General features: G+C 45.5%; 1 protein-coding gene across 1 annotated transcript; it reads right to left on the bottom strand.

Moving 5' to 3' along the window:
- Positions 1-27,320: 27,320 nt before the first annotated feature.
- Positions 27,321-119,171, bottom strand: SLC16A3 (solute carrier family 16 member 3). The gene is made up of 5 exons (XM_082272477.1): positions 119,144-119,171; positions 64,538-64,779; positions 35,648-35,791; positions 30,787-31,563; positions 27,321-28,020 (listed from the first exon to the last, which is right to left on the bottom strand). Exons 2-5 carry the CDS (start codon positions 64,758-64,760, stop codon positions 27,728-27,730), a joined length of 1,437 nt encoding a protein of 478 aa, XP_082128603.1. The 5' UTR covers positions 64,761-64,779; positions 119,144-119,171; the 3' UTR covers positions 27,321-27,727.
- Between the last annotated feature and the right edge of the window lie 25,008 nt (positions 119,172-144,179).

Below are 144,179 nucleotides of genomic sequence, written 5' to 3'. Positions count from 1 at the left end.
ACAGCAAACCTTCTGGCAATAACATGTATTGATGTGCCATCCTGGAGGAATTGGACTACCTGTGTAAATTTAATCTATACTTTGCCTTTCCTGGTTCCTCCTTCTATTCATTTAAAGCAATATTCAGCCCGAAACCAAAAATGTAATATATTATAGTTTTGCGAATTCTAAATGTGGTGGGTGCATTCGTTTTCTTTTTTGCCCCCCCCCCCCGCCTTCTTTTTGTTACCTGATTATCTGGCCAGTAACACACCTTCTGTATTAGGCTGCATTCACACCTGAGCGTAGTGTCTTTGATGTGTGATTTTGGGACGTTTTTATGTCTGACTTGCACGTTATGTGTGACTTGCAGCAGTGCGGTGCGAATTGCATGCGATGTGTGACTGCATATCTGTGAACCGGCACTTAAGGTGGAAAAAGTTCTGAAATTACCTGACGTTTTAACAGGGGTGTGTAGACTTTTTATATCAAATATACGTGTGTGTGTGTGTGTGTGTGTGTATATATATATATATATATATATATATATATATAATATTTTATGTGTGTGTGTGTGTGTATATATATATATTAGTGTGATTCAGCACCAAACAGCCGCTCTGTAGCAGTATATCTGCTATAGGGTGGTCTTGAACTGGTTATACTAATGACCTGGTTAAAAGGGTTAGGCCGCACTAACTGTCCAGAGGGAAGGGGCAAGAAGACAGGAAAAGGCAGTTTTGCAGAGCTTAACCCTGAAGTCGGGCTACTATAATAAAAATGTGGAATCGGTAAACAATAGAGGTTTCTCTCTTGTTCATTGAAGGACACAGCAGATCTTCATGCCAGATGGGCATGTTGCCACCTACAGGATTCTAGGTGCAACAAAAAAATACACCAAAGGGGCACCCCCTGCTGGTAGCCAAATCCCCCCCTATCTGCAACACAGAATCCGGTTTGCAAGGTGGCTAGCTTGCTCATCTGTTCACACTTTCACCACAAGATTGGCATTGCTGCCTCAGCAGATACCAGCTCTGGCATTAAAAGTTTTGCTGACTGCAGATTGAGTTCTGCCTGGGTGTGGTAAATGTTTGGTTTTGGGCCCACCCTTCTTCCTTCATGGCCTTTAGTTGGAATATCTCATTAATCATGAAGATATGCACAGCACCTGGCCTTTTTTTCTTTTTTTTTTTTTCTTTTCTTTTTTTTTTTTTTTTCTTTGCTCCTGCAGGTGGCGACATCAAGCCCACCTGTCATGGAGATCTGCTGTGTCATTCAATAAACTCTGAGAAAAAGATTTCACAGCAAGTAAAATTCTATTTTCTGGCTAAGGGCTTCTTCATACCAACCTGCATGCTAAAGCAATCAGTTTTGGTGTATGAGGGATGCATCACATTGACTCTTTTATTTGTTTCCTTTTTTTAACTTTACTGAAATGTCAAAATGACCTTTCATTCATTTCTATGCTCTGTGGTGATCACCAATGAATTTACTTGAGCTTCAGTGCATTGTGGGAAAAATACTGCAACCAACCTCAAAAACAGTATTGTGGCATTACCAGGACAGATAGAAAACAATAGTTTTCTGTGTGAACTGTTGTATAGATTGTGTTAATCTTTGCAGCTCAACTATAGGCTTTAGTTGGCATCTGCTATTTAAGGCCCTTTTCACACAGGCGGACCGTTCAGATCTGCCTGTCAGTTTTTTTGGCGGATCTGAACGGTCCCCCCATGCATCCCTATGGGGCATCGGATGTCAGCGGAGACATGTCACTGACATCCGATCTGATCCGTTAAATCTGGACGGATGGAAACACTATTTTCTATCTGTCCAGCGGATTGGGTCAGATGAGAATGGACTGACGGTCCTTTCCCATCCGATTCCCCCATAGAGATGTATGGGGCTCTGACAGCTGTGTCTCCTCACACAGTCCGGAGAACAGCTGTCATTCTCCTGCTCAGCAGGGGATCGGCGGATCGATCCCCGGCTGAGATAAACGGAGTCCGCCGACGGATCGGATAGTGTGAAAGAGCCCTTAAAAATATAAAAGTCTAAAAAGTTCAATATACACTCACCGGCCACTTTAGTAGGTATTCCTGTTCAATTGTTTGGTAACAAATTGCTAATCAGTCAATCACATGCGCTCAGTGCATTTAGGCATCTAGATGTGGTGAAGACAACTTGCTGAAGTTCGAACCAAGCAAGAGAATGGAGAAGAAAGGGGATTTAAGTAAATTTGAACATGGTGTGGTTGTTGGTGCCAGCTGGGCTGGTCTGAGTATTTAAAAAAATGCTCATCTTGAGGGATTTTCACACACAACCCTCTCTTGGGTTAAGCCTCTTAAACACGCAACGATGATCGGCCGTCTTTTGTCCAGTGTTGTTGTGTTGGTTGAAATGTGCTCTAGACTGCACACTAATTTTCTCGGCCAACAACAACCAACTTCAGAAGTGATGTCATGTGATAGTTAACTTTCTGTGTGTTTTTTCTTCTCTGAGCATGCCCAATCTTGCTCATCTGATTTTTGTCTGCCAAAATCTGTACTGACTGACGGAAAATCGGCCGTTCTGTTGACGGCCAACAAAAATTTTATAGCATGCACACCAGATTTTGTTTGGCCGAAAAGTCGCAGTCAGTTGTCGGAAGCATCATACTAACAAGCTGACAATCGGCCGATCGGACATTGGCCGAAAATTCACGGCCAACAATCGTTGCGTGTGTACGAGGCATTAGTCCGAAAAAGTGAAAATATCCAGTGAGCGGCTGTTGTGTGGATGAAAATGCCTTGTTCATGTCAGAGGAGGATGGGCAGACTGGTTTGAGATCAGAGCAAGGTAACAGTAACTCAAATAACCACTCAGTACAACCAAGATATGCAGAATACCATCTGAGCACACACCACAACAACCCTTGAAGAAGATGGGCTCCAACAGCAGAAGACCACACCGGTTGGCACTCCTGTCAGCACTCCTGTCAGCACTCCTGTCAGCTAATAACAGGAAACTGAGGCTACAATTCACACAGGCTCACCAAAATTGGATAATGGGAGACTGGAAAAACGTTGCCTGATATAAGGAGTCTCAATTTCAGCTGCAACATTCAGATGGAAGGGTCAGAATTTGGCGTAAACAACATAAAAGCATGGATCCATCCTGCATTGTATCAATGGTTCAGGCTGGTGGTGGTGGTGTAATGGGGTGGGGGAAATTTTCTTGGCACGCTTTGGGCCCCTTAGTACCAATTGAGCATTGTTTAAATGCCACGGCCTACCTGAGTATTGTTGCTGACAATGTCCATCCCTTTATGACTACAGTGTCCCCATCTTCTGACTCGCCACTGGTTTCTTGAACATGACAATGAAGTCACGGTACTCCAATGGCCTCCACAGTCACCAGATCTTAATCCAATAAGGCACCTTTGGGATGTGGTTGAACGGGAGATTCGCAGCATGGATGTGCAGCCAACGAATCTGCAGCAACTGCGTGATGCTGTCATGTCACTATGGACCAAAATCTCTGAGGAATGTTTGCAACACCTTGTTTAATCTATTCCACGAAGAATGAAGGCAATTCTGAGGGCAAAAGGGGGTTCAACATGGTACCTAGTGGCTGGTAAGTGTTAGTAAACAGTAACTAAATTTTCATACAGTCTTTAGCATGTTATAATTCCAAGGATCACTTTCAATATCAATCTGGTGATCCTACCAAGAAGGTCCCTGTTAAACAACCTACTGTTCTTAGGTGACCACACTCTGTCCTTGTTTCCCATTCTGTCACATAGGATTCCAATGGAGACTACAAATGGCTCATTCAAAACACAGATTATGCAGGATTTGACCACCGTTATCATCTGGTTCATTGGTGGTCCTGAGGCCAAATGCCAGGGCACTGAACAGGTGATCTGAAAAAGGGCCTATAAGTAGGAGCTTTCAGGCCGAGTCGGTCGTGGGCCTTTGCCTGGACTCAGATCCTAGCTAGAAGCTGAACCTAAAATATACTACTCAAATAAATTAAAGGAACACTTTTTAATCGGAGTATACCATCAAGTCAATTAAACTCCTGGGATGTTGATTTGGTCAGTTAAGAAGCAGAGGGGGTTGTTAATTTTCAGCTACTTTGTTAATGAAATTAACAACAGGTGCACTAGATGGGCAACAATGATATAACCCCCCAGAAAGGAATGGTTTTACAGGTGGAAGCCACTGACATTTTTTTCCTACTCTTTTCTGACATTTTTTTTTTTACTAGTTTTACTTTTGGCTAGGGTCAGTGTCACTACTGGTAGCATGAGGCGATACCTGGACCCTATAGAGGTTGCACAGGCAGATCAACTCCTCCAGGATGGCGCATCAATATGTGCCATTGCCAGAAGGTTTGCTGTGTCTCAAGAGCATGGAGGAGATTCCTGGACAGGGCTGTAGTGTAGAAGGTCCTTAACCCATTAGCAGGACAGGTATCTGTTCCTTTGTGCAAGAAGGAACAGGATGAGCACTGCCAGAGCCCCACAAACTTACCTCCAGCAGATCACTGGTGTGAATGTCTCTAATCAGGGCTTTTTTTCAGCGGGAAGGCGGGGGAACGCAGTTTCGGCACCTCCAGAACTGATTGTATGTAATTGCTGGGGTGTGCTGGAGGGTCTATTGATGCTGGCTAATAGGGAATCTATTGCTGCAGAGGATGGGGGTCTATTGTTGCTGGGGAGGTCTTCTGTTGCTCATAGGTATTTATTGTTGCTGGGGTGGGTCTTTTGCTGCTGGTGGGTCAGTTGTTGCTGGGAGGGATTTATTGTTGAGGGAGGGGTCTTTGTTGCTGGGTGCTGGAGGGTCTATTGATGCTGGCTACTGGGGAATCTAGTGTTGCTGGAGGGGATCTATTTGCACAGAGGGTCTATTGTTGCTAGGGAAGTCTGTTGTTGCTGGTGGGGTATCATGTTGCAGGGAATCAATCATTGCTGGGAGGGATCTACTGTTGAGGGAGGGGCCTAATGCTGCTGGAGAGTCTATTGATGCTGGATGTTGGAAGTCCATTGTTGCAGGGGTGGATTTATTGTCGCTGGGGTGGCCATTGTTTCTAGATCTATTATATTGCCTTTCTTGTTATCGTTAATTCTCTAAAAGGGGTGGTACTGGAAGGTGGGTAGGAGGTGAAAGCAAGGAATGGTGGTAGGGGACGGAGTTAAGGGGTGACTCAGAAGGGAGGATTTCCTGCACCTATTCTCTGAGAAAAAAAGCCCTGTGTCTAATCAATCAGAAACCGAGTTTATGAAGGTGGCCTGAGGGCCCGACGTCCTCTAGTGGACCCTCTGCTCACTGCCCGGCACAGTGGAGCTCGATTGGAATGTGCCATTGAACACCAGAATTTGCAGGTCCACCACTGGCTCCCTGTGCTTTTCACAGATGAGTGCAGGTTCACCTTGGAGAAACTGTGGAGAACGTTATGCTGCCTGTAGCATCATTCAGCATGACCGGTTTCGTGGTGGGTAAGTGATGGTCTGGGGAGGCATATCCAGTGGCGTCACTAGGGTTGGTGTCACCTGGTGCGGTAAAACATGGTGTCACCCCCCCCCCCCCCTATATTTGGGCCGGGCAGCAGCTCAGCGTTGGAGTTTTTTGAAGCAGGTTGCGACGGTCAATAAGGCCTACAGGATAGCAGGTTAGGCACTTCCTAATGGCTCAGTCCCTAGGAGCAGTAACGGATAATGGCTGACAGGCCATCCTGCCAGACCCAGCAAAATTGCAGCAGTGATCCCTCCGGTTATACGTTCGCTCCCTCTGGGTTAACCAGGCTGACTTTGGTCAGTAGTGTAGCCCGTCTGTACCCTGGCAGTGACACAGTCGCTCTCTCTCTGGTGGTGCTGGGAAGTGTGGCCCTCTCTCTATGGTGTAGCACTCACCCCCTCAGCTTTTTCCCAGGTTCCCAGTCCTCAATCTCTCCCCCTAGCAGAGTGCATTCTGGGGGCTGTGGTCTGCTCCCTGTGGACAAAAAATGGGGCCACCAATCTTCCGGGACTACATGTCCCATGATGCCCCCTAGTCTCTTCTGATTGGCCCTCCGTGGTGGCCAGCGGGAAGGGAAACAGACCGGGCAGTAAGCTGGGCGGCAATCAGATGAGAGCAAGTGTCATCCGTGTCCGTAAAAAAAAAAAAAAAAGCTGAAGCGGATCAAAATACGGTCCGCCCCGTGTGAAAGGACCCTTATGCACAAGGTGCAGGGTTCAAGAGAGCGGTAGGTACAAAGTCTATTCATATCTCACTATTGCACCTCTTGTTAGCTATAACCTCTACACACACACACACACACACAAACACACAAACACGTACAAACACACACACACACCACATGTACAAAACACACACACACACGTACAAACACACACAAACCACATGAACAGACACACACATGTACAAACACACACACAGCAATACATACACACACACACACACACACACACACACATACGTACAACACACATGTACAAACACACACATGTACAAACACACACACACACATACGTACAAACACACACCACATGTACAAAACACACACACACACAAACCACATGCACAGACACACACATGTACAAACACACACACACAGCAATACATACACACACATACATGCAAACACACACACACACGTACAAACACACATGCACAACACACATGTACAAACACACACACATACCACATGCACAGACACACACACACACACACACACACACACACACACACACGTACAAACACACACACGTACAAACACACACAAACCACATGCACAGACACACACATGTACAAACACACACACACACACATGCACACACACACACACACACATGCACACACACACACACCACGTGCACAAACCACATGCACAGACACACACACACACACACACACACACACACACACGTACAAACACACACAAACCACATGCACAGACACACACATGTACAAACACACACACACACACAGCAATACATACACACACATACATGCAAACACACATGTACAAACACACACACATGTACAAACACACACACATGTACAAACACACTCCTCTGCTCCCCCACCCCCCCAAAACTCTATCATCTTCCACATTGTTACCTTTGTAAAAGCACATTTCTGTAGCTGGCTGTCACAGCTTCGTTTTCCTTCTCAATGCACTCTCACCTCATTTTCAGTTCCCAAACTCCCGGAGCAGGAAGGAGATAAGGATTGCAGTGCAGCTCACCCCTCTCTTGCTCTTGGACAGGCTTCACTTGGTCAGACCAGCAGCACTTATCCTGGTTCTAAGTGCAGAGCAGAACGTGGCAGAAATCTTACTTTCACTTTTAACTGCCGAAGCCAGGCTGTGAGTGCAGGGCTAGTACTACAAGGCTGGGAAACCCCTGGGTACAGTATTTGAGTGAATGGATTCTGAACCTTGGCATCTTTTCCCGCCAGCAATGTTTAATTGCCGGCTGTTTCCCCATATGCTGGTTGCCTCACAAAGGGGCGGGCCTGGGTAGAAGTCCCGCCCATCCCGACATCACAGCTTGAATTTGACAGCTGTACGCTCTGCAGCCTCACAGAGCACACCCAGGGGGTTTACCAGTCTCTGGTTCTGCTCCATTTTCACACTTGCACTGGAAGTTACCATTTAAATGAACAAATGTAGTGATGCGGGACAATGCCCTTGTACAGCGGGACAGACACTGCGGGCATTTCAGGAAGGTTGGGAGGAGGTTTAGGCTTAGGTGGTGTCACCCCTCTGGCGGGTGTCACCCGGTGCGGACCGCACTCACCGCACCTGCCTAGTGACGCTACTGGGCATATCCATGGAGGAATGCACAGACCTTTACAGGCTAGATAATGGCACCCTGAATTCCATTTGGTATCGGAGTGAAATCTTTGGACCCATTGTCGGACTCTACGCTGGTGCAGTGGGTCCTGGGTTCCATCCAGCCAGTTCCTAGAGGATGAAGGAATTGATACCATTGAATGGCCCCCACGCTTGCCTGACCTAAATCCAATAGAACACCTCTGGGACATTATGTTTCAGTCCATCCTATGCCGCCAGGTTGCACCTCAGTCTGTTCAGGAGCTCAGTGATGCCCTGGTCCAGATATGGGGGAAAATACCCGAGGACACCATCCGTCGTCTCATTAGGAGCATGTATACAACGTTGAAAGGCATGCATACAAGCATGTGGGGCCATACACACTACTGTGTACCATTTTGAGTTACTGCAATGAAATTTCAGCAAAATGGATTAGACTGCTGCAATATTTTTTAACTTTGATTTTCAAGGGGGGCAATTGAATTCAGTCCTCTGTAGGGTGATCATTTTCATTTCCATCAAACGATGTGGCATCCTTTCATTCCTAGCACATTACCCAGTCCATATCAGTAGAGATATCCAGCATGAGATTTTTCCCCATTGAGATCTGATGTGTTTTCAAATTGTTCCTTTAATATTTGTGAGCAGTGTATAGATCTAAGGCCATGTTTAGTGGTTTGCCAGATGTTTTCCTCTTGATTTGCCATCCACAAGGCACACATTCATTTTTGGCTGTGATTGCTCCCCATGGGTGCAGGTGCTGTATTGTATAATGCAAGCATGTCAAAACAAGTGTTTATTTGGACTGCATGCAACCCGCTAGCTCCTTTTTTTGCCCCTTATCGGGTAAGGAATTTAAACTGAATGAGGCCCCAGTTGATAGACAACACTTAAAGCGGAGTTCCACCCTTGGAAAGTTTTTTTTTTAATAAAAATACCCCCGGGACAGTCAGGGCTAGTGCATTCCACAATGGATAGCCTCTGAACTGTCCCGGGTCGCACTTACCTTTTAGAAGAAATACTTACCTTGAAAATTTCTTCTCCAGCGCTGCCATCTCAGGTGTGGGCAGCTGAAGCCAGTGTGTCCTCTTCTGTGTCCTCTTCGTCGCAGAATGCCCTGCACCGGCCCCGCTTGTCATGTCCGGTTCAGGCATGCCCAAAAGCTGTTTAGCAGTGAATGACGTGCATGCACCGGAACTGACGAGCGGGGCCGGTGCAGGCGCATTGATTCCTGGGAGCGATGACGCTCAGCTCCCAGGAATCAATGCGAGCAGGAAGTGACGGCGCGGGCCATGGCCGAAGAGAGAGGAAGTAAGGTGAGTATATTTTCTTCTAAAACAAGGTAAGTAAAGAAAAAAAAAATCGTGATTATCCATTTATTTTTCAGGTGAAAGAGAGCAAGCAGATGGGGAAAAATGACTTTTAAGGGTGGAACTCCACTTTAAAGTGACCCTATACTTTAAAAAAAACATTCAAAATGGGTATACCTGTAAAAGTTGAGAAGTCAGTTAGGAACCATACACGTTTTGGCATGTGGATCTCCTTGTCCACCGTGATGCTCAGGTGTTTCTCCCACCAGCGGTAAAGAAGTTGGTGGGAGGAACCACTGATACTTTTTGGAGTGTTGATCTCCTGGTCCCCCACGACGCTCAGATGTTTCTCTTACCAGACTTACACATCGATTTAGAACAAAGTAGTGTTCTAGAAGTTGGTGGGAGGAACCACTGATACTTCTGCAGCGTCAATCTCCTGGTCCCCTACATCGCTCAGTGGTTCTTGCCGCAGGCCTCAGAACAAAGTAAAGTCATAGACGTTGGCAGGAGGAACAAGTGAAAGCTGCAGGAGTCCAGAAGATTGACATTACCTGAAGTGATGGTTTCCCAACCAACTTTGGTGGAGGATTTCTTATGAACAAGATGTTTTATGTTCCCTTTCTCTTGGACAAAATTGCAATTATTACTATTTTATTTACCTGTTATAATTTTTTTTCTGGAATTAGGTTGGCGTGGCCTTTTGAAGTTTATATCTACTTTGACTTTATTGTTTAATTGTGACGTGCCTGATCTAGTGGAAGAGCAGTGGAACAGTTCTGTACTCGTAAATGTTTCTTGTCACTTGACTTATGGAGTGTCGTCACAAAGGGATGCCTGCCAGCCTGTTGTTCTTTGTAATCCTGGCATGGTAGGCACTCAAGTCTCGGGCAATGTTTATATGAAAATACAGGAAGTGAGACATGCAATGTTTACATTCTACAATTTAAAAGTATCATAAACATAATGACTACCTGCTGTTACTCAGGATTTCATTATTCGAATACCCAGCATGTACCACCGCATGTAAAATATTTTCTTTCTCGTGTGTTGAGAGACACAGAAAAAAAAAAAAATATTTTAACTCAATTATCGGCTATACAGATACCCGATAACTGAGTATACCTGAAGGATATACACTGCTGGATATACACTGCTGACAGGAGAATTAGTCACTAGCAAACAAAAATCTGAAGGCCATTGCAGGAAAACCCCACCTTTTCCTGCCTCGTCGTTTTTTTTTTTTTTTCTTTTCCTAATTTCAGTTTTTTTTTTTTTTTTTCAAGATTCCTCGCTACATTGCTACTTAAACAAATCTCTGCAAAAATCTGCATTGGCCTAGCTTTGGAGTCTCCACTTGACTGGACATTTTACAAAGAAGACTTCTCTACAAGACTCTACATCAATATTAAAGCTGCTTTATTTGAGAACAGCTATCCAGCAATTTCATCCTCCACCTAGCATTTGGAGTGCTTTTCTGGACTCAACGTTACAGTGCTAGCCTAGAAGTGGTAACTGGGTTCCTATTTAGCTTTCTGAACATTGTTCTGGTAATAAGTTAGCCTTGGAGCACTTTCCAGGTCCTGAGTCACAGGCATTGCCTCTGCACTTTTCTGTCTTTGAAGACTCACTCCATGGGTAGGCCAATCAGACTGAGCTTTGGGAAATACCTCACTGTTTGCACCGCTAGCTGCATTTTTGAATTTCCTGCTTTTTGCTGATTTTACTGTGAAAGGAGTTCACACTCAGGGAGAGCTGACCCCTGCCCTTCAAAAGAGCCACTTCGAACTCTGAGTCCCTTCTTGCTGCTCATCTACAGTGAGGGAAAAAGTTTTTGACCCCCTGCTGATTTTGTACATTTGCCCACTGACATAGAAGTGATTAGTCTATCATTTTAATGGTAGCTTTGTTTTAATAATGAGAGACAGAACTTTTTAAAAAAGTTATATATTGATTTACATGTTAATGAGTGAAATAAGTATTTGACCCCTTCGTAAAACATGACTTGGTGGCAAAACCCTTGTTGGCAATCACAATGGTCAGACGTTTCTTGTAGTTGGCCACCAGGTTTGCACACATCTCAGGAGGGATTTTGTCCCTCTCCTCTTTGCAGATCCTCTCCAAGTCATTAAAGTTTCAAGGCTGATGTTTCGTAACTCGAACCTTCGGCTCCCTCCACATATTTTCTAAGGGATAAAAGGAGTTGTAAAGACAGAAGGTTTTTTATCTTAAAGCGGCATTCCGGCCTCAAATACCTTTTTTAACTAAAAATACCCCTATAATACTAATCCATCGCCCTTTACAGAACCGCTATTCTCATACTTACAAGGTGTACAGTATTGGATTTTAGTCAAAATCTTACTTTTAAAAACGCTGTCTGGGCGTGGCCATCTTGGATGTGGGCATCTGAAGCCGCAGTGTAATCTGCTGTGTCCTTCTTCCTGATTCCAGGGAGAGTTCTGGGAGTTCTTCCTGATTCCAGCCTCCTGGGAGTGATGACAAACAGCTCCCAGGATGCAATGTAAAGGAGGAATTGATGTCGGTGGCCGTGGCCACAGAGGGGGGAGAAGGAGGAAGTACAATCAAAAATGCCCTGAAAATAAGGTAAGGGACCCCCGAAAAAATGTAAAATGCCCAATTGTTGATCAGCATGGCGAGAACTCCAGGAATCACTAAAGTTGCAAAATAGGCCGGAACTCCACTTTAATGCATATCCACTGCATTACTGTTTGTTATATTTATAGGGGAGAAAAAAATTAGACTTTACAATCACTTTATGGTCTGGAGACTGGCTAGGCCACTCTAGGACCTTAATGTGCTTTTTCTTGAGCCACTCCTTTGTTGCTTTAGCTGTGTGTATTGGGTCATTGTCATGCTTGAATACCCATCCACGGCCCATTTTCAATGCCCTGGTTGCGGGAAGGAGGTTCTCACCCAAGATTTGATGATACGTGGCCCCGTCCATCATCCCTTTGATGTGGTGAAGTTGTCCTGTCCCCTTAGCAGACAAATACCCACAAAGCATAAACTTTCCATCTCCATGTTTGATGGTGGGGACGGTGTTCTTGGGGTCATAGGCAGCATTCCTCCTTCAAACACAGCGAGTTGAGTTGATGCCAAATAGATCGATTTTGGTCTCATCTGCCCACAACATTAGCAAACTTCAGATGGGCCTGTACTTGTGGGTGCTGCAGGATTTTAGTCCTCTTCACAGCATAGTGTGTTACCAATTGTATTCTTGGTAACTATGGTCCCAGCTACCTTGAGATCATTGACAAGATTCTCAGGTGTAGCTCTGGGCTGATTCCTCATCGTTCTTATGATCATTGAAATTTCATGAGGTGAGATCTTGCATGGAGCCCCAGACCAAGGGAGATGGACAGTTATTTTGTGTTTCTTCCATTTGCGAATAATCGCACCAACTGTTGTCACCCTCTCACCAATCTGCTTGGCCATGTTCTTGTAGCCCATTCCAGCCTTGTTTAGGTCAACAATCTTGTCCCTGACATCCTTGGACAGCTCTTTGGTCTTGGCCATGGTGTAGTGATAGGAATCTGATTGATTGATTGCTTCTGTGGACAAGTGTCTTTTATACAGGTAACAAGCTGAGATTAGGGGCACTCCCTTTGAGAGAGTGCTCCCAATCTCAGCTTGTTACCTGTATAGAAGACACCCGGAAGCCAGAAATCTTGCTGATTGATAGGGGATCAAATACTTATTTAACTCATTAAAATGCAAATCAATTTATAACTTTTTTGAAATGTGTTTTTCTGGAGTTTATGTTGTTATTCTCTTTCGCTGTTAAAATAATCCTGCCATTAAAATTATAGACTAATCATTTCTTTGTCAGTGGGCAAATGTACAAAATCAACAGGGGATCAAATATTTTTTTCCCCTCACTGTACAGTGACCTTAGTCACCTTCTGCCTTCAGACCCCCATCAACTACCAGATGCCTAGGTTTATAAGTATTTGAGGACTTACTTGTACCCTGAGACTTGCTTGTACCCTGAACATAGTTGTATCACCACCACACGGTTTCAACACATCTGTATCTAGACACAGAGGTGAATGCCCCACTACAACGGGTGGCCCCAGCTCAGGGGCGGACTGGCCTGGGGGGAAAGGTGGCAATTTCCCCCTGGGCCGCCTGGATTCACTGTAAATGGGCCGCTGTGCTGGCAGCGCAGAGCTGCACATGTCCGGTACTGGTGGTGTGCTACTGCTCGGGCGGCTCCAGCGCGGGGTTAACAGAGTGGAGGAGCAGTGACAGAACGCCTCTCTCACTCACTGCAGCTACGAGCCGATCGTCCTGTGACAGGGCTGAGAGTGTTGTATCCCTGCAGAGCACAGCCCTTCCCCCCTCCTCTACACAAATGGGAGAACAGATCTGCTCTGTCTTCTCCCGCCCCTCTCTCCCTGTGCCCGCTGGAAACTTCAGATCCTAAACATGAGGCATCCGACAGTCACATCCTAAACATGAATCTGCTGACTGAGCCAGTGAGGCTGCTGCTGGGACTGTACAAGTGAGTGAGCTGTGACCACACTCTCCCCTCTTTACTCTTTCTTCCCACTCCATCTCTACAGAATACCTCTCCCCCAGCCTTGTTTAACCACTTGCCTACTGGACACTGTCACCCCCTTCTTGCTCAGGCCAATTTTCAGCTTTCAGCGCTGTCCCTCTTGGAATGAAAATTGCGCGGTCATGCTACACTGTGCCTATATGACAGTTTTATCATTTTTTTTCCCCCACACAATTCAAGCTTTCTGTTGGTGATGTTTGCTTAAAAAAAAAAAAATGTTTTAACCACTTGCCAACCAGCCGCCACATTTATACGGTGGCAGGTCAGCAGGTTACCATGTACGGCGGTCCAAAGGAGCGATCCTGGGGACGTGTGCCCACTCGCCAGCAGGGTAGCCAATCCATGGGGGCCAGCAGCCACAATTGCCACCAGGCGCCCGCAATCACTCCCCTTGGAGAGAGAACGGCGGTCTGCTGTTGTAACATGGCAGACCGTTGTTCTCTCAGAAATCAATACAGAGCTCCTATTATCCCCCTATTTAGGAACACAGGTCTCTGTGTTCATTTCACAATACCATCCCCTCTAACAGTTAGAAAACACCCCTTAGGCTCACACTAAACCCTTTGATCGCCCCAGGGTTAACTCCTTCCCTGCCAGTGTCATTATTACAGTAACAGTGCATATTTTTAGCACTGATTACTGTAGTAATGTCACTGGTCCCCCCCAAAAGTGTCAAAAATGTCAGTTAGGAGTCCGATCTGTCCGCCGCAATGTCACAGTCCTGCTAAAAATTGCTGATTGCCGCCATGAATAGTAAAAAAATTAAAACAAATAAAAATGACATAAATATTTCCCCTAGTTTGTAGACATGATAACTTTTGCATAAATCAATCAAAATACGCTAATTGGGATTTTTTTTTTACCAAAAATATGTAGCAGAATAGAAATTGGCCTAAAATTATGAAAAATTTTGATTTTAATTTTTTTTTTAATTGGGAATGTTATATAGCAGAAAGTGAAAAATATACATTTTTATTTTTTTTTGCAGAATTGTTGCTCTTTTTTTGTTTATAGCACAAAAAAATGTATTTGGGTACAGCATTGCACGACCGCGCAATCGTCAGTTAAAGTAACACAGTACCGAATTGCAAAAAATGGCCTGGTCCTTAAGGGGGCAAAACCTTCCTGTCCAGAAGTGGATAACATGTTTTTCTAGGTAGCACTGATGTGGAGGCACTAATATGCCTCACTTATCGGGACTGATGTGGAGGCACTAATATGCCGCACTGATGGGCACTGATAGGCACTGATAGGTAGCACTGATGTGGAGGCATTAATATGCCGCACTGATGGGCGGCACTGATAAGCAGTACTAGCAAGACATTGTGTTGCTCCAGGACAAAAAGCCTCTGTTCAAAGTTCAGGCTCAGAAAGGAAATTCAGGTGCACGCCCTGGTTTCAACAGAAGCATATGGAAGAAATGGACTGGATAGTGGCACTCCAAAAAAATGAACCATTTATTGAAGAAAAAAAAAGATACAAAAATACATGAAGGATGATCATACCATAGCGGAGATGATGACACTGGCAGCTAACGCATTTCACACCCAAGCTGGTGCTTAGTCATAGCATGATTGGAGTGCCGCCATCCAGTCCATTTCTTCCACATGATAAGCAGTACTGTTTTGCACTGATGCAATGATGGGCAGCACTGATGAGCAGGCACTGATGGGCACTGAAAGGCAGCACTGATTGGTGTCACTGATAGACACAGACTGGCGTCACCTGCTGGGCAATGCTGAGGCTGCACTGTAATGCTGTGCTCTGATTACCTGTACAGGTCTCCCCTGCGAGGATGCTGCTAATCTGGCTCTCCACATTTACACGTGATCGGCTGTGATTGGACACATAATGAGTTGCTGCATTGGCTCTTCAACAGATCGGGGTCATGCCATGTCATATATGTCTTGCTTCATAACATCAATACCCAATATAAAACCAGGTGGGCATGGATGGAGAGCTGATTCAGTGGTTCAACGGGCCACTTGAGTAGACTTGCCCTCCAGGCCTAAGGCTGCCAGCCCTCCCCTGCCCCAGCTCACTGTCTATTGCTGTGTGTGGGGACGTTTACTCTGTACCTTCTAAAGGGTGCTGATGACTAATTTGGAATCATGCTGCCCTAGGGTTTTAGAGTCTACCTCATTGAATTTCCCTTGTAGCTCTGTCCAGGGGGACCAAGTCCCCTGCCTTGTCATCAGGAAACTACTGCAGTCATAAAGAACTTTGTGGTCAAATCCACCCATTTCCCTGCAGGTGCTGTCCGCAGAGACTGTTAGTGTACTCCCATGAGAGTCCATCTCTGATCTCCCTGCAGCCTTGAAAGAGGCTGGTCCACCAGTCACAGTGACCATCTCTGAGTCACTACAGTTTCTCCAGTGAGATGGGTTTTGAGAAATCCATCTCCTGCCATTACCCCAGGTGTACAGGCGACTGTTCCAGCCCTTATTGATGTAGTACATACTACTCCTGCAGCTTCAGTATCAACTTGCAGTCTCCAACCTTGGGTCCTTTGGAGCTCCTACAGCTGCAAAGAGATCACTACATTCACTATTTGAGATGAACTGTATGTGAACTGGAAGCACTCCCAATGGTCCTAGACCTCACCTAAATTGTTCCCCTTTTAGAAGAGAATTTGCTAAATGGAGGTCCTTAATATTTGGAGATTTGTCAGTGATTCAACTTTACAGGTAAACCAATGACCGATAGAGGGCATTCCTGGGATCCCTAAATAATCAGTTTTTGCTACTCTTGGCTCCACCCGGCTGTAACCCTAATCTATCAACTGGCAAAATCCCTCAAAAGAGATCTCTGCTGCCATGGTGGACCACTTTTTGGTAGAACATGTGAAGCAGATGTCTGGATACATATGCTTTAGTTGTTCGGGATTTTTAGAAGTATTTAAGCTTGTGCCTTGTATGGGTCTCTTATCCATACAGATACACAAAGCATTCTGTTTAAGGTGCTGGGAGGTGGATGCCATTTCCAAGAATCCAGTAAGGGCTCTTTCACACGGGCGGTCCGTGTGAGAGCTCCGCTGCGGTCCTTTTTTCCACGGAGCGGATGACATTTCTGTCATCCGCTCCGTGTGTCCGCATATCATCCCATCCGTTCCAAAAAACGGAACAGAACTCACAGGAAGAAAATCGGATGTCAGCGGATGGTATTCCGCTGACATCCGCAATGCCATAGACTTCCATTATGTCCGCAAATCATCCGCAAACGGATGGGATGATTTGCGGACAAGCGGACCGCCCGTGTGAAAGAGCCCTTAGATGATCCAAACAACCAGTTGCTGCTCTTGAAAATCTTCATGTTTATTGGAAAACCACAGTGTACAAACGCAGATAAAACCAGTTGACGCGTTTCAGCCTTCAAGGCCTTAGTCATAACTGTTATGACTAAGGCCTTGTAGACTGAAACATGTCAACTTGTTTTCTCTGCGTTTGTACACTGTGGTTTTCCAATAAACTTGAAGATTTTTAAGAGCAGCCACTGGTTTTGCAGATCATCTTAATGGATTACTTCTTACAGCCAAACGATTGTGGATCAAGGATAGGGTGAGCTTTGCTGACATTTTTGTGTATGGGTAGTAGTGCAGATTCTCTTATTTGTTACATTCCAAGGATCATCCCTTTCACTTGGTGTAGGTCTCTTTTAGACCTACCCTTGATGTTATTAAGGATATCACTGTAAGGTCAGAGCATTTACCTGCCTCAACCTAAGATTTCTAAAAATGTTGGCTGAGCCCTAACTTTCTCCTTCACCGACTCCTGGAGTAGATACACCCAGACCTTCTAAGCCTGGTTCGCTGGCAGCCTGGATATAAGTAACACCGAATGCCATCTGAGAAGACTTCAGAAAGGAGTGCCCCTACTTATCCTGGTGGAGAGGGTAGTTGCTCATTTTTGCAAGTCCTTGAGTAGCTTACCTTTCAGATATCTGGATGATAGAGACTGCCTCTAAGTTTACAGGCTAGTTTCTTGCCTCTAGCACTGTTCAGTTGTTTACCTTCTACCCACTTGTGCAACTACACAGATTAACAGACTTTCCCCTTTCCTGTGTCAACTTAGCTTTAGGAGCTGTATCCCACGCTGATATCAACCCTCTCCCACTAAGCAAATCTTGTCCATTGGGGCATATAGGACCTCTAGTATTACCTATTACCCATCAATATCACCATTCCTCTCCTTCCGTAGAGGCACCCTCTGACCTGTTCAAATAACTTTAGTCTGACCTAACGGAGCTCTGAATCCTCCAATGGCTCCAGTGCCTGCCCCGATTGTTGGGATAGTGAGATTAACTTGTCCCCGTAGACATCATTAACCAGGTAGGGGAGGCCACATCTTCTTTGACCTCATGCTTTGTTCGTTCCTTCTACATCATGACAACCCGCTGATTAGTTCTCCTGGTGTACCTTTGTAAGGGGAGACAGTCTGGCTCCTATTGTGGATGGTACTGTGGGTCTTAACCTTATCTGTGCTGATTCTCCTGAAGGCAATCCTCTGGAAGCCAGTGGTGGCTTCTGGAGATGAGAAGAGGTTCAAGCACCAAGGTGCATCTCAGACCCTATATTGCATGTAAAGGATGTCAGAGGAGAGCCCAGTGTCGTCCTGAGCTGTATGCATGCAGAACAAGCTAGTCTTCCATGGCAGATATTCTCTGATGAGAACTGAAGTTGTTTAAGGACGTTTGTTTGGACTTCTGGATCATGCCCCTTTCTCACCTATCTGTGAATCAGAAAAGGAAAAGGCCATTCTGACACTTTTTCCTATTTTAACTCCTTCAGGTGTTTACTCTTCACTATCATGATAGGAATCCTATCCCTTGTTCCACCGATGTTGCTGCTTTGCTAGATCTGGGAACTCAAGCCTTCTTAGCCCTGTGACTCTTGTGGTCAAAGAAGCAAGATTCTTTTCTCAATAGGATCCCTCTAGGGCTTGCCCCACAGTGACTTCCATCACCTTCCAAAATTTGTTGGGGTGCTTCCCATGCACCTTACTCCATTCTGTCATGTTGACTTGGTGGGATCGAATTCTGGGTTCTTGTAGATTCGGCAGTCTTTTTTTTTTTTTAAAACCTTAACAAGTGTTTCTGGTCAAAATCGGCTTCTTCCCTGGTTAGTCTTGTCTTGGCGAGGTTGTTGTCTGTTCTGATAGTCTTTTGAGTTAGAAGCACTTAGAGGGTATGCTAAGTCGAGGCCTAGTGCCTTCCTACTTTGACTGGCTGGTGTTCTTTTTACCCTGATTCATTGTCTGGTATCTGTTCCTACTGGGAAATTGATCCCTTTCCTTGTTGACCATTTAATGGTGCAGTTTTTCCCTCTGCTATTGGGAATTTGTTGTTGTTTCACCTCTTAGTTAAAGTTTCCCTTACTTTGATGGATGGGGGGCACTGAACCATAAACCGAGTAATTTCTCTATGGTTGGTGACCATTTTTCTTCTTGGTCTTTGGCATAAGGTTGATTTTCTGTTTCCTCCCTCTGGTTGTGCTGGCAGGTTCCCCTTTAGGCAGGGGTTTCAGCCTAATCTGGTGACAGGTTTGGGCATTGATCCTTAAGCCCCGTACACACGTACCGATTGTCGGCCGAACGATCGGCCGTCTTTTGTCCGAGGGCTGTCTTGTCTGTTGAAAAGTGCAAAAGACTGCACACGAATTTTGTCGGCCAACAACAGCCGACTGCAGAAGTGATGTCATGTGATGGTTAATTTTCCTTGTCTTTTTTCTTTTCTGAGCATGCCCAGTCTTGCAAATCTGCTGTCTGTCGGCCGAAATCTGTACTGACTGGCGAACAATCAGCCGTTCTGGTGTTGGCCAACAAAAATTTTAATGCTTGCACGACAGATTCTGTTCGGCCGAAAATGCGCTGTCGGCTGTCGGAAGCATCATACTAACAAGCCTACCATCGGCCGATCGGTCGTCGGCCGAATCTTTACGGCCGACAATCGGTACGTGTGTACGGGCCTTTGGTTGACTTTTTGGCTGCAGACTGTCCCCAGTTCTGTTGTGTTGGGCCTGTTGGTGGTTGTTGCTGTTTGCCCAATCCTCATTTGGACTTCTTTTGGATGTACCAACAATATATGACTTCCTGTGTCGCTCAGTGGAGAAGAAATTGGTAGTTTTGAACTCACTTTGTTATTATTCCACCCCTTTGTGTTTATGATATTGCTTTTGATTCTGCTTACTAAAAATTGAGTCATGTAGGGTAGAGGAGAGGTTATCCTGGGAGACCTCCAGTAGACTGCAGTATAACCTGACAGTATATGACTTCTTGTGTCCTTTAATGACTCCAAGCAAGGATTTTATGGTGACTATAAAAATCCTATTTTCTGCAACGCACATATTAGTTATATGCTTGATCTGCTCAAATGTGTATTTAAAGGGTCAGTCTTTCCAAATGTGATATTATAGTTGTGAGTGAAGCTTGGTGGCTTCTTAATATGTTTTTTTACTCCAACAAGAAGCTCCCCCTTTGATAATTCCTGAATTTGTGTGCACCAGCTTCCCCGGTTACATTATCCATAATAAAATTAAAATCCTTGCAGGGATAGTGGGAGCTTCTCATAATGGTAATAGCACGTATGCAGAATTCAGAAAACATTATCTCACCAACAGAGTCCCCAAGATATAGAAGAGACTGTCAGGTGCTTTAGGTCTCCAACATCTACTCCAAATCTTACATTTCCAATTTACATGGGCCAACATAATTGTCTGCTTTTTGATGACTTGTTTGCTTACTACCTTTGTAACCAATGTATTGTTCCCACCTTACATTGTTTCTCCATGTAATATAACACCACTTTGTTTCCCTTTTCCTAATACCCTCCAAGGCTTTCTTTACTGTCATGTTGTCTTGGCACCTCGTGCTTTTGTTTGAGTTCAGATTCTAAGCTGATTACACATCTTAGAAATATTATAGCATCAGTTGTTTCTCATCATAATTGCTGCAATCACTTCCGTGTAACTGGATATGTTCAACTACTACTTCCTGGTGTGTATAAATTTACACTATATGGCCAAATGTATATGTTGCACTACTCCCGCAGGAGTTGCTGAAGTGAGGGTTCCCCACTGCTTCACAGCCGGTCATAAAGCCAGGGCTGGTGCTTCCACTAAGCAAACTAGGCAGCCGCCTAGGGCGCATTGCCACCTAGGGGCGCAGCCACGAGTCGGCACTCTCCTTTATTAATGATCCCTGTGAGCTGAGGGGAGGGGCAGCAGTGGGGGAGGAAGAAGGGACAGAGGAAGATCCTAGGTGTCTGGGGCAGTGGCAGAACTACCAAGCCTTGGCTTTCCACCAATGTTGGGGGGGCCCCAAGAGGCAGGAAGGGAGCCCACCAGAGTGCTGCCTGCATGATGATCCTCTTCTGCTGGAGCTGTGGTGAGCACTGTGGTCCAGGAGAGGAGTGTCCTGGGAAAAGGAATCACAGTGAAGGAGGACAGAGCGCGGGCCACTCTCTTAATACCGCTCAGTGAGCGTCCCCAGAACAGGGGATCGGGGTCCCTGGGTGTGACATGGAGGATCTCTGGTGTGAAAGGGAATCGGGGTCGCCAGGTGTGTCATGGGGAATCGGAGTCACCAGGTGTGACATGGGGGATAGGGGTCACCGGGTGTAACAGGGATTCAGGGTCACCAGGTGTGCCATGAGGAATTGGGGTTCCTGGGTGTGCCATGGGGGATTGAGGTCCCCAGGTGTGACATGGAGGAACATCAGGGTCCCCAGGTGTGACATGGAAAAACATCAGGGTCTCTCCGGGTATGACATGGAGGAACATCAGGGACCCCTGGTGTGACATATAGGAACATTGGGGTCACTGGGTATGACAGCATGACATGGAGGAACACGGGGTTCCCTGGGTGTGACATGGAGGAACATCGGGGTCAGTGGGTACGACAGCAAGACATGAAGGAATATTAGGGTCCCAGAATGTGACATGGAAAAACATCAGGGTCCCTGGGTGTGACATAGAATGACATCAGGGTTCCCAGTTGTGACATGGAGGAATATGGGGGTCACTGGGTACTACAGCATAACATGGAGGAACCATCAGATCAGGGTCACTGGGTATGACATAGAGAAGTTAACCCCTACCCTTTTTATTTATTTTTTTGGGGGGGGGGGGGGGGCGCAAGTAGCTGGTCTTGCCTAGGGCGTAAAATAGTCTAGCACCGGCCCTGATAGCATTTCCCTCATTCATTCCAACACCGAAAACAGTCCTTAGCTTGTTTTTGTTGTTTTATTAGGGGATAACTTGGATGGGGTAGGGATTGGGATGCCCAACTTGACAATGTCCAGAACAAGGGACAACTTCCTCCCTATTTACAAAGATCCTCTTCTTCCTTCCACCAGCTCCTGCTGATTCATTCTTGAGGGAACTAACAGTTTTTTTGCTAGTTCAGCAAAGGCCCATTACAGGCAGGAACTTTGATGAAATAGCACAACTGGAGTAAACAGCATGACACATCTCCTTCTGCTTTCCTGTAGCTGCTGACCCCAGCTCCACTTGCTTGCAGAATGCAAACCCACCTGGCTGCCACCAGCCATACCTGGCTGCTTTCCTTCCCAGTCCTCCTGACTATCTCTCTGGCCCAGTCTTGCCCGACTGACACACATGGAGAGTCCCCAGGGCAAGGTTGGATGAAAACTTGGAACACCGCTGTCTTCAAGAGAGACCTGCTACAGATGGCAGTCTCTCCCCTTGTCTGTCCCTGCACCGTGTTGATCTACTCACCATCTCTCCTTGCTCTCTCCACTTCCTCTCCAGCTTGAATCCCTCCAACTGCCTCCTGTGGTGGGATCCTTCCAGGCCAGCCTCCCAAGTTCCAACCCAAAGTAAACCCCTCCCCTAGTAAGGGCTCCCTCAAGGGCCACCGACAGCCTCCCTCAGCACTGCATCTCCATCTTCTACCTGACTCCCTTGCTGGCATGGCCCATGCCTATTTATGAGTTTCTCAGTCCCCTGCCAAGCCCACTCCAGGGGATTGGCTAAGGGTACATAAACTTTCAAGGCAGCTCTTCCTAGCCTCCACTCACTAGTTCTAGCACATTCTCCAATGTCCCAGAAACAGGGGGTGGCACCAGAGAGCTGCCAGAATGAGTCATCCAGCACTGGCATCTAGTAACCCTGTCCCAGATTTAATGACTTAGCTCTAACTCAGAGCCAGCTATGTTTTTCCTACTCTCACCACTAGTAGCACACACTACATATATACACATCGCTCCAAATTATGGAATCCAGGGGTTTCCAGGGAAGGGTACTGTAAATGCTGCAACATACAAAGTAATTTTAGAATATTGTGCACATCGAACCTTGTGCTAACGATTTGGGGAACACCCTTGTCTGTTCCAGTATGACTGTCAGGGCTGCTAATAAGGGAGTACCACCGGCCCACCTGTAGGAGGCCCAGACACACAGGGGGGCTCAGACAGGAGGGAAAATCTGATATGGGCAAGACCGAGAGGGTGATGGGTGCGTTGGGGGGAAAAGCAATTACAGGAACAATTGCCTGTGTGGCTATCTGCAGCTGCTGAAAGTTGGTTTCTCCCCCTTTCTATCCTGCTGGCTTTCAGCTGCTGCAGGAGAGACACAAACATCATTCCTGTAATTGCTCCCCCCACTTAGAGCTCGAGTCCTGCAGGAACACATGGGAACGGCGTCCCTGTACTTTTTCCACAGCAGGAACGCTGTTCCTGTTAGCAGCCCCGTCCTGGTGCCCCCCCAACAGAATCCCGGTGCCACCTTCTGCTCTGGGATGATGGGTCGGTAAGCCCAGATTGCAGGTTCCCGACCCGCCATTCCCGAGCATCAGTTTAAAGGAACTGAGTTGGCACTAGAGGAAGCGGAGCTGATGCTTCCTGTATAGTGCCGTCTCCTGTAACAGTCGGAGTGATACCAAATGTACTCCTCCTGTGACAGGGCACAGGAGCAATACAGGAAGCTGCTCTCTACTGCAGACACATGATTCCTCCAGCATAGCTCCTTTCACACTGATGGTCAGGAACCAGCCAGCAGTACCCACCAGCAATACAAGCCAGCAGTACCCACCAGCAATACAAGCCAACAGTACAAGTCAACAGTACCGCCAGCAATTCCCACAAGCAGTACCCACCACCAGTACAAGCCAGCAGGACCCACCAGCAGTACCTGCCAGTAGTACCCACCAACAGTACCCACCAGCAGTACAAGCCAACAGTACCTGCCACCAATTCCCACCAGCAGTACCAGCCAGCAGTTCCCCCACCAGCAGTACCCTGTCTTCCTGTCTGTTTTTTTCAGGTGGACCCATTCGGACCCTCCATTGAGTGGCAGATGTAAATGGACTTGTGTCCATTTACACCAGCCTATCTCCTATCCGATCCACTTATAAAAAACAGAGGGGGATCCGTCCCCCTCTGTTTGGGGAGATCAGATTGGAGGGCCCATAGAGTAGAGCGTGCTACGTGCTAAGTAGTGTTAATAAAATAACTTTTCCTCATTGGATTCCGTGGTGGTGTGCGACCATTTTCTTCCTTCATGGATCTCCAGCAGTTAGACCCATCCCCTGCACAATCACAGCTACTCTTGCTTTATTCAGCACAATTACTTCGCCTAATAATTATAAAAGAAGGCACAATTGGGCTTTACCTGCTCACTCCGTACTCACTGCTTAACTCCACTTTTGTTGCAAAAAAAACATTCCCCTCTGGGTGATCTCTGTACATTACAAGGATTTTAACAAAGTTTGTTGCAGATTCCTACCTTTTGTTATTCTGGAGAAATCGTTTTGTTCCTCTGTGCTGAGTGGGTCAAATGGGAGTGGTTTCATAATTATCTATCAGCTGTGGCAGCTGCAGAGCTCTAATGAGGAAATCTGCTGGGCCTGCATCCCTTTAGACGTGTTCCTATTGGGAGTATCTCACCAAAAATGACATTTTTGTTGCAGGGGAAGCCAGAAATCTGACTTGTATCTTAGTGCAGACTTCTGGGAAAATTGGTGAGCCAATCACACAAGCAGGAAATGATGTTACTGGGGGTGTGGTCAGTATACATTCTGTGTACAGAACAGCTCCAGGTAGGCATATTGCATTTCCAGAAAATTACAACAGCTGCAGATTGAAAGGAAAGGTAATTTTTAATAAAATTTAATTACAATATGATTTGTGTCGCAATTGTATTCGCTATATTGTGTTTTCTTTATTTGCTATTTTTTTCCCTCCACAAAAGTGGAGTTAACCTTTAAGCCAGCCAAAGATGGATCGAATCCTGGCCAGTTCAGTAGGGATCGACTGAAATTTGATCCATCTTTGGGCAGGCTGGTTGTACTGAAGTCAATTCATTGATCGACTTCAGTACAACCGACCTGTCCGGTATTTTGCATGCGATCACTGCCGGGGGGTATAGCCTTCCCCGGCGGCAGAGCACAATACCGCTGCACTAAATGTTGATGGAGGAATCGAACGATTTTCTTTCCTGCATACCATGGTTGCAGGAACGAAAACTTCCTAATGTATGGGAGATTCTTGTGTACGTTTTCTGACTCAAGAATACCCCGACACGGTTATTCTTGTGAGATTATTCTCTTAACAACTTGTCCTCCGGAAGATTTACCCCCTTTCATGACCAGGCCATTTTTGCGCGATACAGCACTGCGTTATTTTAACTGACAATGGCGCGGTCATGCATCACTGTACCCAAATAAAATTTGTCATTTTTAGTCCCACAAATAGAGCTTTTTTTTTGGTGGTATTTGATCATCTCTGCAATTTTTTATTTTTTTGTGCTCTAAACAAAAAAAAACCGACAATATTTAAAAAAAAAAAAAAAAAAAAAATATATATATATATATATATATATATATATATATATATATATATATATATATATAATTTTTTTTACTTTCTGCTATAAAACATATCCAATAAAAAAAATAGAATTTTTTAAATTTAGGCCAAAATCTATTCTGCTACGCGTGTTTGTCTAAAACCCAATAAGTGTATATATTGATTGATTTGCGCAAGAGTTATTGGGTCTACAAATCATAGAGTAGATTTATGGAATTTTTATTTATTTGTTTTACTAGTAATGACGGGGATCAGTGACTTATAGCGGGCCTGCGATATTTTTGAAGACAATCTGACAATTTTGACACTTTGTGGGAACCAGGGACACTAACACAGTGATCAGTGCTAAAAATATGCACTGTCCCTGTACTAAATGACACTGGCTGGGAAGGGGTTCAACATCTGGGGCGATCAAAGGGTTAAATGTGTGCTTAACCAGTGTTTATGTGTACTGTGTGGTGCTTTTACTAAGGGATGTGTTGGATTTTGTTTCCTTGCAATTACATCCCTGCTGTCAGGACGGAGCTCTGTCTTGTTTACATCCAGCCTCTCTCCTCAATGATCAGCGGGTGCCGGTGGACAACCATTGCAACACAGCAGAAGCGGCACGCCTCTTACCAGCAAGTGCAGAATCACGTATATATACACCCAGGGCTTTTTTTCAGCAGGAACGCGGGGGAATGCAGTCCCGGCACCTCCAGCACTGAATGTATATAATGGCAAGGGGTGCTGGGGTGTGCTGGAGGGTCTATTGAAGTTGGCTGCTGGGAATCCATTTTTTCATGGGGGTCTACTGTTGCTGTGGGGGGTCCTATGTTGCTGGAGGAATCTACTGTTGAGGGAGAGGTCTTTTTATGCTGACTGCTGGAGGGTCTATTTATACTGGCTGCTGCGAGTCTACTGATCCTAGGGTGGGATTTTGTTGTAGGGGGTACATTGTTGCTTGGGGGGGGGGTATTTTTGCTGGGGGAGTTATCAACAAATCCAATAAAAATTACTTAGCACCACAAAATGGTACTTGGTTGTGTATTCTCTAAAAAGGGTGGTCGTGGGAGGTGGATAGGGGGTGGAACTAAGAGACGGTGATCTGAAGTGGGTAGGGGGCAGAGACAAAGGGTTACTCAGCAGGGGGAGTTCCTACACCTATTCTCTGAGAAAAAAAGCCCTGTATACATCACATGTCTCAAACACAAGGCATGCTGGCTGAATCCAGCCCCCTGGGTCATTTCATGTGGCCCTTGCACCTATCCTGCAGCTGCAGCACTCCTCTCATCTCCACCACCCCCTGCCTCAGCAGTCAACAGCAGAGAGCAGGACAGAACTTCTCCCTCAGATTCTGCGCCTCTCTGTGCAGCTGCAGCACCCCCTCGCCTTCACTTCCCCTGGTCTCAGCATTCAGAAGGCTCTAGCCCTTCTCTGGTTCTCCTCCAGACCCTGCACTTTCTGCTTCCCAGCTCTGTCCCCACTGTGATGTAAAGAAGGGTGGGGGGCCCTTGACTTCTGATGGTAGGTGGGCTTTTGGCATCTGATGTAAGGGGGGGGTGGAGTCCTCTGGACATCTAGTCTTACAGATACAACTGGCCCTTTGAGGGCAACCATAATGGTGAGGTGGCCCACAATGAAATCGAGTTTGACACCCCTGATATACATAATTCTGCACAGAATGGCTACCCTGTAGCAGTAAATCTGCAATAGGATGGTCGTTAAAGGGAAAAAAATCCAGGATGTTTGTTCTTCAAACTATCATCTAAGCTCACAGAAAACAGTCTGGTATGGACATAATGGCCCATGCAACTTCTTCTTTAAAAAAATTATATGTTTATATATATATAATTTAATAGTTTTCCAGTGCATTTAGCAAATACAACCAAAATCAATAAAACAAAAACAGTTTATAAAGTTCATAAATAAAACAATATATATAACAATCAGGACTGCAAGAATTTACAACAGATAAAAAAAAAAAAAGTTAAAAAAATTACAATCTAAAATGTGTCAACCCAAACACGTGCCAAAGCCTTGACAGGTAACGTACATCCATGTTGAAGAATACGGAGGACCATTTCATCATTGTAGAGTGAGAGATTTATTTTTTGCCCTTTGGTGTTATGGATATATATATATACCTGGCTCCTGAATAACTCGAAGGTGATAGATAATTGGCACAGCCCTAACACTAATCCTAGAAATATCATTTACTAAAACGTCTCTTTGTTCTTCACACACACGTCTCTGGATTTGTCACCACTTCGCCGTTCTGTTTATCTTCCTCTTTCAAAAACTGTTCTTCTTCGGGCGACTGTGGCTTCTCCCCTTCGCCCTCGGGTGCCTTCTCTTGAAGCTTATTGAGTTCTCCGATTTCTGCAACCTCTTCTTTGCCATGTGACTCTTCAGGTTTTTTCTTGATGCAGAAGAAATTGCCGATAGTCAGGACTAAGGCTGATGTGACCACTTCGACACCGGCGATAATAAACACAAACATGTATTTGTGGGTGGCATCTAAAATCTTTCCTACAATGGAAAAGTAAAAAAAATAAATAAATAAATGTTACGTTTCTTGCTTAGATGTTCATCTCTATACAAACTTCACTCCCATCCCACCTAGTATTATACTCAGGACTTTTTTGAACTCCCCCCCTTCCTAAGTCACTTCTCGTCTCCGCTCCCTACCCACCTCCAAGCACCATCTCTTGGTTCCACCCCCTACCCACCTCCGAGCACCATCTCTTGGTTCCACCCCCTACCCACCTCCAAGCACCATCTCTTGGTTCCACCCCCTACCCCCCTCTGAGCACCATCTCTCGGTTCCACCCCCTACCTACCTCTGAGCACCATCTCTTGGTTCAACCCCCTACCCCCCTCCGAGCAACATCTCTTGGTTCCACCCCCTACCCACCTCCGAGCACCATCTCTTGGTTCCTCCCCTTACCCACCTTCGAGCACCATCTCTTGGTTCCACCCCCTACCCACCTCTGAGCACCATCTCTTGGTTCCACCCCCTACCCACCTCCGAGCACCATCTCTTGGTTCCACCCCCTACCCCCCTCTGAGCACCATCTCTGGGTTCCACCCCCTACCCACCTCCGAGAACCATCTCTTGGTTCCACCCCCTACCCCCCTCCGAGCACCATCTCTTGGTTCCACCCCCTACCCCCCTCTGAGCACCATCTCTTGGTTCCACCCCCTACCTACCTCCGAGCACCATCTCTTGGTTCCACCCCTACCCACCTCCGAGCACCATCTCTTGGTTCCACCCCCTACCCCCCTCTGAGCACCATCTCTTGGTTCCACCCCCTACCTACCTCCGAGCACCATCTCTTGGTTCCACCCCCTACCTACCTCCGAGCACCATCTCTTGGTTACACCCCCTAACCACCTCCGAGCACCATCTCTTGGTTCCACCCCCTACCTACCTCCGAGTAACATCTCTTGGTTCCATCCCCTACCCCCCTCCAAGCACCATCTCTTGGTTCCACCCCCTACCTACCTCCGAGCAACATCTCTTGGTTCCATCCCCTACCCCCCTCCAAGCACCATCTCTTGGTTCGCGTGCAGCGCGACTTCGGCGCAACTTGCATGGACTTCATAAAATGACTGTCTATGCAAGTCGCTCCAGGTCGCCCCGAAGTAGTACAGGACCCTTTTTCTAAGTCGGAGCGACTTGCATCGCTCCTATTAGAACTGGTCTTGTACTACTCAATGGACCGTGACGGTGCGCGACTTGCCAGGCTGACCAAGTCGCCTGACAAGTCGTATAAGGCCTCTTTCACACGGTCCGCCTCTGTAGGCGGATCCGTGTTGCTCAGCGGGGATGGAGGAGAGGGAGGTGTCTCAGCCCCCTCCCTCTATGGGGGATCGGATGAGAGCGGACCGCCTGTCCGCTCTCATCTGATCCGATCCGATTACTGAACGGATGGAAAAATAGGGTTTCCATCCGTCCAGATTTCACGGACAGGATCGGATACAGATGGCAGCGGGTGTCAGTGGAGGTGTCTCCGCTGACATCCGCTGCCCATAGAGCTGCATGGAGGATCCCATCAGATCCGCCTAAAAAACTGACAGGCGGATCTGATCAGATCGCCCGTGTGAAAGAGCCCTTAGTGTGAACTGGCACTTAAACTTGTAACAAAAAGTGCCAGAAAAAAACGAGTCTAGCTGCTAATAATGATAGAGAAGAGTGACCAGCGCTACGGACTGTGATATATGGTGGGAGGGTGAAAAGGTGTAAGCTGCCCCAATCAAACCTTAGGTGAAGGTAAAGAGTGATAAATAAAATATGACGATTGGTGTTGGCGCTACCTTTAGAAATTATAAATTCTTATAAATTGCCCTAAATGGCGTGAATGGGAATATGGGGTGTGATGACCCAACAAATGGTGAAAATGTGCCAAAGTAATATAAGTGAAAATCAAAAATTACAAGGTGTTTATTCACATAAAATCAAATTAATATCAAACAGGGAAAATAAACAAATGCCGTGAGTATAGTCAACCCACTACCACAAGGTGTGTGAACCAAGTTGCTGATAAATAAAATAAATAAATAAATAAACGTGCTACACAGAGTGTGATTCGATATAAAAAGGACGTTAGTGTGTAAAGTCCACAAGTGGCCACTGGGTGGCGTTTATGCTGATACAACCTGTATGATGATGTGTAGGGGGTTCCTCTTCGTTGCGGGGAGCAATCGTGGGCCGGTGGCGGGTGGCCTAGATGCTCGCATAGGAAGAAGAAAGCCCCGTGATGAATAAATGAATCATACAGATAAAAAACAAGGCGTAGATAACTCACTCGTTTAGATGATCGAGATCAGAAAACACAGTGCGCGCGGGGATGCTTCCGCGTTCCACGGCCGACAACCGGAAGTGACGTTTGACGTCCTTTTTATATCGAATCACACTCTGTGTGGCACGTTTATTTATTTATTTATTTTATTTATCAGCAACTTGGTTCACACACCTTGTGGTAGTGGGTTGACTATACTCACTGCATTTGTTTATTTTCACTGTTTAATATTAATTTGATTTTATGTGAATAAACACCTTGTAATTTTTGATTTTCACTTATATTACTTTGGCACATTTTCACCATTTGTTGGGTCATCACACCCCATATTCCCATTCACGCCATTTAGGGCAATTTATAAGAATTTATAATTTCTAAAGGTAGCGCCAACACCAATCGTCATATTTTATTTATCTAGCTGCTAATATTTTCTATTTTAATGAAAAACAAAAATACTCCGCTATCATAGCTGTGTACATTATTGAATGGTTACCTGCTGAGGGAGGTCCAATGAGAACTGCTATAGCCTCTGCCAGGAGCACCAATCCAATAGCGCTGGAGAACCTTTGCGTGCCGACAATAGTCATGAGGACTTCAAACTGCAGAGCACCGACCATCCCATATGAGATTCCAAAGAAGATGCAGAAGACCGTCAAGCCCCCGTAGGTATCAGCCATAGAGCCCACCAAATCGGTAATACCATTAAAGATCATGGAGAAGCCAAAGAGATAGACGCAGCGTGGTCGCACCCATTTTAGACCCGCAATGACACCACAGGTAGGTCTAGCAAATATGTCGACAAATCCAAGGATGCTGAGGAGGAACGCTGCCTTTGTGTCTTCTATGCCGAGGTCTTTTGCATAGCTGACCACAAAAACAGGTGGCACAAAAAGCCCCAAAACCATAATGGAGGCAGCAATTGTGTAGATGACGAAGCCCCGATCTTTGAACACTGTGAAGTCCAGAAGCTTTCGTGGAGGTTTTTTTACTTCTTTGTTCTCCTCTTTCTCTTTTTCTTTCTCTTCCTTTGGTGGTTCCAGAGGCCTCATTAATGCACCACATACACAGCAGTTTAGAAGAAGACCTCCGAGGATAAGAAAGCCACCTCGCCAGCCAAACTTATACTGGAGGACTTGCCCCAATGGGGACAGGCAACAGAGGAAGACGGGACTTCCAGCTGCAGCAAGGCCATTGGCCAGTGGACGGCGTTTGTCAAAGTATCTGTTTAACATGATGAGTGAAGGCTGGAAATTCAAAGCCAGGCCCAAACCTGAGGGAAAAAAAAGAATAAGAAGACATATATGTTAAATAATATGTAAACCCAACGTTTCCTATTCCTAATATGTGCCTTCTGTAGCATGTACTTGTATGAAAAAGTATCCTGTTCTCTTTGTATTGCTTTCTTTGTGTGAATTCCTGTGTTCCTGCCACTCCCTCTACCTTCCCTTTAAAAATTGACCACACTAGGCATGGGAGCATAGTGTGGCGGGTTTTCTAGCTGTGCTGTGAACTCTCCTGCTCTCCTCCATGATCAGATTTGTTCTTACACGCCCCCTACCCCCTGCACCGCCTTTAAATTTGAAGACCAGTGTGCTGCTGTTTCTCCACCCTCACCTCTCTATGCAGCAGAGAAGAGAGGGAATGTGATCACTTATTAAAAAAAATTAATATATCAATTAAGTTCACTCCTCCACTGTATCTATGGAGGGAGCCATGTCCCTCCATTACATGGGGGTTGTGGGGGATCGGTAATTTTGCAGAAGAACGATTACATTGTTTTTGCTTTCAGTTCTACTCAGAGGAAGTGACAAAGACATGGCTTTTTTGGCAACAATCACAGCTATCTTCTGTACATGTTGAAAATGTTCTTAGCCTGAAAAAAGAAAACGAATGCAACCACCATGTCTATAGACTTGACAGAATATCAACCAAAAATAAAAAAAAAAACACATTTCCGCGATTTGGAAATTTTAAATCGTGAAGTGTGATTGGGGCAGTAAACATTTAATGGAAAAAGATACAAATATTTGTTTCTAAAAATGATTCTAAAAAGAGAGTCTGATAAATCTCTCTAATGAGACAGAGATTGAAAAACAACCGATAGTGGTTATAATCCTCCCCACTACTTTATCCAAAATAAATAAATAAATAATTGGCCTTAGATATATTTATATAGTGGTTTTCAAAAAGGTTATTTATTGAATTCATGAATAAATACATCTAAAAAAATTGTATTTTTATTTAAATCTGGTTATATACGAAATATTCCATATGAATCATTTGTGTTCCCATTTTCAGCCAGTAGGTGGAGTTACTAGCTCATTTTTACATGGTATCTGAACCCTTCTTTAGGGGTGGTCTCCAAACTGCGGCCCTCTGAATGCCTTTATCCACCCCTTGTGCACGATGACTCTCACTGACGCAAGACACTTTTCCTCCCACTGACACCAACAATGGGGCACTATTCCTCCCGCTGACACCAACAATGGGGCACTATTTCTCACACTGATACCAACGAAGGGGTACAATTAATTACACTGATACCAACAACTAGGTACTATTCCTCCCACTGATACCAATGACACCAATGAGGTAGCACTATTTTCCCACTGACACCAACAACTGGGCACTATTCCCCCCACGGTTACCAACAGGGCACTATTCCTCCCGCTGACACCAACAATGGGGCACTGTTCCCCCCACAGATACCAAAAACGGGGTACTACCTCCCCCCCACAGATACTAACTAATCCTCCCACTAACGCCAACAATGGGGCATTATTCCCCCAACTGATACCAACAGCAGGGCACTATTCCCCCAACTGATACCAACAGCAGGGCACTATTCCCCACACTGATACCAACAACAGGGCACTATTCCCCCCACCGATACCAACAGCAGGGCACTATTCCCCCCACTGATACCAACAACAGGGCACTATTCCCCCCACCGATACCAACAGCAAGGCACTATTCCCCCCACTGATACCAACAACAGGGCACTATTCTTCCCACTGATACCAACAGGGCACTATTCCCCCCACTGATACCAACAACAGGGCACTATTCCCCCCACCGATACCAACAGCAGGGCACTATTCTCCCCACTGATACCAACAACAGGGCACTATTCCCCCCCCCCCCACACTGATACCAATAACAGGGCACTATTCCTCCCACTGACACCAACAATGGGGCACTATTCCTCCCGCTGACACCAGCGATGGGGACCTATTTCTCACACTGATACCAACGAAGGGGTACAATTAATTACACTGATACCAACAGCTAGGTACTATTCCTCCCACTGACACCAATGACACCAATGAGGTAGCACTATTTCCCCACTGATACAAACAACTGGGCACTATTCCCCCCACGGTTACCAACAGGGCACTATTCCTCCCGCTAACACCAACAATGGGGCACTGTTCCCCCCACAGATACCAAAAACGGGGTACTATCCCCCCCACCACACAGATACTAACTAATCCTCCCACTAACGCCAACAATGGGGCATTATTCCCCCTACAGTTACCAACAACAGGGCACTGTTCCTCCCACTGATACCAACAGCAGGGCACTATTCTCCCCACTGATACCAAAAACAGGGCACTATTCCCCCCACCGATACCAACAGCAGGGCACTATTCCCCCCACCGATACCAACAGCAGGGCACTATTCCCCCCACTGATACCAACAGCAGGGCACTATTCTCCCCACTGATACCAAAAACAGGGCACTATTCCCACCACTGATACCAACAGGGCACTATTCCCCCCACCGATACCAACAGCAGGGCACTATTCTCCCCACTGATACTAACAACAGGGCACTATTCCCCCCCCCCCACACTGATACCAATAACAGGGCACTATTCCTCCCACTGACACCAACAATGGGGCACTATTCCTCCCGCTGACACCAGCGATGGGGACCTATTTCTCACACTGATACCAACGAAGGGGTACAATTAATTACACTGATACCAACAGCAGGGCACTATTCCCCACACTGATACCAACAACAGGGCACTATTCCCCACACTGATACCAACAACAGGGCACTATTCCTGCCACTGATACCAACAACAGGGCACTATTCTCCCCACTGATACCAACAACAGGGCACTATTCCCACCACTGATACCAACAGGGCACTATTCCTCCCACTGATACCAACAACAGGGCACTATTCCTCCCACTGATACCAACAGCAGGGCACTATTCCCCACACTGATACCAACAGCAGGGCACTATTCCCCCCACTGATACCAACAGCAGGGCACTATTCCCCCCACTGATACCAACAGGGCACTATTCCCCCCACTGATACCAACAGCAGGGCACTATTCCCCCCACTGATACCAACAGCAGGGCACTATTCCCACCACTGATACCAACAGGGCACTATTCCCCCCACTGATACCAACAGCAGGGCACTATTCCCCCCACTGATACCAACAGCAGGGCACTATTCCCCCCACTGATACCAACAGCAGGGCACTATTCCCCCCACTGATACCAACAGGGCACTATTCCCGCCACTGATACCAACAGCAGGGCACTATTCCCACCACTGATACCAACAGGGCACTATTCCCCCCACTGATACCAACAGCAGGGCACTATTCCCACCACTGATACCAACAGGGCACTATTCCCGCCACTGATACCAACAGCAGGGCACTATTCCCCCCACTGATACCAACAGCAGGGCACTATTCTCCCCACTGATACTAACAACAGGACATTGTCTTCTCCCACTGACCCCCTAGTCTTAAAAAAAGGTAAACTGTGTCTTTCTCTAGAAAGGTTGGAGACCACTCTATAGGAAAATAAGCCTGTTTTTTTCACAAAGCTCAGTACTAGGGAAGGAGACCAAATTTTCCAGTGCTGCAGTTCAGTAATACATACAGATCATGTCCTTCCCCCCAGCCTGTGTCTGGACAGTAAAGGAGAAGCAACAGACTGATGAGCTCATCCCTCTGCTCTCTCCTCCTATTAGTATGGCCTCTTGCACTACAGAACAGCTGATTGGCTCCCTGTGCTGTTTCTTCCCCCTCAATCTGAACTCCCTGTGCAGGGACTGCAAGAGGCTGATTCCAAGTCAAATTCAAGTACTTACACTGCTTGCATTTAAAAAAAATACACATAATGATGTTTATATGATTGCAGAACTGCAATCATTTTTTTTTATATTTGTTTGGCGTCCAACTTTATAAAAATTAGGAAAATATTTTTTTAATAATACTAAAAACTAATGAGAGGCTTTCAAAATGCTGAAAGAACAATGGCTGGAGGTGGGTTGTAGGGTAAGGTCATGTGATGGACAGTTTCTGGCTGTTGCTCACCTGTGATGACTCCAGCGGTGAGGTATATGGTGATAATACTTGTACAGAATGAGGCACACACCATCCCGAGCGAGGCAAAGAGACCGCCAACCATCATTACCGGCCGGCACCCAAAGCGGTTTACACAGATGCTGCACAGGGGACCTGGGAAGGAAGGAACAAAGGTTAGACTGGTGAGAGGCAAGATCTTGAAGAATTATAGGCAAACATTTTTTTTTCATTTTGGATAGAGCAATGGAGGGTATAACCCCTGTCAGATTTATTTTTTGCCATCTGTGTCCCATTGCAGAGATTTCCCATCACTTCCTGTCCCATAGCCAAACAGGAAGTGAGAAGAAGCGTAACTCCACTTTTGTTGAGAAAAGAAAATTCCCCTCTAAGTCATCTCTGTATAATACAAGGATTTTAACAAACTTTGTTGCAGATCCCTACCTTTTGTTATTCTGAAGAAATCATTGTTTGTTCCTCTGTGCTGAGTGGGTCTAATGAGAGTAGTTTTTAAAATTATCTATCAGCTGTGGCAGCTGCAGGGCTCTAAAGAGGAAATCAGCTGGGTCTGCATCCCTTTAGACGTGTTCCTATTGGGAGTATCTCACCAAAAATGACATTTTTGTTGCAGGGGATGCCAGAAATCTGACTTGTATCTTAGTGCAGACTTCTGGGAAAATTAGTGAGCCAATCACACAAGCAGGAAATGATGTTTCTGGGGGTGTGGTCAGTATACATTCTGTGTACAGAACAGCTCCAGGCGGCCATATTGCATTGTATTTTCAGAAAATTACAACAGCTGCAGATTGAAAAGGAAAGGCCATTTTTAATAACATTCAATAACAATATGATTTGTGTCGCAATTGTATACGCTGTATTGTTTTTTGCTATTTTTTTCCCCCACGAAAGTGGAGTTACCCTTTAGGGGATTCCTTGAGGACCCCCCAGGTCACCAGACCTAGTGCCCCCCATTGGAGGATTTCCCCTCTGTTACTTTTCTGGGGACAAAATTGGGGTTTTTATCTTACTTTTACTTTCAGACCCCGTTCACACTGGGGCGATCCGACTTGCCGGGGCGACCTCACAGGTCGCGGTGCGCAGCTCGCACCGCGACCTCGGAGCGGCCGGCACGGACTTCATAACATTGAAGTCAATGCAGGTCGCTCCGGGTCGCCCCAAAGAAGCTCCGGACCCTTTTTCTAAGTCGCAGCGACTTGTGTCGCTCCTATTAGAACGGGTCCACAGCTTCTCTATGGCAGGCGACCTACGGCGACCTGTCAGGCGACCAGGTCGCCTGACAGGTCGCCCCAGTGTGAACGGGGTCTCAATGATAATGGTAAACAAATAGGGGGAATCTCTCCAACGGAGGCACAGACAGCAATAACAACTGACAGGGGTTCTAAACCCTTTCCGCTCTATCCAAAACTAAAAAATAAATAAAAAGGTTTTGTTTTTGTACTTCCCTTCCTCCTGATTGCCATTATCCCCCATTATAGAATCCATCACCACACTGGGTTTTTTTTTTTTTCTGGCCTTCCCTTCTTCGTCCTATGTTAGTAATACAGCACCCCTATACTGTGCACATAAAACCCCCTATTGTATACAGAAAAAGGGCTCCTGTAATAGTCCTGGGATATACACAGTGCAGCTCAGAAGAGCCTCATAGGGTGTCTCCCTCCACCTGAAGACACGCCCCTCCTCCCTTTTAGGGATACACTCCTCCCTGCCATAGGCAAACCCCTCCTCTCTCCTAAGAACACGCCTCTCCTCCTCTTTAAGGACACGCCGCTTCTCCTCTCCTTTAAGAGACACCCCTCTCATAAGGATACACCCCTCCTCCTCTTTCCTTGGAATACACCACACCTTCTCTCTCCTGGGGACATACCCCTTCCTGCTATAGGCACTCCCCTCTCCTCAGGACATGCCCCTCCTCCTCTCTCCTTGGAATGCGAGCGGTCGAATATAAAACCACACCTTCTCTCTCTTTTTCACTTTTCATTTAGGGGTGTACTCACTTTTGTTGCCAGCAATTTAGACATTAATGGCTGTGTGTTGAGTTATTTTGAGAGGACAGCAAATTTACACTGTTATACAAGCTGTACACTCACTACTTTACATTGTAGCAAAGTGTCATTTCTTCAGTGTTGTCACATGAAAAGATAGAATAAATCATTTACAAAAATCTGAGGGGTGTACTCACTTCTGTGAGATACAGTATGTACATACATATATATATATATATATTGTAAAGGAGATTTGTATATCCTGTATATTATTATATTATACTTGTTATATTATACTGTATTTTGTATGTATTGCACACGGCACTAATAATGTTTTCATTACATGTTTGCATTCTTTCTAGTCCTGGTTAGAATTAGCCTGCCTATGTTACGCCCCTTGTTACCATAAAAGTACAATTGTAATATTAATGTGATACCTACGTAATCATGTGTATAAAAACCTTCAATTGCGTCAAATAAAGCAGAACAGTTATTTTGGAAAGATGCGGAGTGTATCTTTTTGTGTCTGTTCCCTACTGTAGTAGTTATTCATTTGGAACCCCTAATCAATATGAGGATAGGCGTTGCCTATCTATAAAATGTCCAGAACAATATATATATATATATATATATATATATATATATATATATATATATACAGGGCCGGTGCTAGACTATTTTGCACCCTAGGCAAGACCAGCTACTTGCGCACACACACCCCGTCCCCCCACCGCCCAAAATAAAAAATAACTGTACACAGTGCCCCCTTTCTTGTACATAATGCCCCCTTTAAACACTACACTCTGCTACACCCCCTTCCTGCACACACTGCCCCACTTTAACCCTACACCCCCTTTATATACACACTGCCCCCTTTAACCCTACACCCCCTTTATATACACACTGCCCCCTTTAACCCTACATCCCCCTTCATATACACACTGCCCCCCTTTAACCCCACACACCCCTTTATATACAAAGTGCCCCCCTCTCTAGAGGTGACATCCACCGGGGATGAGGAGGTGACACTTACTGGCCATGGCTGCGCCCTAGGTGGTAGTGCGCCCTAGGCGGCTGCCTAGTTTGCCTAGTGGTAGCACCGGCCCTGTATATGTATATATATATATATATATATATACACATACATACACACACACACACACATTTTTTTTTTTAATTTTTATTCATTTTTAACCCACTGGTGCTGATATATAGGAAGAAAGAAGTCTATTCACACCAGCTTCTCTCCCAGATTCTCCACCTCTGAGCTGGAGAATCTGGAATGGAGATATTTCAGAGTAACGGCTGTGAGATTTTCAGATCTCACTTTCATAAACTGGCGGTTTGTGACAGAACGGTCATGTACTGTGATGAGAAGCAGAGAACATGTCCTCTGCTCTTCATCGCAGCTACATAAACCGGTATTTACCAGAGATCAGCTATGATCCTGAGGATCACAAGTTTCTCGGTTTCATAAATGGACACCTAAGTTCCTGAAGTCGCTCCCAATATGTTTTATCCCCCCAGACCTTTCACCATTTTTGTTATCCGTCTCTGGGCCCAATCCATCTTATTAATATCTTTTTGTAAGTGAGGTTTCCAGAACTGGACGCAGTATTCTAAATGAGGTCTCACTAAAGATCTATACAGAGCAGTGATGGCGAACCTTTTTGAGCCCGAGTGCCCAAACTGCAACACAAATCCAACTTATCGATTTCAAAGTGCCAACACCGCAATTAAACCTGAATACTGAGGTTTTATTTTAGAAAACCCTTTTGTAACCATCTTTGGCTATGCTGTGCGTATTTGATAGTGGGACGGTGTGTGTATGGTGCCTGGGCCCTTGGATGTGTTTTTAAGAGCCGGTTGACACTGGGGCGACACGACTCTGTACTACTTCGGGGGCGACTTGTGCATTACATTGCACCACAACTTCGGAGCTACTTGCAGGGACTTCACATAATGGAAGTCTATGCAAGTCGCTCCGAGGTCGCCCCGAAGTAGTACAGGACCCTTTTTCTAAGTCGGAGCGACTTGTGTCGCTCCTATTAGAACGGGTCCTGTAGCGGTCAATGGACCGCGAGGGAGCGCGACTTGTCAGGCTGACAAGTCGCCTGACAAGTCGCGCTAATGTGAACCGGCTGTTAGGGTGACAACATTTGTCTATCCTTTTTATATGGTGTTTGGAGGATTGTCATAATACATACAGTAGCTGTAATCAGATCACTGCTCCTCATCATGACACAGACCAATGATTTCTGAGGTGTCCGATGTTCACCCCCAGAAATCACAGCACACTCTCATCAAGTTCTGTATATTTCCCTCATACTGTTCCTGATGCAGGCACCCAGCCACCCAGAGGACGATCGCCCAACCCAGGAGGGATTGCAGTCAGTTCAGCACTCACCCGTCTCAGGCGTCCAGCATCAGTGTGCCTGGCAACAGCTTCTCCTTTTGGTGGTGCCTGTGATTGCCCTCTTCCTACCACTTCCTCTCCTCACTGGATCCCAGTACAGGGGGACCCTAGGACCCCCTTACAGCTCTGTGTCCAGCTAACAGAGAAAGTACCATTGGCCATGGGGTAACTATCTACATTTATCTGCTCTTTTTGCCCCCATGTGCACTATTGATGGAGGTCAGATGAATTTTATCATAGATGGTCCACCAGACCTCAGTACCCCCCTATAGCCATGTGTGCAGGTATTATACCATGGCACCACCAGGGTGTCCAGTCCATGTGGCCCCCAGTGAAGAGACCCAATGCTCTATCCTCTATGTCGGGATACTCACTTGGAGTCCAGCAGAAGTTTGGCAACCTCCTCTGGGCTAAACTTCTGCTGTTGGATAAAGTTGATTTAGCGCTCCCTCTGGGTGCCCAGCTCCAGCACATTGTTCTCCTTCATGTCCTCCTCCTCCTCCTGCTTCTTCATCGGAGGCTGCCAGGGACTTATGGGGCACAGGACGAAGGAGAAGAGGCTTTTTCACTTTGTTTGGCTTCTTTATCGCCCTCCCTCGCTTCGCTGAGCATCCAGCAGGGGCCGCTGGAGAGCACAGAGAGGGGAGAGAACTGAGGGAGGCTAACATGAAGGCTCGTTCACGTATAGGATTTGGGGGAGGTGATGTGAAAACGATGGCTGGTCAGTGTGCGCATGCTGGCCCACAGAGAGGGCTTTGCGTGGCCGCTGTGGCATGGGTGCCACTGGTTCGCCATCCAGGGCTGCTGTTAGAAACCACAGGGCCCCATACAGCTTACCTGACAGGGCCCCACTCCCAGCCACAAGAGACTGAGGACATCGATTTATCAGTCTCTTTCCCTGCAACCTCAGCTCATCTGCACAGATGAATGAATAGGAAGCGCTCTGAGGCTTCCTACTCATTCAAAAACTGAAGCATAGTAAACATCCTCTCTCCTTCCTGAAACATACCCCCTAAGTGCCCGTAGCAGCTGCTGGCGGGAGAGGAGGGAAGCCCCAGTGCTTCGGGGGAAAGGAGATCACAGAGAGGCCCAGAGAGCAGCATAGTTGCCAACATTTGAAAAATATTTTCAGGGACACTTTGCAGCACAGCTATCAATTACTTACCACACCCACTTCCCTGAAGCTCCACCCATTCCACATAATTAATCTCCGCCTACTTATCAGATTATAGGGTTTATAGGGTCTACTCAATAAAGAGAGAATTACAGGAAATTTAAAAGGGAATTTTAAACTTGAGGCCAAATTATCAGAGTTGGAGTAATTCGCCCATTCAGCTGCACTACTTCTGTCTAAAGGTTAAAATTCTCATCACAATTCCCTGCAATTCTAAAGTGTCAAAAGTGCTCAGGTGTGACCATACAAAAAATGTAATATGTAACTATAAAGTGTAATGTGCAAATAAGTACATTAAGTAAGTACAGTCAGGTCCATAAATATTGGGACATCAACACAATTCTAGTCTTTTTGGCTCTATACACCACCACAATGGATTTGAAATGAAACAAACAAGATGTGCTTTAACTGCAGATTTTCAGCTTTAATTTGAGGATATTTACATCCTAATCAGGTGAACGGTGTAGGAATTACAACAGTTTGTATATGTGCCTCCCACTTTTTAAGGGACCAAAAATAATGGGACAATTGGCTGCTCAGCTGTTCCATGGCCAGGTGTGTGTTATTCCCTCATTATCCCATTTACAAGGAGCAGATAAAAGGTCCAGAGTTCATCTCAAGTGTGCCATTTGCATTTGGAATCTGTTGCTGTCAACTCTCAATATGAGATCCAAAGAGCTGTCACTATCAGTGAAGCAAACCATCAATAGGCTGAAAAAACAAAACAAACCCATCAGAGAGATAACAAAAACATTAGGTGTGGTCAAATCAACGGTTTGGAACATCCTTAAAAAGAAAGAAAGCACCGGTGAGCTCAGCAACACCAAAAGACCCGGAAGACCACGGAAAACAATTGTGGTGGATGCCCGAAGAATTCTTTCCCTGATGAAGAAAACACCCTTCACAACAGTTGGCCAGATCAAGAACACTCTCCAGGAGGTAGGTGTATGTGTGTCAATGTCAACAATCAAGAGAAGACTTCACCAGAGTGAATACAGAGGGTTCACCACAAGATGTAAACCATTGGTGAGCCTCAAAAACAGGAAGGCCAGATTAGAGTTTGTCAAACAACATCTAAAAAAGCCTTCACAGATATGGAACATCCTATGGACAGATGAGACCAAGATCAACTTGTACCAGAGTGATGGGAAGAGAAGAGTATGGAGAAGGAAAGGAACTGCTCATGATCCAAAGCATACCACCTCATCAGTGAAGCATGGTGGTGGTAGTGTCATGGCGTGGGCATGTATGGCTGCCAATGGAGCTGGTTCTCTTGTATTTATTGATGATGTGACTGCTGACAAAAGCAGCAGGATGAATTCTGAAGTGTTTCAGGCAATATTATCTGCTCGCATTCAGCCAAATGCTTCAGAACTCATTGGACGGCGATTCAAAGTGCAGATGGACAATATACCGAAGCATACTGCGAAAGCAACCAAAGAGTTTTTTAAGGGAAAGAAGTGGAATGTTATGCAATGGACAAGTCAATCACCTGACCTGAATCCGATTGAACATGCATTTCACTTGCTGAAGACAAAATTGAAGGGAAAATGCCCCAAGAACAAGCAGGAACTGAAGACAGTTGCAGTAGAGGCCTGGCAGAGCATCACCAGGGATGAAACCCAGCCTCTGGTGATGTCTATGCGTTCCAGACTTCAGGCTGTAAGTGACTGCAAAGGATTTGCAACTAAGTAATAAAAAGTGAAAGTTTTAATACTTGGGCAGGGCAATAACTGCTCAGCATGAAGCAGATATCCTACAGAATGACCTGGAACAAATAACGGAGTGGGCAACGACATGGCAAATGAGGTTTAATGTGGAGAAGTGTAAGGTTTTGCACTTGGGGACTAAAAACATAAAAGCACAATACACGTTAGGGGGGGAACCCTTGGGGGAATCAAAAATGGAGAAAGATCTGGGAGTCTTGGTTGATGATAGATTAGGCAATAGCATGCAATGTCAAGCGGCAGCTGCCAAAGCCGGCAGAATATTAGCATGCATAAAGAAAGGGATGTATTCCAGAGATAAGACTATAATCCTTCCACTTTATAAAACTCTGGTCCGACCGCATCTGGAGTATTCTGTCCAGTTCTGGTCGCCAGTCCTCAGGAGGGATGTGTTGGAGCTGGAGAGAGTCCAGAGAAGGGCAACTAAACTGATTAGGGGATTGGAGAACCTTAATTATGAAGAGCGTCTGCAATCGCTTGATTTATTCTCCCTGGAGAAGAGACGCCTGAGGGGGGACATGATAGCAATTTATAAATATCTCAATGGGGATTTCGGCATAGAAAAACAGCTATTTAGTCGAAGGGATTGCATGAGGACTCGAGGGCATACAATGCGATTAGAGGAGAAGCGTTTTAACCTCAGGCAACGTTTGGAATTCTCTACCACAAGAGGTGGTTTCTGCGGGAAGTATGGTGGCTCTCAAAAGACTCTTAGACATACATTTCAAGGATCAGAACATTCAGGGCTATGTGAGATGATTACGGCCACACACACCTACACAGGTTGAACTGGATGGACTATTGTCTTTATTCAACCTCACCTACTATGTAACTATGATTTATGATGGTTAATCTGTCCCATTACTTTTGGTCCCTTAAAAAGTGGGAGGCACATATACAAACTGTTGTAATTCCTACACCGTTCACCTGATTTGGATGTAAATACCCTCAAATTAAAGCTGAAAGTCTGCAGTTAAAGCACATCTTGTTTGTTTAATTTCAAATCCATTGTGGTGGTGTATAGAGACAAAAATTTTTTAGAATTGTGTCGATGTCCTAATATATATGGACCTGACTGTAAGTGCAAAGTGTAAATAAGTACTTTGCCGGGACAATGTAAATTACTCGGGACAGGCTCCTATTTTCCAGGATTGTTTTGGCAAAAACGGGACAGTTAGCAAGTATGGAGCAGATGGAAGGGGCACATGTGCTAGAAACCATCCTCCTGCAGTTGGCAGCTACAAGGGGAGGCGGAAGAGGAACAGAGTCTGCAATAAGATGGTGCAGTCAGCCCTCCTGCTCACCAGGTGCTGGGCCCCCCTTTTACACTGATGGGGCCTGGGCCTAGTACAGAAGGGCTGGCTGTACTGCCTTATCAGCGGCCCTTTCGCCATTACTGATATAGAGAAATCAGAACCTCCTTCCTCCTGCTGGTGATGAATCCTAGAATTCTATTCGTTTTTCCCACTGCCTGGCCACACTGTTAGCTCATTTTGCAATCATCTGTACCCCCAATGTTGTACTCTCTCAGGGTATTATTTTCCCTGAATTTGTTATTCTACATTTAGAACCATTGAACTGCAGTTGTAAGGGTTTACAAGCACTTGAAAAAAAAAAAATCCACAGACAATACGGCTGTTCATAGAGAACGCTGGTAACCCAATAAGCCTGCGTGTCTGGCTTTTCATGCACAGGTTAATCCCGGTGCTGATGGATTACTCGAGGAGCCGATTTATACTCCCCAGATAAGCAGCTCCAGACAGTACACAATGGGAACTTCAGGGAAAACAAACCATCCTGAGTGAATTGCATGCTGGGATGTAGTTTTAGCTTACATCATGCAGGTGCTACAAATAATTTTTTTTTAAAAAAAGTGTAAATGGAAAATTTGCATTCTCAGTGAAAGCTGAAATGTTTTAATTTATCAAAATCGTCTGAAGTTTCAGCTGTGATCATTTGCAGTGTAATCTGAATATATTTCCAGGTGAAGATTGGAACTCATAACAGGCTCAGCTAAAGGCCCGCTATGGTGAAAAATCTGCAATGACATAAATGAAGTCTCACTACGGCACATGTGTCAAACACAAGGCCGCGGGCCGAACCCAGCCCTCCAGGCCATTTCATATGGCTCTCGCACCCAGGGGGAGGGGTTGAAGTGAGATGTGAACAGCTTATAAAAGAGAGCTGATTCCTGCACACTATGCATAACAAACCCCTAAACCAAATGTGTTAAACAGAAGGTCTGCGGGCTGAATCTGGCCCTCCAAGTCATTTAATGTGGCCCTCACATCTCTTACGTAGCTGCGGCACCCCCCTTTGTCTCAGCAGTGGGCAGCAGAGAGGACAGAACTCCTCCTACAGATCCTGCGCCTCTCTGCGCACCCCCTCGAGGACTCCCATTCAGCTGACCCCAATCATCCTCTGGTCCTCCTCCAGACCGTGAACTTTCTGCTTTCCAGCTCCACCCCCAGCTTCTTCTCATCAGCAGCAAATGGTAAGGGGGGTGTAGTGTGATGTAAGGAAGGGTGGGGGACTCTTGACCTCTGATGGTGGTGGTGATGGGGGGGGGGGTGGGCTCTTGGCATCTGATGTATGTAAGGGGAGCAGGGTGCTCTAGACATCTAGTCTTACAGATACAATTGTCCCTTTGTGGGTGACCACAATACTGACCCACAAGGAAATTGAGTTGGATACCCCTGCACTACAGGGTTTATTTATAAAACATCCGTTGCACGAATGTCAGAAGTTTTCATGCAAAATACAAAGGTACTTTATTTTTCCAAAGAGATGTATACCAGTGGTCCTCAACTCCGGTCCTCTGGGCCCACTAACACGCCAGGTTTGCAAGATAACTAAATTACATCACAGGTGATCTCATTTGCTGCTCAGTGATTGTAGTATTCTAGTCTGCATCTCCCAAGGTAATACTTAAAATCTGGCCTGTTAGTGGGTCCTGAGGACCAGAGTTGAGGACCACTGATGTATACCCCTTGCTGACCCATGCTGTGATTGGACACAGCATGAGTTTGGCATTCAGATTTCCTTATGGTCTGACTTTCACAGCCATAGGTTACTACAGGGAATACCATAGCTTTGACTATGCAGCACTTCGGTAGGGTGAGGTCTCTGCTTTTTATAATGTTGTCTAGGTTTGCCATTGCTTTCCTCTCAAGAAGCAAGCGTCTCTTAATTCCATGGCTGCAGTCACCGTCTGCTGTGTTCTTGGAGCCTAGGAAGATAAAATCTGTCACTGTTTCCATTTTTTCTCCTTCAATTTGCCAAGGAGCGATGGAACTGGTTGCCATGATCTTAGTTTTCTTAATGTTCAATTTCAGGCCAGCTTTTGCGCTCTCCTCTTTCACCTTCATTAAGAGACTCTTTAGATCTTCTTCACTTTCTGCCATTTGTCTGCATATCTTAGGTTGTTAATATTCCTCCCTGTGATACTAATTCCGGCTTGTGATTCGTCGATCGTGGCATTTTTCATGATGTACTCTGCATATAGGGTAAATAAGTAGAGTGACAATATACATTAAAGATCGACCGATTATTGATATATCGGGGGCCGATATGCACATTCCCCGATATATCATAATCGGCCCCTGAGGTTACCGATATTGCTGATATTTAGGAAAAGTGCTGTACCGGAGTGATACCTGCAGCTAGAGACATCACCCCGGTACCGGCGTCCAAAGCCAACGGTCGGCTGACTTGTAATGACAACCGATGTGGCTGAGAAGCCACTCAGCTGTCATTACAAGGAGCGGGAGGGGACGTCGTCCTCCCCCCCGCCACCTTCCACGGCTCGCCCTGGGTCTCCCGTCCCACTGGGAGACCCAGGCATCCTACCTCCACCACCGCCGAAGAGAAGACCCGGGTCTCCATGTAAAAAGCCCGGAAGTGATGTCATGACATCACTTCTGGGTACTCGACGCCAAATTTAAAAAAACGGGCAGCATTCAAAACAGCCAAACTTGGCGTTTTGAATGCTTTTTAGCGCTGAGGAGGGGTTTGGGGTCTTTTAGACACAAGGAGTACCTTTATAAATAACATTAATAAAAAAAAAAAATAGTTTTTACATGTACGAAAATATCAGCAGATATTGTCCGATATCCGATGACCAAAATATCGGTATTAAAAAAACGATATCGGTCGATCACTAATATACATCCTTGCCGCACTTCTTTATCAATTTTGAACCAGTCAGTTGTTCCAAGTCCTGTTCTAACTATTGCTTCTTGACTTGCATAAAAATTTTTCAGAACACAAGGGAGGTGGTCTGGTATTCCCATTTCTTTCAGCATTTGCCACATCTTGTTAAGATCCACACAATGCAAGGCTTTACTATAGTCAAAGCCAGTAATCATTCTTATGGAACTCCCTTGCTTCCTCTACTATCCAGCTGTAGCACCCTCCTAGAAAGGTGCTAGGTAAAAGCTTAGTTTTTGGCTCTGCCTGCTTATCAGGGAGCACGGTTGTTAGTTCTGCCTGTTGCATGTGTCCAGGTGTGATTCACTTGGTCTGAGGGAGTGTCCTCACTGTATCCAATAGGGGAGCCTGTTGGACAGTGGAGGAAACCCAGCCAGTGACACACAGGCTTTTGTTTCAGTCCCAGTGGGAGGGCACAAACGAAGAGCATCCTGGGATTGGTCATAAAGGCCGAGGGCACATGTGACAGGGCGTCTTTGGGCGAGAAGCCAGGTCCCAGGAGGAGGGTGACGGCTGTCTCTCCTCCTGTCAGAGAGGAAAGTGGTCACAGGCAGTCGGCCTAGTGGACCAGGTGTGAGGCTCAGCCAGAGAAGTCCAGAGGAAACGGACAGTGGAGCTGAAGGCAGAGCTACCTGTGGAAAAACAGTGCCAGGGGGCTTGCCAGAGGTCTGCCCAGGAAGGGGACCACTCCAGTGGGGTCAGTGGACAGAAGGTCAGCGAGAAAGGGGATGCCAAGTTAGACCCTGAAGAGTAATCTATTGGATAGTTCACCTTTCAAAACTTCACTTCAGTGACAGGGTGAAGCAGCGGCCTTGCCGCATTCAATGCAGATAGAAGTCCTCAAGATTGCGCATAGTTGTCAAGCTGGAGTATCCCACTCATCCCTTCTCCCATTTAAAGTGGAGTTCCACCCATTTTCGTAACTTTAGATGTATGTAATCCCCTTTAAAACGACTTTTACCAATGGAAACATTTTTTTTTTTGCTAGTAAATACCTTATTTTCTTGTTTATTCCTCCTCTCCTCATTTCCGGGTCCGATCGGCGATGACGTCATTCGGCGATTCAGAGTGTGAGCTGGGATTTATTCCATGCCAGAAATCTTGCAGTATTACCCAGGAGCTGAGCTGTACTGTGTGTATTGAGGCCGCTCCCTGCCCCGCCTCCTCTCAGTGAGTTGTACTGTATGCATTGTATTCAGGACGTGCTCTGCCCCGCCTCCTCTCAGTGAGTTGTACTGTATGCATTGTATTCAGGACGTGCTCTGTCCCGCCTCCTCTCAGTGAGTTGTACTGTATGCATTATATTCAGGCCGTTCTCTGCCCAGCCTCCTCTCAGTGAGTTGTACTGTATGCATTATATTCAGGCCGTTCTCTGCCCCGCCTCCTCTCAGTGAGTTGTACTGTATGCATTATATTCAGGCCGTTCTCTGCCCCGCCTCCTCTCAGTGAGCGAGGACTGAAAGCATTATATCCTCACTGAGCTCACTGAGAGGAGGCGGGGCGGAGGCGGGGCAGAGCACGTCCTGAATACAATGCATACAGTACAACTCACTGAGAGGAGGCGGGGTGGAGGCGGGGCAGAGCACGTCCTGAATACAATGCATACAGTACAACTCACTGAGAGGAGGCGGGGCAGGGAACGGCCTCAATACACACAGTACAGCTCAGCTCCTGGGTAATACTGCGAGATTTCTGGCATGGAATACATCCCAGCTCACACTGCGAATCGCCGAATGACGTCATCGCCGATCGGACCCGGAAGTAAGGAGAGGAGGAATAAACAAGAAAATAAAGTATTTACTAGCAAAAAAAAAAAAAAAAGTTTCCATTGGTAAAAGTCGTTTTAAAGGGGATTACATACATCTATGTAATCCAATGTATTAAAAATGGGTGGAACTCCACTTTAAGTTCAAAAAAACAAAACAAAAACCAAATTCCCTGGACTGTTCATTGACTGAGCCAGGTACAGAGTGATAAGATTTTACAAGTTGTTGCTATGGGTAACTCAGGGGATTCCGTTCTCAGGAGCTCCCAAGGGGGCAGTGCTACAAAGCGAATGTTGGCAATTTGATCTTCAGAATCCAGCTTGTACATGTGGTAGCTCTTGGTTCACATGCTGCTGAAGCCTAGCTTGTAGGATTTCCAGCATAACCTTGCTGGCGCGGGAGAGGAGTGCGTTTGTACGGTAGTTTGAATGTTTTTTTTTGGCCCTGCCCTTCTTGGAATGTAAAACGGAACCTCTTCCTCTCCTGTGGCTATTGTTGAATTTTCCAAATTTGTTGGCATATTGAGTGCAGCACTTTAACAGCATCATCTCTTAGGATATTACATAACTCAGCTGGGACAACATCACTTCCACTAGCTTTGTTATTAGCAATGTTCTCTAAGGCCCACTTGACTTCACTCTGCAGGATTATCCAGTTCAAGGTCAGGGACTGCATCATCGTGGTTCTATGGGACATTCAGATCTTTCTTGTATAGTTCTTCTGTATATTCTTGGCATCTCTTCTGCTTATGTCAGGTCTTTGCCATTTTTGTCTATTATCGTGCCCATCTTTGCACAGAACTTTCCCTTGATATCTCCAATTTTCTTAAAAAGCTCTCTAGTCTTTCCCATTCTGTTGTTTTCCTCTAATTCTTTGCACTGATTGTTTAACCGGTTGCCGACTGCCCACAGTATATTTACTGCGGCGGTCAGCCCCGGCCAGGCAGAGTGACGTAGATCTACGTCACTCGCCTGTCATCCGCTTTAGAGCCAATAGCTCGGCGCGCGCCGCCTCGGCTCGTTCACGGAGGAGTGCGGGAGTTTGACCGGCGGACCCGATGTCCGCCGGTCACACTACGATCGTCGGTAGAACGGGAGAAAGGCGGGCGGCTTATGTAAACAAGCCGCCTGTCATTTTCCCTGTGTAAGAATGCAGATCAGACGGTTCTACTATGTAGAACCGTTGATCTCTGTTTTTACACTAGGAGACCTGTCTCACCACAGTTAGAAGCACACCCCTAGGACACACTTAACCCCTCCCTGTCCAATATAGTTAACCCCTTCCCTGCCAGTGTCATTTTTTGCAGTAACAGTGCATATATATAGCACTGATTACTGCAGTAATGTCACTGGTACCCCCAAAAGTGTCAAAAATGTCAGCCAAGGGTCCGATCTGTCCGCCGCAATGTCGCAGTACCGCAAAAAAAAAAAGAAATCGCAGATCGCCGCCATTACTCGTTAAAAAAAAAACACCAAAAATGACAAAAATCTTTCCCTTTGTTAGTAAACGCGCTAACTTTTGCGCAAACCAATCAAAATACGATTTTTGCGATTTTTTTTTACCAAACTTATGTAGCATAAAACAAATTGGCCGAAAATGTTAAAAAATTTTGATTTTTACTTTTTTTTGGGGGGGAATTTCATATAAAAAAAAGTGAAAAATATTGTTATTTTTGCAAAATTGACGCTCATTTTTGTTTATAGCGCATGATCAAAAAAATCGCACAGGTGATCAAATACCACCAAAAGAAAGCTCTGTTTGTGGGGAAAAAAGGACGTAAAATTCGTTTAGGTACAGCGTCGCACGACCGCGCAATTGTCCACTAAAGTCACGCAGTAAAAAAATCGCAAAAAACCCCCTGGTCAGGAAGGGGGTAAAATCTTCCGGGGCTTAAGTGGTTAACAACTTGCCGACTGCACGCCGCAGATGTACTGCGGCAGTCTGGCTCTCCCAGGCAAAGTCCCGTACGGCGCTCGCCCCCCCCCCCCCCCCCCGATTTTCAGCGGGGAAGCTAGTGCGTGTGGCAGGCGGCTCCGATGGCCGCCGGCCACTCGAGATCTCCCGCCGCTGACAGAGAAGGAAGGATGGCTGATGTAAACACAGCTGTCTGTACTTCTACCCAGGGCAGCCATCAGAAATTTTGGGGCCTCTTACACAGCTTTAGGCCTGGGCCCCTCTGGGCCTGACGACCAATATTCCCCAGGGCCTGCCCTCTGGCCATCTCACTGAATCCGCCCACTGGCAATCCCACTGAATCCTTCAGTGCACACACTTTTATTTTAACACACTTACAACTTAATATATGAAAATGAATCCAATCCAGCAACGATACAGCCCCAAATATTCATCAAAGAGACATCCCAATCCAGCAAAGAGATGGCCTCAAATATTCAGCAAAGAAAAAGCCCAATCTAGCAAAGAGATATCCCTTTGGCTGCATAGGCTTACTCTGTTGCCACCCTGCTTTAGCAATTGCTAGTTACTACAACAGCAACAACTCTATCTCGTTGGTTGGGGCCTGGGCGGCCGGGCCCTCAGAATCCCTGGGCCCCCTACATCTGTATGGGCTGTCTCCCCCTGATGGCAGCCCTGCTTCTACCTGCTATCCTGCTATATAGGATCACATGTCTCTGTGATGACTTTACGAACCACGCCCCCCCCCCCCCCACAGTTACAATCACGCCCCTAGGGACACATTTAACCCCTTGATCACCCATACTGTTAACCCCTTCGCCGCCAGCGTCATTTTTACACTTACAGTGCATATTTCTGGCACTGATTACTGTAGTAATGTCAATGGTACCCCCAAAATTGTCAAAAATAGCAGTTAGGGATCCGATCTGTCCGCTGCAATGTCCCAATCCCACAAAAAAAAAAATCGCAGATCGCCGCCATTACTAGTAGAGAAAAAAAAAACCAATAAAAATTACATGAATCTTTCTTAGTTAGTAAATGCAATAACTTTTGCGCAAACCAATCAGAATACGCTTATTGCGATTTTTTTTTACCAAAAATATGTAGCAGAAAACAAATTGGCCGAAAATGTTAAAAAATTTAGATTTTTACACTTTTTTTTGAGAATTTCATATAAAAGAATGTGAAAAATATTGTTATTTTTTCAAAATTGTCGCTCTTTTTTTGTTTATAGCGCAAAAAATAAAAAAAATTGCACTGGTGATCAAATACCAACAAAAGAAAGCTCTATTTATGGGAAAGAAAGGACGTCAATTTCGTTTGGGTAAAGCATCGCACGACCGCGCAATTGTCCGTTAAAGTCACGCATTGCCGAATCGCAAAATAGGGCCTGGTCATTGAGCAGCCAAATCCTCCGGTCTTAAAGTGGTTAAGAAGGTCTTTTTGTCTCTTCTTGCTATTCTCTGGAAGTCTGCATTCATTTGGGTATATTCTCCCCTTTCTCCATTGCCTTTTGCCTTCCTTCTTTGTTCAGCTATTTGTATGGCCTCATCAGATAGCCACTTTCCGCTGTCATTACATTGATCTTATTTTTTGTCTTGTTTTAGCGTGGATTTTTTTTTTTACATACAAATTTTTTTAATTTTGCCCAAAGTTACACTTAGGCCTCTTTTACATCAGTGGCCTGAGGTGGTAAAAAGAGGTGTTTGAGTCGTGGTTTTACCACCCTTCGACCACCCACCTACAATTTACAATAGGGGGGGGGGGGGGGCTGTTCAAATTTGAAGTGTTACTAAACCCGGGAGCCTGCAGTCACTATATCTGGTCTCCCACCGTACACAGAACATGGAAATGCAGTTGTTTTAGTAAATATAAACTGCTAAATACCTTTTCTCATCAGCAGTATATAGCAGTCTTGTGACTTCTATCAGTGTCTGGTTAAAGCTTGTAGGAGGAATTTTCATTCTGCTCTGACTGCCCTATGAGGCTGCAGGACCCCTGACCCTCTATCTGGACAGTGGTGATCACATGCACCCTCCCGAAAAAAGAAAAAACTCTCTAGCAATACACACCAAACTGAGCATGTGCAGCTTTTGCCCCCTAGCCTCTGTTCTATCAAAAGATAGATTGGGAACTATGGAAGAAGGGGAGAATCAGAGAAGACAGGATCAAACAGCCCTTTCACACAATGCGGAGGATTAACCCCTTACGTTCCACAGTGAGTATAACAAGCATGCTTTACTGCATATACAGACTGATTTTACTGTTGTGGGTTTAACCACTTTACCCCTGCTCACTGTGCCTCTACTGCGCCACAGTGGCTCGTTCCCGTCCAGCGACGTAAACCTACGTCGCTGGACTCCTCCCCTTGTGGGCAGTCACCGGAGGCGCGGTCCCGCTGTTTTCAGTCACAGCGGGAGTCGGGCCAGGGGAGGAGCAGCGGTGATCACTGCCGCTCTTCCCTCATCGTCGGGGAATCGAGTCTGGAGATCCGCCCGCTTGTGTAAACAAAGCGGGCGGATCTCCTAAGTGACAGGCAGGGTCAGATTGCCGGATTCAGCATAGCTGTCCCTGTGTCACTCAGTCACCTCCCCCCACACATGTCAGTAAGCATCAGGCATACATTAACCCCTCCCTCTCCAATAAAAATTAACCCCTTCCCTGCCAGTGTCATTTTTACAGTAACAGTGCATATTTATAGCACTGATTACTGTAGTAATGTCACTGGTACCCCCAAAAGTGTCAAAAATGTCAGTCAAGGGTCCGATCTGTCCGCCGCAATCTCGCAGTCCCGCAAAAAAAAAAAAAAATCGCAGATCGCTGCCATTGCTCGTTAAAAAAAAAAAAAAATGACAGAAATCTTTCCCTTAGTTAGTAAAAACGCAATAACTTTTGCGCAAACCAATCAAAATATGCTTATTGTGATTTTTTTTACCAAACATAGGTAGCAGAAAACAAATTGGCCAAAAATGTAAAAAAAAAATTATTTTTAAATTTTTTGGGGGGGAATTTCATATAAAAAAATTTGAAAAATATTGTTATTTTTTCAAAATTTATGCTCTATTTTTGTTTATAGCGCAAAAAGTAAAAATCTCACAGGTGATCAAATACCACCAAAAGAAAGCTCTGTTTGTGAGAAAAAAAGGACGTAAATTTCGTTTGGGTACGGCGTCGCACGACCGCGCAATTGTCAGTTAAAGTCGCACAGTGGCCTGGACGTAAGAAAGCAAAATCCTCCGGTGGTAAAGTGGTTAATAACACTTTAAGGGTCCTTTCACACTGGCTTCCCGTCTGGCAGACTCCATTTTGCTCAGTGGGGATCGATCTGCCGATCCCCGCTGAACAGGCGGATGACAGATCAGTCTCCGCTTACTTTGCAGAGACGGAGCTGTCAGATCCCCGCTCTCCTTTATAGGAGATCCGATGAAAACCGACCACCTGTCCGTTTTCATCCGATCCGATCCTCCAGACGGATGGAAAATAGGGTTTCCATCCATCTGGATTTCATGGACAGGATCGGATCGGAGAGCAGCGGGTGTCAGTGGACATGTCACTGCTGACTTCGGCTGCTCCATAGAGGTACATGGAGCATCCAATCAGGTCCGCCTGAAAAACTGATTGATCGGAAAGCCGGCGTGAAAGGGACCTAACACTGAATGCCATGATGACACGTGACACCGCCCGTCAAACTTAGCCAATCAAGTCAACAGAGTCGCCCTGCAACCGCGAGACAAAAGCTTGACTCGCAATTGTGGCGCAAAATTCCCATTGTAAATGGTCGTTCTGCAAAAATGGCCGTCCATCTGCTTAATCGCACTCTGCAAAAATGTGCTTTTTAAAACAAAGGGAATATTTTTTTAGTATACAGCAGCCGAAAGTGTGTTAATGATCCATTTATCCTCCATAAAAATATTGGGCAAAATTTCTTAGAGTTGCCAAGGCAAAATAAGAGAACGTTCTCTATAAATGAAATGTCTAGCAAGGCAGACGGCTGGTCCAGCTGTCTTTTAGCTTTTGTGACCTCCTGTATGATCAATCAGTATCCAGCCAGCTGCTGCGAGTTACTCCAGACCGGATTATGCTGTCCTTATCCATTATATGATATGGAGATGGCACACAGGGCTCAGCCACAGGACCCGCTACTATCATGGCGGAAAAGCCTGCCCGCTAGTTACTTAACACTTTAACTCCCAGCCCTGGCGTTCCTTTAACAGGGTCTTTAGGAATCGGCCGATCACATGATCACTGTGATTGACTGTCACAATGGACACATGATGTTATGTCAATAAATGATGCTCTGTAGGTATGGGACGCTCGCAAAGTGCGCATCCATGTGAGACATACAATTTTCCGGTGTGCTTCCCATACGCTTGCTTTGCGATTGTGTTCTGTCGATATTGAATGCTCTCAATAGCGCATGCACAGCTACGAGCGGCATTTAAAGAAAAGCTGCTGCGCATGCGCTATTTGAGAGCAAGCATTTTATATCGACAGAACACCTGTCGCAAAGTGAGTGGTACGCAGCAAGAAAGTGGAACGCATACCCGAAGATTGCATGTCTCACGCGCACGTGCAGTTTGCGAGCATCCCATATCAACATAACACCAGTAACGACAACTGCCGATCTTTAGCAGAGACCAAGAGTTGCTTTTGATGGTCCGGTCACTGTGCATTTTTTTTGGAGTGGGCCATGTATTGTAAAATCTTGGATGAGAACCTTCTTCCCTCAGTCAGAACACTGAAGATGGGTCATGGATGGGTCTTCCAGCTTGACAATGACCCAAAACATACCACCAAGGCAACAAAGTGGCTCAAGAAGAAGCACATTAAGGTCGTGGAGTGTCCTAGCAAGTCTCCAGACCTTAATCCTATCGAAAATTAATGGAGTGAACTGAAACTTCGAGTTGCCAAGAGACAGCCAAGAAACCTTAAGGATTTACAGAAGATCTGTAAAGAAAAGTGGACCAAAGTCCCTCCTGAGATGTGTGCAAACCTGGTAACCAACTACAAGAAACGTCTCACCTCTATGCTTGCCAACAAGGGTTTCTCCACCAAGCACTCAATCATGTTTTGCTTGGAGATCAAAAATGTATTTTACTCTCTGAACTGCAATTCAGTTTATAACATTTGCATCATGTGTTTTTTTCTGGATATTTGGTTGATATTCTTTCTATATCATTTAAATACACCTATGATAAAAAATATAGACCCTTCATTTCTTTGTAAGTGGGTAAACTTAGTAAATCTGCAGGGGGGAGGGAGATCAAATAATTATTTTCCCCACTGTAGTGCACTGATACAGCAAGCGGATAGCGGTAGCGATGCTGCACCTGCAGGCTCACCACGGTAAACTTTTACTGGAAAGTTTTAAATGATTTATTTAGAAAACAGGTTTAGTATAACTTTATTGTAATTTTCCATATCTTGAGATCATGATCCTGCTATAAAGGTCCGTGCTGAGGCATTTTCTGTTATGAGTTAATAACGTTCTGTTCCTATCTCTAAATAGCGCTCATGCTTAGTAACTATCACACGGGCTTCTGATGGAGACTACAAGTGAGTATATGGCCTGGAGTGAAACTTGGCGGAGGGGGCCAGCATGACCGGGGCCTGCAGAAGAGACAGGGTATTAGTGGGGTGATTTAGAAGGATGCATTCTGTTTACCAGATTGAAGAGTTCAAGGCAGAGTGTGTGTCCTGTAGTGGGTAGAGAGGAGGAGGGATCGTGTCAGAGCTCAATCAGAGCTCATCACACAATCAGATAGTTTTATTCTGTGTTCCTGGTCTTCACCTGTAGGGTGAACAAAAGATGGGTGACTTGGACAACATGCTGTCCCAGCTTAGAGCCAGCGGCCCTGGGTGGCTACAAGACAAACTATCACACTTATTGCAGGAGCCCAGGCAGGTCTCTCCTGGGCCCTCTTCTGGTCACCCACATGCTAGGAGGTCTAGGCCTTCTGAGCGCTTCAGTCCTGTGGTGACATCTCGGTTTCTGTGCTGTTCTGGGAGCCCCTCAAGGGACCCTCCCAACCCCACCAACCAAGGGCACACCTGCTTCCCCTGGTGTGCGAGCTGGGAGGAATCTCTGTCTATGGCAAACCCAGGGTGGGAGTTTTTTCATCTGCCACCCACTCCCCTGCCCTCTCACCTCGCAGCGTGTATGGTGCAGCTGGCTATACAGGCCCCCGCCCCTGTGTTTAGTGCGGCCCAGCACAGGAGTGGCTGAGCGGCGGGTACTGGCCAGGTTCAGGAAGTGGCAGGGGCCCCCAGTGACAGAAGACGTGGGCGGCAGCTTTCCTCTGTGTGCTGGCATCACACAGCAGGCGCCGTTGATGGAAGGAGCCAAGCATGGGCTTGTGAGGATTCCACTATCCTTCAAAGGGCCCGGCTTGGGAGTAGGAGAGGGAGCGCCCAGAGTTCTGGTGTGGCGGCAGCTGCTGACGTCATCAATGGGTGCCCACCGGGCTCTGGAGCCGGCAACTGCACCATAGAGCCTGCTGAGGGGAGAGCGGCGGTGCAGCTTGGTGAAAAGACCTGGTCTGAAGTGGTGCTCAGCGGCTCTGAAGATGGTGAACTCCGGCATGCTGCACAGGGATTCGAATCTGCGGCTGGATGTCCTGAGGGACAGAGGCAGCCAGATGAGCCTTCTGTTTCATGTCCTCTTGTTCTCATTCTCTCTCTGTTCAAGGGAGCTCCGGGGCTTAGTTGACAGCTCAGCAGTGATTGGAGCAATAGGGGGTGGCTGGAGTTTTGGGGGGCAGTGCTGGGTCCTCAGTCCTTTCTTTGGTGGGGGCCCCTTGCACGGATGGTGTTGTATAGACCCTGTTAGCAGGTCTTAGGGAGGTCCTCTCCGGTAGCTGTGTGGTCCACAGTACGCAGTGTCAGTGGTCAGGCAGTCATGGTTCTATCCGAGGCCTCAGCTCGCCCTCTTGGCGCGGGTGCGAGACCATCGGATTCCTCTGGTCAACGGCTGGTGGCGTATGTGGTAACTACGACCGGTAAGGCTTTGGACGACAAAGCAGCTGACAAAGGAGTCGCTGGGGTTAATGGGATATGACTGGCAAATACTGCAAAAATGCGAAGGGTATGCGGGTTTTGAAAAGGGCCTTTGGGTGCGCATATAAAAAACAGAAGTGAAGGAGCATATGGAAGGGTGAGTATGTGGAAATTTTTCTTTGTTGCCATTGGAGAAATGTAATTTTAAACTTAAAGTTAAACCAGATGAAAGTAAGATGGAGGAAGAAGAAAAAAAAAACAGCACTATCGGTTGATTCTCTGTACATTCCCAAACTGGTTGTAGACGTATGCAGTTTTAGCTAGTGTCATTGGGGAAAAGACCCCTGGGAATTGCTCCCCCCTTTTTTTCCATTATCTGGACCCTATCGGCGAAGCCCAGCGAGTCTATGGTGGGATTGCTTGGTTTCGCTATGACGAGCAATTTTGTCAGTGCAAAGCAGTCCGGCCTTCCTTATTGTGGGACCACAAGAGCATCAGTCTCTGGAAGAAACTGATGTAGTCTCCATAAAGTACAGTTCCTTCCTTTCAGGGTGGGGCCAGGGGTGCAGCAGCCTCTGTTGGCAATTCAATGCAAGTTTGGCACCACCTGCTGTTTCCGTCATGACTGTTCAGGGTGTGGAGGGTCTCATGTCCTTATGCTCCAAGCAAGGAAAATAAAAAGGAGGCGATGCTGGAAAGAGGGAAGTCGCCGGTGAGGGTAGAAAAGATGATGCCTTTCCTATGGCGTTATCCTAACAGGGAGGCAGCTTGTGTGTTGCAGCTGGGTTTTCCGAAGGTTTTTCTGATACCCTGCCAGTTGCTGGTTGTTCCTCCTATGGCAGATAACTTGCAGTCATCTCATTTACATCCAGCGGTCGTTTTCAGGAAAACAAAGTTGCTTTTGTTCGCATGGCTGTTCCTTTTAATTTACCGCCAGTGTTTCCTCTTTGGGTATTATCCCCAAAAAAGAGCACAATAAGTTACGCCTCATTCGTCACTTGCCGCATCCCAAAGGGGGTTCAGTGAATGATGCCATTGATCTGGAGCTTTGCACGGTGTCCAATACTTCTTTTGATATGGCAGTGTCGTGGGTTTGTAGGTATGGTAAAGGTTTGTTGTTGGCCAAGACTAATGCCTCGTACACACGCACCGATTGTTGGCCGACCGATCGGCCGGCTTTTGTCCAGTGTTGTTGTGTTGGTTGAAATGTACTCTAGACTGCACACTAATTTTTTCGGCCAACAACAACCAACTTCAGAAGTGATGTCATGTTCTGGTTTACTTTTCGTGTGTTTTTTCTTCTCTGAGCATGCCCAGTCTTGCTCATCAGATTTTTGTCTGCTGAAATCTGTACTGACTGACGAACAATCGGCCGTTCTGTTTACGGCCAACAAAAATTTTATAGCATGCACACCAGATTTTGTTTGGCCGAAAAGTCGCAGTCGGTTACGCAGTACGAGGCATTATCCTAGTTGTTGCCTTCTGCTGGGGTGCAAATGGCAAGGGCAGAACTTTTGTTGATCGATGTTTACTAATAGGCTGTGCCATTTCTTGTTCGTTGTTTGAAATGTTTAGTTCCTTTATGGAATGGGTAGTTTGGGATGTTTCCAGCTTAATTCAGTCATCCATTATTTAGATCAGGGATTCCCAAAGTTCAGCCCTGCAGTTGTTCAGGAACTACAATTCCCATCATGCATAGCCATGTATGTGAATGTCAGAGTTTTACAATGCCTTATGGGATGTGTAGTTCTGCAAAAGCTGCAGGGCCGTAGTTTGGGAATCCCTTATTTAGATGATTTCTTGTGCATATGGTCTGCTGGAAGTACTATCTGTGCCTCACTTTTGGCAACTGTCCAACATGTTTTCAAGTTTTTTGGTGTGCCATTGGCCCTTGACAAGATGGAGGGCCCTGCCACTGAGTTTCTAGTATTGTCATATACACTGTCTGTGGCGATGGAATGCCGTTTGCCTTTGGACAAACTTGAGGATCTGAAGGGGACGGTTTCTGCCAGCAGGCAATGCAAAAAAAAAATTCAGCCTCCTGCTTTGCAATCTCTCTTGGGCAAGTTGAATTTTGCTTGTTACAGTATGCCCATGGGCCACGTTTTTTTGTAGAAGACTGGCAGCTGCTACAGTTGGCATTAGGGTGCCACATCCTTATATTCAGCTGGGGCAAGATCGGCGAGTGTGGGAGTCATTTTTGGTTTCTTACAATGGTCGCTCTCTTTGGCAGGAGCAGGTGATTTCCAATTTTGAGGCGGCGGGCTCTGCTGGTTATGGACTTGTTATGCTTTTTGCTATCACAAGGGTCATCCCTTGTGATAGCAATAAAATTGATAAAAAAGTTAAAGATACAGTGTTAAAAAAATTTTTAAATTAAATAACATAAATACATTTTTTTAAAAAGTTTTTAAAGAGCCCCTGTTCCCCCCCATGCTCACGCGCAAAAACAAATGCATTTGTCGGTCCTGCGTGCATATGTAAACGGCGATCACACCAACGTTAGGTATCGCCACGAACTTCAGAGCGAGAGCAACAATTATAGCACCAGACCTTCTCTGTAGCTCTAAACTGGTAACCTGTAAAAGCTTTTCACACTGCTGCGGTGCGAGACACCGCATGTAATTCGCACAGGAATTGCAGCACATTCCTGTGAGAACTATATGTGGTGTCTGGGGTGCGATTTGAGCCATGGATTTGTATGTCTAAAATCACACTGCATTCGCACCAAACTGGTGCAGGACCTTTTTTTGTCCGCACCAGAATCAGATCGCATGGGGGTTTTGCAAATTGATTTCATGGTGTCATTAACCTTATCAAGTTACGATTTAGATGCGTGTCGAATCCGCAGCGAATATGCTGTGAATTTCCACCACATCTAGTGTGAATCCAGGCTTAAAGCATTGCCTATGCAGATTTTTAGGTACCGTAGTTTGGCACCATTCAATGGGCATATGCAATTTTAAAACATGCTTGGTATCTATTAACTTGGTGTAACATATTTTTTTTATATTATACCAGTCAACTTATATTTTGGTTTTCCGCATTAAAACTAACTAAAGTGCATTTGAAAAACCGCTGCGCAAACACCATGTTACATAAAAATAATTGTATTCTCTAGGGCAGTGTTCCCCAACCCCCGGGCCGCGGACCGGTACCGGTCCGTGGATCAAATGGTACCGGGCCGCCTGAGGAACTTTAACTTATTTTGCTGTAGCGACCGGGGCGCACTGCCCACCCATTGTGTGACAATAGCGAATGAAAATTCGCTATTGTCACACGGATCCTCCTCCTGGCCAGTCAGGGAGCGGGTCCTCCCGCTTCCTGATTAGCCGAAAGGCAAACCCCATGCCATTGGCCGAGGAGGAGGCGGGAGGACTGAGGACTCGAGGAGACGCGGGGGCTGAAGAGAAGCTGCCGTGAGGTAAGTGCACTGGTCTCGCGGGGGGAAACGCTGGCATCTCTGCATTGAAAGGGGGCATGCTGTGGCACTGTGCATTGATTGGGGGCACGCTGTGGTCGCTGTGCATTGATTGGGGGCACGCTGTGGTCGCTGTGCATTGATTGGGGGCACGCTGTGGTCACTGTGCATTGATTGGGGGCACGCTGTGGTCACTGTGCATTGATTGGGGGCACGCTGTGGTCACTGTGCATTGATTGGGGGCATGCTGTGGTCACTGTGCATTGATTGGGGGCACGCTGTGGTCGCTGTGCATTGATTGGGGGCACGCTGTGGTCACTGTGCATTGATTGGGGGAACGCTGTGGTCACTGTGCATTGATTGGGGCACGCTGTGGTGGCTGTGCATTGATTGGGGGCACGCTGTGGTCACTGTGCATTGATTGGGGGCACGCTGTGGTCACTGTGCATTGATTGGGGGAACGCTGTGGTCACTGTGCATTGATTGGGGCACGCTGTGGTGGCTGTGCATTGATTGGGGGCACGCTGTGGTCACTGTGCATTGATTGGGGGCATGCTGTGGTCACTGTGCATTGATTGGGGGCACGCTGTGGTCACTGTGCATTGATGGGGGCACGCTGTGGCACTCTGCATTGAGGGGGCACGCTGTGGCACTCTGCATTGATTGGGGGCACGCTGGTCACTATGCATTGATGCCCCCTTCAGCGGGTCGCAGAAAAATTATCAAACGTTGACTGGTCCGCGGCTATAAAAAGATTGGGGAGCAATGCTCTAGGGTATTTGCTTAGAAAATATATATATAATGTTTGGGGGTCAAAAGTAGTTTTCTAGCAAAAACATTTATGATTTTTACATGTAGGAGAGGAATGGCAGAATTGGCCCAGACTGGAAATGGTTAACATATACAGTATATAAAGCGTAAGCAGTATTGTCATTCAATTAGGCTAGCCAGCAGAATTCTACTGACCAGTAGAATTTCGTTCAAAATTTTTAATTGTAAGAACATTTATTCAATTTTCTAATTATTAATGGGGTCAAATCAGTGTTAGTTTTCGACCACAGTGACTAAAAAATTTGAAGGCGCAAGATGGAAAGTTTTTCTCTAAAGAATACATTTCTAACAGTAAATGTGGATTTCATTTGTGAAATCCCATTCGCTTGAAAATCTAATGTTAAAGCAAACAAGACTTTAGTACTTTGGAACGACAATCCGCAAGTCATTAAAGGGTAACTCCACTTTGTGGGGAAGAAAATGAAAAAAACAAAGAAAAAAACAAAGAAAAAATAATATAGCGTATACAATTGCGACACAAATCATATTGTAATTGAATGTTAATAAAAATTATCTTTACTTTTCTATCTGCAGCTGTTGTAATTTTCTGAAAATGCAATGCATTATGGCTACCTGGAGCTGTTCTGTACACAGAATGTATACTGACCACACCCCAGAAACATCATTTCCTGCTTGTGTGATTGGCTCACCAATTTTCCCAGAAGTCTGCACTAAGATACAAGTCAGATTTCAGGCATCCCCTGCAACAAAAATGTCATTTTTGGTGAGATACTCCCTATAGCAGTGATGGCGAACCTTGACACCCCAGATGTTTTTTCTACATTTCCCATGATGTTCAACTAAATTGCAGAGTGCATGAGCATCATGGGAAATGTAGTTCCAAAACATCTGTGGTGCCAAGGTTCACCATCACTGCCCTATAGGAACGCGTCTAAAGGGATGCAGGCCCAGCAGCTTTACTCATTAGTGCTGTGCAGCTGCCACAGCTGGTTGATAATTATGAAACCACTCCCATCAGACCCACTCAGCACAGGAGAACAGAGGAACAAACAATGATTTCTTCAGAACAACAAAAGGTAGAAATCTGCCACAAAGTTTGTTAACCACTTAAGCCCCGGAAGATTTTACCCCCATTCCGACCAGGGGGTATTTTGCGATTCGGCACTGCGTGACTTTAACGGACAATTGCGCGGTCGTGCGACGCTGTACCTAAACGAATTTGGCGTCCTTTTTTTCCCACAAACAGAGCTTTCTTTTGGTGGTATTTGATCACCTGTGCGATTTTTTGATCACGCGCTATAAACAAAAAAAGAGCGTCAATTTTGCAAAAATAGCAATATTTTTCACATTTTTTTATATGAAATTCCCCCCCAAAAAAATGTAAAAATCAAAATTTTTTAACATTTTCGGCCAATTTGTTTTATGCTACCTATGTTTGGTAAAAAAAATCGCAAAAAGCGTATTTTGATTGGTTTGCGCAAAAATTATCGCGTTTACTAACAAAGGGAAAGATTTTTGTCATTTTTGTTGTTTTTTTTTTAACGCGTAATGGCGGCGATCTGCGATTTTTTTTGCGGTACTGCGACATTGCGGCGGACAGATCGGACCCTTGACTGACATTTTTGACACTTTTGGGGTTACCAGTGACATTTCTACAGTAATCAGTGCTATATATATGCACTGTTACTGTAAAAATACACTGGTAGTGAAGGGGTTAACTTTATTTGGGAGGGAGGGGCTGTGTGTGTCCCTAGGGGCGTGCTTTCTACTGTGATTGGCTGTGGCTTCAGCTGTAAGGACACTGATCAACGGATCTACATAGTAGATCCATGTGATCAGTGTCTTTGCAGCGAGGAGAATGACAGGCAGCTTGTTTACACAAGCTGCCTGACATTCTCCCTCTCCCCCGCCGATCGCCGAGTGGCCGGCGGACATCGGGTCCGCTGGTCACACGCGCGGGGGGGTCCGTGACCACGCGGGAGCGGGAGCGCGCCTCCGGGGGCGCGCGCTCGCTCCCTAGACCCTCACAAGCAAGCAACGTAGCCCTACGTTAGTTTGCCTGTGAGGGGCTGACCGCCGACGTAGATAGTCGTGCGGCGGTCGGCAAGTGGTTAAAATCCTTGCAATGTACAGAGATCACCCAGAGGGGAATGTTTTTTTCTGAACCAAAGTGGAGTTACGCTTTAAATGTAATGAGAATTTTCCCATAAACATTAGTTCAAAATCTACTAAGGAATGGCCAGCTTTAGGATTTACAATTTTTGGTAGCTGTTCAACCATTGCAAGAAAAAGTCAATTTGATGCACGTAGTTAATGATTTCTTGCAATTTTCACCCCGCCACTGCCATACTTTTCTTTTTAACCAGAGGTCTTCCTTAACAATAACAAGAAGTGGTTGTCTGGGTTTGGTTCATTTTTTACCATCACATTCAGTATAAGCCAGAAGGATATATAGAAGGCAAGATGTGTCTGACAAGCACTCACCTGTTCCATATAACATAGCAAGCAAGATGGAAGAAATCCACGCTGTGTCACTGTATCCGATCCCAAATTCTCTGATAAGTTCCTTGAAAAACACGCTGACTGCCTTGGGGAAGGCATAGGAGAAACCGGTGATGACAAAACATCCGAAGAGCACGGCCCAGCCCCAACCGCCATCTGGGGCCTTCACATTACTTGGATTGTCGTCTACAACCACAGCTCCCATGATGCTTTACTCCGACTGCCTGTAAGAAATACGGAGGGCAATGTAATTACAAGGAACAATGTCCTAGGGTCATGCATGTTTGTGTACAGACTTACTCAGCAACGCTTTTATTCTGGGGGAACAATAGGTTTTAAGCAGCGGGGAGCTTGGGCTCGGCTTGGGTTCAGTCCTAACTTATGTTTGGCCGAACCCAAAAGGAAAAAATGCCTGGCCAAACAACTGTAGCTGAGGCATTCCCCACCCTGCAGTTGCATGTAAACAAAGGGCTGGGAGTGCTGGTGACATCAATGACCACATAGCCTTATCACTCCATCCGATCTGCTGAGAAGCCAGCAAATTAGGTCAATGATGTTCCAAGCATTGCTGTCCATTTATGTTCATGCAGCTGCAGGTTGGGGAATGCCTCAGTGGAAATGGATTGGCCTGACAACTTCCTTCCAGGTTCGTCTGAACATGGGTTTGGACCGAACGCAAGCTAAACCCATGCTAATATACAGAGAAGAGCGCACACATGCAAAAGAAATGACTATCAAATATAAAGGCAATCAATAAATAAAAATGGGGATTTGGTCCCACCATATTGCCATATTGTTCTCAAGCCCACCACTACGTCAAAGTACCCCATTGTCAGGGGGTCCTACACTATCCATAAAATGAAGGATGAATCCAGCCTCTCTAAACCATTGGAGATACTCACTCCTTACTGGGAGAGATGTGCAACTGCACTATAAGGGACTCCTCCTATATCTGCTTACTAGTGGACACCCAAGCTCATCCCTGGTTTCAAGGATGTCCACCAACCCCTACCTCAATGAATCTACTTTAAGAATACCTGTTTAAGTCAAGGGTATGTACCAGCTGGTTCACAGGTCTTCAAGAACTGCTGCAACCACACATTACAATCTGACTGAACAATCTCTGTACAATCCTATTTAGATCTACCAAAACTATGTGATATTGCAACCTATCTGTGTCCAATAAGGCAGGCCTTAAAGCGGTTGTAAACCTAAAATAAAAAAAAAAAACCTGCAAGACAAAGGCATAATGAGCTAGTATGCGGGCGCTGACATGATCCCTCAGCGTCTCTTCCGGGTTCGGCGGCTCCGGCGATGTGGGAGTCATTTTCCGGCAAGCTCCCGGCAAGGGAAGCTGAAGGTCCGCCGGACCTTCAGAGCGCATGCGGCGCTCGCGTGAGCGGCTGCATGCACTGCAAATGTTAATATTAAATAAATATTAATAAATATTAATTGTACCTACAGGTAAGCCTTATTATAGGCTTACCTGTAGTTAAAAGTGAATAAAAGCGGTATACTACCACTTTAACTCTGCATAGTTCTTGGTAGATCTAAAGATTGTAAAATCATGATTGCAATGTGAAAGCCCATCTTATAAGAAATCATACACCGCCATGGAAACAGTTAGGAATGGACATTTGAAACAAACTGAATCTCCACACTTAAAGTGAACCTTTGTCTTGCCCATGTAGAGGAAAGCGACAAGGTCAGTTACCTTGCCCTCTTCCTAACTGCCCATACTTACCTTTCCTTCATTCACCTCATTGGGAGCAAAAGGTTTTGCCTCTGGGTGTTGGAAAATAAACCCCTGGGTGTTGGAAGATATACAAAAGCATGGGCCCCTGCCCCCACCTATAACTGGCCTTCGCAGCAAGGAGCACAAGGAAGGGCAATGCATGCAAAAACAAAACCAAAGATAATTCCCAGCTCAACCCACCCACCAGTCTGCTACCAACCAAATTAACCTAACAGTTTGCATTGAAAACAGTGTGAATTTAGTCTACTAAAATATCGTCGACTATAAATCTGTGTCTGTAGTTCATGTTCAAATCATAATACCAGAAATAATAAACATATTATTCGATATTTTTCTCCAAGAGTACATAATGTTTGGCATTTCCAAAGAAATAATGCAATAAAATGTAACTAAACTCATTAGATTTTAGTAGTCTAAAATGTATCAGTGATTTTAGTAGACTAAAATATGACTAAAACTAAAACATTTCAGATGACAAAAATACGACTAAAACTAAAATGGCATTTTAGTCAAAAGACTATAACTAAAACGAAATCGAAATTTAACGTTAAAATTAACACTGGTTAAAAACAGGGGTTTAGTTAGCACACAGATGCAAATACATGTGTAAGCTGCAGAGCTGCTCCAAGGCACCCCGATATTTCTGCAGTCCTAGCTCTTGTAAATTTATGAGACCCTCCACAGTGGAAGCACATGCATTCAAATGGATAGATAGAAGGCAGGTCAGCCTAGAGGTAGCCCATCCCTCCTTAAAGGCACAGGGGCACACTGGACACCCAACACATTGCACAATGGCAGCAAAGGTATCCAGCGTGTCCCCTCACCAGTATTACATCAGTAACAAACAAATGGCTCCTGCCCCCACCTATAACTGGCCTTCACAGCTAAGGAGCACATGGAAGGGCAATGCATGCAAAACAAACCCAAAGAAATTTCCCAGCTCTATCTATCCGTTAGAAGGCATGTGCTTCCACTGTGGAGGGTCTCATAAATTTACAAGAGTTAGGAATGCAGAAATATTGGGGTGCCTTGGAGCGCCTCCGCAGTCTATGCATGTAATTGTAAATGTGTGCTAACTAAACCCCTGTTTTTAACACAAACTGCTAGACAGGTTAATTTGGCTGGTAGCGGACTGGTTGATGAGTTAAGGTAGGAATTCTCTTTGGTTTTATTTTGCATATGTTGGAAGAGAAACCACTAGGTGTTGGAAGATATACCCCTGGGAGTTGGAAGATATACCCCTGGGTGTTGGAAGATATACCCCTGGGTGTTGCAAGGTTTATCCCTGGGTGTTGCAATGTATACCCCTGGGTGTTGCAAGGTATACCCCTCGGTGTTGGAAGGTATACCCCTCGGTGTTGGAAGGTATACCCCTCGGTGTTGGAAGATATACCCCTCGGTGTTGGAAGGTATACCCCTCGGTGTTGGAAGGTATACCCCTGGGTGTTGGAAGGTATACCCCTGGGTGTTGCAAGGTATACCCCTCGGTGTTGGAAGGTATACCCCTCGGTGTTGGAAGGTATACCCCTCGGTGTTGGAAGGTATACCCCTCGGTGTTGGAAGGTATACCCCTGGGTGTTGGAAGGTATACCCCTCGGTGTTGGAAGGTATACCCCTCGGTGTTGGAAGGTATACCCCTGGGTGTTGGAAGACATACCCCTGGAGTTGGAAGGTATACCCCTGGGTGTTGGAAGGTATACCCCTGGGTGTTGAAAGGTATACCCCTGGGTGTTGAAAGGTATACCCCTGGATGTTGAAAGGTATACCCCTGGATGTTGAAAGGTATACCCCTGGATGTTGAAAGGTATACCCCTGGGTGTTGGAAGATATTCCCCTTGGTGTTGGAAGATATACCCCTGGGTGTTGGAAGATATTCCCCTTGGTGTTGGAAGATATACCCCTGGGTGTTGAAAGGTATACCCCTGGATGTTGAAAGGGATACCCCTGGATGTTGAAAGGGATACCCCTGGGTGTTGAAAGGTATTCTTCTTGGTGTTGGAAGATATACCCCTGGGTGTTGAAAGGTATACCCCTGGGTGTTGGAAGATAAACCCCTGGGTGTTGGAAGATAAACCCCTGGGTGTTGGAAGATAAACCCCTGGGTGTTGGATGGATGTAGCTCACTCTGCTTCCTCCCACATGACAGCACCGATGCTTGGTGATTGGCTCAAAGCTCTCACATAGGGAGGGGAGAGAGTCCTCTGCTCTGAGTAAGCACTGGGCTCTTTTCACTCGTAGCTGCTAAATGGAGAAAGAAAGGGATGATGAACGGGGAAGGGGATGTTAAGTGACCCGTAGCTTTTCTCAGCTTGGGCAAAGCACATGTTTCCTTTTAGCTGGTAATAATATTCAACAATAGTGCAGTTTTCCCCTCTTAAGTGGGGTACACACTAGTAGAAAATCTGCCGAAAATTCCCGTCCGAGGTAAAATCGTACGATTTTCGGCTAGTGTGTACACAACTTTCAGCAGCCGATGCCGACATTTTCAATGAAAAAAAAACACCAAATCGTCCGTCCCCAGACAACCAATTTTCGTTTAATGTGTATGCAGTACGTCCGTGAAAAATCGGATACGAAAGACCGCGCCTGATCTGAAGTTGCTGACAACCCGGAAGTCTGGGAACAAATGTCCCAAAAAAAAAAAAAATCGGATGAGAAATTTCGTGAACATTTATGCACTGTCAACTAAAAACGGTAATGACCGCTGAGCAAGAGAGAGAAAAATCTGAGGATATTTCGTCCGATTTCCGTCAAGTGTGTACGAGCCTTTTGGAGGTGTGTGCTATTGTTTACTTGTATTCTCTCCTTGTCGGGACCATGAAGTCTGCTCTCTTCCTGACCTCAGGGCTAACTGAAACACTGCCAAATAACAAAGCTGCTGTTTTTCTTTCTTGCATTCCTGACTTCACAAACATTTAGTGAGAGTCTTTTATGAGCACAGCACTCAGGCAAGAGAGAGAGGATGCAACTTTGTGAGGTTCTTACAGCCAGACGCTCGCACTGACATTTCTGCTCTGACAGGGATAGAATACAAATAAATATTCATTTAAATAATTAATAAGAAGTAAGGGAGCTGCATTATAACAATTCAAGAGTGGAGATTTAGACTGATACAGAGTACAGACCACTGGTAACCATTTCTCTGAAGAGACAGTCCCTCAACATGCTTTTACGTGTTGGATGTCAATGAGCTGAGTCACTCAGTGCCTAATAGATGTGGGTGGTATGGTCCCAGCTCCACTGACATGCCACGGCCTTTATAAAAGGGTCTCATTCCTTCTGCTGCATTTTTCATTTATTTTATATTGCAGGAAACAGCAGAAAGAAAGTCTTACCAGGGGAGGGGGTGAAGTGAACACCAACAAGTAAATGGAAAGTCTTTTTATCTATTCATCTAGCCAGTGTCGGTTTTAGGCTCCATGCACACAGGGCGTTATAAAAACGTGCTCAAAAGCTGTTTACTTGACGCCGGGAAAAAGCGGCGTCAAAAACGCGCGTCAAGCCGCGTTTTGCATTGGCGTTTAGGCGCGTTTAGGCGCGTTTAGGCGCGTCAGCGCTAACAAGCGTTTTTTAAAGTAAACACAACTTTTTACATAAATTCACTCACATATTACCCAGAATTCCATAAAATATGATAAATATCACATGACTATGCCATTTTGTGAGGAGAAACTGAGGAGAGAGCATTTGTTTTGAGGAAAATGGATCCTGTGATTCAAAAAATCGATGAGGCAATCCTTCTGATTGCTCTGCATAGGATGCGGCGGAGGAGACAGATGGAGGAGGAGAGAAGCAGCAGACGGCGTAGATTCTGGGTACATCCCATTGTATCCCAGCGTCCTACGTTGGGGTACTTTCAGAGCATGTACACCCATCTTCGCATGCATCCTGAAAAATTCTTCAACTTTACAAGAATGTCAGTATCTGTCTTCGATGACCTGCTGGGGATGCTCAGGCCAAGGTTAGAAAGGATGGACACCAGGATGAGAAGCAGTGTGTCACCAGAGGAACGACTGCTCGTGACACTCCGGTAAGTGATATTTGCTTTGAAAGGGGGGTTAGTGCCTGTTCACACATATGCAATGTCACACATTGCATGACATTGCATGCATGCAATTTGTACCGAACTGCTATGCAAATCGCATGCGATGTCTGTTCATTGCGATTTCTTGCAAACCGATTGCATAGCTTATGTCGCATTGCATGTGTACAAAATGTATTGCGTTGTATTGTTTTGACACTCCCAATTTTGATCTTTTTTAGGTTCCTTGCTACAGGATCGAGTTTCGTGTCCTTACACCACCACTTTCTTCTTGGTGTCTCGACGATTGGCAAGATAGTCCGAGAAAGCTGTATGACAATATGGGAGGAGCTTAATCAAGTCGTAATGCCGGAGCCAACTGAAGACCTCTGGGAAGCAGTGGTTGATGAATTTTGGGAAAAAACTCAGTTTCCCAATTGTCTGGGCGCACTGGATGGCAAACATATCAGGGTCAAGAAGCCTCCTCACTCAGGTTCGTCATATTTTAACTATAAAAAATACTTTTCGGTGGTCCTGCTGGCATTAGCTGATGCGAATCTGCGTTTCATTGTGGTTGACGTTGGAGCATATGGCAGCCAGAGTGATGCCCGCATTTTTCGTGAGTCAGCGTTTGGACGTCGGCTAAACGAAGGAAGGTTCAACATTCCAGAAAGAAGGCCTCTACCTTGTACCGAGGAACCAAGCTTACCATTGGTCATGGTAGCGGACGAGGCCTTCGGACTTAGTGAAAATATAATGAGGCCATACAGTGGCAATTGTCTCAGCGACAGCCAAAAAATATTTAATTATCGTCTCAGCCGTGCACGCCGCGTTGTTGAATGTGCCTTTGGAGTCCTGACAGCAAAATGGAGAGTGTTACTCACCTGCATGCAGCTTGATGTGGAAAATGCCATTAGGGTGGTCCTGGCATGCTGTGTTCTCCACAACTTCCTGCGGGAGAAGGAGAGGAGCACCGTTGAACCGGAACCCCGAAACCAAAATCAACGAGTGCAATATTTGGACTTAAGGTCAACGGCACGGGTGATAGGCATTCGTAACCAGTTTGCCGATTTCTTCTTATCACCTGATGGAGAAGTTTCGTGGCAAAATGATTTTATTTAAAAAAAATGTTGTATCTTTCTAAGCTCTGCCTTCTTGTTTTTTTTAGAAATAAAGCAATTTAAAATTTGGCAGTTCTTTTCATGTCTCCCATTTCTTCAGTTCAGCTGTGCCTTGTACCTTGTTGGGCAGAAGAAAAAGAGTCCTTTTCTTCTGCTTGAGGCAAGCGTACGATATCCCTTGTTGGGCTGCACTTACGCTTGCCCCAGGCAGAAGAAAAAGAGTCCTTTTCTTCTGCTTGAGGCAAACGTATGATACCCCTTTTTGGGCTGCACTTACGCTTGCCCTAGGCAGAAGAAAAAGAGTCCTCTTCTTCTGCTTGAGGCAAGCGTATGATACCCCTTTTTGGGCTGCACTTACGCTTGCCCCAGGCAGAAGAAAAAGAGTCCTTTTCTTCTGCTTGAGGCAAGCGTACGATATCCCTTGTTGGGCTGCACTTACGCTTGCCCCAGGCAGAAGAAAAAGAGTCCTTTTCTTCTGCTTGAGGCAAGCGTATGATATCCCTTGTTGGGCTGCACTTACGCTTGCCCCAGGCAGAAGAAAAAGAGTCCTTTTCTTCTGCTTGAGGCAAGCGTACGATATCCCTTGTTGGGCTGCACTTACGCTTGCCCCAGGCAGAAGAAAAAGAGTCCTTTTCTTCTGCTTGAGGCAAGCGTATGATATCCCTTGTTGGGCTGCACTTACGCTTGCCCTAGGCAGAAGAAAAAGAGTCCTTTTCTTCTGCTTGAGGCAAGCGTACGATATCCCTTGTTGGGCTGCACTTACGCTTGCCCCAGGCAGAAGAAAAAGAGTCCTTTTCTTCTGCTTGAGGCAAGCGTATGATACCCCTTTTTGGGCTGCACTTACGCTTGCCCTAGGCAGAAGAAAAAGAGTCCTCTTCTTCTGCTTGAGGCAAGCGTATGATATCCCTTGTTGGGCTGCACTTACGCTTGCCCCAGGCAGAAGAAAAAGAGTCCTTTTCTTCTGCTTGAGGCAAGCGTATGATATCCCTTGTTGGGCTGCACTTACGCTTGCCCTAGGCAGAAGAAAAAGAGTCCTTTTCTTCTGCTTGAGGCAAGCGTATGATATCCCTTGTTGGGCTGCACTTACGCTTGCCCCAGGCAGAAGAAAAAGAGTCCTTTTCTTCTGCTTGAGGCAAGCGTATGATACCCCTTTTTGGGCTGCACTTACGCTTGCCCCAGGCAGAAGAAAAAGAGTCCTTTTCTTCTGCTTGAGGCAAGCGTATGATACCCGTATGCTAACATACTGCTGAAGTGTACCTTAACCCCAAAAAAAAAACATACAAATTCTTGTTTAAAGATTTATTGAACAAGCTGGAGTAACAAAACAAAAAAGAAAACTGGAGTAACAAAACCAAAAAAGCTCAAGTTTATAACTGCTGATATTGAGCAGATTGGTCAGCAGGGCTCAGATGAGGTGATTGGGGACGGGGGACAGTGGATTCAGGGTGGGAATGGGTAGGTTGGGGCAGGCGCTCATTCCCAAAGTCCTGGGGATGGTAGGGTCCTTGGAAGGCAGGGGGTATGGCAAAATTGGAGCATGTTGCATGTCCTGGAGGAGGGGGAGGAGTAAATTCCGTGGGGAAATGTGGGGAGTAATAGGAATTGCCAGATGGTGGCTGCCATCTAGGCTGCTGATATGAGGGGGGTGGTAGCATTGCTACAGTCCTGGAGGACATTGATAGATCCTGAAGAGCACTGGATGGATCGCTAGGTGGTCGCCCACCACTTAATTTTGATGTACGATATTGCATAGCAAAAACGTACATGCGATCCATACAGTGCCTCTCCTCGGGTCCACCAATCTCCTCCAGGACGTGGTACAGGTTCCGCAAGAATGAGGCGCGCGCATTCAAAGGATCCAAAAATGGGTCCACGACGCGCCTCTCCTGCCTCACTTCCTGCAGCAAGGCTACCACCCTATCCTCTGTTTCAGGGGCGAACATGCCACCCCTCTGGCGCTGATTGCGGCCTCTGCCACGGGTACTGCCATTGCCACGGCCACGAACTTCCACCTGGTATTCAGGTTCCTGGCGGATGCTGCTGGCAGGTGTAACCTGGCTCGTAGATTCCTGTGAACAAAAATGGGCATGTTCAGATTGGTACATAGACTGACAGACAGAAGAGACATAATGGACAGATAATTACCTGTGCTGGTGATGGGCTTTGGGAAATGGAGAGATTGGGGGATAGCACCTCCGCTTCTGTTACACTCCCACTTTCTATACAAGCTGCATCTGGAGCATCCACCTCCTCCTCGATAGGATCCCTGTGGTCTGAAATGTTTGATGTTGTTCTATAGAGAATTAAAATGTGAATGTACATTTTTTAATTTTTGTTAGGGTATATGTGACATAAAAAAAAAAAAATTAACTTACTCTCTTGCATTTTGCAGCATTGATCGGCGCAGGAACGCTAGGTTGTTATGAAATAAATATTGTTTTCTGGGTGGAGCTGCTGCTCCACTCCGCTGAGATTTTTCTATTTCTGTTAAATCTCTCCTTACTCTGTCCCGTATTGATTTCCAGCGCCGTTGTAATGCTTTGGCTATGGAAAATTGAAAAAAGGGTTAATATGCTTTCTAATAAACATAGCAAAGGAATTAAAAAAAAAAAAAAAAAACTTACTTCGTTCTTGTTTTGATGAATTGCTCAGCCGGGCCCAGTCTGGTATGAGAGCATTTGAAATTTCCGTCCAGATCTTTGTTTTACGTATTCTGTCATTATATGATGGGTGGGATAAATCCCAGAGCTCTGGATTAACTTCAATTGCTGAAATCAGCTCTGCCTGTTGAATGTTAGTAGCCATGCTTCTTTTACACACTATCCACTCTTCTCAACAGGGGCAAAGGTCTCTTGGGTAATGTGGGCATGTATTTGCTGTTTTCCATGTGATTACAGTCACCAATCACATTTTTTCTGTATTTCCTGGTTTCCAGGTCATTACAATGACCAATCACAGTTAAAAAAAAAAAAAAAAAAAAAAACGCTTGACGCTGCTTGACGCGCGTTGTGCCGCGTTTAGCCGCGTTTAGGCGCGTTTAGTAGCGTCAGGCGTTTTTTGCAGCTTGACGCTGGAGCTCCTGAACCCACAGTTTCTGGGTTTTTTTTGGAGCTGTAAAACGCCTATGCCACTTGGAGCTCCTAAAAGCTCTATGTGTGCATGAGTCCATAGAATAACATGGATGGGCGTTCTGCAGCTGCAAAAAAAAACGTCTGACGCTGCTAACAGCAGCTCCAAAAACGTCCAGTGTGCATGAGGCCTTAGGCATGGGCGAACGGGGCAGCCGCCCGGGGCGGCATTTTTTCATGACACGTGGGGGGCGGCATGACAGTGTTTCCCAACCCCTGGGCCGTGGACCGGTACCGGTCCGTGGATCAAATGGTACCGGGCCGCCCGAGGAGCTTTGAATAATTTCACTGTGGCAGCCGAGCCGAGGCGCAGAGCATTGCTCCCCCCCCCCCCCGAGCCCGCCCATTGTGTGACAATGGCGAATGAAAATTCGCTATTGTCACACTGGTCCTCCCGCTTCCTGATTGGCCGAAAGGCAAACCCCACGCCATTGGCCGAGGAGGAGGCGCAGCGGGAGGACTGAGGAGACGTGGGGAATCCGGGTACTGAACTGAAGAGAAGTGAGGTAAGTGAACGGACGGGTCTCGCGGGGGGAACGCTGGCGCTCTGCATTGAAAGGTGGCACGCTGGCATCTCTACATGAAAGGGTGCAATGCTGTGGCACTCTGCATTTATTGGGGGCAATGCTGTGGCACTCTGCATTTATTGGGGGCATTGCTGTGGCACTCTGCATTTATTGGGGGCATTGCTGTGGCACTCTGCATTTATTGGGGGCATTGCTGTGGCACTCTGCATTTATTGGGGGCAATGCTGTGGCACTCTGCACTTATTGGGGGCAATGCTGTGGCACTCTGCATTTATTGGGGGCAATGCTCTGGCACTCTGCATTTATTGGGGGCAATGCTGTGGCACTCTGCATTTTTTGGGGGCAATGCTGTGGCACTCTGCATTTATTGGGGGCAATGCTGTGGCACTCTGCATTTATTGGGGGCCTTGCTGTGGCACTCTGCATTTATTGGGGGCAATGCTGTGGCACTCTGCATTTATTGGGGGCCTTGCTGTGGCAATCTGCATTTATTGGGGTCAATGCTCTGGCACTCTGCATTTATTGGGGGCAATGCTCTGGCACTCTACATTTATTGGGGGAAATGCTCTGGCACTCTGCATTTATTGTTATGTTGTCATGTTATTTTTTTTGGGGGGGGGGGGGCGTCGGGAGGGAGTCTTGCCCGGGGAGCAATTTAATGTAGAACCGCCACTGCATCTAGCCTACAACATAGAAGAGTCAACGAGTTTGTCATCTTAGTCACTGTTTGTCCATTATGTTTACAGATTCCATTTATCCCTGTGAGCCCCTTTTTAGGTTTGTGCTGTTGCCTAGACACCATTGTTCAATTTTAAATTGATAAAGGTTGACGCCTGTTGGATACATAAAACGTTAACGCTGATAAGTGACCAAACTGCTTATAGCATCAACCCCCACATTAGAAGGGACATAACAGGCAAGCACGCTCATCCAACATTCAACTGATATTTTATATGTGCAATATCTCACAAAAGTAAGTACACCCCTCACATTTTTGTACATTTTTTATTCTATCTTTTCATGTGACAACACTGAAGAAATTACACTTTGCTACAATGTAAAGTAGTGAGTGTACAGCTTGTATAACAGTGTAAATTTGCTGTCCCCTCAAAATAACTTAACACACAGCCATTAATGTCTAAACCACTGGCAACAAAAGTAAATACACGCCTAAGTGAAAATGTCCGAATTGGGCCCAATTAGCCATTTTCCCTCCCCGATGTCATGTGGCTCGTTAGTGTTACAAGGTCTCAGGTGTGAATGGGGAGCTGGCGTGTTACATTTGGTATAATCACTCTCACTCTCTCATACTGGTACCTGGAAGTTCAACATGGCACCTCATGGCAAAGAACTCTCTGAGGATCTGCTAAGAAAAAAATGTTTGCTCTACATAAAGATGGCCTGGGCTAAGAAGATTGCCAAGACCCTGAAACTGAGCTGCAGCACGGTGGCCAAGACCATACAGCGGTTTAACAGGACAGGTTCAGCTCAGAACAGGCCTCGCCATGGTCAACCAAAGAAGTTGAATGCACGTGCTCAGCATCATATCCAGAGGTTGTCTTTGGGAAATGGACGTTATGAGGGCTGCCAACATTGCTGCAGAGGTTGAAGGGGTGGGGGATCAGCCCGTCAGTGCTCAGACCATACGCCGCACACTGCATCAAATTGGTCTGCATGGCGGTCATCTTCTAAAGATGATGCACAAGAAAGCCAGCAAACAGTTTGCTGAAGACAAGCAGACTAAGGACATGGATTACTGGAACCATATCCTATGGTCTGATGAGACAAGAATAAACTTATTTGCACAGTGCCAAATACCAGCGCAAAGAGGTATACAATAATAAATAGTATATAATAAATAAATAATAGATACCACTCATAAATGAATAATATTAAAGTGCAACGTGCAATTCATGTGCAAATAATATCCTGTGATATCCCCACTCCGGGGTTGTAAATATTGGGATCAGTAAAAAAAATAGTGCCAGTCTAATATAAGAAAAAATTAAGCAGTGATAGTCCAATAGGTAAATAAAAGACCAAAATTCAAAAGTGTCCCAGAGGTGCTTAAGTGCCAAGAGGAAAGTGCAAAATCATGCCATCAATCCAGTGCTGTGAATAGTGCCGATCCTCCCCCTCTGGATGTTCAACTTACCGGACTAAGATGACCCCTAAGCTGTATAGTCAAAAAGGGTCGATAAAGCTTGTGTCCCAGTAAGGAACTTGGTATAGATATCCTTAGGGATAAGGTGTCTGTGGCTCTCAGTATCTCTCAGTACTCCGATGTACATAGGTGGAGGAAAAAGCTCACAATAGTGTAACTCTGATATAACTTTTAATAGGTATAGATAAAAGATTACACTCACATTTAATGGTAAAACTTCAGGCAGATACAGTTTGTAAGGCGAGTCTGGACGTGGAGTGCGCTCGGGATGGTTCCTGGTCCCGGCATGCGTTCCACCGTACCGAAAGTGACGTGCCGATGACCGTAAACCGGAAATTGCGCAATACCTATTAAAAGTTATACAAAAACTAGGTGCTGCTATACCGCTCTTTATTCCAAAAAGTGATTCACCACAGCCCGCTCTTCAGAGGGCGGTAAGCATTGTGACCAGTGTGAAAGAGCCCTTACTGTGTTAACACCGGTTGATATTGGATATTGGAAAGCATTAGGAATGAAGTAAGCCCATCAGATTTTGTTGTTGTTTTATTTGGGGAGATTTCCCCTGATGCCTGTTCGGGGGACACACCAGGCAGGGGAGGACTGGGCCAGGAGGCAGGGGGGCAGCTGCCCCCCGGGCCGCTCTAATGCCCCATAAAAAGGCTGCACTGCTTCTGCCACAACAGACATGCCTAAAGGATTCCTGATGAAGAGAAGTAAAAAGTCCTCACCCCTGACCTACTGAGTGCGGGATGAAGAAAAGGACAGAGCACAGGCCTCCCCCCTAACATGGATGGTGTAAACTGTGCCCCACTGGAGACTCCTCCCCTGGCCAGCCCTGACCAAGCTGTCCCAGCTCCACCCTGGTGGCCAGGTCGGGAACCTGGATTCGGCCAGTGAGTAGAGAGTATCTGGAGTGGAGCTTCAGCCTGGAATGGGGGTCAGGAGGAGGCCAGGAAGACGGAGAGTGTGAAGAGGCACCATGGGCCTCTGGTTTGTACTTGCCCCCTGGGCTGAAAAGTTGCCAGTCAGCCCCTGACACCAGGAATACTGTAAAGAGTTCTCCAGGGTTAGGGTGTATTGTCACAGGAACATGTGTCTCCAGGGGAAGATGTCTTTTCTATTCCTGTTCCAGTGACAGCTGTCACAGTTTGGATTTCCCTGTCTGTTCCAGTGACCTTGGTCATCAAGGACAAACAGAGAAGGGGAAATCTCTCCAGCAATAAAAACCTGGCAGAGCTTCTAATTCCAATCCTTTCCCGCTTCATCCAAAGTAAAAAAAAAAAACAAAAAAAACCCCCAAAAAAATATTTTGCATGACATGACTATATGCAAACTTTTTGCATGACATGAATACTATATAATCTCAGCAATATTCACACCACAGATATACTAACAGTCAAAATACAATCAAGTTAAAAATTAATCTGAAAAAGTAATGACGATATTTTACTGTGCCAAAATATCCTGTGACACAATCTATTTTCCAAATAAATCGCCCTGGTTGTGTGCCATGAGCTTTTATCATTCACTGTGTAATGGAGGCCATACATGCTTAGATAAACAATCGATTTTTTCTAATCAATCTCTTCCAATAAGTCTAATTGATCTGTAAACAACAACCTAATTGATCGATATGTCATATATGTGAAAGTCTATTTCGATCAATAGTTATCATTTGTTTCTCTGTTTCCACGGTATAATCTCATAATCTGATTGATTGAAATACAATCATAATAATAGACAAAACATCTCAGTGCAATGCAAAGTGATCGATGATCGGAAGAGAAGATTTGCCTATTTGATTGTTTGTTAAATTGTTTTGATCAAAATGCACGTCGATCAGATAATATCAATCAAATCTTCTATGATACCATTCGTTATTATACCTAATCAGGTGTTGCCAGGGCTTTTTTTCAGTGGGAACACAGGGATACGCAGTTCCCACACCCCTGTATGTATGTAATGGCAAGGGTTGCTGGGATATCCTGCACAGGTGTCAAACTGGCGGCCCACCAGCTGTTGCGGAACTACAAGTCCCATGAGGCATTGCAGTTACAAGTTTGTATGACATGTATGACTCTCATAGGCAGAGGCATGATGGGACTTGTAGTTCTGCAACACCTGGAGGGCTATTGATGCTAGCTGCTGGGAGATTTATTGTTGCAGGAAGGGGACTATAGTTGAGAGGGTTTGTTGTTGCTGGTAGGAGATATATTGTTGCTGGGGATCTACTGTTGAGGGAGGTGTCTAAAGTTGCTGGAGGGGGGTCTACTGTTGAAGAAGTGGTCCATTGTTTCTAGGGGACCTACTGATGAGGGAGGGGTCTATTCTACTGTTGAGTGAGGGGTCTATTGTTGCTGGGGGATATTCTACTGTTGAGTGAGGGGTCTATTGTTGCTGGGGGATATGTCCTCTGGGGGAGGGCACTAGGTGGTAATAGCTGCTTGTATCGTAGCAACAGAGGGCACTAGGTGGAAATAGCTACCTGCATCCTAGCAACAGAGGACTCTAGTTGGGAATAGCTGCCCTGCATCCTAGCAATGGGGGGGCACTAGATGGGAATAGCTGCCTGCATCCTAGCAACGGAGGGCACTAGATGAGAATAGCTGCCTGCATCCTAGCAACGAAGGGCACTAGATGTGAATAGCTGCCTGCATCCTAGCAACGGAGGGCACTAGATGAGAATAGCCGCCTGCATCCCAGCAATGAAGGGCACTAGGTGGTAATAGCTGCTTGTATCCTAGCAATAGAGAGCAGTAGATGGGAATAGCTTTTATTAATTACTCAGGTTCTGAAGGGGGGTCTACTGTTGAAGAAGTGGTCCATTGTTTCTAGGGGACCTACTGATGAGGGAGGGGTCTATTCTACTGTTGAGTGAGGGGTCTATTGTTGCTGGGGGATATTCTACTGTTGAGTGAGGGGTCTATTGTTGCTGGGGGATATGTCCTCTGGGGGAGGGCACTAGGTGGTAATAGCTGCTTGTATCGTAGCAACAGAGGGCACTAGGTGGAAATAGCTACCTGCATCCTAGCAACAGAGGACTCTAGTTGGGAATAGCTGCCCTGCATCCTAGCAATGGGGGGGCACTAGATGGGAATAGCTGCCTGCATCCTAGCAACGGAGGGCACTAGATGAGAATAGCTGCCTGCATCCTAGCAACGAAGGGCACTAGATGTGAATAGCTGCCTGCATCCTAGCAACGGAGGGCACTAGATGAGAATAGCCGCCTGCATCCTAGCAACAAAGGGCACTAGATGTGAATAGCTGCCTGCATCCCAGCAATGAAGGGCACTAGATGTGAATAGCTGCCTGCATCCTAGCAACGGAGGGCACTAGATGGGAATAGCTGCCTGCATCCTAGCAACGGAGGGCACTAGATGTGAATAGCTGCCTGCATCCCAGCAATGAAGGGCACTAGGTGGTAATAGCTGCTTGTATCCTAGCAATAGAGAGCAGTAGATGGGAATAGCTTTTATTAATTACTCAGGTTCTGAGGCTAATAAAATGCACATAAGGCACTAAGTAAGTTTAATTACAACCTTAATCAGGGATGAGGTGGCAACCTTAGTGTGAACAAGGCCTTAGAGCGTGCAGGGCACTTTTCATGAAGGATCTAGCTGAGAGCATACTAGTTGCTGCATCTAATAAAACTGTGCTGCTACCCCAAAATAGCCCTTACTGATAAACAGGATGCATGGGAGTGTGCAGGGGTGTGCCCGAACACAACCTACTCACTATGTGCAGTGCCCCCCCCCTCCACCGGCTGTGCTGGTGGCTTCCCTCCTCTCCCCCTAGTTGCTGCGGGGGATGTTTCAGAATGGAGAGTAGGGGAAAGGGCTAGCAAATATGTAATTTACCAGTGCCTTCCTTTTCTAAATGAACACAGTGAAAACACTCACTGTGTTCATAACTGAAGCCTAGTAAACTGTGTTTATTATGCTTCAGTCTGTAAATAAACAGGAAGCTGCTCAGCACAGAGCACTTCTTATTCATTCACTGTCCAGTGCAGCTGAGGCTGCAGAGAAAGGCGTGTGTGTTTGAGCTATGACAGGATGAGATAGAGACGTAAGCCCCGTACACACGCGTCGATAATTGGCCGTGAATTTTCAGCCAACGTCCGATCGGCCGATTTTTGTCTTGTTAGTATGATGCTTCTGACAACCAACTCCGACTTTTCGGCCGAAGAAAATCTGGTGTGCAGGCTATAACATTTTTGTTGGCCATCAACACAACGGCCGATTTTCCGTCAGTCAATACAGATTTCGGCAGACAAAAATCTGATGAGCAAGACTGGGCATGCTCAGAGAAGAAAAAACACACGGCAAGTAAACCAGCACGACATCACTTCTGAAGTAGATTTTTGTTGGCCGTGAAAATTTGTGTGCAGTCTAGGCACATTCCAACCAACAAAACACCACTCTGCACAAAAGTCGGACGATTGGTCGGCCGATAATCGTTGCGTGTGTACGAGGCATGTGCTCGGATGGCCCCTAGTACTCAGGCTGTCAAATGTCCAATCAAAGAGAAGAAAAAATCCGGCACCACGATGTCTCAAAAAGAAAACATATGGGATTGTATTAGATTCATCCAATAAAAGGAATCAACACCTGTAGTAACTGGCGCGTTTCAGCCTCCTACATAGGCCTTATGGGCCATACACACTATAAGATTTTCTGAAGACTTTTTCCTTTAGATTTACCAAAACCAGATAATATGAGGTCAAACCTAAACACTTTTAATTTGTATGCAATCTGGCAGGCCCTTGTACTACATAGAATCTGAAGGAAAAAGTCTTCAGAAAATCTTATAGTGTGTATGGCCCTTTAGTCACATACCTCCCAACTTTTTGAGATGGGAACAAGGGACACCTATTAGAAAAAGTATGTAGGCATAGGACACACCCCCCCTCCTACCACGCCCAAAGAGCGTAAAAGAGAATTATACAAAAATAATGATTTGTTAAACCCACAAGTGATTTTTTTATTTATTTTTTTACCACTAATATTGCTTTATTCTGGCTTTTGAAACATAGAGATGCAGCAATTTTGAAATTGGATGAAAGGTTTGGCACTGGGAAAGACTTTTTTTAAGGATAAAAACTGCATTTTATAAACAACTATATAGATCAGACCAAAATGAGGGACAGATAGGGAGGAAAGAGGGACAGAGGGACTTTGTTCCAAATCAGGGACAGTCCCTCGCAATCAGAGACAGTTGGGAGCTATATAGTCATAGCTGAGAACGTTCTAGCTGCCATATTCTCATAGGGCTGTGTGCAGTAGGGATCGACCGATATTGTTTTTTCGTTGCCGACACCGATACCTTGGTCAATGCATATCGATATCGGCCGTTATTGGCCGATAATTTCGTACATTTCAAAAAATTTTTATTTTTTTTTTTTACTTGACAGGTACTCATGTAGAGGGACCCGGGGGTTCAAGTTTGGCTGTTTTGGAAGCTGTCATTTTTTTCAATTGGGCGCCAGCACCATGACATCACTTCCAGGTTTTTGCATGGAGACCCGATCAAAGCCGAATGCGGCTTTGATCGGGTCTACGGCGGCCGTGGCACAGGAGGTGGTGGGACAGAAGATCCGGGCGAGCCGCGGAAGGCGGCGGGAGGGGGGAACCACACACACACGTCCCCTCCCGCTCCTTGTAATGATAGCGGAGCGGCTTCTCAGCTACATCGGTTGTCAATACAAGACAGCCGACCGTCGGCTATGGACGCCGGTCAGGGCTTTTTTTCTCAGAGAATAGGTGCAGGCACTCCCCCTTCTAAGTTACTTTGTGTCTCCGCCCCCTACCCACCTCTGAGCACTAACCCTTGGTTGCACCCCTACCCACCTCCGAGCACCGACCCTTGAATCCACCCCCCCCTACCCAGCTTCCAGTACAGTCTCTTTTAGAGAATATAGAGCCAAGTATAATTTTGTAGTGGAATGTATGGAATTTGCTTATGATAACAAGAAAAGCAATAACATGGATCCCCCACAGCCAGCAGCAATAGACTCCCCCCAGCAGCAGCAAAAGATCTCCCAGCAGCCAACATCAATAGACACTCTAGCAGCCAGCAACAGTCAGGGCCAGATTCAGATTAACGTAGGGGCTATTGGAGCTGCAGCTCCAGGCCCCTACCTTTATATAGGCCCCGGGTTGGCCATATTCACTGTTACCGCTCTTCTGTCACTTGTAAACACAGAAGTCTGGCTTCTATGCTTGCTTCCCCAGGCAGCTCCCTCAGAACCTCCCCACACAGCACGAAGGCCGGACAAGGAGGGACAGTTGCCGATGCATGGATGTGTTTATGGGCTTCAGAGACATCATCCCATGTTGAATTAGGCATGCATGGCTGCACCCTTCCTCCTCTGGGTGCATGCCAAGGCACGGCCCTTAAGGCCCTTCAAAATCCTCAGCACCAAGCCCATGATGCTCTTAATCCGGCCCTGGCAACAGTAGACCCCTCCCTAAACAGTAGATTTCTTCCAGCAACAATTAATCCCCAGTATCAAAAGATCCTCCACCAGCAACAATAGATCTCCCAGCAGCCAGCATCAGTAGACCCTCCAGCACCCCTTGCCATGGCATACATTCAGTCCTGACGCCGGTACCAGGGTGATGCCTCCAGCTGCAGGGATCACTCCGGTACAGCACTTTCCCGAAATATCGGCAATATCGGTAACCTCAGGGGCTGATTCTGATATAATATCGGGGAAAGTGCAGATCGGCCCTCGATATATCGGCTTTGGCGATCCCTAGTGTGCACGATCCCTATCCTTGCTTGTTCTATCCAGAATAGAGCTGAAGTATTGCAGCACGTGAGTAATATTTACTATACAGACGGTTTATGTTAATCCACGAGCACCCGAACAGATGTAAACAGCATCAGAGGCTGAGTATATAAAACACGTCTCTGCCGTCTAGTCGCCATCATGTGATCCCCGTCACGTTTGTAAACATCAGCGATATTAATAATTCAGAGTGCTCTGCTCTGTGTCACTTCTGTAGTTGCAGGAGACGAAGGATGATAATTACTTATATCTGAAGTGGATAAAATATTTAGAAGCTTTATGAACCAAATATGGTCAGGATGGATTTGTAGGCCCTTCATATTGGACATATTCTGGGGATCGCTCCATGTTATATTTTAAGACAAGGTTAGGTTAAGTCTGATACTAAATAAACAAAGAAGATGAAAATTGGCAATGAACAAAACAGTATATTCAGCTATTCAGTACATCCGGAGTAAGAAGTTCACGGCTAGGAAAAAGAGTATCTGAGAGTTTACATCAGGGGTTCCTAACTTGGGGGTATCCATGCCACTTGGGGGTATAGGAACCTAATGATGGGAGTACAGATCACTAAATAATTTAAAGATAAATTTCAGGCAGATAAAAAAAAAAAAAAACACAAATGAATGCAGCTTTATTCATTAATAAATCATTAAAGCTGATCTCCAGCTTTCCCTTTGGTCTTACACAGTTGTATCGGCTCCTTTCCTGTACTGAAAGTGCCTACTCCGATTTCACTGCGCTCTGTCAGCTTCTCACAGAGTTCATTAGAAGCTGCAACAAGTTAGACAGAACCCACCCTATTTCCTGGCTGAAGGCAGGGTTAGTGTTAGGATTACATGGCAGGTTAGTGTTAGGATTACATGGAATATTACTGTTAGGATTACATGGCAGGTTAGTGTCGAGATTACATGGCAAGCTAGTTTTGTAGTTGCAAGCAGGGTTAGCGTTAGGATTACATGGCAGGTTAGTGTTAGGTTTTCATCGCAGGTTAGTGTTAGGGTTGCAGTCAGGCTTAGTGTTCGGATTATATGGCAGGTTAGTATTTGGGGTTGCAGGCAGGGTTAGTGTTAGGATTACATGGCAGGTTAGTGTTAGGATTACATGGCAGGTTAGTGTTGGTTTTGAAGGCAGGGTTAATGTAGGAATACATGGCAGGTTAGTGTTGGGGTTGCAAGCAAGGTTAGTGTTAGGATTACACTGCAGGTTTGTGTTAGGATTACATGGCAGGTTAGTGTTGGGGTTGCAGGCAGGCTTAATGTTAAGATTACATGGCAGGTTAGTCTTGGGGTTGCATGGCAGGTTAGTGTTGGGGTTGCAGGCAGGGTTAGTGTTATGATTACATGGCAGGTTAGTGTTGGGGTTGCAGGCATGGTAAGTGTTGGGGTTGCAGGCAAGGTTAGCTTTAGGATTACATGGCAGATTAGTGTTGGGATTGCAGGCATGGTTAGTGTTGGTGTTGCAGGCAGGGTTAGTGTTAGGATTACATGACAGGTTAGTGTTGGGATTTCAGGAAAGGTTAGTGTTTGGATTGCAGGAAGGGTTAGCGTTGGGATTGCAGGAAGGGTTAGTGTTGGGATTGCAGGAAGGGTTAGTGTTGGGGATGCAGGCATGGTAAGTGTTGGGGTTGCAGGCAAGTTTAGTGTTAGGAATACATGGCAGGTTAGTGTTAGGATTACATGGTAGATTAGTGTTGGGATTGCAGGCATGGTTAGTGTTGGGGTTGCAGGCAGGGTTAGTGTTAGGAATACATGACAGGTTAGTGTTGGGATTTCAGGAAAGGTTAGTGTTTGGATTGCAGGAAGGGTTAGCGTTGGGATTGCAGGAAGGGTTAGTGTTGGGGTTGCAGGCAGGGTTAGTGTTAGGATTACATGGCAGGTTAGTGTTGGGGTTGCAGGCAGGGTTAGTGTTAGGATTACATGGCAGGTTAGTGTTGGGGTTGCAGGCAGGGTTAGTGTTAGGTTTACATGGCAGGTTAGTGTTGGGGTTGCAGGCAGGGTTAGTGTTAGGATTACATGGCAGGTTAGTGATGGGGTTGCAGACAGGGTTAGTGTGCAAAGGAAAACCAGATTCCAGGGTTCTAATGGTAAACCAATTACTGTATATTATTACTTCTGATCAGGGGCGTAACTACAGGGGTTGCAGGGGTTGCAATTGCAACCGGGCCCCATGCTCCAGGGGGCTTGTGCGGCTCCCCTGTACACCTGGATAGGAGGGGTGGCGGGGGCAGCATGTAGAGAAATCACTGTCCTCCTTTTTCCTCCTGTAGCTGCAGGAGGAAAATGGAGGAGATTGGTTCTTCTGTATGCTGCCCCCGCCGCCCCTCCTATCCAGTTCACTTGTGTTCTGCTGTCTCTGGGCCCCTGTGTGCTCCCCTGTCCCCCCCCCCCCCCTCCACTGTGCTGCCCCCTCTCGCCCACTGTGCTCCCTCGGCTTCTGCAGGGGATGTGTCACAATAGAGAACCAGGAAGGGGTCGGTAAATCTGTTATTTACCAGCTCCCTCCTTTTCTTAATGGACAGAGTCATAGTCAGTGACATTGTAAAAAAATAAAATAAAATGATAAAATATAATACAATTAAAATACAAAAAAATAAAAACTACTGACACCAGTGGGTGAACTTCCAGGATCGCAAAAGTCACACTTGCAACCGGTCCCTGGCATTCCACCACCGTGGGGAGGTCCCAAGATGACAGGAAGGGGGCCCACTGCAGAACTTTTGAAAGGGTGCCACTGCAGGACCGTAATAAAGGGCCCCCGCAATGAGAGTAAAGGGCCCCAGGATCAGTGGGAAAAGCCCCGGGTTTAAAGGGAAGGGCCCCGGCCAGGGGTCCGGGGGCCCTTCATGATTTCTTGCACCGGGGCCCTGAAGGTTCTAGTTATGCCTCTGCTTCTGATGGTATTTCCTATCAATCCTTGGTGCTTTTACTCGTCAGCTTTACTGAACTTCCAGTAAAGGCTAAAGGAGAAGTAATGCCATGAGAGGAAAAGAAAACCTCCGTGTACTCAAAGCATGGGGGGGGGGGGGGGGCCCAATGTGCACGCACCCCCGGCTATTCTTAACTCACCTCAGATCTGCCGGTATTGGAATGCCCCCTGTCCGCAGCCCAGGATGGTTTCTGGGCCACCGTGTCTATCCTTACTGTGACATTTACACCTCCAAAGAAATATTTTCTCACACGAAGACCAGAAATATCCTGAACTCTGCAACGCCAACAGCTGCCCTATTTTTGGGCCCGTGCTCTTCAGGCTGGAAGGGTGCCTGGATCGGTATAATGCCTCTGTAGACTCCACATTGTGGTTTATGGCCGAATGTTCCAGCACAGAGTAAAATAAACCTTGTTCCTAATTTAAGCTTTATTCTTGCTTTGGACTTTGTTCATATTTGAAACATCTCAGCATAAAATAGTCAATTTTTACTGAATTATGACTGGTCTAAAAGAAGCTGGCCATTGACTATAGGATTTTTCTTGGTTCCTGATGAACTGGCCGAAATTTGCTGCGTGGGTGGCCCTGTAGGCCCCCACCTGGCCCAACATCCTTCCATTAACCACTTAAGCCCCGGAAGATTTTACCCCCTTCCTGACCAGGGCCTATTTTGCGATTCTGCACTGCGTCACTTTAACGGACAATTGCGCGGTCGTGCGACAATGTACCTAAACGAAATTGACGTCCTTTTTTTCCCCACAAACAGAGCTTTCTTTTGGTGATATTTGATCACCTGTGCGATTTTTTGATCATGCGCTATAAACAAAAAAAGCGCGTAAATTTTGCAAAAATAACAATATTTTTCACATTTTTTTATATGAAATTCCCCAAAAAAAATGTAAAAATCAAAATTTTTTAACATTTTAGGCCAATTTTTTTTATGCTACATATGTTTGGTAAAAAAAAAAAAAATCGCAAAAAAACGTATTTTGATTGGTTTGCGCAAAGGTTATTGCGTTTACTAACTAAGGGAAAGATTTTTGTCATTTTTGTTGTTTTTTTTTTTAACAAGTAATGGCGGCGATCTGCAATTTTTTTTGCGGGACTGCGACATTGTGGCGGACAGATCGGACCCTTGACTGACATTTTTGACACTTTTGGGGTTACCAGTGACATTACTACAGTAATCAGTGCTATACATATGCACGGTTACTGTAAAAATGACACTGGAAGGGAAGGGGTTAACTTTATTTGAGAGGCAGGGGGTTAAGTGTGTCCCTAGGGGCGTGATTCTTACTGTGATTGGATGTGGCTACTGGTGTAGGAACAGAGATCAACGGTCCTACATAGCAGAACCGTATGATCTCCATTCTTACACAGGGGAGAATGACAGGCGGCTTTGTTTACATTAGACGCCTGCCTTTCTCCCGCTCTAACGGACAATCGCGAGTGCCCGGTGGACATCGGGTCTGCCGGGACACGCGCGGGGGGGTCCGTGAGCGAGTGGGAGCGGGCGCGCGCTCGCTCCCTAGAGCCTCACAGGCTAGCGACGCAGACCTACGTCGCTTTGCCTGTGAGGGGCTGACTGCCGACGTAGATCGGCGTTAAGCAGTCGGCAAGTGGTTAAAAGGTCATAAAAATTACCAAACAGCAGCTGCATCCAATCAGAGGCAGCCGCTGTTCAGGTATTCTGACAGCCGCCAGTACTGGTCTGGCTAAATTAAAAAATGTTACTAAACCCAGGAGCCTGCATTCACTATATCTGGTCTCCCACTATACACAGAACATGGAAATGCAATTATTTTACTAAATCTAAACTGCTAAATATATTTTCACATCAGCAGTATATAGCAGTCTTACAACTTCTATCAGTGGCTGGTGAAAGCTTGTAGTAGGAGTTCTCTTTCTCTCCTGATTGTCCTATGAGGCTGCAGGACCCCTGACCCTCTGTCTGGACTAGGGATAGACCGATTATTGGCAAGGCCGACTATCGGAGGGCCGATATGCACTTTCCCCGATATATCGGTATCGGCCCGGAACTGGCCGATATTACCGATATTTTCATGACATCATTCTGCCTTCTAAGGCCACCTCCCTCGGCCCAGACAGCCTCATCTGGAGTCGGGACTAGTCTCGCAGGAGTCTATCACAGCCATACACCCAACCACCCACAGCAGGCCGATGCCACACAGCCACCCACATCCACAAGCCCTGTACCAGCCAGCCAGCCAGCCACAGGCACTTTACCAGTGAGCCAGCCAGCCACCCACAGGCCCTGTACCAGCCAGCCACAGGCACTGTACCAGCCAGCCACCCACAGGCCCTGTACCAGCCAGCCACTGTACCAGAAAAGCCACCCACAGGCCCTGTACCAGCCAGTCACCCAGGGCCCTGTGCCAGCCACCCACCCACCACAGGGTGCCAGCCAGTCAATCACCCACCACAGGGTGCCAGCCAGCTAGCCACCCACCACAGGGTGCCAGCCAGCCACCACAGGGTGCCAGCCAGCCACCAACCACAGCATGCCAGTCAGCCAGCTACCCACCACAGGGTGCCAGCAAGCCAGCCACCCACCACAGGGTGCCAGCAAGCCAGCCACCCACCACAGGGTGCCAGCCTGCCAGCCCTCCACCACAGCGTGCCAGCCAGCCAGCCACCCACAACAGGGTGCCAGACAGCCATCCACCCACCACAGGGTGCCAGATAGCCAGCCATTAAACATTTAACAAAAATTAATGTGCAGTACCAGATTTGTGTCAAAAATTATTTTTCAAAACTTTAAATGTATAAAATATCGGCTCATATCGGCCGATACCGATAATTTGTGACCAAAATATCGGTATCGGCCCTGAAAAAAACATATCGGTCTATCCCTACTCTACAATGACTAGTGACGGTGTGCTGCTTAGTCATGATCAGGACAACGGTTGCTATTGGCAACGATCGGACATTTATCAAAGTAACAGTGTGTATTCTCAAGTGAAATGCTGTGTGATACAAGGGAACTGTGTCTGCTTTATAGTAAAAGATGTGAGAGTCCTTGATGGATGTTGGATGGAGAAAATAGTGGCCCAGGACGCAGGGATCAGTGCCTCAGGGGTTGTGTCTGTAAGTGTATTGCAGAAGAAGATGTCTGCCGTGCAGTTGATCACAGTGGGACAATTTTCAGTGGCAGTAAAGGAGACCAGTTGGCTTATAAAGGGAGAAGTGCAACTGAAGATCGAGTACAGACTGGGGAGGCAGATGTGTGTGCGAGTGAACACAATCTGCAATGCAGTACAATTCATACAAGCTGGGCAGAGTCATAGCAGCAGCGAAGGGGTTACTGCACCAATCAGGAATGCGCGCGCTCAAGAGATCTGCCTCGCAGGAGGAGCCACCGCCAGAGAGTCAGCTAGTCTGGAGTCGTTGGTGGAGTGGCCACCCGCGAGCAGCCAATCTGAGAGGAAGAAAAGAGCTGAGACATCACTTCCGCCATCGGGTGTAGCTGAGGAGCAGACACGTGTGTGGAGGAGCAAAATGGCAAAAGCCGGATTACAGGGGCTATCCCACATGGTTGCGGAGTACCTGCTGAGTGGACTGAATTCCGGGTCTCGACCCTGTGGGATACAGGGGTGCAATTGTTGCCTACGAGAAGACTGTCCCTGTGCAGTGGAGGGGGCAAGGTATGTAGCTGATGCTTGAATGCGTCTATGTGGCTGCGGACGTGGAGCCGGTGTGGGCATTGCGGCGATATGCTGTTGCAAGCAGTGCAGAGTCATTGTCAGCCCAGAAGACTTAGTGTGAGTTGGGAGACAGGAGTCACTCGAGAGTTGCTGACTCTACAGTGGGGATCCCTGTGGGCAGAGGGAGAGGAGTGCTGAGAGCGCTGCTGGGGCCAGGACCAGTGACGCAGACCTGCACTACAGTGTGTCAAGCCAGGGAGACCCATATCTCAGAGGTGACATGCACGTAGATTGTGAGGACCAAGCAGCACCAGAGTGGAAGGCCTCTAGTGTGTCCAGTGAGGAGGAGGCTGTAGACATTGACATAGGGTCGCCACACTTTCAGCATCAGTATGGGTCCCTGGAAGATGGAATTGATGTGTGGGAGCTGGAGGAAGAGGGGAAAATGGGACTGGGGAACCGAGGAGAGAAGCATCTCTGCAAGTCCCAGTTCACTCAATGAGGAGACCGGGGGGGCTGTCGTTCGCATACAGTGTGCCAGGAACTTGGGGTTCTGTGAGGCCTATGCCACAAGGGTCCCAGATCTACCCCCACCTTGCACCTACACCCGGGCTCGGGACCACAACGACGCCTATGGCAGTCTCATCAGGAAGGAGGAGACCCTATACACCCCACCTGGGAGAGGAGATAGACAGAGACTTCCCAGGTTCTGTCGGTACCAAAGGAGGTGGCCCTAGAGTATGATTATCCATACACTCCTCTGGAGATTATGGAAGAGATTGAGGCCAAGAGAGGGGCTTGGTGTGAGGAGGCAGTTTGGGACTTTTACATCCCCAAGCCATATCGCAACAAGACAAAGCCTGAACTGTGGGACACCTTCTTGTCTGTGAAGGCCAATTGGAACTTGGGGCGGTCTATCTACATAGATCGTGTGGAAGTTTGCCGCCCAAATGGAAAAGGCCAAGCTTGGGCTGTCAGGAATCGAGAAAGATTGTCCGGATACCCCACCCTGACTATTTTTGCTGAACATACAGAAATTCTCATTCCTGTCAGGAAAGTTGAGTTATCAAGAGGCTAGCTAGCCTGATCGTTGTACAGTTACTTGAGCTAAAAGTTAAAAAGGGGCTAGAGTGCCAGAAGAGCTTTCACCACATTAAAAAGTTGTTGTTAGGGCCCGGAAGCCCTATTTCCAAATTCCCTTTCCCTTCAATCCTTGCAAAGGAAGATGGGGTTCAACGAAACGTCTATACAGTTTCCTCATTTTGGAGAAGTATTGTTTCCACGAAAAAGCTTCTCTTGTTAAGCCAGGGGCTGCTACCTGTAAGAGGACTAATGCCTTGTTTCCACTGAGCGGATCGGTTCGGGTCGGTTCGGTACGGTACACTATTTTGAGTGTTTCCATTATGAAAGTGGCCCATACAACCGAACCAAACTTCACCATTCCTGGTCCTCTTTCAAATGTAGGGCCATAGGAAATGGCATGGTACGATTAGGGTGGAGCCACTGGTGTCACACGATACATTTCACTGATTGGTGGACAGGAAAATGTCAATGCTCACGTCAAACGAAAGCACAAAACAAACACCACGTTTGGTGTGAACACCCTGCATGGCCCCTGGCGGTCCGACTTGCAGTTGAAACGCTCAACTGAATTCTAACCCTTCCAAACTGTACCGACCCGAACCGTTCCGCTCAGTGGAAACAAGGCATAACTCTCTAGTTCACAGAGACTTCCTATTCAAAGAACTCAGCGAATACTTTTTGGCTTTGTACTACTGTTTTCCTCAAGAAGCAATATCTTCGAGACACCCTGCCAAGATCCTTTGGGCCAACAGGCCAGGATCACTAAAGGGTCATCAGAGACACGTTGTGAATAGTTTTTGGGCCAGCGAGCCAAGTTGGCTGAAGTACAGAAGAGGACACTTTGCAAAGATACTTTGTACAAAGGACACTTTGTGAAGATCCTTTTGGGCTAGTTGAAAGAAGTTTATGCGAGTTGCTACCTTGTGAAAGAGGGGTAGTGACTCATTGTATCTTCATAGAGGGGGATTCCAGAGTGAAGGATCCCTTGAAGAGCTTTGCACAGACTCACAAGTTAGGCAAGTTTGCTCAGGCTCCAGCAAAACAGCTTGCCATCAGGAGATGTGCTGCCTGGGTGTTACAGAAGGAGAGGACACTGTGAACACCAGTCGGGTGGACTCCGCATTTCTTCATTCTGAACTTGTGGGTCTGACTATAAGAGGAGAGAGTCAGTTCCCTGGTGTCTGAGAGGGACTGTGCCTATTACTAGTCAAAAATATTGCTTGCAGGTGGAATTGCTGATCAAATGTTAGTTAGTTAGCTTGGCAGGATCTGTTTTGTTTGTCTATTGCAGGTACACAACAAAATGTTGAGTCAAGCGTGCCCTTAGGGATAGGGGTCAAGTCCTGGGAAAAATAGTGTGGGAACTCACCCAAGATCCCACCCCCCTGCACCCCCATCCATGCATCCAGCCCCCTAATCTACATTCAGGGCGCCAGATGCATGAGTTTTCTTTTGTTTTTTTGAAGCACGTGTTTAGAGCCAGAGGCTCTAATAGGCTTCAAAAAAGAGTGGGCTTGGGGTGCAGAGCACTGCACCCTGAGCCCGCCCAGTTGTGTGACAATAGCGAATGAATATTTGCTATTGCCACACTGATTCTCCTCCCGGCCAATCAGGAAGCAGGTCCTAAAACTTGTTTCACAATTGGCAAAAAGGAGAAGGCATTCTATTGGCAGAGGAGGAGGGAGGAGATGGCCGCCAAGAGGGGACATGGAGGAGACTGAGGGGGAAGTCGTCGCCGTCCAGAGGAACAAGGTAACAAGGCAAGTGAACAGGCGCCCGGGGGGAGGGGGGGATATGGTGTGGACTGGACTCTGGAGTGATGGAGGGGGGGGGGTGGGTGGATGTCCATGGCCAGGTCCATCTGCCGCCCCCTCCCCGATCCATGGAGCACCAGCCGCCACTGCTCCTGTCCCAAGGTGACCGCACACTTGTTGGTCTGTGCAGAGGAGTGAGGCCAGGAATGCTGAGTGTGCTGACCCAGGGCCCCTCTCCTCAGGCTGCCTGTATTGATTGTGCAAAGTGCGGTCAAGGCCCCGGGCCACTCGCTCCTCAGTGCCCATCAAATGCAGCTTGATCAGTAACCATCAATGCAGCCTGATCAGTGCCCTTCCAATCCAGCCTGATCAGTGCCCATAAATTCAGCCTATTCAGTGCCTATCAAATACAGCCTTACAAGTAATAACAAAACATCCCCCTGATAAAGACACGTAGTCCCTTGTATCGACACGCGTAGGGGAGGGGCCAGATCCACATCGGCGAGTGAGGTGTGCGGCTGTGAGAGGAATACTGTCAGAGCACGAGCAGTTGGTTGGGATTATCTATCTGCACAATCCAGTCTATGTTACACCGTTTGTAAAGTGTGGTGCGCTGTAGGCACCCAGTGAATGTAAGTGCAACATAATATTTTTTAATAAATTGTATTTTATGAAACAATATTTGCACTATGGAACGTTTCTTCCCATACATGTGAGTCACCCACGAGTGACACGGACCCATCGGGATTTTTTAAGGTGAAGGAAAAAAGCCATTTCCGCATCCCCTAGCAGTATCTGAAGACCGAGCTTAGCTGCAAGGTCACATACCCTAAGGTGAGACACCCACATGAAGGGGGGTCACGAGTGTTGAGGTGGCACATTGAATCTTTATTTTGGAAATTCTCAGCACTGGTGATTGGGATCGTTTTTACCATTATATGACCACAGTTATTCACTATTTAATCATGGACACTGTTGATTCAGCACCTTGTTCAGGATTTAAGGACTTTTTCATTGTGTCATTATTGATTGCATGTGGATACCATCATTTGGATCGCATATTGCACTGATTGGAAATCATCTATGAGTGAAATAAGGACACTTATAATTATTTCTTGATATGCACCAGGTGGATTTTAACATATACGGATATTTGCACAACACTCCATTTATGTAATTATTATGATGAATTATGGATTATTATGATTTGTAAATTATCCTTTTTACATCACAAGATAGTGTACAAATAGTGTATGCATACAGTGGATTTAGCATCCACAATATATATTTGCACAGCACTTTATACACACTTTATACACACTTTTTATTATTTATGTATTCATCCATTTTTTCTATTTATACTATTTACACACTATAATTGTTCACCTCTTCATTGCAGTTTTGTGAACCTGCAAGCTTACATTTGCGTAGCACATTCATTTTTTAATTTTGTGTTCAGCCTTACAAGTGTCCATCAAATACAGCCTTACCAGTGCCCATCAAATGCAACCTTACCAGTGCCCATTACTGCAGCCTTACCAGTGCCAAATTAAATGCAGCCTTGCCAGTGCCCATCAGATTCAGCCTGATCAGGGCCCATCAAATTCAGCCTGATCAATGCCCTTCAAATGCAGCCTGATCGGTGCCCATGAAATGCAGCCTGATTAGTGCCCATCAAATGCAGCCTTACCAATGCCCATAAAATGCGGCCTTACCAGTGCCCATCAAATGCAGCCTGACCAGTGCTCAGCAATCCAGCCTTAACAGTGCCTATCAGTGTGGCCTTACCAACGTCCAGCAATGCAGCCTTACCAGTGCCCAGCAATGCAGCCTTACCAGTGGCCATCAACGCAGCCTTGCCAGTGCCCATCAATATGGTCTTACCAGTGCCCAGCAATGCAGCCTTACCAATGCCCATCAATACAACCTTACCAGTGCCCAGCAATGCAGCCTGACCAGCGCCCAACGATGCAGCCTGACCAGCGCCCATCGATGCAGCCTGACCAGCGCCCATCAATGCAGCCTGACCAGCGCCCATCAATGCAGCCTGACCAGCGCCCATCAATGCAGCCTGACCAGCGCCCATCAATGCAGCCTGACCAGCGCCCATCAATACAGCCTGACCAGCGCCCATCAATACAGCCTGACCAGCGCTCATCAATACAGCCTGACCTGTGGCCAGCAATTAAGCCTCACCAGTGCACAGCAATGCTGCCTTACCAGTGCCCAGCAATGCGGCCTTACCAGTGCCCAGCAATGCGGCCTTACCAGTGGCCAAAAATGCAGCCATATCAGTGCCCAGTAACGCAGCCTTACCAGTGCCCAAAAATGCAGCCATATCAGTGCCCAGTAACGCAGCCTTACCAGTGCCCAGCAATGCAGCCTCATTAGTGCCTGGATAGATACCACACATCTCCCGATGTGTTGCGGATCTTGGATTTGAATATCTCAGCGCGCCTGTCCTCCCCTCCCTCGGTCCTCCTCCTCCTCCAGCACCTACTGTAACAAAGTTCCGCCTCCTAGACCGACTCCTATAACACATGTCACACTGATTCAATTTGCCGGCATTGGATCAGTGTTCCACCTATCACTAGTACCGGTCTAGGAGGTTGGACTTTGTTATAGCGGCCGCTGAAGGAGAAGGAGGACCGAGGGAGGGGAGGACAGGCGCGTCGGGATGACACCCCACCCCCCAATGTGTGGCACCCGGGGCAGACCTCTCCCGTTGGCACAGACACCCTCCTCTTCCAGCATACCCACAGCAGGGCCTGTGGGTGTGTCAATCCTGGGCGTCACAGTGTGCCATGCCCAGGGAAGCAGCAAGCAGGCAATGCCACTTGAGCTTTGGCGCCCCCCCTCTGCCTCAACTTGCATACTTCAAAGGCCAGTCATGCACGATTCGGCTGCTAACGGAAACTGCGTTTCTGCTGTAGAAAAAGTACAGGAACTCCGTTACCATGCGTTCCTGCAGTTCCAGCAGTGATGGAGATCTCTAAGGGGATGTTAGAGATAGAGATGATGCTGGTGAAAAAGTCGCCTCTGAGGTGAGGGCAGTCTAACCATAAATAGGTAGGATATGTCAATTTTTATGTGCTTAACTTATTTTTTTTTTCCTTTGCAGGCTTGCAGGGCACTTCTGGGTCTTGGAGAGGCCTCCACTGTCCTAGGTGTATATATGTAATGTTGATACTTGTGTCTAGTTAGTTAGATAAGGTGTGCCTTTTCCTGTCAAGCTGATTTTTATTTGGCGGGGGGTGCATTGGTCTAAATGCACTTGGTATATTCCTATGTGCATACATGTGTAAATATTTGTACAGCAGAGAAATATATATTTCCACGTAATTTATTGTATTTACTGGCCACATATGGGGTATGCCCCATGGCTCTGTACACATGTTATATCCCTTTTCCCCTTTTCCAAGTTTGTGTGATACGCTGTTTGAATTTTGTACAGGTATTTTTGTAGGGGGAGCTGCCCGGTGCCAGGGAGGACATGGCTCAGTTTGGCAGAGGGTGAGTGTAGCACCCTCCTAGGTAGGTGCTAGTGAAGAGAATATAGTTTTGAACTCTGTCTGCTTACCAGAGGGGCTGAAGGTAAATCTATATTGTTCTCTGCTTACCAGAGAGCTGGATCTGTTAGTGAGGTTAGTGCTCATGTGCTCAGGATGCAACTCATTCTGTCCAGAGAATGTTTCACACTGGTCCAATAGGCATGTTGGACAGTGGTAGGAAACCTGATGAATGGGCTTTTAATACAGTCCTGATGATTGTCAGAGGGAAAGTGGGCCAGGGCGGTGGCAGACTGACCACCAGCCCGCACAAAGTGCAAAGTGCCTCGGTGCATGTTGGGATACTGTATAAAATCCTGGAGCACATGTGCTCGAGGTCTTTGGTCTGGATAGCCGAGTCGCGGAGGGAGGGGGCGGCTGCCTCCTCCTCTGTAGAGGTGCCATGTGGCCTCATGGGGTTGTCCTGAGGGCCTGGAGAGTAGCAGTGAGGTGAACTGAACTCGGAGGTCCAGAGGAGCTGACTGAGAGGGGAGACACTGGAGGATCTGTCTCTGCAGTACAGTGAGTACAGAATCTCGTGTCAAGGGGCCTGACCTGAGGGGGGCCACCCCTGCTCCTAGGATAGTCAGGGGATGGGTGTCGGTTGAAAGGGGATGCTAGTGAGTGTGTCCTGAAGATAGGTTATCATTCTCAAAGTCGTTTTGCTAGGAAGTAAAGAGCGAGAGACTTAAACCCTTTCTACACTTGTGGCAGTGTGGATTAGGCAGTCTAGCTGTTTTCAATCAACCTAGAAGGCTTAAAGATAGAAGTCCTCAATTAATGTGAATAGTTCAAATTGGAGTATCCCATTATTCCCTTCTCCTATCCCAGTTCCAAATAAACATAAAAAAAAACAATACCCCTAGACCACGGGTGTCCAAACTATGGCCCTCCAGCTGTTCAGGAACTACAATTCCCATCATGCCTAGTTATATCTGTGAATGTCAGAGATTTACAATGCCTCATGGGACATGTAGTTCTGCAACAGCTGGAGGGCCATAGTTTGGACACCCCTGCCCTAGACTGAGCCATCAGGAGCAAGGAGGTATCAACACAGACTATATCTCAAGGTAACTGTGTGCTTGTAATCAGGGGAGCCCGTCAAGTCATTATTCAGCAGGCCCTGAGGGGACAGTGCTACACTATGTTAGTACAAAGTAAACAGTATGCACACTTATACATACCCAATACCAGGGTTTTAGTTAACTAGGTTTCTTTTACTTGAGAAATGTATTTACTGCAAATGAGCTGATCATTCAAGATCAGTGCACTTGTCATTACAAGTAGAGAAGAGGGCCCTGTATCTCCTTCAAATTTTCACCTATAGTCAGTAGGTGTCAGAACTTCCTCAATAATAGATGCAGTTGGTCTCAATGCAACCCAAACCTTGTAATTATCCTAGTATAGTTCTCCTTCCCCTCGTTTTTTTTTTTTTCCTAACAAGTCCTGGGCCTCATTTTAAAATTCACGATTATCTGAGCAGTTACGCTATAAACGGAGAAATTGTCCCATGAGTACCCCACATATGGTTGGGGCAGGGTGATGACTGGTCACGTGGAGAAGGATGTTTTCCACCATACTCTTTTGAAACGTAGATGTCATTGTTCTCGGACCTACTTTTCTAATCTTAAAATACAAAAATTAAATTTCAAAGAAGCAAAAGATGATAAAAAAGACGAAAGAAGACAAGGAAAGACGGAAGACAACAAAAGGTGGATGAAAACAACGAAAGACAGGAGAGGACGATGAAAGACATAAGGAGGAAGACAGAAGAAGATGGAAGAAGGAGACATAGGAAGAAGACACAAGAAGAAGAAAGATGACAGAAGAAGAAAGAAGAACCTCCAAGGTTAAGTAAGGTTGGGAAGAGGTTTGGGGATGAGGGGGCTACCAAATCCAACCATGTTTAATGTTATACCCTAAATATGGGCAGGGTTTGACAAATCCCAGGTGCTTGGTTGCCATGTCGACTAGAGATTGCATCCTGGTGCCTGGGCTTTTGTCAGCCCATTCACTGGGATCACACAGCCCAAGCTGACACCACCTCGCACACTCCAAATCTGGTGTTGAGGCAGCTGCCAACTCCCACCCATTGGTTGAGTGGCCCGCCAGTCTAGAGTAGCCAAGCGGCGATTGGCTGAGGCAGGGGTGACTGGGCCTGGTGCTCACTTCTGCCTGGGTGTCAGTAGTGAGTCCCTGTTAAGCGAAGCAGGCAATAGTCTGGACACTGGGCTGGAGGGATGTACACACCTTCTGTGTGCTGCCATTGGTACATGGATACCTACTTGGTGTGTTCACTTGGGGCAGGGGCTGCTGGGGGATTAAAAGCCAGTGTAAGGGGCACTACAATTTTAGTTTTCACCATTGGAGTCCATGCAAATGTGCTGTTAGCTAGAGATGTAATAATTTAGAAGGTGATCCCCATGACATGAAAATTTATGTCAAGGGTTCCTCTGTAAAGAAAAAATTTGAAAAAGGCTGGCCTAGAAGAAAAGAAAAACAAAAAATCAGCTATACCTACTTTATTCCATACTCCTGCAGGCTTCCTCTGCATTGTATAACCAGTCCACCAGTGGCGGCCCGTCCATTGGGGGCGCCGCCCCCCTATCCATGCGTCCGGCCCCCTAATCTACATGCAGGGCGCCTGACGCATGGATTCCAATGGGGTTTTTTTTTAAGCACATGATTAGAGCCGGAGGCTCTAATAGGCTTTAAAAAAGGGTGGGCTCGGGGCGCAGAGAACTGCGCCCTGAGCCCATCCAGTTGTGTGACGGTAGCGAATCAATACTCGCTATTGTCACATGGATTCTCCTTCTGGCCAATCAGGAAGCGGTTCCTGAGACCGAAACGAGAAGCAATGCTATTGGCCAAGGAGGAGGAGGAGGGAGGAGACGCAGGGGAAGACCCACGGAGACTGAGGGGGAAGCCGCCGCTGCCTGCCCTCCACATGTCAGGGTGAGTGAGCCAGCAACCGGAGGGGGGGGGGAGGTTAAGGTGTGCGGGCTGGTGTGGTCCGGGGGGGTATGGTGTGCGGGCTGGTGGTCAGTCTGCCACCGCCCTGGCCCATGGAGCACCAGCCACCATTGCAGTCCACTGAAGCTGCTTTGAATACCCCTGCCTGATTGGATGCAGCCATTGCTTGGCTGAAATTTTTTTCATCAGGCTGCTTTGACAAAAAATGATGGAAGGTCAGCCTTAGACAAATGGAACCCTAAACGTTACTACTACTTGGTACACCTTACTGTCACAGCAGCTTCCAGGCTCTCATAGATCTTTGCAGGCTGATGGCATCTCCGCAAGAAAATGCTGAATTCTCACATACGTGATGAAACATTCAGTGTGCATAAGACCATAGCATCAGGGCTTCCAAAAGCAGACTCTGAGACAAACACAACACAGACAATGCCGGTTTCAGTTTAATAATATAAAACCCAGGAAAGCATCATTTGTGCTCCTTTATTAATCCTGGCTGCACCCGGAGAGATTGGGGGGATAAGGAAGATCAAGCAAGATAACTGCACATGACAACAGATGTCTGCCACAGCAGCCGTTAATAAGTTTTATGCAAATGGTCAGACCTACATTAGCCTCTACGTGTCCGTCTGCCACCTGTTTGGATGGGGGATGGTCAGGGTCTGTGCACAATAGGGGGCGGGGGAGCTTGCACACCTATGGTCCAGTTGATCTGCCCTAACTTACATAAACCTGTTCCTATTAATTGCATCCTTTTAGCAACAGTGTTGTGGCTAAACCCAGCAATGCAAACATCATCCATGATCCCATGACACTAGCTTTAACTCCACTTTCGTGGGGAAAAAAAAATAGCAAATAAAAAAAAAAAAATTATAGCATATACAATTGCGACACAAGTCATATTGTAATTGAGTGCAAATAAAAATGACCTTTCCTTTTCAATCTGCAGCCGCTGTCATTTTCTGAAAATGCAATATGGCTACCTGGAGGCGTTCTGTACACAGAATTTATGGAGAACGCCCCCCAGAAACACCATTGCCTGCTTGTGTGATTGGCTCACTAATTTTCCAGAAGTCTGCACTAAGATACAAGTCAGATTTCTGGCATCCCCTGCCAAAAAATGTCATTTTTGGTGAGATACTCCCAATAGGAAGACATCTAAAGAGATGCAGACCAAGCAACTCTGCTCATTAGTGCTCTGCAGCTGCGCAGCTGATTGATAATTATGAAGCCTCTCCCATTAACCACTTTAAGACCGGAAGGATTTGCCCCCTTCCTGACCAGGCCCTATTTTGCTATTCGGCACTGCGTTACTTTAACAGACAATTGCACGGTCATGCAACGCTGTACCCAAATAAAATTGATGTCCTTTTTTTCCTACAAACAGAGCTTTCTTTTGGTGGTATTTGATCACCTGTGCGATTTTTATTTTTTGCGCTATTAACAAAAAAATAGCGACAATTTTGAAAGAAAAAACAATATTTTTCACATTCGGCTATATAACATTCCCATAAAAAATTTTAAAAACCCAAATTTTTTAACATTTTAGGCCAATTTGTTTTCTGCTACATATTTTTGGTAAAAAAAAAAATGCAATAAGCGTATTTTTGATTGGTTTGCGCAAAAGTTATTGCGTCTACTAACTACGGGAAAAATGTATATCATTTTTATTGTTTTTTTACTAGTAATGGCGGCGATCTGCGTTTTTCGTGGGACTGCGACATTGCAGCGGACAGATCGGACCCCTAACTGACATTTTTGACACTTTTGGGGGTACCAGTGACATTACTATAGTAATCAGTGCTATAAATATGCACTGTTACTGTAATAATGCCCTTGGCAGGGAAGGGGTTAACCCTTTGGGTGATCAGTGGGTTAAATGTGAGCCTAGGGGACTGATTCTAACTGTGGGGGGGCGTGGCTTCTATAAAGGATCACATGGCTCTATGGTCATTTCAGAAGGATCACATGAGCTCTGTGATCATTCCAGGGAGAAGAACGGTCAGCTGTGTTTACAACAGCTGACCGTTCTTCTCTCTCAGCGGGGAGCGATCGCAGGTGTCAGGCGGCAATCGGAGCTGTCTGCCCCGTGCATCGGAGTTCCCGCTGCTGGACCGCGCTCGCCCCCTAGCTTCCTGTGCTTGACCGGCGTAGGTCTACGTCGGTTTGCGCAGGAGAGCCACCCTGCCACGGTAAAAAAGGCTGCGGGTGCTCAGGAAGTGGTTAAGCTGGCCATACATTATACAATTTTCTCAATAAATATCCTTTAGACCCCATTCACACTAGCGCGACTTGTCAGGCGACTTGGTCGCCTGACAAGTCGCGGTGGGTCGCCTGCCATTAATTAGCACAGGACCCGTTCTAATAGGAGCGACACAAGTCGCTCCGACTTAGAAAAAGGGTCCTGTACTACTTTGGGGCGACCTGGAGGCGACCTGCATTGACTTCAATTACCGTATTTTCCCGCGTATAAGACGACCCCCCTAATTTTCATCTACCAGTAATACTTATACTAAGGTTACCTTGGAGATATTATACTCGCCGTATAAGACGACCCCCCATTTTTGGGTGATTTTTTTGAGGTTCAAAAGTAGTCTTATACGCCAGAAAATACAGTATATGAAGTCTGTGCATGTCGCGCCGAGGTCGCCCCAGCAAGTCGTGTCGCCCCTGTGTGAATGGGCTCTAAGATTTACCTTCAACTATATAATGCAAGGGCCTGCCAGATTGCATACAAATTGAAAGTTTAGGTTTGACCTCATATTATATGGTTTTGGTAAATCTAAAAGAAATTTGTATAATGTATGGCCAGCCTTAGACCCTCTTAGCACAGGAGCACAGAGGAGCAAACAGGGATTTCTTCAGAATAACAAACGGTAGGAATCTGAAAGTTTTTTTTTTTTTTATAATCCTTGCAATATATATATATATATATATAGTTCACCCAGAGGGGAATGTTTTTTTTCTTCAACAAAAGCAGAGTTACACTTTAAAGCCAGCTCCACTCAAAATATATGGCTGCAACGAACGATGATTTACATAATCGATTAGTTGGCTGATTATTGTTTTTATTATTTGGATAAAAACCTTAAAAAAAAGTTTGGGGTATAATTTAGTTAATAGGTAAAGTTTAAAAAAAAAGGCAATTTATTTTTTTGTATATATATACACACACACACTATCAGAGGTATACATTTTTTCAATATTTAACCACTTGACCTCCGGAAGATTTACCCCCCTTTATGACCTGGCAATTTTTCGCTATACGGCACCGCGTTACTTTAACTGACAACTGCGCAGTCATGCAACGCTGTACCCAAATAAAATGTATTTCTTTATAAATTTAGGCCAATATGTATTCTGCTACATGTTTTTGTTAAAAATAATCACAATAAACGTATATTGATTGGTTTGTGCAAATGTTATAGCATCTATAAACTATGGGATATTTACAGATTTTTTATTTTTTTTTAATACCATTAATGGCAGCGATCAGCGACTAACAAAACAAAAGAAGAAAATAAAGAAAACGAAGAAGATTGTTAAAAGAAAACTATTCCAACCAGTGACTTTAACCACTTGACCTCCAGAAGATTTACCCAGGATGTCCCCATCCCCGAAGACGCCTAATTGGCTGGCGAAATGCATTGGGAGAGACTACCTGGTGACATAATTTCCAGCAAGTGGAACGCACGCCTCCACGGCGCTTCCTGGTCCTATATGCGGTCTTACTAATGCTTACGCGTGAGTGAAATTGTTTTAACCACTTGCCGACCAGCTGCCGCCTATATACGGCAGCAGGTCGGCAGGTTCCCGCAAATCGCTGTACCTGTATGGCCGTTCGCGGGAGTGGTTCTGGGGGGAAGCAAAGCCACAGGGCAGACGGCCTTGATTGCCGCCAGGCACCCGCGATCGCTCCCTGTGAAGAGAGAGAACGGCGGTCTACTGTTGAAAACACAGCAGACCGTTGTTCTCTCTGGAATCCATTCAGAGCTTCTGTGTTCCTCCTATTTAGGAACACAGGTGCCTGTATTGATTCCATAAGCCCACCCCCCAGTTAGAAAACACCCCCTAGGCTCACATTTAACCCTTAGCTAGCCCCTGGGTTAACCCCTGTCCCTGCCAGTGTCATTAGTACAGTAACAGTGCATATTTTTAGCACTTATTACTGTAGTAATGTCACTGGTCCACCAAAAATGTCAAAAATGTCAGTTAGGGGTCCGATCTGTCCGCTGCAATGTCACAGTCCTGTTAAAAATCGTTGATCACCGCCATTACTAGTAAAAAAAAAAAAAAAAATGACAAATCTTTCCCCTAGTATGTAGATGCGATAACTTTTGTGCAAAGCAATCAAAATACACGTATTGGGATTTTTTTTTACCAAAAATATGTAGCAGAATACAAACTGGCCTAAAATGATGAAAAAAATCACGTCTTTTTTATTGAACATTTTTTTCTTTTGTACAAACATCTCACAAACATTTCCTCATGTACATAATATTTATACCCCACATAACAAAATAACAAAAAAAAAAAAAATGTGATTTTAAAATTTTTTTTTGGGGAATGTTATATAGCAGAAAATGAAAAATATTTTTTTTTTTTGTTGCTCTTTTTTTGTTTATAGTGCAAAAAATAAAAATCGCACAGGTGATCAAATATCACCACAAGAAAGATCTTTTTGTGGGGAAAAAAAACCCCATCAATTTAATTTGGGTACAGCATCGCACGACCGCGCAATTGTACGTTAAAATAACGCAGTGCCGAATTGCAAAAAATGGCCTGGTCATTAAGCAGCAAAATCTTTCGGTCTTAAAGTGGTTAAATAAAATGGAATTGTGCTGTGGGCTCCCCTTCTCCCTTGTATGACATCTGAGGATAAAGCCCCGTACACACGTACCGATCATCGGCCGAACGATCGGCCGTCTTTTGTCCAGGGCTGTCGGTGTCTGTTGAAAAGTGCAAAAGACTGCACAAGAATTTTGTCCCCTGACTACAGCCGACTGCAGAAGTGATGTCATGTGATGGTTAACTTTCCCTGTGTTTTTTCTTTTCTGAGCATGCCCAGTCTTGCAAATCTGCTGTCTGTCGGCCGAATTCTGTACTGACTGGCGAACAATCGGCCGCTCTGGTGTCGGCATACAAAAATTTTCATGCTTGCAAGACAGATTCTTTTCGGCCGAAAGTGAGCTGTCGGCTGTCGGAAGCATCATACTAACAAGCCGAAAATCGGCCGATCGTTCGGCGGCCGAACATTTTCGGCCGACAATCGGTACGTGTGTACGGGCCTTAAAGGATTTATTGCAAAGTAACTGAAGGAGAGTGTTGGAGGAGAGGAGCAGCCAAGGAGAGAAGGAGCTGGTTGTTTCCTGCAGAGACTCGGGAGGGTAATATCTGTGTGTCTTTGGAGACTTTGTAGCTGAAAAGTACAAAGTCAATAATATCTGGTGACTGGTGAGTGCTATAAATCACAGAGTGATGCAGGATACATTGGAAAGTCATATCAGCTGCACTGAAGCACTTTATGTTTAGAGCACTTTATGAAGAATGTATAAAGCACTTTGAATGAAGTCATTTCATGGGAAGGAATTCATAGATGAACTGTTTTTAATATTAGTAGCACTTTTACATTGGTTTATTCATTGAACATATCTATATAGGATTTCATGCATGATTTGAACTAGTTAACTTTATTATATGGATCTCACTTGAAGGTCTAAGAATATTTATCTTGTAAGGAAAGCGCAGTGGGTGAAGTTGAGGTTTTTGTGACAATTGAACAGGATAGAGGCACCTGAAGAACAGCAGCAGTCCAGCAGTCCAGATAGTATACCTGGAGCTTTAAAGTGACGGTGCTGTGGACAGGGCTGCTGTTAGAAATCACGGGGGCCCCATACAGCCTACCTGGTAGGGCGCCCCCCCCCCGAATTTATCAAGGCAATATTTAAAAAAAAAAAATACACTAAAATCATTATTAGCCGACATAAACATTACAGACAACCTGTGTTAATTAGACCTTTTTAATTGTTTTTTAAATTAAACATTTTTTTTTATAAATTATATATTTTTTTATTATTTTATTTTTTATTTTTTAAATTTAATTTATTTTATTTTTTTATTATAAATTATATATTTTTAAAAATGTAAAACATTTTTACAATTATTTTATTTTTACAATTTTATTTACATTTTTTATTACAATGTTTAATTATTTTTTTTACAATTTGTTATTTTTTTTTTACAGGACAGGGAAGCTGCAGCGCTGGGGTAAGGGGGGGGGGGCGGCACAGTGAAAGGGGGGGGGCCCATACAGCCTACCTGGTAGGGCGCCCCCCCCCCCCCCCCCCCGAATTTATCAAGGCAATATTTAAAAAAAAAAAAATACACTAAAATCATTATTAGCCGACACAAACATTACAGACAACCTGTGTTAATTAGACCTTTTTAATTGTTTTTAACATTAAACATTTTTTTTTATAAATTATATATTTTTTTATTATTTTATTTTTTATTTTTTAAATTTAATTTATTTTATTTTTTTATTATAAATTATATATTTTTAAAAATGTAAAACATTTTTACAATTATTTTATTTACATTTTTTATTACAATGTTTAATTAATTTTTTTACAATTTGTTATTTTTTTTTTACAGGACAGGGAAGCTGCAGCGCTGGGGAAAGGGGGGGGCGGCACAGTGAAAGGGGGGGGGGGCACACAGAGAGGGGGGGATCAGAAGCAGGCAGAACAGGGAGGGGGATCAGAGAAGCAATTACAGGAACGATGGAACGATGCCGTGTGTCTGTGCCTCAGCAGCAGCTGAAAGCTGGCAGGAGGGAGAGAAACTGGCTTTCAGCTGCTGCAGAGAGCAGCAGAGGGCATCCTTCTGTAAGTGCCCCTCTGCCCGACCACACCGATTCCTTGTTCTGCTGGGGCCCCCCTGTGTGCCCGGGCCCCCTACAGGAGGACTGGTGGTCTCCCCCTATCAGCGGCCCTGGCTGTGGAATAGATGCGAGATGCGGGATTAATGGCGCATGCTGCAACAACACCGGCCTAAATCAAATATAATATAGGGCAGCAGATACAAATGATTAATAGCGCACAGCTGTGGCTCTATAGACATGCATGGTCAATCATTCACGCTTTAATATGCAGCAGGCCTGGCTGGCTCAGCGTCAGATGTCATGCCTCAATCACAAGGGATTTTTAATTCATTAGTAGAAGGTTCCAGCTGGCCATCTACTGTGAGATGGTCTGAGCTAGAGAAATCTTTTATTACCCCCATCCAGTATGAATGGAGGAATCTCTCCTGCTGGATATTGTATTGTGACAGCCAGAACCCGCATCTGTCAGAGTACCAGAACAGCGGTTGCATCTGATTGGATGGAGCTGTTGTCCAGTAGACAATTTTCTACCCGGCTCCTTCAATTTTTAGATCGAAGAATGTCGGGAGGGACGGCGCCAACAAGGCCACCTAGAGCTTGAACTTGGTCCGGTTCATCACCAGGAATAGAGAGGAGCTCCGGCATCCCCCAAACTCATCTCTAGCACTCTTTGTTTTTGAAATCCAATTAGCTGCAAGCTGGGTCATTCATATCCAATAAATTTGCCCGCGAAAATTGGGTGGGCAATCTTTGTAAAATCTAGCGGCAATAACACTTTCTTCCAGGCAATGGACACGATAAGCCTGGGTTCACACAAGGTGGGGTGTGAATTTGCAGCAGATTCGCACTGTATCTACATCACAATCCATCCATGCGAACCAATGGCGGAGTGTATGTTAAGTTAACGACACCCCGTAATCGGTTTGTAAAAATAGCGCGATTTGCAGAATCGGATCACATGGGGGTAAACACACATGAGATCTGATTCTGGTGCCGACAAAAAAAGGGTCCTGCACCAGTTTGGTGTCAATGCGGTGCGATTTGAGACATACTAATCCATGGCACCAAACTGTAATTCGCACAGGAATGTGCTGCAATTCCTGTGTGAGTTACATGCGGTCAGGGCCATCTTACCCAATGGGCACGCTAGGAAGTTGCCGGGGGGCCCCACCTGCCCAGCAACCCAGCCAAGCATTAATCCCAATTCCCATGTGCATCCCGCCACGGGAACTTAGCAGGTGGCAAGCGCCTGTTGGCCCTGCACTGCTGTCAGGCCACTTGGGCCATGGAGGGGGAGCCACAACTGCAGGAATGCCTATCTGCCAATACGGGAACAGGCGCACACAGGACAGTCAAGTCTGACTCCCGTCCGTGTGTGTGTTCACCGGAACCAGCCGCCGAACTTGGAAGCTGTCATTACCCTGGCACTGCTGTACCAATAAATATCGCCTTATCAATAATTTGTATTTTTTTTCTCATGGGTGATTGTGTAGGCGGGGCCCCAGTGCACTGCATTGCCTGGGGCCCTTTAACGCTCTTAAGATGGCACTGCATGAGGTGTCTTGTACTGCAGCAGTGTGAATCCAGACTGATTCTGTAAAAAATTGGAAAAGCTCAGTGCACATTCCCTTATCTGCAGAGAAGATGGATTGAAGCCTTCAAGCTCCCTATTGGATACCAGCTCTTAAGCAACAGGAGCGAGAATGGGCAGATTTCACTTTCCATTACACTGAGCAAGACATATTCCCACCTACAGCTATAGTCTGTCTGGGCACGATTCAGGATAAAGCCCTTATAAACCTTTAAGAAGAGCTGCTTAATGCTCTATAGAAGTGAGACGTCTGGCTGGCCTGGTCTACAAAGCTATTTTTTAAAGGTACAATGCTGGCATGGGCCTAACCACGGGTATACTGCAAAATACTATAAAAGGGAAACAACTGGCTGGCTTGTAGGTGGGGTGCAGCAAGTGCGGCGGCAGTAACTTACACAGATGGGTTCAGTAGAAAACATGTGTTGAAGTAATGCAACGATAGTTCACAACAATCCGCCTGCCCAACCAGGTACACTCACTGATTCCAACGATGTAAAGATGACAGGTATCACCCGGGTTGACAGCGTCTGTTAAGAGAGTGGAACGCATTCTGGCCGTCTGGTGGCCAAGTGGGAAGATGTCAATCATCAGGAACCTTCCCTAGTTGGTAGAGGGACAGGGGTGCCTGTCCCCCTACCAACTCGCAAAAAGCGTGCCAAGCCTGAGAACCAGGCCCTTAAATAGGCTCTGCCTGATCCAAGATGGCTGCTGGGTCACATGGGGCAGCAGCATCCAAGTGGATGCTTCCCCAGTGACCCAAGAAACTATAGATGAACTTCCTCTTCAGATGCCACATGCAGTGGAGAAAGAAGACTGGACCTGCCTACAGACTCAGTCTACGCACAAGCTATTTGAAGGTACAATGGCAGCATGGGCCTAGCCACAGGTATACTGCCAGATAAAATAGAAGTAAGACTGGTTGACCTGGTCTACACACAAACTGTTATTTAAAGGTACAAATCTGGCATGGGCCTAGTCACAGTTGTACTGCCAGATACTACAGAAGTGACATGTCTGGTTGGACCAACCAGGCTACACATAAGTTGTTATTCAAGGGTGCAATGCCCGCGTTGGCCTAGACCAGTGATGGCGAACCTTGGCACCCCAGATGTTTTGGAACTATATTTCTCATGATACTCAACTACACTGCAGAGTGCTTGAGCATTATTGGAAATGTAGTCCCAAATCATCTGGGGTGCCAAGGTTCGCCATCAGTGGTCTAGAGACAGCAATACTGCCAGATACTATAGAAATAAGACATCTTGTTGACCTGGTCTACGCACAAACATAAATGATCTAGAGGAGGGGATATCTAGCACAATCTCGATATTTGCGGATGATATTAAACTAAGTAGGGCAATAACTTCTATGCAGGATGTGGAAACCTTACAAGCGGACCTGAACAAAATAATGGGGTGGGCAACTGCATGGCAGATGAGGTTTAATGATGAAAAAGTAATGCACTTGGGTGCCAGAAACACGAAAGCAAGCTACTCACTGGGGGGGGGGGGCCTCTGGGTGAGTCTAGGATGAAAAAGGACCTGGGGGTCCTAGTGGACAACAGGCTTGGCAGTGGCATGCAATGCCAAGCCGCTGCAAGCAAAAACCAACAGAATACTGGGATGTATAAAAAAGGGGTTGTCTGAGTTGTGATGGCTGATTGCAGGGGGGTATTGGACCAGTGGGACAGCCCCCATGGGTGTGTCTATGTAAATGCTTTGTTTTTAACAAGTCTTATGCCTAGCTACTCCTGTGGAGATGAAGTCAATACCCCATTGGTGAAGACTGTACGAGTGGGCGGCGACTGTCGGAGGACGTAAGAGAAAAAGAGATTTTTCTCCCACTCTACAAGACTCCGGTCCGGCCACATCTGGAGTATGCTGTCCAGTTCTGGGCACCGGTCCTCAGGAAGGATGTGCTGGAACTGGAGAGAGTCCAGAGAAGGCCAACAAAAATAATTAGGGGAATGGAGGACATCAGCTATGAGGAAGACTACAAGCATTGAACCTATTCTCTCTGGAGAAGAGACGATTGAGGGGGGATATGATATCAATGTACAAATACTGTACTGGTGACCCTAGCATAGGGAACAAACTTTTCAGATAAAGGGAATACAATAAGACACGTGGCCACTCACTAAAACTAGAGGAAAAATGGTTTAACCTTAAAATATGTAGGGGGTTCTTTACTGTCAGAGCAGTGGGGAGGTGGAATTCTCTTCCACAAGCAGTGGTATCAGCGGGGAGCATCGATAGTTTCAAAAAACTATTAGACGGGCACCTTAAAGACCACAACATACAGGGGTATACAATGTACGGTTAACATCAAACACACACACACATCATAGGTTGAACTGGATGGACTGATGTCTTTTTTCAACCTCACTAACTATATAACTATGTAACAAGCTGTTATTTAAAGGTACAACCTTGGCATGGGCCTAGTCACAGTTGTACTGCCAGATACTACAGAAGTGACATGTCTGGTTGGCCCAGTTTACACACAAGACAGGGGCGTAACTATAGGGGTTGCAGGGGTCGCAATTGCAACCGGGCCCGTGTGGCTCCCCTGTACACCTGGATAGGAGGGGCAGTGGAGGCAGCATGTAGAGAAATCACTGTCCTCCTTTTTCCCCCTTTAGCTGCAGGAGGAAAATGGAGGAGATTGGTTCCTCTGTATGCTGCCCGCCCCCCCCCCCCCCCTCCTATCTTGTGTTCTGCTGTCTCTGGGCCCCTGTGTGCTCCCCTGGTCCCCCCCCCCAACCCTGCTGTGCTGCCAGCTTCCTCCCTCCCTTCTCCTGGCAGCTGCTGCAGGGGATGTGTCAATAGAGAACCAGGAAAGCATTGGTAAATATGTAATTTATCAGCTCCTTCCTTTTCTGAATGGACAGAGTCATAGTCAGTGACATTGTACTGAAATAAAATAAAATGATAAAAAAATAATACAATTAAAATACCAAAAAATAAAAACTACTGACACCAGTGGGTGAACTTCCAGGATCGCAAAGGTCACACTTGCGACCGGGCCCTGGCATTCCACCACCGTGGGGGGGCCCCAAGATGGCAGGACTCACTACAGAACTCGTGAAAGGGTCCCGCTGTGGGACCGTAATAAAGGGCTTCGCAACGAGAGTAAAGGGCCCCAGGATCAGTGGGAAGAGCCCCAGGCTTGAAGGGAATGGCTCCGGCCAGGGGTCCGGGGGGCCCTTCATGGTTTTTTGCACCAGGGCCCTGGAGGTTCTAGTTACGCCTCTGACACAAGATGTTATTTAAAGGCACAATGCCAGCATGGACCTAGCCACAGACGTGCCAGGTACTATAGAAGTGAGAAATCTGGTTGGCCTGGTCCACTCAGAAGTTGTTACAGGTACAGGTGTACTGCCAGATACTTTTCCATTAGATGGAGTGCAAACTGATTAACAAACTCCAGGTTCATTAAATCCTGGCATAGCAACGGAAGCCATTAATGCACTACAATATTTGCGATGAGGCTGGACTTTTTACTCTGCAAAGTAATTATAGCACGTTGGAAAGCTGCTCTTCAATTTACGCAGAGTAGAGTAAGAGCAGCCAAAAATACACCCAGCATAAAGTCAAGATAACATGCCAAGAGGTCCGTAGAGCGACGGGCTATGATTTACAGGTCGATGTGGCGTAATGGATAACAGCCAACCAAAACTGTCATCTACTGCTGTACTGATATTAATGTTCAGAAAGCAACCGGCAACTGGATGAGCCCAGATGAGCCTTTAAAAATATACAACCTTAAAAAAAAAAACACCAATGCTAAATGTTACAACAGAAAAAAGTAACCAAATACACTTGGTCTACTAGAATGTAATGCCCCATACACACGTGCAGATTATCTGCAGACTTTTGTCTGCAGACTTACCTTTTCTATGTAGTGCAAGGGCCTGCCGGATTGCATACAAATTGAAAGTGTTTAGGTTTGACCTCATATTATATGGTTTTGGTAAGTCTACAGACAAAAGTCTGCAGATAATCTGCACGTGTGTATGGGGCATTAGAGGTACAAGTTGGTACTGACTAGTATTCCAATGTTTCTCTTTTTCCCCAGTTTTTCTCTATTGCTCAGCTAATGTGACCCCAAAACTTATGGAGAGAAGCCTGCAGGGGAGGGTCAAACAAACATGCTACGCAGGCAACTGACGTCCTCCTTATCAACTGATGATGTCATTCATCGTTAGCAGGTCGGCAGCTAGAGGGTTGTAATGGTGCACAATGAAAACCTGTGACTTTAAAGAGGAAGTATACTCCGCTTTTTAATTTTTACCTACAGGTAGGCCTATAATAAGGCTTACCTGTAGGTAAAATAAATATCTCCTAAATCTGCACGGTTTAGGAGATATTTACCCTGCATGCAGCCGCTGACACCAGCGGCGCATTCGCTCTGAAGCTCAGAGCTCCTTGCCGGAAAGTGAACTCCCGCACACATGTGCGGGAGTGACGTCATCGTGGCTCCGGCCACTCATAGCGCCGGAGCCGCCGAACCCCGAAGAGGCGCCGAGGGAACATGTCAGCTGCCTCGGCGGTGTCCAGGTGACCGTGTGGGGGCTTAGCTCTAAGGTAAGTATTTGATAATGTGCTAGTATGTGCTGCATACTAGCACATTACACCATTGTCCTGCAGGTTTTTTTTTAAACGGGATACAACCGCTTTAACCGCTTGCCGACTGCGCACAGTATATTTACTGCGGCAGTCAGCCCCGGCCAGGCAGAGTGACGTAGATCTACGTCGCTAGCCTGTCACCGAGTTTTGAGCCAATAGCGGGCGAGCGCGCGCCCGCCTCGGCTCGTTCACAGAGGACATCGGGTCACACTACGATCGTCGGTAGAGCGGGAGAAAGGCAGGCGGCTTATGTAAACAAGCCCCCTGTCATTCTCCCCTGTGTAAAAATGGAGATCAGACGGTTCTACTATGTAGGACCGTTGATCTCTGTTTTTACAATAGGAGACCTGTCCCACTACAGTTAGAATCACGCCCCTAGGGACACACTTAACCCCTCCCTCTCCAATACAGTTAACCCCTTCCCTGCCAGTGTCATTTTTAAAGTAACAGTGCATATGTATAGCACTGATTACTGTAGTAATGTCACTGGTACCCCCAAAAGTGTCAAAAATGTCAGTCAAGGGTCCGATCTGTCCGCCGCAATGTCGCAGTACCGCAAAAAAAAAATCGCAGATCGCCGCCATTACTCGTTAAAAAAAAAAAACACCAAAAATGACAAAAATCTTTCCCTTTGTTAGTAAACGCGATAACCTTTGCGCAAACCAATCAAAATACGCTTTTTGCGATTTTTTTTTTACCAAACATATGTAGCATAAAACAAATTGGCCGAAAATGTTAAAAAATTTTGATTTTTACATTTTTTTGGGGGGGAAATTCATATAAAAAAAAGTGAAAAATATTGTTATTTTTGCAAAATTTACGCTATTTTTGTTTATAGCGCATGATCAAAAAATCGCACAGGTGATCAAATACCACCAAAAGAAAGCTCTGTTTGTGGGAAAAAAAGGACGTGAAATTAGTTTAGGTACAGCGTCGCACGACCGCGCAATTGTCCGTTAAAGTCACGCAGTAAAAAAATCGCAAAAAACCCCCTGGTCAGGAAGGGGGTAAAATCTTCCGGCGCTTAAGTGGTTAAATGAATAAAAGGCAGACTTCATCCACCCGCTGACTTGTATACAATTTTTGGGAAATTTTTTGGGCATTTTGCTGAGGCACCCCTGAGGAAACCTCAAGGCACCCTGGTTGAAAAAGGCTGATCTATACTACAAATAATAAAGCAGAGCTGAGATATTGTTACTATCTATACTACAGATAATAAAACAGAGCTGAGATCTGATGAGCTACATATAAAATACTAAATATTGAACTCATACATATTTACAGTAGTTATTAGCAATATATTCTATTATTATTCGTATATTGTTACTATTTATACTACAGATAATAAAGCAGAGCTGAGATCTGATGAGCTACATCTAATATATAATCTATTGAGCTCATGAATATAAATGTAACACACGAGTGATCAATATCAGTCTGCGTAGGTCTACGCAGAAGAAGTAACACAGGTGATGTGGTCATGGAATTGTAGGCCACATTCTCACATAATCTACATTAACCCTACTAAATATTAACCATGACTCGCAGTTCTTTGGCAAAGAAAAGGCCGTGGCACTCTTTATTGGTTTAATATAAATGAGATCATGAACATTTAATTGCTTGTATAAAACACTCAAATACCAAAATAACTTGTAATTGCTCAGTTATAAACAACTCGAGCAACAATAAACATAAACATAAATTACCATCTGAAATACAACGTCCCCCCTGTGATACCAGGGTGACCCAACCACACAAAGGTGCTCGTGACAAGGGAGGGGGGGCAGGGAACTTTCCTCGGTGTGCTCTTCGGTGCAAAGGGAAGAACTCCAGACCGCACCAATCTTAAATAGCCTCTGCTCCAGCCACTAGAATGTTCCTTGAGAGCTGATTGGCTGTTACCTGTTACCTATGGCCAGGTAAAATTAACCACATAATTGCCTAATGATAACCACAGCAACCCTTTGAATCTATATAACTATGACCCCTTATATATTCTTTTGTTTCCAGCATTGGATACAAAGTATCAGAATGGAAGTTATTGGCCATAAGAAATCCTCAGCAGTTCCCATACAGGTAGGTCTATGCAGAAGAAGTAACACAGGTATATATACAGTAGTTATTAGCAATATAATCTATCAATATTCGTATATTGTTACTATCTATACTACAGATAATAAAGCAGAGCTCAGATATGATGAGCTACATCTAAAATACTAAATATTGAACTCATACATATTTACAGTAGTTATTAGCAATATATTCTATTATTATTCGCATATTGTTACTATCTATACTACAGATAATAAAACAGAGCTGAGATGTGATGAGCTACATATAAAATACTAAATAGTGAACTCAGAGTTGTATAAAGTACTCGAAAACCCATACTTGAGTAAAAGTACAAGTGCTCGATCAAAAAGTGACTTGAGTAAAAGTACAAGTGCTCAATCAAAAAGTGACTTGAGTAGAAGTGGAAGTGCTCGATCAAAAAGTGACTTGAGTAGAAGTACTAAAGTATTCAACATTTTTTGTACTTAAGTATTGCAAGTAGTTTTTTTTTAAAGTTTGCTACTCAAGTACTGAAAGTAAAAGTACCATTAGTTTTGAAAAAAAAATTGCTACTCAAGTACTGAAAGTAAAAGTACAAGTACTGTGTTATGTAGTTAGAAAGAAGTCAAAAGTTTGAACATCATATTGTTTTTTATTATTTCAAATGCAGCTTTTATTTATACATAGAGTAGTATTTATTTTCAAATGCGCTGATAATACACATGTTTTGAGCTTCATGAAACCTGCCATCTACTGTTCTGGCAGTGGTAATTTTTATAATTGTAACGAGTAACTATGCAGCACAAAATAAAAATATCGGAGTAGAAGTATTGAAATCATTGAAAAAATGTAGTGAAGTAAAAGTGGAAGTAGGAGAAAAAAATTCTACTCTAGGAAAGTACAGATACCGCCTTTCGGTACTTAAGTACAGTAGTGAAGTAGTTCTACTTAGTTACTATACATCTCTGAGTGAACTCTTCTTAAAGAGGTTGTAAACCCACTTCACAAACTTTTACCTATAGGTAAGCCTATATTAAGGCTTACCTATAGGTGCTATAAATATCTCCTAAACATGCACCGTTTAGGAGATATTTAGACCCCGTTCACACTGGGGCGACCTGGTCGCCTGACAGGTCACCGTAGGTCGCCTGCCATAGAGAAGCTGTGGACCCGTTCTAATAGGAGCGACACAAGTCACTCCGACTTAAAAAAAGGGTCCGGAGCTTCTTTGGGGCGACCTGGAGTGACCTGCATTGACTTCAATGTTATGAAGTCCGTGCCGGCCGTTCCGAGGTCGCGGTGCGAGCTGCGCACCGTGACCTGTGAGGTCGCCCCGGCAAGTCGGATCGCCCCAGTGTGAACGGGGTCTAAGAGTGCATACTGCCGATGATGTCATCGGCGCATGCGCTCTGAAGGAATGGCCACCCGTGCCGTTCCTTCAGAGTCCTATGCCGTGAACGGTGATGTAGTCGCTCCTCCGGCCAATCAGATGGCCGGAGGACGCGAACCCGGAAGCAGGACAGCCGGACATGTCGACCATCCTGTCGCTGAGGGGGCAGCACGGCGAGGGGTTCGTTTTAAGGTAAGTACTTCATGATGAGCTAGCATGCGATGCATACTAGCTCATTATGCCTTTCTCTTTACATGGCTTTTTTTTCTCGTTTTTTTTAAGTGACTTTACTTCCTCTTTAAGTTGGCCATACACTAGCCGAAAAGTAGTTCAAACTAATTTTTCGAAAAACGGAAAATCAGCCGTAAAAGCAGACGATCGTGCCATCATGTAATGACTGAATTTCGAACGATAAATCGTTCAATGGACATACATTAATCAGTTTTTCGTTCAGTTTGTCACATATACCTAATGCAAACAGTTCTGCCGAGCAGGGGCTGACTGGCAACTTTCAGCCCAGGGGGCAAGTACAAGCCAGAGGCCCATGTTGCAGTGACTCGGCCCCCCTCCCACTCTCCCTCTTCCCGGTCTTCTCTTGACCCCCATTCCAGGCTAAAACTCTGCTCCAGGTACTCTCTACTCACCGGCTGAATCCGGGTTCCCAACCTGGTCAGCAGGGGGTGGTTGGGGGGAGCTAGGACAGCTTGGTTGGGGCTGGCCCGGGGGAGGAGAGTCTCCAGTGGGGCATGGAACCGGCCTCTGCTCAGACACAGTTTACACCATCCATGCTGGGGGGGAGGGCTGCGCTCTGTCTTCATCCCGCACTCAATAGGTCAGCGGTGGGTACTTTTTACTTCTCTTCACCAGGAATCCTTTAGGCAAGTCTGTGGCAGAAGTGGTGCAGCCTTTTTACCAAGCATCAGAGTGGCCTGGGGGGCAACTGCCCCCCTGCCCCCTGGCCCAGTCCTCCCCTGCTGCCGAGAAACACATTAACTTTTCAATTTATCGTTCGTTCGGCAGAATTTTCCAAACTGTTCCTTCGATCTTTCAGCTCTGAAAAGTTAAAAATGATTTTCTATTCCTGCTCATTAACTGGACGAAAAACGAATGATCGGACCAAATGACAGATTTGCGAACGATTTTTCGGCTAGTGTATGGCCAGCTATACCGTAGTTATTAGCAACATATCCTATCAATATTTGTATATTGTTACTATCTATACTACAGATAAATAAAGCAGAGCTGAGATCTGATGAGCTACATATAAAATACTAAATATTGAACTCATACATATACAGTACTTATTAGCAATATATTCTATCAATATTCGTATATTGTTACTATCTATACTACAGATAATAAAGCAGAGCTCAGATCTAATGAGCTACATATAAAATACAGTACTAAATATTGAACTCATACAGTACTTATTAGCAATATATTCTATCAATATTCGTATATTGTTACTATCTATACTACAGATAATAAAGCAGAGCTCAGATCTGATGAGCTACATATAAAATACTAAATATTGAACTCATACATATATACAGTACTTATTAGCAATATATTCCATCAATATTCGTATATTGTTACTATCTATACTACAGATAAATAAAGCAGAGCTGAGATCTGATGAGCTACATATAAAATACTAAATATTGAACTCATACATATATACAGTACTTATTAGCAATATGTTCTATTAATATTCGTATATTTTTACTATCTATACTACAGATAATAAAGCAGAGCTCAGATCTGATGAGCTACATATAAAATACAGTACTAAATATTGAACTCATACATATACAGTACTTATTAGCAATATATTCCATCAATATTCATATATTGTTACTATCTATACTACAGATAATAAAGCAGAGCTGAGATCAGATGAGCTACATATAAAATACTAAATATTGAACTCATACATATATACAGTACTTATTAGCAATATATTCTATTAATATTCGTATATTGTTACTATCAATACTACAGATAATAAAGCAGAGCTGAGATCTGATGAGCTACATCTAATATATAAGCTATTGATCTCATGAATATAAATGTAACACACGAGTGATCAATATCAGTCTGCGTAGGTCTACGCAGAAGAAGTAACACAGGTGATGTGGTCATTCTTGGTTTCCAGCATTGGATACAAAGTATCAGAATGGAAGTTATTGGCTACAAGAAATCCTCGGCAGTTCCTATACAGAAATATATGACAGCTGATAATAGGAAAGAGTACAGCAGGGACCTGTCACACCCCCTCACTGTCACAGATCCCAGGTCTCTGTGCCCCCCTCTATTCCATCATCAGCACCCCCCCCCCCCAGATCTCATTCTTTGTTTCCAGCATTGGATACAAAGTATCAGAATGGAAGTTATTGGCTACAAGAAATCCTCAGCAGTTCCCATACAGAAATATATGACAGCTGATAGGAAAGTGTACAGCAGGGACCTGTCACACCCCCTCACTGTCACAGATCCCAGGTCTCTGTGCCCCCCTCTATTCCATCATCAGCACCTGGGACAGGTAATCCCCCCCAGATCTCCCCTCCAGCCCCCTTCCCCTGGCACCTGTAGTCGGTCCTGCCTGTGGTCAGCCTTCCTCCGATCCCTCTGCCTCCCTGCAGATGCCGCCTCTCTCTCTACTCTCCCTCTCTCTCTCTCGGAGCTTTAACTCGGCACCTCCTCTGGTGACGTCACGGAGGACAGCACCGACCAGTGTCACCTAGAAGGGAAGCTGAAGGTCACTGAGCATCATCCTCCTCCTGTGTACTGGTGGGATATACAGCATCCCCATAGAGGGGGTAGAGGGAGGAGAAAATAAGGGAGGGATTGGGGGAACCCATCGATCACACATCAGGATCTATAAGGGGGGGGGGAGGCATTGTAATCAGCTGTTGATGTGGGTGGTCCATATATAGGGTGCATTGTGTAGGCAAAGATCTAGATAAAGCTGGATGGGGGGGGGGGGGGGGGTTGCTGTCAAGTCATGGCCACGCCCACTGTAAAATGTCAGGCTGCTGTAATACTCTGTAATACTGACGAGAGGCAAGGAATGTGCAGGATTCCCAGCACTGTCAGTGTGAACATATGGAGGACATAATAGGGTTTGCCATTCAGAATGCTCTGTGATTCATACTGATGTCTGAATAATAATAGTAAAAAAAAAAAAAAAAAAACAGCAGTGATAAAAATAATAATATTAATAATAATGGAACTGCTACTACTAATAATAAAGCTAATAGAACTGCTATTAAAGTATAACTAAAGTCAAAACTTTTTTTGTTAGATTTGGATAGAGTGCAGAGGGATTAGAACCCCTGTCAGTTTTTATTGCTGTGTGTGCCCCCCATTAATGAGATTTGCCCTCTCTATTTGTCCTGTTTACTATTATCATTGAAGAGGAAGTAAACCCTTCCCAAAAAAAAAGAAAAAAAAAAAAAAAAAACCCCTGTAAGACAAAGGCATAATGAGCTAGTGTGCATCACATACTAGCTCATTATGAAATACTTACCTTAGAACGAAGCCCCCGCAGTGCCACCCGCTCAGCGACACCTGACATGTTCGGCCGTCCCGCTTCCTGGTTTGCGTCCTCCGGCCATCTGATTGGCCGGAGATGCGATTACATCACTCCCAAGCATGCGCGTGGGAGCCGCCGTTCACGGCACGGGGCTCTGAAGGAATGGCACGGGTGGCCGTTCCTTCTGAGCGCATGCGCTGATAATGTCATCGGCTGCATTAAAAGTAAATATCTCCTAAACGGTTTAGGAGATATTTAGAGTACCTATAGGTAAGCCTTATTAAAATGTGAAAATAAAAGAGTATCCCAAATTTTGGGTTGTCCCCAAGAAAAGTAATAGTGGAGAAATCTTTTAATGGGGACACTAGTTCTGGAGATTGGTAACAACCCCTGTCAGGTTTCTATTTCTGCCTGTGCCCCCATTAAGGAGATTGCATGGCTGAATTTGCATCGGATTCCGACACAACTCGCACAGGACCCTTTTTTGGGTCCGCACCAGACACAGATCGCATGGCTGTTCACACCTATGTTCACGCCCTGCATGTAGATTAGGGGGCCAGATGCATGGATAGGGGGGCGGCGCTCCTGCGCCACCAATGAATGGGCCGCCACTGCTATGCGATATGATTCATGTCCGAACTTAAAGTTTGCACTGCGATATGCAAACTGATCTGGGGTGTCGTTAACTTTGTATTGACACCCCCAGCGATTCGCATACAACAGTGTGAACTGCCTGCGAGTTGAATGCGATGTGGGAACCCACATTGGATTTGCAGAGTTTCCGCATCGCATATCTGTGAACCGGCACTGAAGGCAGTTACTGTGACTTTTTAAGTGCTGCCAAAGATACATTACATCTGTTACTTAGTATATTTTTATTATTGTAAATACATAATGTATATCTAAAAAATATTAAAAGACAGGAAGAAAAAAACAATTGTGTTTTAAACTATTTACATATGCTTATTTGCAATAATAAGGGTGCAGCACCTAATTCTGGTGATCTGCCCTTCCAGAATTGGATTGCGTGGGTGTTCACACCTATGCGACAGTGGCGGCTGGTGCTCTATGGGCCAGGGGGGAGGGGGGGGGGGGTCAGACGGGACCACACCATACCCCCCCTCCCGAACCACACCGGCCCACACACCATACCCCCTCCATCGGGTTGCCGGCTCACTCACCATGTGGAGGGCAGGCAGGCAGCAGCGGCGGCGTCAGGGCTTCCCCTCAGTCTTCTGCGTTTCCTCCCTCCTCCTTGGCCAATGGCATGGTTTCTCCTTTTGGCCAATCGGGAAACGGGTCTCAGGACCCGCTTCCTGATTGGCTAAGAGGAGGATCCATGTGACAATAGTGAATATTCATTTGCTATCATCACACAACTGCGTGGGCTCAGGGCGCAGTGCTCTGCGCCCCGAGCCCACCCTTTTTTGAAGCCTATTAGAGCCTCTGGCTCTAATCACGTGCTTAAAAAAAAAAATCCCCCATTGCAATCCATGTGTCCGGCGCCCTGCATGTAGATTAGGGGGCTGGATTCATGGATAGGGGGGCGGTGCCCCTTCGCCCCCAATGGACAGCCACTGCTATGCGATCTGATTCATGTCCGAACTGACAGTTCGCACTGCGATATGCAAACTGATCTGGGGGTGTCGTTAACTTTGTATTGACCCTCCAGAGATTTGCATATAGCAGTGTGAACTGCCTGCGAGTTGAATGCGATGCGGGAACCCACAGTGGATTTGCATGGTTCCCGCATCGCATATATGTGAACCGGCACTGAAGGCAGTTACTGAGACTTTTTAGGTGCTGCCAAAGATACATTACACCTGTTACTTATATATTATGTATTTACAAAAATATTTACAAAAATATTTACAAAAATATAAAAATATTCTATCTAAAAACTATTAAAAGACAGGAAGAAAAATGTAATCCATTTACATATGCTCATTTGCAATAAAAAAGGGTGCAGTGCAGTGCAGTTACTTAGGCCGGCCATATACGGTTTGAATCGTTATTGGGCAGGCTGAATGTACCAAGTTGATCGATCGATCAATCAACTTGGGTACAACAGCCTGCCGGATTTTCTTGTGATTATCACTATTGGCTGCTATAGCTGCTAGCGATAATTATTGTCTTCTTCCAGCAGGGATGGCTTCCGGCAATGACCCGGCAGGAGGGATTGCTATCTGTGTTGATAGGGAAATTGAGCGAATAAATTCACTCCGTGTATGGCTGATAATTGGCCGAAAGGAGAGGCCATGCTATTGGCCAAGGAGGAGGAGGAGGGAGGAGACACAGGGGAAGCGGTATGGATGGTGGGGGGTGGTATGGACAGTGTAAGCTGGTGTAGTCCGGGGGGGGGGGGATGGTGTGGTCCGTCTGACGCCCCCCCCCCCCCCGGCCCATGGAGCACCAGCCGACACTGGTGATAAATATTTAAATAGCTGTAATAAATAAAATATGGCTTTTATCAAGTAATGCATCTTTGTAACACATGAAAAGTCCTGGTAATTAATTGTGTTCTTATTATAAAGTCCTGTTAAATCAGACCCTGCTTGAAATTAAAAGTTACCACTGTGTAGTAGATCCCCCCTCCCAATGTAAAAACACCAGGAAAAAAATACAAAAAACAAAATAGAAAAAAAACCTTGTTGTTGCCTAGGCACCAGTGATGTCACACATCTTGCACCCTGCCTCACCAGGGGGCTCTGAGAAAGTTGAAGACCCCTAATCCTGTGAGAGTTGCCCCTATGCATTGGGATTTGGGATCTCACCGGAAGTCAGAGTGACATCATCGGTGCCCAAACAAATATGCCAAACACCGGGGTTTCTCCTAATTTTTTTATTGATATATTCCCTAGGGTGGCACACCTGGCACAGTGGACCCAGAGCCTGGAAACACCATAAGCGCTGTTTGATCCCTTGTTATCATAAGATAACAGGGATCCACTACCTCTGGCAAGTTTTTAATTTCTACCATACCCTAAAGGCGATTAGAGGTTCCCACCACCGTAACATCCCTCACCACCTGGATGATGCACATGGTTGCTCTCACTGGATGAGGCACTATTTGATGGACTATTATTATTTTGGACAGTTTGGTAGGATGCACTGAGCACTTTATGCACTATTATTTTGCACATTATTTATTTATGCACTTTATTTAATTAATATTTTAATATTAATTATCTACTTTGCAGCACAAGTTTTTGTGATTTATATCACAGTATACATTGATATATTATTTATTTTAGCACATATGCCCCTTTGTGGTTACATGGAATTTTACGTTGCTTGAATTGTAGTCTGCGATTCTGAGATCTTGACTTTTTTCCTTTGTGGATGTGGAGCAACAGCAATTCCCTTATATCAAGTGCACTTACTGTTGGTTGTCTTTGGCGCGAGTGTTTATACCTAATTTACTGCTCACAATTACCGCCAGCCTCTCTGCTATGACAAAATGTACTACACAGTGTCTTAGGTGTTTTTTGAAATTCTCCTGCTAAATATCTTATTTCACCTTGCCGATCTGCGGTCACGTGACCGCCCAGCAGACGTCAAAGGGGGGATCTCAGCCCCTCCCTCTGTAGACGCTGAGCACGTGCACTCATCTTCTTTGGTCGACCATGGCGACGCCTGTTCTGAGTGGAACCTGTCCTGTTAAACCGCTGTATGGTCTTGGCCACCGTGCTGCAGCTCAATTTCAGGGTCTTGGCAATCTTCTTATAGCCTAGGCCATTTTTATGTAGAGCAATAATTATTTTTTTAAGATCCTCTTTTCCATGAGGTGCCATGCTGAACTTCCAGTGACCAGTATGAGAGAGTGAGAGCACTGACTAATTTGCAATAACAGCAAATTGAACACACCTGCTCCCCATTCACACCTGAGACCTTGTAACACTAACGAGTCACATGACGCGAGGAGGGAAAATGGCTAATTGGGCCCAATCTAGGCATTTTTACTTTGGGGTGTACTCACTTTAGTTGCCAGCGGTTTAGACATTAATGGCTGTGTGTTGAGTTATTTTGAGGGGACAGCAAATTTACACTTGGTCAGCCTGACAAGTCACGCACCGTCGCGTCCCATAGTGTAGTACAGGACCGGTTCTAATAGGAGCGACACAAGTCGCTCCGACTTAGAAAAAGGGTCCTGTACTACTTCGGGGCGACCTGGAGCGACTTGCATAGACATTCATTTTATGAAGTCCGTGCAAGTCGTGCCGAAGTCACGGTGCACGCAACTTCACAGGTCGCCCCCTAAGTTGGATTGCCGTAGTGTGAACTGAGTCTTATACAAGCTGTACACTCACTACTTTACATTGTAGTAAAGTGTCATTCCTTCAGTGTTGTCACATGAAAAGATATAATAAAATATTTACAAAAATGTTAGAGGTGTACTCATTTTTGTGAGATACTAAATATTAAAGCAGAGTTCCACCCTGAAAATTTTTTTTTTTCACTGTCCGCTTGCTTTAATTTACCTGAATAAGAAATGGATAGTTAAATTTTTTTTTGTTTCACTTACCTTCTTTTTAATGAAAATATACTTACCTTCCTTCCTCTTCCTCCCTCTGCGGCCTCGGCCCCCCCGATGTCACTTCCTCCTTGCATTGACTCCTGGGAGATGAGCGTCATCAATCCCAGGAGTCAATGCACCTGCACCAGCCCTGCTTGTCACTTCCGGTGCAGGCGCGTCATTCCCTGCTGAACAGCAGTGCAGAAGTGCAGAAGTTGTGCAGGGATGACGCGCCTGCACCGGAAGTGATGAGCAGGGAATTCTGGGACTCCGACGTCACCAAAGAGGACACTCCGGCTTCAGCTGCCCATACCGGAGATGGCAGCGCTGGACAAGACATTTTCAAGGTAAATATTTCTTCAAAAAGGTAAGTGAAACAGGGGACAGTTTCGAGGCTATCGTTGCTTAACCACTTTACCACCGGAGGATTTTGCTGTCTTACGTCCAGGCCACTTTTTGCGATTCTGCGCTGTGCGACTTTAACTGACAATTGCGCGGTCATGCGACACCGTACCCAAACGAAATTTACGTACTTTTTTTCCCACAAACAGAGCTTTCTTTTGGTGGTATTTGATCACCTGTGCGATTTTTACTTTTTGCGCTATAAACAAAAAAAGAGCGTTTATTTTGAAAAAATAACAATATTTTTTAAATTTTTTTATATGAAATCCCCCCCCCCCCCCCCCAAAAATGTAAAAATCAATTTTTTTTTAAATTTTTGGCCAATTTGTTTTCTGCTACCTATGTTTGGTAAAAAAAATCACAATAAGCGTATTTTGATTGGTTTGCGCAAAAGTTATTGCGTTTACTAACTAAGGGAAAGATTTCTGTCATTTTTGGTGTTTTTTTTTTTTTTAACGAGTAATGGCGGCGATCTGCGATTTTTTTTGCGGGACTGCGACATTGCGACGGACAGATCGGACCCTTGACTGACATTTTTGACACTTTTGGGGGTACCAGTGACATTACTACAGTAATCAGTGCTATAAATATGCACTGTTACTGTAATAATGACACTGGCAGGGAAGGGGTTAATTTTATTGGAGAGGGAGGGGTTAATGTATGCCTGGTGCTTACTGACGTGTGGGGGGGGGGGGGAGGTGACTGAGTGAGTCAGGGACAGATCGGATGTTCAGCGAACATTCCGATCTGTCACTCCCTGTCACTTAGGAGATCCACCCGCTCTGTTTACACAAGCGGGCGCATCTCCAAACTAGATTCCCCGACGATCCTGGCTCCTCCCCTGGCCCGACTCCTGCTGTGAATGAAAACAGCGGAAGCGCGCCTCCGGCGGCGCGCAAGCGCCGCCTACAGGGGGAGGAGTCCAGCGATGTAGGTGTACGTCGCTGGACGATAACGAGCCACTGTGCCGCACTAGAGGCACAGTGAGCGGAGTTAAAGTGGTTAAATGCACTAGCCCTGACTGTGCCGGGGGTATTTTTAGCTTAAAATTTTTTTCTAGGGTGGAACTCCGCTTTAAATCGCCTTTCTCTATTTCTAGCCTCCAATTATCTAGGCTCATGGAAACAGCTCTTATCTCATTGTTGACTAAAGACAAAAGACTCTCCAGTAATGATTACCAGCCAGAGGTCACATGACCTAATAAAATTGGGACTTCATTGATATTTAAATGCCTTACTAATCCGTGTGAACTTTAATGACAGGTTCTCTTTAAATGCTTTGCTGTCTTAAATTTAAAATAAAAGGGTTGGCATCGAAAATAGCATTTGTAAGAACACACATAGGCACATCATTATTCTACCAGGTGCTGGAGAAAGGAAATGACACATCTAAATCAATACAAGTGATGTGATGAATGAGATCATGTGACCTGTGGTGCATACGACCTGTCCCCTCTGGGCAAAGGAGGGTAGATCCACTTCAGAGCTGCTATCACATCCAATTACAGCAAGGAGAGGAAAGACAACCAGGTTGTGTGGATGCAGATACTGTGCCATTCAACGGCACAAACTGCCAACATAAAAATGAGATTTTATAGTTTTGATTATGGTACCATGTGGATATGTATTCATCCAACGTATGATCTACAGTAGATCCACCCTCATAGCTACCAGCAATTTATAACAATATATTTCCAGAGACACATTGCTTCTCAGCTGGTGTAGCTAAGAGAGCACATCAAATGTAAAAATGAGCACAGCATATGAGTGTATAACCCTAGGCCTAGACCGCGGGATTGCTGCCTGGGTCAGCTGGTGGTATAATGATATATTGTATACATACAACAGAATTTTTCCCTTTGGGAATTCAGCTATAGGAAAACTGTTATAAACTTGTCAAGTCATGATAGATAGATAGATAGATAGATAGATAGATAGATAGATAGATAGATAGATAGATAGATAGATAGATAGATAGATAGATAGATAGATAGATAGATAGATAGATAGATAGATAGATAGATAGATAGATATTGTAAGGCGCTGGCTCTGGCTAGCAGGATTGTTGATATTGTGTATGTGTCACCTAGGTTTTCTCACACACACAAGGAGTGTGTTTGCATATAGCCACAAGAGAGGGCTACCTATAGCGCTTGCTTTAAAAGTGCATTGGTATTTGTACTAATTAACCACTTAAGCCCCGGAAGATTTTACCCCCTTCCTGACCAGGGCCTATTTTGCGATTCGGCACTGCGTGACTTTAACAGACAATTGCGCGGTCGTGCGACGCTGTACCTAAACGAATTTGACGTCCTTTTTTTCCCACAAACAGAGCTTTCTTTTGGTGGTATTTGATCACCTGTGCGATTTTTTGATCACGCGCTATAAACAAAAAAGAAGCGTCAATTTTACAAAAATAACAATATTTTTCACATTTTTTTATATGAAATTCCCCCCCAAAAAATGTAAAAATCAAAATTTAACATTTTAGGCCAATTTTTTTTTTAACCATATGTTAAAAATTGCAAAAAGCGTATTTTGATTGGTTTGTGCAAAAGTTATTGTGCTTACTAACTAAGGGAAAGATTTTTGTCATTTTTGTTGTTTTTTTTTTTAACGCGTAATGGTGGCGATCTGCGATTTTTTTTGCGGGACTGCGACATTGGGGCGGACAGATCGGACCCTTGACTGACATTTTTGACACTTTTGGGGTTACCAGTGACATTACTACAGTAATCAGTGCTATATATATGCACTGTTACTGCAAAAAAGACACTGGCAGTAAAGGGGTTAACTTTTTTGAGAGGGAGGGGTTAAGTGTGTCCCTAGGGGCGTGTTTCTAACTGTGATTGGCTGTGGCTTGATGTGTAAGAACAGTGATCAACGGTCCTACATAGTAGAACCGTATGATCACCATTCTCACACAGAGGAGAATGACAGACGGCTTTGTTTACATTAGCCGCCTGCCTTTCTCCCGCTCTAAAGGACGATCGCGAGTGACCGGCGGACATCGGGTCCGCCGGGCACACGCGCGGGAGAGTCAGTGACCGCGCGGGAGCGCGCCTCCGGCGGCGCACGCTTGCTCCCTAGAGCCTTACAGGCTAGTAACGTAGCCCTACTTCGCTTTGCCTGTGAGGGGCTGACCGCCGCCGTAAATAGTCGTGCGGCGGTCGGCAAGCGGTTAAAGTGCCAATAGTGCATTGCAAATTATTACAGTGATATATTAACAAGTAAAATGGGTATATATATGGTGTCTCCTTCAAATAAATAAATAGTAGTGTTCAAGGTAAACCAAATGCTAATAATACACAAAGGCAGTAAATAAATACAATAAAATGATTTTTTTTATAAAACATTTGCATAGCAATTCACCCAGTGAGAGTGCACATATAATAATTCTGTGCAAATTCAGCAAATTAAAAAAAAAAAATGTTATTAGGCTATTTCCTGTGCTGGTTGAATGTTTTTCCTTTTGTACAATTAAAATGCTGCATTCGACCACTAGGTGGTACTAGGCATAATAGATATCTATCTATGAGCACTGGTGTAAAGTGGGAGACAGCAGTCTTCCAATTTTTTTCCGGATGAATACAGTACTGATTAATTAAATATCGAACGTTCTTGTATCGTATGAGAAAAATTTTAAGGTTTTTGTGGAAACAGTGTTTGTTTGTTACCTTGCCTAAAGTGTTTGTAAAGGGAGGACATTAAGGTAAAAAATGTCCCAGCAGTTGCATTGCTCCCTTACCCCTCTTATACTTACCTGAGCCCTTTTTTGATCCAGCGCTGTGCCTGTCTGCGGCAGCTCTCTCCTCACAGGACACAGATGCAGCAGTGGGAGCCATTGACTCTTGCTGCAGTAAAATAAATTTGGTATGAAGGGAAAGGCGCTAGGCCAAGCTATGTGTGTCTATGGATGCACACAGCCCCCCTCGGGAAGCGAGCTCACAGGTAAGAAAGTGGCCTCCTATGGGAGCACACAGAGGAGGAGCCAAGAGTGCTGGTGGGGGACTACAAAAATGGTAAAGAAAGTATAACAGCTTTATTATTTAACCACTTGCCAACCATCCAGTTATTTTACTGCAGGCGGGTGGCACAAGCCAGCCAGATTACATACATGTGGCATCCGACCTGCTCCGCTTTGGGGGCACGCAGCACCCCACTCCCACAACTGCTGTGTTTATAGGGTTACCACCTCATCCCTTTAAACCGAACACATATTAATTACACAGATTCTGTGGCTGATTAAGGTGGTAAATAAACTCCCTTAGTGCCTTATGTGCATGAAAATAGCCTCAGAACCTGTGTAATTAATGTGTTCGTGTTTAAAGGGAGGAGGTGGCAACCCTATGTGTCCACCAGACTGGCACTCGGGGCCCAGTGATCTTGTGATCGCTATGCGATCACATTGTCAACAAAGCTGTTATGAATTAATTCATTCAAAACAGCTGTGTTTTCTATGCTGTGATTGTCCCACAGCTATCACATGGTACCTAAACACCCTGTACCATGTGATTAGCTGTAGCCAATCACAGATCACAGCTGTCATGAATGTAACCCATTCATGACCGTTGAAAACTTTGCTGTTACAATAATCTTCATTTAATCTTCGAAAAATCTCTGATCATTGCCTTAGAGTACTAGAGTTACTGTTGTGACACTGAACTACTCTGATAAAAGTATGTAGAAAAAAATGTAAAAAATAATTTTAACCACTTTACCACCGGAGGATTTTGCTGTCTTACGTCCAGGCCACTTTTTACGATTCGGCACTGTGCAACTTTAACTGACAATTGCGCGGTCATGCAATGCCGTACCCAAACTAAATTTACATCCTTTTTTTCCCACAAACAGAGCTTTCTTTTGATGGTATTTGATCACCTCTACGCTTTTTATTTTTTGCGATATTAATAAAAAAATGCGACAATTTTGAAAAAATAACAATATTTTTCTACTTTGACAGTTAAAAAATATCCAATATATTCAATTTTTGTCATATATTTAGGCCAAAATGTATTTAGCTACATGTCTTTGACAAAAAAAATTCTCAATGAGCGTATTTTTTAACCGCTTTAAGACCGAAGATTTTACTCCATTCCTGACCAGGCCATATTTTGCGATTCGGCACTGCGTTATTTTAACGGACAATTGCGCGGTCGTGCAAAGCTGTACCCAAATTAAATGTATGTCTTATTTTCCCCACAAACAGATCTTTCTTTTGGTGGTATTTGATCACCTGTGCGATTTTTACTTTTTGCGCTATAAACAAAAAAAGAGCGGCAATTTTGAAAAAACAACAATATTTTTCACATTTTTTTTATATGAAATTCCCCCCCAAAAAAATGTAAAAATCAAAATGTTTTATCACTTTAGGTCAATTTGTTTTCTGCTACATATTTTTGGTAAAAAAAATCACAATAAGTGTATTTTGATTGGTTTGCGCAAAAGTTATTGCGTTTACTAACTAAGGGAAAGATTTCTGTAATTTTTGGTGTTTTTTTTTAAAAAGTAATGGCGGCGATCTGCGATTTTTTTTTGCGGGACTACGACATTGCGGCGGACAGATCGGACCCTTGACTGACATTTTTGACACTTTTGGGGGTACCAGTGACATTACTACAGTAATCAGTGCTATACATATGCACTGTTACTGTAAAAATGACACTGGCAGGGAAGGGGTTAATTTTTATTGGAGAGGTAGGGGTTAATGTATGTCTGGTGCTTACTAACGTGTGTGGGGGGAGGTGACTGAGTGACACAGGGACAGATCGCAGGTTCAGCTATGCTGAACCCTGCAATCTGACCCTGCCTTGTGTAAACAAAGCGGGTGGATTTCCACACTAGATCCCCGACAATCGGGGAAGAGCAGCGGTGATCACCTGGCCCGACTCCCGTTCGGGCAGCGGTGATCACCTGGCCCGACTCCAGGCTCCTCCCCTGGCCCGACTCCCGCTGTAACTGAATACAGCGGGAGCGAGCCTCCGGCGGCGCGCGTGCGCCACCGAGAGAGGGGAATGTCTGGTGACGTAGGTCTACGTCGCCAGACGATAACGAGCCACTTTGCCGCAGTACAGTCAACGTGACTGGTCGGCAAGTGGTTAAAAAAAGTTTTAAAAAAATGGAATGAAAATGTATTTATTTATTTTAATAACATACTGTCACCAGTTAGTCTCCCTGATCACAGCCACACCAGTCATAAGATGATGGAACCTGTAAGAGTATGTAAAAAAGAAAAATTGTGACAAAAAAACGACTTCAAAAAGCTCCCTATGACTCTTACTAAATGCCTCAGACTGTCCAGAAAGAGGTAATTTGAGGGAATTTGTACTATTATGGCTTTTTTGGGCCTCAAGAAATGAGATCAGTCATCAGTACATCGCTGTCAGTACATCAGAATTAATCAATTTTCAAATATACTGTATATACCGTAGTTTGTAGGTGCTAAAAATTTCACACAAACCAATTAATATACACTAAATGAAATTTTTTTCACAACAGACATCTAGCAAAATACATTTTGGCCTAAGTTTCTGACGAAAGTTGATATTATTGGATTTGGTTTATGACAGAAAGTAGAAAATATCTTTTTATTTTCCAAAATTTTCTGTCTTTTTTCATTTATATCGCAAAAAAAAAAAAAAATAGGTGATCAAATACCACCAAAAGAAAGCTCTATTTGTGTGAATAAAATGATAAAAATTTAATTTAGGTACATCGCTGCATGACCGCGCAATTGCCAGTTAAAGTAGCACAGTGCTAAATATCAAAAAATGCCCTGGTCATGAAGAGTGTAAATCTTCCGGAGCTTAAGTGGAAAAAAAGTTTTATTCTTTACAACTACTTTAATAAAAATACAGGACAAACCTGATTGGACTGTTCCTGGGTGTCCCTGACCCTGTATTGTATACAGATAGACAGACAGATAAACAGAATCCCGTGGCATGTTTGCATGCTTACAGCCCAACCCGGCACGTTTGTTACAGGTAGTCAGGTAACCCGAATGGGTTGGGTCCATTTCTCTCCAACATTTACTATGTGGCTTTCTGAAGTTTATATTCATGACTGGTGCCTAGACAGTACAGGTTACAGCGTTAATAACTGTTGCCGAGCACCCCTTGCAGATGTACTGCGGCAAGCTGGCTCGGCTTAGCAAATCGGCGTACCCGTACATCGCTCATCGGGAAGGAGCGTGGGGGCGCGTGGGGGCGCGTGAGCGCCGCCAAAGGCTTGGGCATGCGTGGAGATTCGCAACAGGGGAAGCTGATCTGCAGGGCTGGCGGCCGTGATTGCCGCCATGCACCCGCGATCACTCCCCGGGGAGACAGAATGGCCGTCTACCGTTATAAACACGGCAGACCGCTGTTCTGTCAGCAATCAACACAGGGCTCCTTTGTTCCTCCTATTTAGGATCACAGGTCCCTGTGTTGATTCCATAAGCCCATCCCTCTCACAGTTAGAAAACACCCCCTAGGCATACATTTAACCCTAAAAACGGACAGGCGGACCATTTTCATCCGATCTCCCATAAAGGAGAGCAGGGATCTGACAGCTCCATCTCTGCAAAGTAAGCGGAGGCGGAGCTGTCATCCGCCTGCTTAGTGGGGATCGATCTCTGCTGAGTAAAACTGACTCCGCCGGGCGGAAAGCCTGTGTGAAAGGACCCTTAGGCCCCTTTCACACATACCGTCCGTTCAGTTCATCAGTTCAGTCACGTCAAATGTATTAGTTTTCCATCCGTTTTTCATCCATTTTTCATCCGTTTTTCATCCATTTTTCATCCGTTTTTCATCCGTTTTTCATCAGTTATTATACGTTTTTCATCAGTTTTTCATCAGTTGTTATCCGTTTTTCATCCGTTGTCGTCTGTTTTTCATCAGTTGTTATCCGTTTTTCATCCGTTGTCGTCTGTTTTTCATCAGTTGTTATCCGTTTTTCATCCGTTGTTGTCCGTTTTCATCCGTTGACATCCGTTTTTCATCCGTTGTCATCCGTTTTTCGTCCGATCCGTTTTTTTGACGGATGAAAAATAGGGCATTCATCCGTTCAAAAAACGGACCTTGACGGAAGCGGATGAAAACGGATGTTAACTGATGATCATCCGTTGTCGTCCGTTTTTACATAGAGATACACTGATGTCCGTTTTTCATCCGTCAACGGATGGATTAAAAACGGACAAACGGACAGCATGTGTGAAAGGGGCCTTAAGCCTCGTACACACGCGTCGAAAATCGGCAGGGAATTTTGGTCCGACGACCGATCTGCCGATTTTCGGCTTGTTAGTATGATGCTTACGACAACCGACTCCGACTTTTTGGTGGAAAAAAATCTGGTGTGCAGGCTATAAAATTTTTGTCCGCCGTCAAATCACGGCCGATTTTCGTGCAGTCAGTACAGATTTCGACAGGGAAAAATCTAATGAGCAAGACTGGGCATGCTCAGAGAAGAAAGAACACAAAGAAAACAAACCAACACATGACATCACTTCTGAAGTAGAATTTTGTCGGGCGACAAAATTCGTGTGCAGTCTAGGCACATTCCAACCAACAAAACACCACTCTGGACAAAAGACGGACGATAGTTCGGCCGATAATCGTTGCGTGTGTACGGGGCTTTAGGAGCAAAGCTAAATTTTAGACAACAAAATCCTCATTAACAAGAATAAAACTCCAGGTGAGTGTAATTATTCATTAAACAGGTGTCCAGCAGACAGTGGATTATAAAAGGGTGTTACTTAACCAAAGAAAACCCGTCCCATTTCATGCTGTCAGCAATGGCACCACATGGAAGGAAAATGTAAATTGGCCTGAGAAAGAAAATAATTTCTTTACACAAGAAAGGTGAAGGCTACAAGAAGATCAGCAAAGCTTTACATAGCAGTCAGAATGCTGTAGCAAAAGTGATACAAAAATGTAACAAAGATGCAACTGCAACCATCTGACAGAGACGTCCAGGCTGTGCACAGGAGTTAACACCTCTACAGGAGAATCTTCTGCAGTTGAAGAAAATCGCCATGCAAGTTCACTGCAGTTAGCTAAAGAGGTAGAAAGCCAAACTGGGGTGATTGTTTCCAGCGACACAATACGGCGGTACACTGCAGAGGAATGGCAAGCATGGGTGTCGTCCACGAAGGAAGCCTCTCCTAAAGCCCATGCACAAAAAAAGCCCACCTAGAATTTGCCAGGGTCCATGCTGAAAAAGAAGACGACTACTGGGACTTTGTAACCTGGAGTGATGAGACCAAGATTAATTTTTTTTGGAACTGATGGCTTAACCACTTACAGACCGCCCACTGTGTATTTACATTGGTACGTTGACATTAAATGTCAGGGTTATGGCAGCGGGAGGTCCACTTTAACATAAGGGTGGTCCCAGTGGCAGATTCCCAGACATTTTCCTTGCTTACTGGACCTGTCGGTAGAGGGGAAAGCGATCCGCTCCGCTGTCCCCTTAGGCAGTAAGTCGAGTGAGGCAAGATGGCCCTCACTCAACTGTATGGCCTTGAAGGACCGGAGAGACGTCATATGTCGCTTCCTAACAATGGATTTAAAGAGCCCATTTTTTCATCATGAAAAAAAATGACTTTTTTTTTTATTTCTTTTTTAGTGTAGATGTGAGATCTGAGGTCTTTTTTTGAGAGAAATCAACACTGTAAGTTACCAAACCAGGGGTACCTGAAAATTTATAGTGTGAAACAAATGCAAACTCAACAGAATAAGGATAACATCGACCTCTCTCTCCCCTCATGTAAGCATGGTAAGCCATGCATAGCTTGACCATGGTAGCGGAACGTTCCTCCACTCCGTACATTTTCCAGAAGAAAGAGAGAAATACCAGGTACAGCTGGAAAAGACCAGAAAAAGAAGAAGGAAAAATAGAGAGAACCAGAAGGGAAAAAAAAAAGAAGGGGGGGATAAGAGGGATGGGGCAGGGGGGAGGGGGAGTATCTGGGTAGCAGTCCCCCATTCTTCAGGAAACAGATCCAATAAACAATCCACTCAAGATGAGCATAACATGGGCCTATGGTCCCAGGAGAGCCACGTCTTCACCCAAGAGGACAAACAGGTTCCAGGCATCCCATGTTTTAGAGTAGCTGTCTCTTTTATGTTGAGCTGACAGCACCAAATCTTCCATTTTGTTTATTTCTTCCACCTTCTGCAACCAAAACGCAATTGTCAGCGGTGCAGGTGATTTCCAATACAGGGGGATGCAGGATCTGGCGGCATTTGACAGATGACGTATTATAGACTTTTTATATCTCCTCGCCGGAACGTTGGGACAACTGCAAGAGAAAGAAGGCTGAGTCATTCGGGATCTCGAGTTCAGTGAAATTTTGAATGATCCTCTTGACTTCTGTCCAAAAGCAAGCCAGCCTGGGGCAGGATCAAAAGATATGGAGTATCGTGCCCGTTGCTTCCTGACAGCAGTCGGAGGCCTCAGGAAAGAATCTATGCAACCTGTAGGGAGTGAAGTACCATCTCGTCAAAACTGTAAAATTAATTTCCTGAAAGGTGAATCTGATCATATATCGCCGTTGGTCAGAAGTGAAGGTGCAATGTAGGTCTTCTTCCCACTTTCTAAAGCAAGTTAACTGATATGGATCTTGGGGCATATTAAGGAGGGAGTACATTTGGGATAGGGGTTGAGGTAGGATTCCCGTATCCGAACAGAGCTGTTCGAAAGGAGTAAGCTGACGACTGTAGCCCTGAGGATTTGGGATGGAGTGTAGGAAATGATGGAGTTCTAGGGTATTCAGGGCCGGTGCTAGACTATTTTATGCCCTAGGCAAGACCAGCTACTTGCGCCCCCCCCCCCCAAAAAAGGGAAGGAGTTAAAAACTCCTCTAAGTCATACCCAGTGACCCTGACCTGATGGTTCCTCCATGTTATGCTGTCATACCCAGTGACCCCCATATTCCTCCATTTCACACCCGGGGACCCTAATGTCCCTCCATGTCACACCCAGGGACTTTGATGTTTTTCCATGTCACACCCTGGGACCCCAATATTACTCCATGTCATGCTGTCATACTCACTGACCCCAATGTACCTCTATGTCAGATCCTGATGTTTTTCCATGTCACACTAGGGGACCCTGATGTTCCTCCGTGTCACACCTGGGGACCCCTATCCCCCATGGCACACCCAGGGACCCCAATTCCTCATGGCACACCTGGTGACCCTGAATCCCTGTTACACGCGGTGGATCCTGGTGGAGGGAAAAGCAGCAGTCAGAGCTCTGCACGTCCTTCATCACCAACTTCCTCAGACCATTCTGGTGCCTCGTCGCTTCTGCCCCAGTAAAGGTTCCACCCTCCAGTGCCGAGCTCTGGCTCAGGTTCAGCTCTCCTCCGCTCCCTGCTTAATACCAACCCAGGGAAATAAATGGCTGCCCACCAGCTCAGTGCAGAGGGTCACTTCCTGCCCAGGGTTAAGGCCGCTCAGCTCCAGCCGAAGAGGATCATCATGCAGGCAGAACTCTGGGGGGCTCCCTTCTTGCCTTTTAGGGCCCCTCCAGCAGTGAGGGATAGCCAGGGCTTGGTAGTTCCGCCACTGCCCAAGACACCTGGCATCTTCCGCTGTCCCTTCTTCCCCCACCTCCGCCCCTTGCCTCGGCTCACAATAATCATTCATGGTGGAGAATTCATGATGGAGAGAGAGTGCCGACTCCTGGCTGCGCCCCTAAGTGGCAATGCGCCCTAGGCGGCTGCCTAGTTTGCCTAGTGGAAGTACCGGCCCTGAGGGTATTCCAAAAGGGAAGTCTAAATGGTCTTGCAGTACTCATCAATGTCGCTATTGAAGGCCAGGAGTCATTTTCCAGGAAATTAGATGCCTGAAAGGAGCCCCTCTGAAGGAGGGTCATGAAGTGATGGGTATCGACACCTGGTCGAAATTGGGGAGTTAGAAGATCTGAGGTCATTTTGATCCCAGATCTCACAATAATTAAAATCCTGTCATGCTTATTTCAATTACAAGGGATGCTTACAATCCTTGTAATAGAAATAAAAGTGATCAGAAAATGTTTTTTAAAAGGACAGTGTAAAAATAAAAGATAAAATAAATAGGAAATAAAATAAAAAGGAAAAAAAATTAAAAATTAAAGCGCCCCATCCAAGTCGCGCCCACATATGTAAACGGTGTTCAAACCACACATGTGAGGTATCCCTGTGATCACAATAATTTGAGCCCTAAATCTCCTCTGTAACTCTAAACTGGAAACTTGTAGAAATAGGTGTCGCCTATGGGGATTTTTAAGTACCCATGTTTGCCGCCATTTTGCCGCCATTCCACGAGTGTGCGCAATTTTGAAGCATGACATGTTAGGTATCTATTTACTCAGCGTAACATTATCTTTCACATTATAGAAAAAAATTGGACTAACTTTACTGTTTTCTTATTTGTAATTAAAAAAAGTGTATTTATTCCAAAACAAAATTGCGTTTGTAAGACTGCTGCGCAAATACGGTGTGTTAAAAAATATTGCAATGATCTTCATTTTATTCTATAGGGTCTCTGCTAAAAAAAAAAAATATATGTATAATGTTTGGGAGTTCTAAGTAATTTTCTAGCAAAAAAAAACAGATTTTAACCTGTAAACAAGAAGTGTCAGAAAAAGACCCGGTCCAAAAGTGGTTAAAAACTGTATGGTGTCACAAAGGTGAGAAGTCCAAAGAAAGATGCATAGTGCCTACAGCAGTGATGGCGAATTTTGGCACCCCAGATGTTTTGGAACTACATTTCCCATGATGCTCAACTACACTGCAGAGTGCCTGAGCATCATGGGAAATGTAGTTCCAAAACATCTGGGGTGCCAAAATTCGCCATCACTGGCCTACAGTGAAACATGGTGGTGGCAGTGTCCTTCTGTGGGGCAGCATGAGTGCTGCTGGTGTCAGGGAGCTGCATTTCATAGATGGTATCAATAAAAGAGAAGATGCTACCATCACTCCGTGCCCTCGGTCATCGTGCACTTTTCCAACGACAATGATCGAAAGCACACATCTAAGTCCACTGTTGCATTTCTGAAGAAGAACCGGGTGAAAGTGATTCAGTGGCCAAGTATGTCACCTGATTTGAACCCAATTGAACACCTATGGAGAATTCTGAAGAGACAAGTTGAGCATCACTCTCCATCCAGCATCCAGGCTCTAAAAGAGGTTGTTCTTCAAGAATGGAAAAAGATTGATTTTGCAATATGTCACCAACTGGTTCGTTCATTTATGCTGAGCACTGTATGTGTATATATATATATACTGTATATATATATATATATATATATATATATATATATATATATATACTACATATACGTATATTTATATCAGATTACAATTGTATTTACCTGCACTATTCCCTCCTAAGTATTAATATTAGTAAGAAGTACAGAGGACATATACATAATTACCTTTCTCCATGGGTGTCTTCACCAGGGGCGTAACTACACGGGTTGCAGGGGGTGCAATTGCAACCGGGCCCCATGCTCCAGGGGGCCTGCGCGGCTCCCCTGTACATCTGGATAGGAGGGGCAGCATGTAGAGAAATCACTGTCCTCCTTTTTCCTCCTGTAGCTGCAGGAGGAAAGTGGAGATGATTAGTTCTTCTGTATGCTGCCCCCACCACTCCTTCCATCCAGTTCACTTGTGTTCTGCTGTCTTTGCAGGGCTTGTGAAAGAGTCCCGCTGCAGGACCGTAATAAAGGGCCCCGCAACGAGAGTAAAGGGTCCAAAGAGCAGTGGGAAGAGCCCCAGGCTTGAAGGGAAGGGCCCCGGCCAGGGTCCGGGGGGCCCTTCAAGATTTTTTGCACCGGGGCCCTGAAGGTTCTAGTTACGCCCCTGGTCTTCACCCTTCCAGTGCTGTCCGGGGCTTTGGTTACAAAATCTGTGCTGAAGGGAAGGGCTAGTATTCATGCAGAACCCATGAATGTCCAGCTCTCTTATTTGTTCCATTTATTATTTCTTGAAGTTTTTTTTGTTTCAATGTTTTTATTAAAGTTTTCATTTAACAACATAACATACATTTAAGCAGTATTAAACATGCAAAACAAGCACATGAACCGTAACATACTTAAAACTGACTGCTTTCAGTAGCACCGAAGGGGCATATATGAGTGGGGCGGGCTATAACCAAAATAAAATCAGTAAACAACATGGAGGCCCTTCATGATCCCCAACTCTCTTGCTTTAGGGCTCTGCCTTGTGTGGGGCCTGAATGATAATGTGGGACCCCAAGGGAGCCTCAGGAAAGTCGGGTTGGGAAAGACCACCCTGGAAGGAGAGAAAGGAAATACAGAGAAGAGAGCGGCAAAGATAGAGAATATTAAATGGAAGGAAAGTACTTCAGGGCCGTGAGAAGTGGGGCACTTGGTGCCGACTATTCAGCAAGTCTCATACGACCTATGTAGGCTCGTCTATGCGGTCTACAACTGTTCAGCTCGAGGGTCCCCCTCCAAATACCGAACCCACGGCTCCAGACCTTTTTGAAAAATTGCACTTTGTCAGCGAGTATGGCCGAGAGGCGCTCATTAATCATTATCCAGGATAATTTTGTCTTTAGCAATTCGAAGGGTATGGCGGCAGACTTCCACGACCTTGCAATCACTATCATGGCTTCTTGAAGTTTTTAATGATAAAAGAATGTGGGGAAAAGGGGAGCAGTTTCCAGCACCCCTTTTCCTCATGGGACGGCGGCAGAAGCGGGCAGTTTCAAATTCCCGTCTTGCCCTGTAAGCACAGGGCTCTAGGAGTGATGTCAGTGTCTCTGGTAGGGCTCAGCTGACCTTTGCTGGGGTCACGTGACCTTTTCCCGCTGGAAATTTCTAGAACCCCCACTTCAGGGGTACATAAAGGGGTGCCTCAGCAGCTCAGGGTCAGCCGCCTCAGAAACGGAGCTGTAGTGTTCTCCTCCCTCCCCCTTTCTTTGTCGCGGCCTATATTATGCGATGGTGTCACCTTTGAAAATTCAAAGAAGGACGGTTTCTTTTGTTGAGTATTGCATGATGATATACAGTATTTCACAAAAATTGGTACACCCCTCACATTTTTGTAAATATTTTATTATAACTTTTCATGTGACAGCACTGAAATAATGACACATTGCTACAATGTAAAGAAATCAGTGTTCAGCTTGTATAGCAGTGTAAATTTGCTGTCCGCTCAAAACTCAACACACAAACATTAATGTCTAAACCGCTGGCAACAAAAGTGAGTATACCTCTAAGTGACAATGTCCAAATTGGACCCAAAGTGTCAATATTTTGTGTGGCCTCCATTCTTTTCCATGACTTTTCATGTGACAGCACTGAAATAATGACACATTGCTACAATGTAAAGAAATCAGTGTTCAGCTTGTATAGCAGTGTAAATTTGCTGTCCGCTCAAAACTCAACACACAAACATTAATGTCTAAACCGCTGGCAACAAAAGTGAGTATACCTCTAAGTGACAATGTCCAAATTGGACCCAAAGTGTCAATATTTTGTGTGGCCTCCATTCTTTTCCAGCACTGACTTAACCCTCTTGGGCATGGAGTTCGTCTGAGCTTCACAGGTTGCCACTGGAGTTCTCTTCCACTCCTCCATGATGACATCACAGAGCTGGTGGATGTTAGAGACATTGTGCTTCTCCACCTTCCATTTGAGGATGCCCCACAGATGATCAATAGGGTTTAGGTCTGCAGACATGCTTGGCCAGTCCATCACCTTTACCCTCAGCTTCTTTAGCAAAGCAGTGGTCATTATCATGTTGGAATACTGTCCTGCGGCTCAGTCTCCGAAGGTAGGGGATCATGCTCTGCTTCAGTATGTCACAGTACATGTTGGCATTCATGGTTCCCTCAATGAACTGTAGCTCCCCAGTGGCGGCAGCACTTATGCAGCCCCAGACCATGACACTCCCACCACCATGCTTGACTGTAGGCAAGACACACTTGTCTTTTTACTCCTTACCTGGTTGCCGCCACACACGCTTGACACCATCTGAACCAAATAAGTTTATCTTGGTCTCATCAGACCACAGGACATGGTTTCAGTAATCCATGCCCCTAGTCTGCTTGTGTTCTGCAAACTGTTTGCAGGCTTTCCTGTGCATTATCTTTCAGAACGACAGCCATGCAGACCAATTTGATGCAGTGTGTGGCGTATGGTCTGAGCATTGACAGGCTGTTCCCCCACCCCTTCAACCTCTGCAGCAATGCTGGGAGCACTCAAACGTCTATTTCCCAAAGACAACCTCTGGATATGACGCTGAGCACGTGCACTCAACTCCTTTGCCTTTGATCAACCATGGCAAGGCCTGTTCTGAGTGGAACTTGTCCTGTTAAACCGCTGTATGGTCTTGGCCAACGTGCTGCAGCTCAGTTTCAGGGTCTTGGCAATCTTTATGTAGAGCAACAATTCTTTTTTCAGATCCTCAGAGAGTTCTTTGCCATGAGGTGCCATGTTGAACTTCCAGTGACCAGTATGAGAGAGTGACAGCGATAACACCAAATTTAACACACTTGCTCCCCATTCACATATGAGACCTTGTAACATGATCGGGGAGGGAAAATGGCTAATTGGGCCCAATTTTGACATTTTCACTTAGGGGTGTACTCACTTTTGTTGCCAGTGGTTTAGACATTATTGGCTGTGTTGAGTTATTTTGAGGGGGCAGCAAATTTACACTGTTATACAAGCTATACACTCACTACTTTAAATTGTAGCATAGTTTAATTTATTCAGTGTTTTCACATGAAAAGATATATTAAAGTATTTACAAAAATGTGAGGGTTGTACTCACTTTTGTGAGATACTGAATTTCCGGTTATTTCGGTTTATTTGTTTATTGTGCAAAAAAATAAATTTGAGTAATTTAATGTTTATGCAGCCTGAGTTGTAATGACTAGGTTGGGTTTCTTGTATGTATTGAATTGTTTATCAAATAATTTGTGGATTTTCATTCTTATTTGAACCAATAATAAAAGGCCGCGGCCTTATTTATTCCAACCCACTGTCTCTGTGGTTAATAAAATAAAACAAATAAATAAATAAATAATTTTAAATATATATATATATATATATACTGTATATATATATATATTTATGTATGTTATTTTATTAAATTTTATTGATTTATAAATATTTATCTTGACAGTAAAATTCCTGCCTGCTGTCCCATTGATTATGATAACAGATACACAACAGGTATGCAACAAAGTCCCACGTTCTGAATTGTACAGTGTAAGATATAAATGTAACAATGTGCCAATCCCTACACTGGCTCCCAATTGCCCAGCGAATTAAATTCAAAATACTAACCACAACATACAAAGCTATTCACAACTCTGCCCCGAGCTACATCACCAATCTTGTCTCCAAATATCACCCAAACCGTCCTCTCCGCTCCTCTCAAGACCTCCTACTCTCAAGCTCCCTTGTCTCCTCCTCCAGGATTTCTCCAGGGCCTCTCCCATCCTCTGGAACGCTCTACCTCCACCTGTACGTCTATCTCCTACTCTAGCTGCTTTCAGGCGATCCCTGAAAACTCATCTCTTCAGGGAAGCCGATCACACCGCCAACTAATCTGCCATCAGCTCATTCCCTACTCTTACAACCTCTTGTAACACCTGCCCCACCCCATTAGATTGTAAGCTCTTCTGAGCAGGGCCCTCTTAATCCTCTTGTATTTTATTGTATTGTATATGTACTGTTTCCCTCTAATATTGTAAAGCCGCTGCGTAAACTGCTGGCGCTATAGAAATCCTTAATAATAATAATAACATGAACAGCATATACAAAAAATTGTCACTAAGGTTGTGATGTAGCTCATACTGTAGTTTCACAAAAACTATCAACCTGGTGTGTACAGAAAAAGGGGCGAGAGGGAAAGCATGATTTGCTAGGTAGGGATCACTGTTCTACCTATTTCAGGATCTCCTCCATTTAGTCCCAAACTACTAATATGAATAGAAATTATGGAGGGAGGTCATAGGAAGAGCAGTAGATGGGGTACAGGGGGCTTAGAGAAGAGCGGACTATAGGAGGCCAGACCTAGGGTAGATGTTTGTAATGGGATGGGTAGGTGGAAAGTGGATAGAAAGAAAAAAAAAGGCAGTAGGAGGGGGCCCCTCTACTAGGGTTGGGATGTCAGTTGGGCATGATCTTTAAAGCGGAGTTCCACCCAAAAGTGGAACTTCCGCTTTAGGTATTCTAACCCCCTGACATGCCACATTTGGCATGTCATTTTTTTTGGGGGGGGAGCGGGTACCTAGTTTTGACAGGTACCCGCTCCCACTTTCGCTCGGAGCGCCGTGGCGCCCTGAACGGAAGTTCTCCTCTCCCCCTCCCTCCCTGCAATCTTCTGGGACATGTCAGAGGTCCCAGAAGATTGCCGGCCAATCAAGACGCGCAGCGCGACTTGCGCATGCGCAGTGGGTACCCGGCTGTGAAGCCGCAAACTGTCACAGCCGGGTGCCCACAGCAGTGATGCCGGCGCCGCCGAGACCAGAGGGAGAGGATCGAGGCTTCGGGCGGCCGCATCGCTGGACCGTTGGACAGGTGAGTGAAAAGGCTGGAACTCCGCTTTAAGTCAACACAATTTTCTCACTGAGGAGGTGCCAGAGTTAGTGCCTGGTTCACACTGGTGTGATGCGGGAACCCTGCGAATCCACTGTGGGTTCCACATCGCACCCCACTCGCAGGCAGCTCATACTGCCATATGCGAATTGATGGGAGTGTCAATACAAAGTTATTGACACCCCCAGATTAGTTTGCATATCGCAGTGCGAACTGTCAATTTGGACAGGAATCAAATTGCAAAGGTGTGAACACCCAATGCGATCCGATTCTGGTGGGGGCCATAAAAAGGGTCCTGCACGACTTTGGTCCAAATGCGATGCAAATTCAGCCAATCTGTATGTCTGAATTTGCATCGCACAGACACCGCATGTGATTTTCAGAGCAGTGCGCTGCGCATCACATGCAATTTCTGACATCGCTGTACGATGAACCGGCACTTACCAATAACCAAATAGATGATGATATAAACAAATATAAACAGAACTGGCATAATCAAGACATTAGTCTCTTATGTTCTTAGATGAGTGTGAAATATTTATAGAAGTACCATATTATATTGAATTTTTTTAGCTAATCTTGTTTACAAAACCATTCATTCCTCCATTTCACAGATGTAATTAA

This window comes from Pelophylax lessonae (genome assembly GCF_965119305.1).
Source record: "Pelophylax lessonae genome assembly, chromosome: 11".
Taxonomy (NCBI): domain Eukaryota; kingdom Metazoa; phylum Chordata; class Amphibia; order Anura; family Ranidae; genus Pelophylax; species Pelophylax lessonae.
The sequence above is the reverse complement of the archived record's forward strand: the minus strand, read 5'-3'. Positions and strand labels throughout refer to the sequence as shown.

Excerpts from the sequence above, each read along its gene's own strand:
- SLC16A3 (XM_082272477.1), bottom strand. The coding sequence starts at position 64,760 with ATGGGAGCTGTGGTTGTAGACGACAATCCAAGTAATGTGAAGGCCCCA. Across the intron at positions 31,564-35,647 it reads CACCGCTGGAGTCATCACAG|GTTTGGGCCTGGCTTTGAAT; the intron begins GTGAGCAACAGC and ends TTTTTCCCTCAG. Across the intron at positions 28,021-30,786 it reads CATTGGACCTCCCTCAGCAG|GAAAGATTTTAGATGCCACC; the intron begins GTAACCATTCAA and ends TTTCCATTGTAG.